Here is a 144179-nt window from a genome sequence, read left to right on the forward strand (position 1 = left end):
CCAGTGTGCCTTGCTAAGAAACGGTAACGCTTCCCAGGAAACCGGAATAGCAATTAAAAGAGGGAGAAGAGAATGCTTAAATGGGTGGAAGAGTAGGAGGGAAAAAAAGGGCCCTCCCCTTTTCGCATTTTCATGTGCTATTTAATCGCCCCATTCCCAGGTAATAACACTTGGTATGATTTAACACGTCGTTGTGAAAACTGGGTGCACTAGGGCGCACTGCCGTCTAGAAGCCGTACTCCACAGGTTGCTGCTGAGGAACCACGCGCTACGTTGCAGTGTCTGACTTCCTCAGGAGCTCGCTTGGAGAACTCCAGGCCAGCCCGTGTTCTGTGGGAAGGGATCTTTTGCGCTGTCCCCAGGCTCAACCTAGCTCACCCGAGTGTGTTTTCAGTGGCAACGAGAGACTGGGAGCGTGCAGAGGGGCTGTATCTACTTAGACTCGAGTGTATGTGTTTGGAGGGCTGTGGTTGCAACCTAAAAAGTTCTCCCAACCACGCAGCTCTCCTAGGACTCTATTAAAATAATAATAATAATAACCGCAGCAACCCCGGCGTGGCTGCGCCGGAGTTTCTGACTGCTTGGAAACAGCCTCCGGGAGGGAGCCTGGCCCACCGCGGGGATCAAGGCAAGCTGCCCCTGGCCGCGCCCTGCTCCCTCGCGGAAGGGGAAGGGAATCAGGGAGGGCGCCTCGGGGCTGGAGTTGCTGCTATTTTGGGCCCAGCCTGGCCGGTGCGTCAATGCCTGCGCCCCTGCGTCACCACCACCCCCACCCCCTTCCTTCTGCCCTGCTCTCCAAACTCTCACTTTTTCCCTTTCGTTCGCGTGGAATCGCTTCTGCCCACGGGGCGCTGACGCGACCGAGCTCACGCTAATAAGCTATTCTTCGCTCTCTCCCGTCCGATCCCCCTACTCACACACCCTCGCCCGCCACCACAACGTCCCCCCGCCCCCACGACCCACTTCCTGGTTTTTTATTTTTTTTATTTATTTATTTTTTTTTTCCCCTCGCGCCTGCTAGGGCAACGCTGAGCTGCGGTGGCGGCGGCCGCAACATCTGGGGGAAACTTAAGGTGGTCGCGTAGGTTTCCTCCAGGCTGCGGCGCAGACGAGCCCGCGGCTTCCCGGGGCAGCCACAGGGCACCTCCTGGCAACGCCTCTCCAGCCGCCCCGGAGCAAGGGCCAACCCAGAGCGGGCAAAGGCGGGGGTGGAGCGTGAACCCGAATAGTTCCACGGCCCCCTGAGCTCCTCGTGAGAACCCAGGGAGGGGCGCGAAGAGCCTGGAAGTGAGCCACGCTGGGGGAGGAGGGGCGGCTGCAGCGCTCTCCGCGGGCTCGGCCGAGGGGGGCGACTCCGCGTTCTCCAGCCCTCCTTCCCAGGCTCTTGCAGCCCCCGAGGGAGAAGCCCCTGGGAGGCCCGCCCAGCTCCGGCTGGGGTGGGGTGGGGGGTCGGCAGGGGGTCTCGACCCCGGAGAAGCGGCGTTTCCTTGGCTGGAAAACTCCTGCCGCCCTCTGCGATTTTGCAAAGTGGTGCTGGCTTCGACTCAGACGGCCGCGGGCGCGCGGCACTCGGGGAAGGCTGGAGGCGCGGACCCCTCGCCCGCCCGAGCCCCCGCCCTGCCCTGCCCTGCGCTCCTCTCGTCCAGCCCCCTGCGTTAGCCTCTCCCACGGAGGCTGTGATAACCCTTGCCTCAGAGAAGCGCCGATTTGCTTCCCTAAAAGCGGTGGGAGGGCACTGGGTACTGTGGAAGGTATGAGAGTTGGCGGAAGGTGGCATGGGTACCTTTCTGCGGAAGGCACACCTGTTGCCTGCTGCTCAGCTGCATTGTCTGCAAAAGCGAAGCGGGCGACGCTCGGCCCCGACTTTTGGGGGTCCCTGAAAGGGTGGGGGTGGGTCAATGTCTACGCCTTCCCTTTCCTCACTCGAACGTGAGCCCTGCAAAGAAGGGAACAGAAAAATAGGCCCCACTCCCACTGCCGTTCGTTTCCAGAGCAAACCGTGTGTGTGTGTGTGTGTGTGTGTGTGTGTGTGTGAGAGAGAGAGAGAGAGAGAGAGAATGAATATGGGGGAAGCATCGGGCTGGGGAAAGCCCACCCCAACTGCCGAAGCCCTCTTGAGCGTCTCGGGTCACGGGACGTCCGTGTGCGCTTCCGCCGAGAGGGGAGTGACGAAGGTGGGTGGGTGGGTGAGGTTAGGGCGCCGCCAGGCACAGCCGTCCCGTGCAGCGCCAGGTGCGGCCACCTTCCCACGCCAGGGTTCCCATTCGCCCCTGCTTTTGTTGCACCCTCCCCACGTGTGAGCTGCGGAGTGCCCGCGAGGGCGCGGGGACTGGGGGGGTGGGGGGGGAAGGAGCTGTGGTAGCGGCGCTGCGGGTTGTTTAAGACCTGGGTGGAGAGGTCACACCTCTTTCGGAAAAAAAAAAAAAAAACCACCCATGCAGGCTACCAAGGTGAACGCAGAACGGTTCCCACCTTAAAATCTGCCCTGCTCGTGACGTCAGGTCGGAAATATACCAAAGCGAGCGCGGGCCAGGAGTCCGGGCAGCGCGGCGGCGCGGCGATTGGGCGGCTGGCGGCTGACGCGCGCTGACGCGCGGAGACTTTAGGTGCATGTTGGCAGCGGCAGCGCGAGCCACATAAACAAAGGCACATTGGCGGCCAGGGCCAGTCCGCCCGGCGGCTCGCGCACGGCTCCGCGGTCCTGCTCGCCTGCCCGGCCTGCCGCCTACCCCTGCTCCCTCCCCGCTCGCGGTACCTCGGCTCCCTCTCCTCCCCCCCTACCCGCTCGCCCACCCCTCCCCGATCCCGGCGGCCGCGCTCCCCCAGGGAACTGCACTTCGTCAGAGTTGAATGAATGAAGAGAGACGCGGAGAACTCCTGAGTGAGTAGCTACAGCTCGTGCAGCTCGCGTTCTTTTCTTTCCTTCCTTCTCTCGCGCGTCTCGTGTGCCCGCAGACGCGGGCTGCGTTCTCTGGAAGTGGGCGCCAGAGGCTGGCAGCAGCGCGAGTGGGGCCGGAGGATGGGGAGTGGGTGCACACAGCTACACTGGGGGGCATTTGTCCCAACTCCGGCTTTGGCACCGGGTGTTGGGGGGGGGGGGAGTTGGCTCCCAACAGCGGTTTCCAGGCTCCTCATTGGTGGACGTGGAAGGGAGACTCCACAGCTCTGCGAGCTGCGGACTTGCCCGCAGAAATGTGCGCAAAGTTTGCCCTTTAGTGCGGGATTTATTGTGGCCTCCGCACACGGAGACTCCTCGTCCTGTGTGTGCGAGGGAAGCCATCCGCAAATTGACAGGGAGAGAAAGTTCTTCAGTTGACGCGTTGCTTGGGAACTGTGTCATCGCGGCTGGCTGGCGAGCATGGCGATGTTTCCCGGGTATTGTTGAGTAAGGGTGATGTTGATAGAGTGTCCTCTTACTAAGTTGCCTGAAATTTCTGGTTTTGAAATATGCCGTTGCTGAGTATGCCTGTGTGTGTGTGTGTGTGTGTGTGTGTGTGTGGCAGAGAGGGAGGGAGGGAGGGAAGGAGGGAGGGAGGGAGAGGGAAAGGGAGGGAGAGAGAGAAAGGGAAAGTTATGAAACTGTGAAGCTACCCAGGGGATTAATAGGGAGCACAGGCATATCGCTGAGGGCTGTGGCATCAAGAGTCTGCTTTCTGCTTTTTCTGGTTAAACTCCCCCACCTACCCCAAGCAGAAGAATTGTGGGGGAAGGGAGCGAGCAGAAGGCGTGGACGTTTGGCTTTCTTTTGCACCAGTAATAAGATTGTCTATGCTCTAGAATGTGTTCCAAGTGGGAACATCTGAAGATTACTAGGACACAAGAATGCCTTGTTCCAGCAAGTAGGCAGATCGTGTGAGGCACTACGAGGAAGGTGTTTGCTTGCTATGCAGGGACGTGCCTCTAACATTGGTGCCAACATCATGTAAGCTCCCTCTGCCGCTGACCCAAGATGCTCCTAGAAAAATATGGTCTCTCTCCCTCCCCCAACTGCTTGGCTATTAAAGGTGTTGGGACCCAAGTTTTCTGGAAGAGTGAACACCAGTTCACCTATATCCCCAGTCGCAGTGCTGTGTCAGAAGCAGTTAAGACCCTCAGAAGCTCCCACTGAAATTGCCTTCTGTGCTGTCCGGGCCTGGCTGACATTTCCTAAGGAGGCAGAGGGAGATTGTTTTCTCATGCTGTGTTCCTGACTTCTTCTCATTCTCTTCCTCCTTCACAAAAGAAAAGCCAATGCCACTACAGGAGGGGAGAAAATCAAGAGAAGGTTCCAAGGACATATTTTCTCTTCAACTCTAGTCTTCTTATTCAGATCTGAATTAAACTAAAATAGAAATGACCCCCCACACACACACACACACTCACACACACACACTCTAGCAAAGGGACCAATTAATCACATCATGAGTATTAACTACGCTCATGGAATACCTCTCCTCCTTCAGGATCCTTTCTCAGGGAGGACTTAGGTGGTGCCACGGGTGGCATTTTCTCTTGCTTCCATCTCATCTGCACATTTGTTCTAAGTGCTGTGAGGTTCTGGCTGTATACTAATCTCCAGTGAGACAAATGGGGAGGGCGTGAAAGGACGGCCTGGTGAGTCTACATGTGCCCAGCCAAATCTCTGTGGGGAAGATACCCTGAGACTTCCTGTGTCTGTATTTCAGGGAGGAGAGCGGACAGGCTGAATTCCCCATTGCTTTTCTAAAAATCTTGGGAACTTTGTCCTCCATTGAATTACGACACTGTCCACCTTTAATTTCCTCGAAAACGCCTGTAACTCTGCTGAAGGTTAGTGCAACTTCATTTCTTTGATACCCTCCCCCCGAGTTCCCTACACAAGAAGAAACAGGGCAACTCGGTCTTCTCAGGCAAACCCTTTCACTTAAGGCTTGTCCGACCCAACGCCTTCGGGAACAACTTTCTCATTGTGCAATTCAACTTCATTTCCAGGCCGTGGTTTCCAGCAAGAGCTTGCTGAACCTAGCTTCAGAGGAGAAGCTCACCAGGGCGGGGTTGGCTGTGGAAAGGAGGGAGAGGGGGAGGCGTTTGAAAACATCCGCCAGTGTAGACCCCGGTGGCTGTCTAGCTCTGGGTCTCTTTTCCCCACACCCTAAACCCTTACTTACTTGACCTCTTGCCCCGTCCGCTCGCGCCCCTACTCCTTCCCTGACCACCGCGGGCTGCCGGTGTAGCTCCGGGTGTACCCGACCCCGGGAGAAAGTGTTCAGTTGACCAGGCTGAGTGTATATTACCCTGTTTCATTTCCAGCCATGCCTTGTGTTCAGGCGCAGTATGGGTCCTCGCCTCAAGGAGCCAGCCCCGCTTCTCAGAGCTACAGTTACCACTCTTCGGGAGAATACAGCTCCGATTTCTTAACTCCAGAGTTTGTCAAGTTTAGCATGGACCTCACCAACACTGAAATCACTGCCACCACTTCTCTCCCCAGCTTCAGTACCTTTATGGACAACTACAGCACAGGCTACGACGTCAAGCCACCTTGCTTGTACCAAATGCCCCTGTCCGGACAGCAGTCCTCCATTAAAGTGGAAGACATTCAGATGCACAACTACCAGCAGCACAGCCACCTGCCCCCCCAGTCCGAGGAGATGATGCCGCACTCCGGTTCAGTTTACTACAAGCCCTCCTCGCCCCCGACGCCCACCACCCCGGGCTTCCAGGTGCAGCACAGCCCCATGTGGGACGACCCGGGCTCTCTCCACAACTTCCACCAGAACTACGTGGCCACCACGCACATGATCGAGCAGAGGAAAACGCCAGTCTCCCGCCTCTCCCTCTTCTCCTTTAAACAGTCGCCCCCGGGCACTCCAGTGTCTAGCTGCCAAATGCGCTTCGACGGGCCCCTGCACGTCCCCATGAACCCGGAGCCTGCGGGCAGCCACCACGTGGTGGACGGGCAGACCTTCGCTGTGCCCAACCCCATCCGCAAGCCCGCGTCCATGGGCTTCCCAGGCCTGCAGATCGGCCACGCTTCGCAGCTGCTGGACACGCAGGTGCCGTCGCCGCCGTCGCGGGGTTCCCCCTCCAACGAGGGGCTGTGCGCCGTGTGCGGCGACAACGCGGCCTGCCAGCACTACGGCGTGCGCACCTGTGAGGGCTGCAAAGGCTTCTTTAAGGTGAGATAGGGTGTGGGTGGACGAGACAGATTGGGGCCGAGTGCTCCTAGTGCCCGGGACCACCGGAGCTTGCCCTTCGCCTTCCTGCCGGCCGCCCAGTTCGAGCTCTCCTCGGATAGCCCAGGCTGTTTGGGGGGGTCGGCCCAGGATTTCTTACAGCCTCCCCTTCCCCCGCCCCCAGGGGGCTGCGGCGGGAGCCTGGGGAGTCAGAGAGAGGGAAGGAGACAGACAGGCAACCCGAGGGCGCAACGCCCGCACGCAGCCGACCCGGCGGGACCCCGCCCGAAGTTGCAGCAGCCCGAGTTGGAAGAGGGTCATTTGCATGTGCTAGGAGCTGTCTTCCCAGTTCAGATTGAAATTGGTTAGGACAGAGAACCGTGTCTGAGCTAACCAAGTGGAACAGAATTCCCTATGGTCAAATTAAGTGATCTCTTTATTTCGCCATCCTGATTGAATAATCTTATCATTTTAAATAGAGAAGGTCTCCAAGGAATGTAAATAATATGAATGCCCACGGATTTGTATTTACCGAGCGCCTCCGTCTCCTTCTCTTGGCATATAAAACACAGCAAGGAGCGGCAAGGTTAGCTCAAATGTTAACGCTATCAATTTTCTTCTGTTAAATGCGCTGGGGGAGGAAAAAGGAAAGAAAGAGAAAGAAAAGGGAAAAGAAAAAAAATGAAAAGGGATTGTGTGTTTGTATTTGGGGAGGGAACATAGATCCAAGTCATTCGGAATTTGTTATGCGGGTTGCAGGATTTTCAACAGAAAAAAAAAAAAACACCCAACAATTTTCGGCCTACCTTGTCTCCTTTTTGCAGCGCACAGTGCAAAAAAATGCGAAATACGTGTGTTTAGCAAATAAAAACTGCCCGGTGGATAAGCGGCGCCGGAATCGCTGTCAGTATTGTCGGTTTCAGAAGTGCCTGGCTGTTGGGATGGTTAAAGAAGGTAGGTCGGGGTGAGCTGCCGACCCCATGGGTCTGCATCCGGGGGGCGCCTTCAGCCCCGCGCTCCATTTCCCAGGAACTGGGGTCCCTGGTCCCTTCGTCCCCTCAGGTCTGGTCTCCAGGATCCCACTGCTGCCGGCTTGCCTGGCCTCCCCTACCGAGGGCCAGCGGGCCCTGCTTGCCTTTATACGGCCCATTTGGAGGAAGACATTTTAAAAAAAGAAAGGAAGAAAAAGCAAAAAACGCGTTGTTAATGCTTGTCTTCAGCAAAGGCTTCCAAGACAGCGGGCCTTTGAGCGGTTGGGCCTGCAGCCGTGGCCTTCCCCCAGGGAGGGGCTGGGCCAGGCTTGGGGGCAGGGGGCCCAGCTAACGGAGCTGTTCTTTCGCAGTGGTTCGCACCGACAGTTTAAAAGGCCGGAGAGGTCGTTTGCCCTCGAAACCGAAGAGCCCACAGGAGCCCTCTCCCCCCTCACCCCCGGTGAGTCTGATCAGTGCCCTCGTGAGGGCCCATGTCGACTCGAACCCGGCTATGACCAGCCTGGACTATTCCAGGGTAAGAAGCTGGAGGGGGGGCATCATGTGGACAAACCCACAGATGGGCAGGACCCCTTCCCCACACCCATCACTCACCCCCTGGGCACCAGGGGGTTACAAGCCTCCCGGTCCTGGGCCTGGCCACAGGGGACAGACCTTCAGACAGGAGTAGCTGCAATCTAGACGGAAGGACAGGGCAGAGGAGGGAGAAGAGCTGTTACAGTGGTCAAATCCCTGTCAGCCCCCACCACCCCGCTCCCTCCCTCGCTGCAGCCACACACATCAATGCTGCCGCAAAGTCCAGGGCTGTACCCCCCCACCCCCCCACTCCCACCCCCACCCCCGGCCATGTACTCAAACCCCACTTCTGCCTGGAGATGCTGTGGTCCTCATGCTTTCTGTCACTATCCCAGTGAAGGATGTGGGGCCTCCCTGGGGGTCAGGGAGGGGTGTAAGGAATGGCAGCGGGGTGGGGGTGGGGGTCAAGTGGTCAGATTTCACTTTTGCTCCAGCTGTGAAAAATGTTCCAGCTTTAATTGGAGGAAGTATGTTGGGCGAACCTAGAAGCGACTGCAATATTATTAAGATTTGTAAAGGGCGACTCAGTCGAGACTCACTCTGGGACTAGCATGAATACTAACGTGTCAATTGTTTTGTGGAGATAAGAGTGAACCGTTACCCAGGGCTGGGTGGCACTGTATTTAGTCTGTATGGAAATGGTAATTTACATATTTAAAGCAGCGACCTCATAGCACCGTCCCTAATTGAATTAATTGCCCTGGAACATCTAATTTCCTTACTGGTCAGAGAGAGGTTTAATTGTTATAAAAACCTGGCTCCCCTACTAGAAACGGGGTTAGCAATTTCACGGGTTATATATTTTAGAGAACCTCATTAAGTGCTTTTTAAAATGAAATTCCAGTTCCAGGCGAACCCTGACTATCAGATGAGTGGAGATGACACCCAGCATATCCAGCAGTTCTATGATCTCCTGACTGGCTCCATGGAGATCATCAGGGGCTGGGCGGAGAAGATCCCTGGCTTTGCCGACCTGCCCAAAGCCGACCAAGACCTGCTTTTTGAATCAGCTTTCTTAGAACTGTTTGTCCTGCGATTAGCATACAGGTAACGGCCTAGGAGGCAACCCAGGGAGGCTGGGAGAAGAATCGAGAAAGAAAAAGAAAGGGAGGAAACGGGATATATAAGGATAGAATAGGAATTGAAAGAAAGGGAAAGACAGAAAACAAAAAGAGGGGAAGGGAAGGAGCAAGTCCAGAAGCCTTGGGTGAATGGAATGGCGGTGGCATAGGGGGCGTTCTTGATTGTTATGAAATTAAACCCTTTCAAGGTCCACTGATCTACATTTTATTAACTCTTCAGTAATTAGGTGCCTCTTAAATCCCTCATTTATTGCTCTTCAAGTAATTAGTTGTTTAGCTGTTCTCTCTCTCTTTTTCTCCCCCCTCTCTCTTTGGTATTAATTGCAGGTCCAACCCAGTGGAGGGTAAACTCATCTTTTGCAATGGGGTGGTCTTGCACAGGTTGCAATGCGTGCGTGGCTTTGGGGAATGGATTGATTCCATTGTTGAATTCTCCTCCAACTTGCAGAATATGAACATCGACATTTCTGCCTTCTCCTGTATTGCTGCCCTGGCTATGGTCACAGGTCAGTACTGCAGACACAGGGCACTTCCCCTCCAGAACTGCCCAGTGGGTTTTGTCCTGGCTTTCCCTTGTCACAGCTTCTCTCTGGTTCTGTCTGGTAACTAACTACCTTGTGCATTCTTCTTTTGTTCCCGATTGTGTTTTCTGCAGAGCGACACGGGCTCAAGGAACCCAAGAGAGTTGAAGAACTGCAAAACAAAATTGTAAATTGTCTGAAAGACCACGTGACTTTCAATAATGGGGGGTTGAACCGCCCCAACTATTTGTCCAAACTGTTGGGGAAGCTCCCAGAACTCCGTACCCTTTGCACACAGGGGCTCCAGCGCATTTTCTACCTGAAATTGGAAGACTTGGTACCACCGCCAGCAATAATTGACAAACTGTTCCTGGACACTTTACCTTTCTAAGATCTCATCCCATGCACTTCAAAAGAACTGGAAGCAAAACTAAAACTGCCCAGGGGGGGCTAGTCATCTGGGCAGAGATAGCCCCCTGAGCTATCTCAGCTCCAGCTGTGTCCCCCTTCTGTAACCCTCCCCCCCCATACCCAGCCCCATCCCTAAAGAAAACAAACAAACAAACAAAAACTGTTGCTATTTCCTAACCTGCAGGCAGAACCTGAAAGGGCATTTTGGCTCCGGGGCATCCTGGATTTAGAACATGGACTACACACAATACAGTGGTATAAACTTTTTATTATAAGTTTAAAAATCAGTTTATTGTTCAGAAGAAAGATTGCTAATGTATGATGGGAAGTGTTTGGCCATGCTTGATTGTTGCAGTTAAGACAAGTGTATCACACACACATACACACACACACACACACACACACACTCCTTATGGGGACCCATACCTATTGCCCTTTAACAAGACTTCAAAGTTTTCTGCTGTAAAGAAAGCTGTAATATATAGTAAAACTAAATGTTGCGTGGGTGGCATGAGTTGAAGAAGGCAAAGGCTTGTAAATTTACCCAATGCAGTTTGGCTTTTTAAATTATTTTGTGCCTATTTATGAATAAATATTACAAATTCTAAAAGATAAGTGTGTTTGCAAAAAAAGAAAATAAATAACTACATAAAAAAGGGACAAGCATGTTGATTCTAGGTTGAAAATGTTATAGGCACTTGCTACTTCAGTAATGTCTATATTATATAAATAGTATTTCAGACACTATGTAGTCTGTTAGATTTTATAAAGATTGGTAGTTATCTGAGCTTAAACATTTTCTCAATTGTAAAATAGGTGGGCACAAGTATTACACATTGGAAAATCCTAACAAAAGGGACACATAGTGTTTGTAACACCGTCCAACATTCCTTGTTTGTAAGTGTTGTATGTACTGTTGATGTTGATAAAAGAAAGTTTATATCTTGATTATTTTGTTGTCTAAAGCTAAACAAAACTTGCATGCAGCAGCTTTTGACTGTTTCCAGAGTGCTTATAATATACATAACTCCCTGGAAAGTACTGAGCACTTTGAATTTGTTTTTTTTTTTTAATGTCTAAAATTGTCAGTTAATATATTATTTTATGTTTGAGTAAGAATTTTAATATTGCCATATTCTGTAGTATTTTCTTTGTATATTTCTAGTATGGCACATGATATGAGTCACTGCCTTTTTTTCTATGGTGTATGACAGTTAGAGACGCTGATTTTTTTTCCTGATGAATTCTTTCTTTGAGAAAGACAATTTTAATGTTTACAACAATAAACCATGTAAATGAAGAGAATTCTGTCTTCTTTCTGGGTCAGGACAAAATGATGACTAAACAATAATGTACAATAGACTGAGTAGGTGATTGATTTGGGGCAGGGCATCTGAATTTCAAACTAAATCTATTCTGGCAAAAGAAACTGGGGAAGTAAATGAACAATCCGTAGTATTCAGTACAATATGTTTTTCTTAACTAGAACTTTCCAGTGTGGCAACCTACACTTAGCAGAATCAACTTAGAATATCTCACACTTGTAACTTTTCCGGTAAGTTCAGCTTTCAGAAAAGTCGTTCAGGTGATCAAAAACCTTTTCAAGTGGTGGTAGCTCTTGTCTTGAACAATGCAGAAGTGTCTTTTTAAATCTTGAAAAGTTAGAACCTATTTAAGGAGCCTTGCTGTACTCTCCAGTTTTCCAATCCTTGCACGTAGAACTGTTGGAACGGGTCTTATGGAAAGAAAGGACTTAGCATGGCGGGCTCTTTGGGTCTTAGGTCAGTCTTTTGTCAGAGCAGAACTCAGACGAGGTGTCTCTTACAACTTTTTCTTTGCCTCTTTCAGTGAAGAGGTGTAGTTTGCAGTTTTCAAATACAATTTCCCCCGTGTACGCTTCTCTGATAAATAACAAAAGGTGCACGTCAGGTCCTGGGTCCGGCATCAGGGCCTTTAGGATTCTACTCAGCAGAGCCAGGACACTGACCCAGTGCGAGCAGCTTAGTGTCTGAACTGCCGCTTAGCGGCCTCAGGCGCAGGAGCTCCGGCCAGGTTGAATTCAGAGCGCGAGACGCGCTGACCCTGGTGAATGACAGATGGCTTCCCGGTCCTTGAAATTTACAAGGAGCGTTATTGTTTTTAAAATACAGTTAGTGTAGTAAGTTGCCACAAAAGCTCTCAGGTGGTTATTTGTCTTCTCTGCCTCCTGTCTTTTTTTGAAAGAAGTGTTTTTGCGAGTCCGCAGAAACAGAGAAGGCAGGTCTCCGCGGTAGTGGTTTTGACGCGTTTCTCTCTGGCAATCTGAGGAGCAGAAGAGGATGATCACCTGAGAACTCAAATAATAACGAAATGTCCAGTCTCCTGGCTTCCTTGAAAAGACGAGACTTGCCATTTCAATTTATTTTCACATCTCTTGCCCAATCAGAGCCTCAAACTAATAAGCGGAGTATGAGAAGGCGCTTTAGAAATGCTGGGAGTCTGTAGACCCGCCAGCAGCGCCGCCCAGGTGCGCGCCGCCCAGAGCCGATTTCATTCCGGCACAGGATCCAGGAGAGCTGAACCCAGAAACGAACTCTGCTGCGGGTTCTCATCCTGGCCAAGGAAGCCGCGGCGCGCCACCCGAGGCCGATGGGGTGCCTAATAGTGCGTCCCTGGGAGAATTTGGGGATGAAGACAGAGAGGGGTGACAGTCTCCCGTGCTCCCCCGTGCAGTTGGCACCTGCTTGGCTTATATTTAGTCGTGACTTCTGAATTGCAAAGGGGCCAGAGAGCCGCGTTGCAACTCCCGGCGGTGCACCAGAGTTGTGTAGATTAAGTCTCACGCGCACCTCTGCATCTTCGCAGATTGGCTCAGCCGAGGACTTTTCCTGTCTTCGTGTTTCCGGGAGTAAAGCTCAGGGCAGCACACTCACTGCATGATCAAAGCCAGGGGTTGCGTGGAGCTTCCTTGGAAAGGGATTAAAACTTTGTTAATAATGTGAGCTTCGTATCACCCTCTTCTCCCACGTATGCTTCAAAATCTCCGTTATTTTTCAAAGCTCCCGCAATGGAAAGTACACAATCATTGCTCCAGAGTCCCGACCCTTCACTTCCCAGCCCGGACAGGAAGTCTACTTTTCGCCGTCTAGTCGCCCCTGCAGTGGTTGCTAGAAGGCTCTGACTTCATTGAGACTTACTCTTAGCTCTAGATAAGGGCGAGCGGCGCTACGCTGGTGGCTTGCTCGGCTCCGCCTTTCTGCCGTCAGGGCGACCACTGCAGCCCCTCTGGGCGCCTTGCTGGCCCTCGCTCGGACCTTTCGCTCTCAGAGAGAGAGCGGGACCAGAGAGACAATGAGAGACAGTTTCAATCTTGGATCCTGATTCTAACAGCCCAGAAAGCTGACAGCACCCTAGAGTAACCGCGACGCCCAACGACCTGATCGCGTGTTTTTTTTTTTTTTTTTTTTTTTTTTGGTTCCCGATTCCATCCCTGGAGAGTTTGGGTGCCCTGTCCCCTAACAATACCGGTTATAATTCTCGCGGGCCAGTGGCTGTCTGCGAGCAAAGAGCCCAAGAAGTAGACACAGACAGTCTCGCCAACTTAAAAATGTCACCTGAATTTCACTTTTTGAGAGTCTCTTGGCTTTGTCGGTGTCAGTGTCTCCATGGGAAAGCCCAATGGTGTAGTTATATTTAAACTTAGGCGTCGGCACACAAGAAATACTTCCAAGAAACAAACAGGTCTGAGAGGGAGAAGTTTTATTTTATTTCATTGTAGCATCCGGGTCGCAGTTTCCCGGTACAGCGTGCATTTCTATCGCGCCTTGTCCTTAAGCAGGGCAGCCACCCCGGGGCACTTCTAAGAGTCCCGCACCTCGCGCAACTGGGCGCTGCCAATTCCCCACTGCGCTCCGCTCCCGCCTCCGTTTCCTTTTGCATCCGCCACGCGGCAGCGCCGAGGTGGTTGCTTCGAGTAAGGGCTAGGGGTCCCTGCGGCCGAGGCTCGCCTGTCTTGAAGGGAGAGGCACTTGTCACACGCTCCCGAATCCGCGTCGAAAATGGAAAAAGGTTCCCTCCAGACAGAAGGGGAAGGAAGGGTGTGTGTATCCGCCCGGGTGTTGAAACTTTTCTTCCTTGTCCTTTCGACGAGTAGATGGAGATCTGGGAGTGCCTCTAACACATTCTCCACCAAAGGGGGTTTAAGGGTTGAATTGTTTCCCCACCTGCCCCCCCCCCCATACCAGAATAGGAACTTTGCTTCGTGGGCGCGCCCTGGAATTTCTCAGCACTGTGAGCTTCCCAGACACCCCGCGGGGCCAGGGCTCGGTTTGTGTTACCGGGGAGCGGCGGGGTTCGGGGTCCCAGTCAACGCCCCCTCCCTGTATGTAGGTTTCAGTCCTGACTTAGAAAAGCGCTTTTGGTTGGAAGAGACTTCGGAAAGGGTTCTGCTTCGATCAGGGCCTTGGACAGGACTCGAACGGGAGCAGTCAGAATTCGTGAAACGTGATACAGGCTCAGTTCAGTCTGCACTGGCTGACTTTACGGTTAAAGCGAGTTATGAATTCCAAACAGGTCACCATTTCTAAGTAATTCGTTTTTAATCATAAAAGAAATACATGAAAATCCGCTCTCTTATAAATTTTACTGGAAACCAGCATTGAATAGTGCATATAATCATTCAGGATGGCGAAGCTGTCATTTAGCCATTTTCCCATAGTGTATTTCCTGAGCACGACTGGGAGCGTCTGCCGGGGCCGAAAGGTCTTTCCTCCGACTTTGTGCCTTTCCTTAGGAAAAGCCTGGCTTCCGTCGGAGGATGCCTCGAGGAGCGATCGGTGCGCGCTGGAAGGCAGGGCCCCACCCAGGCCGGGGCACTTGGAAGAGAGCCCCGCTCTCGGTCCCTAAACGCGACTTGTGCTCCGGGCCCTGCCCAGAGTGGCGAGAGAACTCAGGAGCGCAGGGCTCTTGCCGCGTGCTTGCGGCCCCACGTCCTCTCACTGGGCCCTCCTCCCGGCACGGCGCCACGATTACAGGAGAGGACACGTGGCCGTGGTCCGACTTGAGGCGAAAGTGGAGACGGAAGCGCTCCTGCCCTGCACACTACTGCGTTTTGGAGACTCAGGTCGCACTAGGAGACTTTGCAGAGAGCCTAGCAGAATTTAGGACGGACTTTCCCGACTTAACTGGCTCTAGCGAGTCCTTTCCTGCCCTCCCCAGGTGCTCCCTGAATCTTTCCCAGCTGTTCTATTCCCCAAGGTGGAGGGCACCACAGGTTGTAGTCGCCGCGTGGGCAGCTCCAGTGCGGCGGGGCGAGGATTCGTGCGCCCCCGGGCGCTCTCCCGGCTTTTCAGCACCCACCCATCTAAGGTCAGTCTCGGGTTTACCCGAGCCCACAGAGCGGGGTTGGGGTGTCCTCCCACCAATACTGGGCAAGTCTTTTTCTACTTGTGGGGACGCACGGGGAGGGGGCGGGCAGAGACGCGTCTGCAGAGAGAGGGGCCCACGCAACACTCGTGTTCCACACGAGTGCTTATGACTCGAAGCTCTGAAGAGAGACCACGAGCGTCCGCGCCTAGCTTGGCTTTTGGATCTCCTTGCAGCATCCGTAATGAACCGCAGACCTATGTGCCGCCGTGAGCGACAGACATGTGGCCAGATCAACGCGGCCGCTCCAGGAGCCTCCTGCCACAAGGAGGCCTCGCCACCTGCGGCCGGCCGCGTTCCTTCCTTTCCTCCAAGATGCGGACTGCGGACTCTTCAGACTCTTCGCTGCCTTCTCAGATGAGCTCTGTCTCGTTCAGTTGAACTGGACTCAAAGCAGGGCAAGCACCCAGATCCTGGAAGAGATCACCTTCAACACTTTCCTCCGCGTTTCTTCTTCCTCCAGTTAATCTCATTCAATTCGATTTTTTCTTACTTCTACTAAACTCGTCATTAAATAAGCTGGGCTTTCCAGAATACGTGCCACGTGTCTAATTAGATACAGTGCCCAGATTTCTGCTACAGACTTCCCTTGGGTAGTGGAGGGGGGCCCAGGGACTGCTATGTGTGAGAACTCCTTTGGGTGCTGGAGGGACTTCCAGAGGGAATGAGCCTACTGAGACTTCCTGCGTGGACAAGAGACAACCTTAAATTACATTGGAATTTTGAGCGAGGTATGAGGGGAGAGAACTCTATCACTAAGCTGCAAGTAGGCTAGTGTAGGGTTCCTGACCCATTAGTGCTTCCCAACCATATTATAATGAGTAACTATCAGAATTTTCTTCCAAAGAAATAAAAGGATACTAAATAGAAATGGAATGCTTTCTACAGGGTAGGAAAATTGTAAGAAGTGTGAGTACTGCTTGCTGAAACTTTTTTTGAGCCACACCCAATGCAAAACATGTTTATAGTGATCTCAGTTAAAAACATGGGGAGCCACTGCTGATGGACAAGACTGTGTGGGAAGTGAGGGAGAGGATCGCCTTACTGAGAGGTACTGATTAGGGAATCTGGGCAATGTGGTTTTATGACTAATCCTCTTCAATCTTGTGTTTTCTTCCCTTTGGACGCCCCTTCTCCACACTCCAGTAGACTTCTGCATCTCTTAATCCTTTGGCCTGCTTTGTGCTTGGAGCTAGCTGAGTATCGCAAGCAGCGGTCAATGGACAAGCACATATAGTCACTCCACTTTGGTCTCTCTCTGCAACCTGTTCATGGACTGAGAGTGAAGAAGGAACAGTGGGAAACCAGAGAGAGGGGAGAGGAGTGAACATCTCGTTATCCACTCCCCACACGCACTTTCGTTTAGATGGTGTTGCCAAGAACAATGCAAAGTTTTTTTTTTTTTTAAATATGATTTATTTATTTGTTTGAAAGTCTGAGAGGGAGAGGCAGAGGAAGATTTTCCCTCTACTGGTTCACTTGCCAGATGGTAGCAATGGCTGGTGCTGGGCCAGGTTAGAGGCAGGAGCCAGGAACCAGGAGCTTCTTCCAGGTCTCCCAGGGCCCAAATACTTGGGTCATCTTTAACTGCTTTTCATAAGCAACTAGCAGGAAACTAGATCAGAAGTAGAGCAGCTGGGATGCAAACCAGTGTGCAAATGGATGCCAGCATCAAAGGTGGTGGCTTAACCTGCTCTGCCAAGACACAGGCCCTGAAATAGAAGCTTTTAGGAAAGTGAGGATAGAAAAGGATGGGAAAGATGAGGAAATGTACTGTGAGTGACTAGGTGATCAAGGACTGAGTAACTGGGAGAGGAAGAGACAATTTAGAAGATTTCTCATGTTTAATCAACATTTGAGTTATGGTAAAAAAAAAAAAAGATGGGAGAGAGAGGACTAAAATGCCCTAGATATACAGCGTGGCATGATGGCAATATAGTATGGATGCGTTTGAAGAAAAAAAGAAGAGGTGAATAAGAACAGATAAAAAAGGGACCATGAAAGATAGTGGGGGGGGGTGTGGATGGGCAGGTATGAAACAAAGGTTACATATGGAGACCATAATAGGACTATGCAAGGAGAGTGTGGTTTTTCCTGTGGGACTCCCTGCGCTAATGGGGGCCACGCAGAAGTTTCCAGCTAAGTGATAAAGGAATTAAAAGGAAGAAAACCATTGGCACAAGGGCAGGCATTTGATGCAGAGGTTGAGATACCATTTGAAACTCCCCACATCCCATGTCAGAATGCCTGTGTTTAGGGCTGGGTCTACTTTTGATTCCAGCTTCCTGTTGGTACACACCCTAGGAAGCAGCAGGTGATGGTCCAAGTACTTGTGTCCCTGTCACCCATGGAGGAGCCCTAGACTGAATTCTTGGCCCCTGATTTCAAACCTGCCCGGCCTACTATTGTAGGCATTTGAGGGAGTAAATTGGCAAATGGGGGATCTCTGTCTCTGCCTCACTATACCTTTCCAATGAAATGAAAATTTTAAAAAAAATTGGCATAGAAAATTGCATTTCCTATCATTCTATGGTAGTGAAAGGGCCTATTCACCAAGAGGTGTTGCAATCTCAAGGCAGAGATGATAGGAACTTCTTCAGAGACTGGGGCCATTGTGAAAGGCAGAACCAGATGGCAGATAGAGGCAACCTTCCTCCATCACACAACTCAATATATCACATGCTGTAAAGTCCGATCTGACATCATGTAATTCTCTCAACTCCAAACCATGAGGTTGGCCTTATTGTTTCCATTTTACATATGACGACATGAGACTCAGTGGTTTTGTAAATATCTTGGCTTGTAAGTACATGGGACAGTTGGATTTTGTACTCAAAGCTAGCAATTCTAAGTGCCTTGCTTTAGCATTGCCTAGCTCAGAGGGATTGGACCTTTCTCTATTACTTCTGCAGAAACTGACTAGGAATTTCTTACCTGCTGAGACTTGAACTTGTTTCTAGTGTGTTCAGACTTCTGGAGGAGAGCATTGACTTAAAATCACAGTGGAGGTAGTGATCACAGCATGGTAGTCTTCTCTATGAAATTTTGAAGAAGGAACTCCTTTTACTGATTTTGTCACTAATTCACGAAGGAGTTTTGAGTTGCTTACTTTGCCACCCAAGAAAAGAACAGGAATGGTGGCTGCCTGTGTTTATCTCATTGAGAGAGTCATACTAAACGTCGTAAAAAGGAAAAATGTTGTTCTTCCTCAAGCTGTTTGAATTTCTTTATATTAGTCATTTCATTTTCAGCCAGATTCTAGGTTTCTTATCAAGAAAACCAAATTGCACATCAATAAGTTAGTTCACATAGGTCACAGGTCTGAGCAGGTCACTTTGTGAAACTGAAAAACTGGTTTGCTCTTTCCTCTACTTCTCCCATATTTGTGGTTTACAGTGTTCAGCTGATATTAACATTTTCTTAAAAGCTATCCTCAGAGTCTACCAAATAGTATAAATAGATTTTGCTTAGAGAGTCAAGCAAAAGTAATATTTCTTCAGAAGACTGCATCTCACTTGGTATGGTCAAAGGGTGGCAAAGATAGTCTTATTATATTACAAAATTTATTAAAATATACAGACTTGACAAACAAAATATGGTGGATTTAGGTCAGCTGTTTGCGTATACAATAGATTTAGTTCATCTTTGACATTTAATTTAAGCCTCACTTATCCGAGGGCTGGAATCGGATAAGCATGTTCTGCATGTGCTATGCTTCTTGTTTTATAAAACTTACTTGTCTGCAGTTATTTGGAAATAATTCACAGTCAGTGACTTAGGGACAAGGAAGCTTTATGACATGTTCTGAAAGTGCCTTTCTGAAATGAAGTTCTGAAAACTTGAATTATGAACACTCTAACAGGGGTTTTATTTCTAAGGGATATGATAGCTACATTTGTTTTCTTGATCTTTTGCCTAATTATTATCTCTCTGCAAACTGAATTGATAGAGTTAAAAACAAGCTTCCAGAATTCTGTAATGAAACTATTTGATGCCAGGAGTCTGTCTTCTATTTAATTGTCTTGCTCTCAGTGGTGCTGGGCACTACATGGACCACATATGTGGAAACAACCTCGAAAACATTTGACACATTGGTGACTTATTTTTAATATATCTGAGAAAAACAAAGTCTGCTTCTGTAGAATCTGCACTTGCAGATGTGTTAGCCCTAAATAACCTTTAAAATTGGTTGTGGTGTGGTGGGAGATGTTGGTATTCATGAATGTTTTGACATGTTTGACATTTTACGTATGGTGTACTGCTCTGTCTGTCTTGCATCCCCCCCCCCCCAGTAGTGTGCATTTTCTTACTAAAATGCAGCTTTTGGTGTTTATATTTGGGATCTACAAACCTGTTTATTGGATGAATGATTTTTTGTTATTTATGCCAATACTATTTAGGTTATTACTTCCTTTCATGCCATGAGCATAAAAAGAGGGTCTTCAGAGAAGAGATGATAAGATTTTCAGTTTTAAAAGAAGCAACATATGATAAAATGTATTTTATATATGTCAAGCATCTGTAACGTGCTATGGTCCTAGCTTAACATATAAGGAGAAGCAATTCTATGCAATGATTATGCCCTCAGAAGCCAAGGAATTTGTGTACCAGAATCTGGTGTAATGAATAGAAGTTTTGAAATCAGTCTGAGCTGCATTTGTATTTTTCCTCTAATCATTTATTTTTGGAAGAGGTGAAAAGGCCCCTTTTAGGGAATTTCTGATTGAACTGAGAAATCCAGGTGGTCTCCAAGCAAGCATATTGCAAGAAAACACACTCCTAAATATATGTAGAATCAGACATCTCAACAGCATCCACTGAAAAAGATATGGGTTTGATGCTGTAGTCATCTTACATTTGTAGCATCTTCACTATTCTTCAGGCTGAACTCTATACATACAAATGACTTTTTTGGTGAAACATTTTTCAAATTTATAAGTATGATGCTTTTGAAAGAACTGGGATTTGTTTTTCTAAGTATTAGAGAAAGTAAGAACTTTGAACAGCTTTTGCTGCCACATTTAACTTGGTGTGCTACTCGAAACCTGCTCTATCTTATCAAACTTGTCTAATGCTAGATTTGGCTGAAAGCTTTGTAATTCAGCACTAGTATGTGGCTAGTTACCTTTTCCCTCTTCAAAGTCCATGTTGCTAATAATGTGACCTCGTCTCCTGTATTCTCTTTAAGACTGTAAATGACTCTGAGGCTTTGACATTTTTTGTCCCAGATATTTCTCCTGTTTTTAATCTCCACTTGTTGTCTTATGCCAGGGCAGCACTGTACCTCCAGGTGGGAGGGCAGAGGGGCAACTTTCTCAGTCTAAAGTGTCAGGGCTGGTTTTCCTCTGGAGCGGAAGTCTTATGTGCACTTTCGTTTGTACCCTCTCCCGAGAGACTAACTCAAGACCTCCGTGACATGCACAGTTGTTGTGGCCTGAGGTTTGGCCAGACTACTATAAATTTACGTTCAGTACCAGAAGTATTTAATGTCTTGTAATTCAGATGATATCTAGAGACCAACTTGGATGTACTATCTATGATTGTCCTCCTGAATCCTTAACTAACAAAGTCTCTGTGTTTTTCACATTCCTTTGAGGATCTTTCTGAGCAAAATTTCATTCACAAAACACAAAATGACATAAAACTTTAACATGGAAAGCACAGTGCTGTTCTTTTAAAAATATTATTTTGATTTGTAAAGCAATGGGAATGATTATAGTCTGACACTAACAAGATTGTGAATCTCATTTTCAATGTTATGAGTTAGGAAAAAATGCAAGGCTTTTCTTGAACGTTCAGTGTTTTTTATGCTCAACATTGCTTTCATCAAAATATGTACTGTTGATTCATTCATTACATTTCTTGTCTATACTTAACTGGAAAAGCAAGAGAAAGAAAATCAAGTGCTTGTCTTTCTTTGAGTTAATTTCCCTTAACATGCATTCAAAATAAGCATTCCAGTGTAGAGTAATGAAAAGTAGTTATGGAATTTGATGATTATAGGAAAGTTGGTGTGGGTGAGAAATGTATCATTCATTAGATTGCAAGTAGCAATGCAAGTGATTGGAAAACCAAGGTACTATGAACAAGAAGCTGTAAATAAGCATTTCTTTACTGTAACTTGAATACAAATACTTGTACTATGAATATATATTCATAAATTTTGATGATAACTTAGTGAAACAGGATCATAAATATGGAAAATAAGCATATTATTTAACATATCTCATTTAACAATGAATGCTTATTATTTTAAAAATTCTGTGTTATTATAGCTTTTACTTAGAGAAATAAGTCTTTTAGTACTATGAAATAGCTTAATCCTTTTGTTCCTCCAGATAATAACAGTAACTTCCAAAATTGAAAACTGAACCACAGCAAACTTAACAACCCTTTGATCAGATTACAAAACTAAAGGAATATGAGACCTGTGACACAGTTTCACAAAAATCCTATTTGAAATGTTATTCAGATTAACGTAGGCTGTGTCATATGTGTTGAATATTGGTTGAAAGAACATAAATAAAATGAAGTGTTATCTGGCAATAAGCTGACTTATATGGAGTGATTCAGTGGAGGTGCTGTTATAAGGTTTTATTTAACCTTATTATTAATAACCTTTATAATGGTTAAAGATCATATTAATTGGGCCGGCGCCGCGGCTCACTAGGCTAATCCTCCGCCTAGCGGCGCCGGCACACCGGGTTCTAGTCCCGGTCGGGGCGCCGGATTCTGTCCCGGTTGCCCCTCTTCCAGGCCAGCCCTCTGCTGTGGCCAGGGAGTGCAGTGGAGGATGGCCTAGGTGCTTGGGCCCTGCACCCCATGGGAGACCAGGGAAAGCACCTGGCTCCTGGCTCCTGCCATCGGATCAGCGCGGTGCGCCGGCCGCAGCGCGCCGGCCGCGGCGGCCATTGGAGGGTGAACCAACGGCAAAAGGAAGACCTTTCTCTCTGTCTCTCTCTCTCACTGTCCACTCTGCCTGTCAAAAAATAAAAAAATAAAAAAAAAATAAAAAAAAAAAAAAAAAAAAAAGATCATATTAATTACACTCAAAAATGGTACTGACTCAGATAACTTGGTGAGACTGGGGAAATACAGTGGCATAAAGAGAGGTCAGTCATGCACTGAGAAAATAAAGCACTTCTCAGCTGAGAACGATGAAAGCAAATATATCTAATACATGTCTCAGCATAACATATTTGAAATAAGGTGTATGAATGCAAGAGAAATATTTGGAAAATGCTTATACTTGGAATGGAGGCTAAAGGAAAAAAATCAAGTAGAAATATTCCATATAAAATTATAACAAAAATCTTATATGCCTTTTAATCTCTGTACCTAGGGGCTTCTCACCACCAGAACAAGAGAGGTAACCATTGTTTTTCCACATCAAGCGTGGACGAGTTATTACCAGAATCCTGCATGTAGTCCTGAACTTCCCAGCACCAGAGGGATGGTGACAAATTGGACAGATTTCAAAGAAGCACAACAAAAATGATTAAGGGGTTAGAGCAATTGACTTAAGAGGAAGATTAAAAGAACCAATTATGTGTTGCTTACCCAAACAAGACAAGTAGCAGAATGGGGAAGAGAGAGAAGAAAACCGTAAATGATTATTTGAGGAGTGTAAATACCAAGGTAGGAGATGAGATGTTTAGACTGGTTTACAGTAGCAATAACTTTGAGGTAAGGGAAGAAAATAAGTAAAGAGGAATTTTGCAATGATATTATGTGTACAATAATGGAAGCAATTCTGAAGAACTGGTGACTGTACTGCTTTATTTATTTATTTTGCAAATGCAAAAAGGATCTATTTGTTCACTGTTGGGGAAACTTTTAGATAAGAAGGAGGAAAGGGAAGAAAAATTGAATAGTTTACTTCAATTTAGAATGTGAAGAACTTTATATATCATTTAAATTAAATGTGACACATTTAAATAAAGGTCAGAGTGAATCTTAAATGAGGCTGTCTTAAAAATAGGGCTATGCATATTTTCTTACATTTTCTTAACATTAAGTCTACTTTTGACCATATATTCTGTGGCAAGACAATCTTAGCTTAGTCAGTATAATAAGAGGATTTCAATGTTTTCTTTGAATAGAATTTTCCTCTCTTGAAACAGTTCTCCTCTTAATGATGTTGATGGGAGAACGTTCTCTACCAAAGTGATGTAAGAAATAAGAAGTGTCTCATTTGTCCTCTATCACTTTTGTCTTGTCTTTTCTTTCTGAAATGTGACTCAGTTTAGAAGGAAAAGGAATGACAAAAATAAGTGGCCACTTGAAGTTATAGCAAGCATGGGGATGAAGGAACGATGGTACTAAGCATCCTGCTCTAGAACCAAGCCAAGGAATAGATTCCTTCTGGTGTCAAGGAGAAATATAAATGGACTGAAAAACATGAAGGGGAAAACAGAAAAACAAAGTGACTTAAAGGTCCATAAGGACCTCTTGCTTCCTCTGTCTTAGGCGGAGAGTGATATTCCTCTGCTTGAGGATACAGCATATGAGGTTAAGAGATACAGAAGGAGAATCTCATTAACATATGCTTTCCACTACCCTTGCAATTGGAAGCTGCCTGCTGTCAGTCAACATACGCAGTCTTCCAGGGCGTGCACACTGCAGAAGGCTGAGTATAATTATTTCTTGATAGGATCCTATGTCTAATTCCATGATAATACTGACTTGTGATCAGTCTTTATGTGAATTGGTATCTCCTTATTGTAAAGATATGTAGTGTACATTGATAATTGAACTCTAGTGGACTTACTGTATTAATTGGAAGAAATAAAGAAAGCTCTCAACATTTGTTTTTCCTTTTTTGGGGGGTGGGAGAATTGTTGTTGTTTATGTCCTGTGCATGATAACTTGTGGTCAATTATATCAAATTGTTACTATCTGTACTATCCTTAAATTCCCAATAGGTGTATTTTATACACCCAATTTAAGTGTATACACATAATTTAAGTTCCAAGATGACAAATGTTTGTATGGCATACTCTTACCCTGCTGTGAGAGATCACAAATATTTTTCTTTATGATTATTATGCACTAATAATCAATTTTTTAAAAATGTATTGTTCTGATAAGTCAATGAGCTACATGTACTAGATAATTTTATTAGGTGGGGAGGATGCTGTCATGGTTTTTCCATTTTTTTTAAATTTTGTAAATTGTTTTAATTTTAGAAAACTTCTCAGCCCAGATATTTAATTTAATGCCTTTATAATCTCTGTAAGAAGCTATAGAGATTACACAGGTAGAACATGCTGTAAGAAACTTAATTGTTAAACAGGCTCACTTTTCTTACTGTACTAGTAATTCCATGGGAAAATTATCCTATTTTTGTAAAAAACACCAATTAAATAAACCTTTTGTCATTTTTCCTTGTAAAAATTTTCCTTCAAAGTTTTCTAAAAAAAATTCTGCTCTTGACTACTAGTAAATTTAAAAGTAAAAATGTAGATAAAGTAGGAAATTGCTTTTTGTTTTTAGTTTTATAGCTGGCTTAGTCCAAATATTTTAAATTTTTTTGATTGTTTAAAGAGATGCTGGATTTCAGATTATTTTATATACAATGCTTATGCCAAGGTTCTAGAATGTTTAATTGTAGATGCTTTCATCACACTAATTTATTCAATAACAAATAATTTGTTGTAAGTGATATTGAGCTGTTTCTTACAAATTAATCATTTGTGGTGTTTGGTCTTGTCAAGGCTTCAATGTAGAATCCCAGTGCTAACTCTTCAATTTTCATATTAATCCTTTTTTTTTTTGCAATTGGAAAATTGGGGAGTATTCTAATAGCTTTTAAAAACCCTCATTGTGTATATTCTCTGATATTACACTTAAACTTGACGAGTGATAATTTCTTTTTTTTCTATTTTTTCTTTTTTTTAATTGAAGGTAAAGACATTTCATGTAATTCATATGTACAGATTTAGGAGCATGTTGATATTTCACACACTACCCTCCCTCCTGCTCACACTCCCATTCTCCTTTCTCTTTTCTGTCTTATTTCCTTTCTTAACACTTACAATGATCTACTTTCAGTTCACTTTATACTCTTCTTTTATTTTTTTTTTTTTGACAGGCAGAGTGGACGATGAGAGAGAGAGACAGAGAGAAAAGTCTTCCTTTGCCATTGGTTCACCCTGCAATGGCCGCTGCGGCTGGCCCACCGTGCTGATCCGATGGCAGGAGCCAGGTGCTTCTCCTGGTCTCCCATGGGGTGCAGGGCCCAAGCACCTGGGCCATCCTCCACTGCACTCCCTGGCCACAGCAGAGAGCTGGCCTGGAAGAGGGGCAACCGGGACAGAATCCGGCGCCCCGACCGGGACTAGAACCCGGTGTGCCGGCACCGCAAGGCGGAGGATTGAGCCGCGGCGCCGGCCTACTTTATACTCTTAAGATTAGCCCTAAGTAGAGTTCAACAAATAGTAAGAAGGAAAAAAAAAAACCACACTGCTCCACGATAGTAGAGACAAGGGAGGTAAATAATCATTGAATCTCCAATGTGAACTTCACTTCTATACATTACATTTTTGGTACTCTATTAGTTACCACAGAGCAGGGAACACATTTGATATTTGTCTTTCTGGGACTGGTTTATTTCACTAAATATGTTGCATACACTTATTCCAAAAGACAGGATACCATTCTTTTTTTAATGACTGAGTAGTATTTCATTACTATATACATAGTAATATATATAGTAATTTATAATATAATACACAAAAATTATATTATATTTATAATATATTAAAAAGTTTGGCCGGCGCCGCGGCTCACTAGGCTAATCCTCCACCTTGCTGCGCCGGCACACTGGGTTCTAGTCCCGGTCGGGGCACCGGATTCTGTCCCCGTTGCCCCTCTTCCAGGCCAGCTCTCTGCTGTGGCCAGGGAGTGCAGTGGAGGATGGCCCAAGTGCTTGGGCCCTGCACCCCATGGGAGACCAGGGTAAGTACCTGGCTCCTGCCATTGGATCAGCGCGGTGTGCTGGTTGCAGCGCGCCGGCCGCGCCGGCCATTGGAGGGTGAACCAATGGCAAAGGAAGACCTTTCTCTCTGTCTCTCTCTCTCACTGTCCACTCCTGCCTGTCAAAAAATAAAAAATAAAAAAAATAAAAATATATATTTTAAAAAGTTTATTATATTTATAGTATAAAGTAATTTATAATATACAATTTATAATCTTATATTTATAATATGATATATGTATAATATATATATATATAGCAATTTCTTTATCCAGTCATCTGTTGATGGACACGTGGGTTGATTCCATATCTTAGCTATTGTGAATTGAGCTGCAGTAAACAAGGGGGGTACAGATAAATCTTGGATGTGATTTCATTTCCCTTCAGTAAATTACCAGGAGTGGGATTGCCAGGTCATATGACACATCTATTTTCTGCTTTTTGAGGTATCTCCATACTGTCTTCCACAATGGCTATACGAGCTTACCTTTCCACCAACAGTGGATTAGGTCACCCTTTTCCCTACATCTGCTCCAGCATTTGTTGTTTGTTGATTTCTGTATGATAGCCATTCTAACCGAGTTGATGTGAAATCTCATCATGTTTTTTTTTTTTTTAAAGATTTATTTTTGTTTATTTGAAAGGCAGAGTTGGGCAGAGAGAGAAGGAGAGGCAGAGAGAGAGAAAGAGGGAGAGGTCTTCTATCCGGTGGTTCATCTCTCCAGTTGGCTATAATGGCCGGAGCTGCACCAATCCGAAGCCATGAGTAGAAGCTAGAAGCTTCTTCTGGGTCTCCCATATGGGTGCAGGGGCCCAAAGACTTGAGTCATACTCTACTGCTTTCCCAGGCCATAGCAGAGAGCTGGATAGGAAGTGGAGCAGCTGGGTCTTGAACCGGTGCCCATATGGGATGTCAGCACTGCAGACAGTGCCGTTACCTGCTACGCCAAAGCACCAGCCCCTCACATCATGGTTTTGATTTGCATTTCCCTGATGGCTAGTGATCCTAAACATATTTTTTTTTCATGTGTCTGTTGGTCATTTGAATTTTATCTCTTGAAAAATGCCTGTTCAAATCCTTTGCCCATTTCTTAATTGGATTGTTTGTTGTTGTTGAGTTTCTTGAGCTCTTTATATTTCCTGGATATTAATACTTTATCAGTTTCACTTTGTAAATATTTTCTCCCATTCTGTCATTTGCTTCTTTTCTTTACTAAGTGTTTTCTTTACAGTGCAGAAGCTTGTCAGCTTAATGTAATCCCATTTTTCACTTTTGGCTTTGATTGCCTGTTCTGTGATCTGTGATCTTTTATAAGAAGTCTTTGCCTATGCAAATGTATTGCAGAGTTTCCTGAATGTTCTTTAGTAATCTGAATGTATCAGGTTGTAAATTTAGATCCTTGACCCATTTTGAGTTGATTTTTGTATAAGGTATAGAGTAGGGGTATTGTTTCATACTTCTGCACATGGAGATCCAATTTTCCCAGCACCATCTGTCTATTGAAGAGACTGTCCTTACTCCAGGGATTGATTTTAGCTCCATTGTCCAAGATTAGTTGATTGTGGATGCATGGATTGATTTTTGGAGTTCTATTCTCTCCATTGGTCTACCTGTCTTTTTTTTTTTTTTCCTGGCACCAGGCTGTTTTGATTATAACTGCACTGTATTATGTCTTAAAATCTGGTATCCTGATGCTTCTGACTTTGTTTTTGTTGTTTAATATTGCTTTAGATATTTTAAGTTTCTTGTTTTTCCATATGAATTTTATTTTATTTTATTTTTTTATTTCTTTTTTCTTTTTTTGAACTTTTATTTAATGATGAATTTTAGCCTTGTATTTTTGAGATCTGAGAAGAATGTCATTAGTATTTTGTTTGGGATTGCAATGAATCTGCACATTGCATCTGGTAGTATGGACATTTTAATATTAATTCTTTCAAGTCCACAAATATGGAATATTTTTCCCTTTTTTGTCTTCTATTTCTTTCTTTAATGTTTTGTAATTTTCATCATAGAGATCTTTCACATCATTCATTAAATTTATTCAGAGGTATTTAATTTTTTTATTGTAGCTATTGTAAATAGGATTGATCTTAGAAGTTCTTTATCAGCCATGGCATTGTGTGTGAGTACAACAGTTGTTGATTTTTGTGTGTTAATTTTATATCATACCACTTTGCCAAATACTTTCCTGAATTGCAATAGTATCTTAGTGGAGTCTTTTGGATCCCCTATATAGAGAAGCACATAATCTGCAAATAGGGATATTTTGACTTCCTCCTTCCCAATTTGTATCTCTTTGATTTCTTTTCCTTTTTTTAAAAAATATTTTATTTATTTACTTGAGCGGTATAGTTACAGACAGAGAGAGGGAGAGACAGAGAGAAAGGTCTTCCATCCAGTGGTTCTATGACTGCAAAGGCTGGAGCTGAGCCAATTTGAAGTCAGGAGCCAGGAGCTTCTTCCAGGACTCCCATGTGGGTGCAAGATCCCAAGCATTTGAGCCATCTTCTACTGCTTTTCCAGGTCATAGCAGAGAGCTGGATCTGAAGAGCATCTGGGACATGAACTGGAGCTCATATGGGATTTTGGTGCCACAGCCAGAGGCTTAGCCCACTAAAACACTGCACCAGACCCTTGATTTCTTTTTCTTGCCTAATGATGCTGCTAAAATATCCAGAATTATATTGAACAGCAATGTTGAAAGTGGGCGTCCTTTTCTGGTTCCAGATGTTAGTGGAAATGCTTCCAACTTTTCCCCATTTAATAAAGTGTTGGCCATGGGTTTGTCATAAACTGCCTTGATTGTGTTGAGGAATGTTCCTTCTATACCCAATTTGCTTAAGGTTTTTATTGTGAAAGAAAATTTTATTTTATCAAATGCTTTCTCTGTACCTATTGAGATAATAATATGCTTTTTGTTCTTTTTTTTTCCACTTTATTTACTTATTATTTATTTGAAAGGCAGAGTTACAGACATGCAGAGAGAGAGAGAGAGAGAGAGAGAGAGATCTCTGCTGCTCACTCCCCAAATGGTTGCAATGGCCAGAGCTGGAGTGATCTGAAGCCAGGAGCCAGGAGCTTCTTCTGGGTCTCCAATGTGGGTGAAGGGACCCAAGGACTTGGGCCATCTTCTACTGCTTTCCAAGGCTATAGCAGGGAGCTGGATTGGTTGTGGAACAGCCAGGTCTTGAAATGGCACCATTATGGGATGCCGGTACTGCAGGTGGCGGCTTTACCCACCAGCCCTGATTTTTATTCTTCATTTTGTTAATGTTATGTATCACATTTATTGATTTGCAGATGTTGAACTATCCCTGCATACCAGAGATAAATTCTGCTTTGTTCAGCTAAAAGAGCTTTCTGATGTGTTGTTGGATTTGATTAGCTACTGTTTTGTTGACTTTTGAATCTATGTTTATCAGGAATATTGGTATATAATTCTCTTTCTCTCTTGTTTCTTTTTCTAATTTTGGAATTAAAGTCACACTGGCCTCTTAGCAGGAGGTTGGGAAAAATCCATTCCTTCAAATTGTTTTGAATAGCTTGAGAAGAATTGGCATTATTTCTTCTTTAAATTCTGATAGAATTCAGCAATGAATCCATCCGATCCTGGACTTTTTTTGTTGGGAGGGTGTTTATTACTGACTCAATCTCTGTCTTGGTTATTGGTCTGTTTAAATTTTCTATGTCTTCATGACGCAGTTTTGGTGGGTTGTTTGTGTCTAAGGATCTAACCGTTACTTCCTGATTTTCCAATTTGTTGGCATATAGCTATTTGTAGTAATTCCTGATGATTCTTTTAATTCCTGGGGTTTCCATTGTTACATCTCTATTTTCTTCTTTGATTTTTAAAATTTGGATTGTCTCCCTCTTTTTTTTTTTTTTTTTTTTTTTTTTTGGCTAGTTAAACAAATGGTGTTTCAATTTTTAATTTTTTTTTCAAAAAACATCTCTTCATTTCACTGATTTTTTTTGTTTTAATATTTTTCTAATTTTAATTATTTCTTCCTACTAATTTTGGGTTTGGTTTGTTATTGTTTTTTGAGGTCCTTGAAATGCATTGATAGCTCATTTATCTGGTGCCTTTCCAATTTCTTCATGTAAAATTGTTATAAGCTTTTCTGTTAATACTATTTTTGCTTTATCCCATGAGTTTTGATGTTGTATTGTCATCTGCATACATTTCCAATTTTTTTTTAACTTCCCTTTTCATTTCTTCTATGACCGACTGTTCATTCTGGAGTGTGTTACTCAGTCTCCTTATGTTTGCATATGTTCTAGAGATTCTTGAGTTATTAATTTCCAGCTTCATTGCATTTAGATCAGAAAAGATGCATGGTATGATTTCAATTATTTTGAGTTTGCTAAGACTTGCTTTATGACCTAGCATATGGCCTATCCTAGAGAAAGTTCCAGGCACTGATGAGAAGAATGAGTATTCTATTCTACAATCATGGGGAGAAAATTTCTGTAGATATGTTAGGTCCATTTGGTCCATAGTGTCATTTAGCTCTGTTGTTTTCTTTTCTTGATTTTCCATTGATGAAAGTGGGGTGTGGAAGTTTCCTTTACTCTTATATTGGAGTCTGTTTCTCCCTTTAGGTACATTAACATTTTTATAAATAACCAGTTGCCCTGTTTTTTTTTTTTTAAAGGTTTATTTTTATTTTATTTATTTGAAAGGCAGAGTTACACACAGAGACAAGGAGAGGCAGAGAAAGAGGTCTTCCATCCACTGGTTCACTCCCCAATTGGCCACAACGGCCAGAGCTGAGCCGATCCGAAGCCAGGAGTCAGGAACTTCTTCCAGGTCTCTCACGCGGGTGCAGGGGCCCAAGGTATTGAACCATCCTCTACTGCTTTCCCAAGCCATAGCAGAAAGCTGTCAGAAGTGGAGCAGCTGGGGCTAGAACCGGCACCCATATGGGATGCTGGCACTGCGGGCAGTGGCTTTACCACTACGCCACAGTGCCAGCCCCTTCCTATTGTATTCTTTGGATTTTCTTTGTACTTTTACTGGAGATTTTCTGCCTTCATATTCTTTCATAATGATGACTGTGTTTCTGTGTTTAGCACATCCTTAAGCATTATTTGTAAGGCTGAGCAGGTGGTGACAAATTCTTTCAGTTTCGTTTTGGAAGGTTTTTATTTCACTTTCATTCATAAATGAGAGCTTATCAGGGTACAGTATCCTGGGTTAAGTTTTCTCTCTTAAGATCTGGACTGTGTTTCTCCATTCTCCCTGAGCTTGTAGGATTTCTAGTGAGAAATCATCCATGAGTCTAATTGGAGATCCTCTGAATGTAATCTGTTGGTTCTCTTTTGCACATTTTAGAACATTTTCTTTTTGTTTTACTATGGAAAGTTTTACTACAATGTGTCATGGTAAAGATATTTTCTGGTCATGTCTATTAGGAGTTCTACGTGCCTCATGTACTTGGACATCACATTCTTTTTCCAAATTAGGGAAGTTTTTCATAATTATTTCAATGAATAGGTCTTCTAGTCTATTCTCTCTTTTCACCCCTTCAGGAACTCCCAAGACCTATACGTTGGATCATTTGATAGTATCCTGTAAATCTCCAACACTGTTTTTAATATTTTCTTCTTTTTTCGTCTGAGATATTTACAAAGATTTGTCTTATACCTTGGATATTCTTTCTTCTGCCTCACCAAGTGTGTTGTTAAGTCAACAGTATTATTTTATTTGATGTATTGATTTCTTCATTTATAATATTTCCATTTGATTTCTCTTCAAAAATCTCTATTTTGTAGGAAAAGTTTTCCTCCATGTCATGTGTGGATTTCTTTAACTCATGAATTTGCTTCTCATTGCTTCTGAGTAATCCTTTGATTAATCTTTTGAATCCCTTTCAGGAATTTAATCAATTTCTTTGTCTCAACATTCTAACACAGAAGTGTTGCTGTGTTCTTTTGGAGGTGTCGTGTTGTCTTCCTTATTCCTGTCTCTTGAATTCGTGCATTTATTTTTAGGCATTTGTGGAAATACTTGTTGGTTTTCACCTCTGATGTATTTTTATCTTTGAATTCTGCCTCTGTGTCTTGGTGTGTCTGCTCATTCAGTGAATACCAAGAGGTGTGTGCTGGATGCTTTGGTCATGGCTCCAGGATGGGGCAACTATCCAGTTGACACTCACATTTGGCAAGTTGATCTATGCTATTGTTAGCATGGCGAGAGTATGATCACTTGTGTTGTTGTAATCACACCCTCCTCTCCTCTCTTCCAAGGTGATCAGTGTGTGCTGTTACCCTCCAGTACGTGCAACATTCACCTGCGCTCCCTCATGAACACATAAAGGGTCTGTACAGCCCTTGGTGTGAGCACAGGTCCCAGCACAATGACCGGCCCCAAGCAGTCAAGGAGTTCTGAGCCTCTGTTGCTGGACACAGTGATTGCCTGGACACCCAGCTACATCTTGCACCCTAGCATGCGGTCACAGAGTTCCCATGTCCACAGTCAAGGGGTGCAGAGTATCTGCTCCATCTCACTAGCCTGTCCCATCCATGGAGAGTGCAGAGACATTCCCAGAGCCATTTGTTTGTGAGTACTCCACCTTGGCGGTTTGAGTCCTGTGCCTGCGGTATATTGAGAGGCTGGGAGCACCTCACAGTCCTATGTGGGTGCCCAACCCCCTGTCAACCCTCTCAGCCAGACTCAAAACCAGTGGGTATCGTGGATTTTCCCTCTGGTAAACTTCCTAGATCACACGTGCATACAAGAACTGCTGCAGCCCTGCTGGTGTCAAAATAGAGGCTTCTCCCTGCTGGTTGCTGTTCACACCTGTGAGGGCATGGGTAGAAAGAAATGTGCTGCTTTTCCACAGGGTTAGGTGGGTACCCTGGCCCCCTTTAGGGCTCCAAGCCTGACACAGACACTGTGGTCTTCAAGGCTCTACATCTGGCAACATTACCAGTGGCGTGGTCTGCCGCAGTCTGCTCTCATCTTGCTTTCCAAAGCTGGTGTATCCTGACTCTTGGCTGCAGGGGTCATGTGCTGTGTCTGTGCTTATTGCTGTCTTCTGCACTTTCCACACTTATATGGCATCCTTCTTCCTTCTGTAGAATTTCCACTGCAGATTTAGCTCTAACTCTCTTCTGGAATGCACTTCTTCCACTATCTTTTCTACTATTTTCCCTGCATAAAACAGTATGACTTTTCTCGGTCTCTGCTGTGGCCTGGGAATGCGGTGGAGGATGGCCCAAGTGCTTGGGCCCTGCACCCCATGGGAGACCAGGAGAAGCACCTGGCTCCTGGCTTCGGATCAGCATGATGCGCCGGCCGCAGCGCGCTGGCCGGGGCGGCCATTGGAGAGTGAACCAACGGCAAAAGGAAGACCTTTCTCTCTGTCTCTCTCTCTTTCACTGTCCACTCTGTATTTAGCCATCTTTGAATCCCTGAGTAGTAGTTTTCTTTCCTTTCTCTCTTCATAAAAAGGTTTATTTATATATTTGAAGGGCTGAGGGACAGAGAGAGGGAGTGAGAGACGTCCTGTCTGCAGATTTACTTCCCAAATGGTTGTAACTGCCAGGTTTGTGCTCCTGAATCTAGGAGGCAGGAACTCCATCCTGGTCTCCCATATGGGTGGCAGGGGCCCAAGTGCTAGGATCATCTTTTGCTGCCTTTCCAGGTACAATACCTGGAAGCCAGACCAGAAGTGGAGTGGGGAAGACTTGAATTGGTTTTCCAATATTGTATGCTAGTGTTGCAAGTTGCAGCCTAACCTCCTGTACCACAACATTGACCCTTGTGCTAAAACTTTTATTCAGTTTCTTTTTTTAATTTATTTTTATTTAGTAAATATAAATTTCCAAAGTAGAGTTAATGGATTACAATGGCTAACCCTCCATAATTTCCCTCCCACTCATACCTGTCCCATCTCCCGCTCCCTCTCCCATTCCATTCACATCAAGATTCATTTTCAATTCTCTTTATATACAGAAGATCAATTCAGTATATATTAAGTAAAGATTTCATCAGTTTGCACCCACACAGAAACACAAAGTGTAAAATACTGTTTCAGTACTAGTTATAGCATTACTTCACATTGGACAACACACTAAGGACAGATCCCACATGAGAAGTAAGTACACAGTGACTCCTGTTGTTGACTTAACAATTTGACACTCTTGTTTACAGCGTCAGTAATCTCCCTAGGCTCTAGTCATGAGTTGACAAGGCTATGGAAGCCTTTTGAGTTTGCCAACTTCAATCTTATTCCAACAGGGTCATAGTCAAAGTGGAAGTTCTCTCCTCCCTTCAGAGAAAGGTACCTCCTTCTTTGATGGTCCCGTTCTTTCCACTGGAATCTCACTCTCCCTCACAGAGATCTTTCATTTAGGTCTTCTTTTTTTTTTTTCCAGGGTGTCTTGGCTTTCCATGCTTAAAATACTCTCATGGGCTCTTCAGCCAGATCTGAATACCTTCAGGGCTGATTCTGAGGCCAGAGTGCTGTTTAGGACATTTGCCCTTCTATGAGTCTACTGTGTATCCCACTTCCCATGATGGATCATTCTCTCCCTTTTTGATCGTATCAGTTAGTATTAGCAGACACTAGTCTTGTTTGTGTCATCCCTTTGACTCTTAGGCCTATCAGTGTGATCAGTTGTGAACTGAAATTGATCACTTGGACTAGTGAGATGGCATTGGTACATGCCACCTTGATGGGATTGTATTAGGATCCCCTGGCACGATTCTAACTCCACCTCAGTTTAATCTTGAAATTATTTTAACCTCAGATTTTTTACCGCAAAACTTGCTGAAATGATCATGCAATTATTATTAATTTTTTTCTGTGCTGTTTGTTCCTTTTTGTCTATGCTTTGAAATCACAGGGTAAGTGCAAACCTGAAGGGCTGCATTAAGAAAGTTGAGAGAGATGCAATGGGATTGTGTGAAATGACTTGTCTAAATCCTTTCGAATGGTGACTTGATCAGCATAGCCCTGACTGCTAATGGACAACTTAATATATTATCCCTCTTAGTAGTTTTTTTGTCTGTTCTACTTAATATGACTGGTTTAATTCTGTAATTATCACACAGTTATTCTTAAGTGTTGAAAATTAACTGAAATGTGATCCCTGTTAAACATAAAAGTGGGAATAAGAGAGGGAAGAGATGTATAATTTGGGGCATGCTCGGGCTGACTTGCCCCAATTGGTAGAGTTGGAAACATACCAGGGGATTCCAATTCAATTCCATCAAGGTGGCATGTGCCAATGCCATCTCACTATTCCAAGTGATCAATTTCAGTTCACAATTGATCATAATGAAAGGACTAAGAGTCAAAGGGAGCACATAAACAAGTCTAGTATCTGCTAACACTAACCGATAGAATAAATAAAGGGGAGAGTGATCCAACATGGGAAGTGAGATACTCAGCAGACTCATAGAATGGCGGATGCCCTAAATAGCACTCTGGCCTCAGAATCAGCCCTAAAGGCACTCAGATCTGGCTGAAAAGCCCATGAGAGTATTTCAGGCATGGAAAGCCAAGGCACTCTGGCAAAAAGATCTCTGTGAGTGAGATCCCAGTGGAAAGAACAGGTCTTCAAAGAGGGAGGTGCCTTTCTCTGAAGGGAGGAGAGAACCTCCACTTTGACTATGACCTTGTCTAAACAAGATAAGAGTCAGAGAACTCAAGGGGCTTCCATAGCCTTGGAAACTCATGACTGGTGCATAGGGAGATTATTGATGCCATAAACAGGAGTGTCAATTTGTAAAGTCAACAACAGGAGTCACTGTGCACTTACTCCTCATGTAGGATCTCTGTCCTTAATGTGCTGTACACTGAGGCTTAATGCTATAACGAGTACTCAAACAGTATATTTCACTTTGTGTTTCTATGGGGGTGCAAACGATTGAAATCTTTACTTAATGTACACTAAACTGATCTTCTGTAAAAAAAAAAAAAAAGAAATTATCAATTCCCAACTTGACTCTCACTGGGATTAAACATGACAATAGGTCTGATCTGATTTCATCATGATTTAAAAAAAAATCATCTATTACTTTTCACTTTATGTTTCTGTGTGGGAACAAACTGTTGAAATCCTTACTTAAGGTATACTAAGCTGATCTTCTGTATATTAAGATAATCGAAAATGAATCTTGATGTGAATGGAAGGGGAGAGGGAGTGGGAAAGGGGAGGGTTGTGGGTGGGAGGGACGGTATGGGGGGGAAAGCCATTGTAACCCATGAGTCGTACTTTGGAAATTTATATTCATTAAATAAAAGATAAAAAAAAAATAAATCCTTTCGAATTCACCATACCGTTGCACAATACTTGAATTTTCTTTGGGTGCAAGAATATTATTATCGAATATAACATAGTTTACACAATGTTTATATCTTCTTTGTGAATTAGCTGAGTTTTTAAGTCAGTTAACACTTCCTAACATTTTTTTAAAGATTTATTTATTTATTTGAAAGGCAGAGTTACAGAGAGGCATAGGCAGAGGCAGAGAGAGAGAGAGAGAAAGAGGTCTTCCATCTGCTGATTTACTCCCCATATGGCCTTAAGCTGGAGCTGTGCTGATCCGAAGCCAGGATCCAGGAGCTTCTTTTGGGTCTGCTATGTGGGTGCAGAGACCCAAGGACTTGGGCCATCTTCTACTGCTTTCCCAGGCCATAGCAGAGAGCTGGATTGGAAGTGGAGCAGCCAGGACTCGAACTGGTGCCCATATGGGATGCCTGCACTGCAAGTGGTGGCTTTACCCACTATACCCCTACGTTTGCCATCTTCTTAGAAAGATAAGCAGTTGTTTATTGGATTGTGAAGTGATCAAATTTTCTCAAGGTTGATAAAGGTCATCTTGCTTTCTTTTGACCAATCATGTCTTGTTTCCACTGCATATCAAAGATAATGTCCTAACTGAACTCCAGATAAACACAGGGTAATGTGTATGAAATGGGAAGTTGAGAATTTTTTAATGAGCATTTTAATATTTAGATGCTAACTACTTTGAATATCCCATTAAAAGGAATGAAAGATTTATTTTTTGATAAATTTCTGGGGCTGAGTGAAAATCCTTAGGCACTCAAGTGTTTTACCCTGTAGTGCATTAACACATTTATATTCTAGATAAATGTCTCAGAAATGACTGTTTTTAGGCCCACTTTAGGAAGGGCATATTTTGCATATAAAATATTATGATACAGTGACAGAGTATTATAGCATTTAGTGAATGATTTAGTGAATACTCTCCCAAGTGTTTTTAGGATGCCAAGCGTAGCTAAATTACATTATGTACATTTGGCTTACTTATACAAAATGTATTTATTTATAGAAAAAGTAGTTTTTTGAGTTGATTCTTTAACATATGTGAATAACTTTCATTGATTTTTTTTCTGAGGAATAAGGCATCCTTAAGTGGTACAAATGTGAGAATTTTTGACAATGATGAGTTTTGTTGTTTAACACTTTCTGGGTTTATGAATAATGACAAGTTCTAAATATGTACAGTGTAGAGACATGCTTGAGACAGATACAGATATTAGATTGCTGTACCACTAATTAGGGTATAAATAATGGCATACCTAGCCAAAGACAAGCAATCCACCCGCTTAGTAATTAAACAAAAACTTATTTCTTTGTAGAGTCAAAGTTCATCAGTTTAAAGTAGGCAAAATCAGATAAAACATAAGCAAGTAGACAGGCAGATAAAACATAAGCAAGCAAGCAGAATCACAATCCCAGCTTTCCAACATTTTGAGTATGTTGAACTCACATTGATAATCTAGGGTCTGGAAGCACGTGGAAATAAGAATTATTGGTATGTTTTGTGAGACAAACCTTTGTCTTAGAGCTTCTTATTTTCCATAGTATGGATCAAGCTTGATTTACGCATCTTGCTCCTTTTGTGCTGTTCAAATTGGAGTGGTTAAAGGAAGGATTAGTCCGTCTTGTATTGATATCAGGAACATGTCAGGACCTGAATTAGTCTTCTTGTTGAAGGCTACATGTTTTAGAAAAATGACGGAAAGGATCAGTTTCCAGTGGAATGGTAACTTCAGAATCTTTTAGAAGTATTCTGGGCAATCGTTCCAAAGATTTTGGATATGAATGTGAGAGATAACTAAATGCAATGTAATAGTTATTCTACAACTCAAAATTCAGTTCACTGCATCATAAATAAAATAGATTATGATTCCTGATACTTTGTGTAAGCATTGAAGTAAAACTAACAGTCACTGGTAACTGAGCAAGCATCTCTGTGTATTGATATTTGCTGCTTATTGGGTTATCGTGGATAATGTATTATCCTATCCATGTCTCAGTTTTCTCATCTGTAAATAAGATAAAGATAACTTCTTCTTTTAGGGAGTTGTGAAATTTAATGCTGAAAATTCAATGCCTGGATGGTTATTAATCACTAATAAACTATTGTTGTTGTTATTGTTCTCTCATCAGACTCTAAAAATACTGCTACTTTTTATTTCTTCTCAGAGTTTTTATTTGAGATGCAGAGACACATGGAGACAGGGAGAGGAAGAGAGGGAGGGAGAGAAAGAGGGAGAGACACAGACAGAGAGAGGGCCCCTACTCACTGAAGTCAGGAGCTGGAGCTGGGAACTGAATCTTAGTAAGCCTGATGTGGAATTTGGGCTTCTTAATATCTAGGCTAAGTACTCACTCCCTACTTTTTATTTTATTTCAATTCTCCTTCCTTATTAATTTTGTGGATGTCCTTGGTGGGGCCCTTGCATTGCTGTCCAGTGTGAAGCACCTATTTTGAGTTCATTTATTTGTCCAGTGATGATTGCAAATTCCGTATGTAGGGATACTGGGAAGACAAAGCAGAAATCTATCTCACTGGTCCCAAATCTCTTACAATACAATAAGACAAATTTACAAGAAAACAAATATATTCACCATAATATGATGAGCTCATTGGGGTCTTCTTGTAAGTCATCTGTTGCAATGGAGGCCCGTGAATATTTGGGAAAACATTCTCTTTTGCAGAGAAGGTGGAAGTTTCCTTCTAAGACAAGAAGGAAGTGTAAAATTAAAGACGTAGAAATAGGAGAAGGCCTGGGGTGATGTGGGAAATGTTGGCATGTAAAACTCAAGCAGTGGTTATTGGCATAGGAGGTTGGGCTGATATTTGGAACCTAGATTCTAGAAATTATGTAGAGACATTTATTTTGTACTTTGACCAATAGGCAGAAATCAATGACTTTTGAACTGGGAAACAACAAAAATATCTGATTAGATTTTCACCATCAAATGAAATAAAACAAAACACACAACTCTCATTTTTTTTTATTGTGGTAAGAACACTTGCAATCTGATCTTTTATCAGCTATTTATGTGTAGGGCAATATTGTTATCTATAGGCACAATGCTGTATATCAGATATCTCGAGTTTATCCATCTTGGGTAATTGAAATTTTATACACATTGATTAACAACCTCCCATTTGCTCCTCTTCCCAGCCCCAGGCAACCACCATTTATTCTTTGCTTGTATGAATTTGACTATATTGGATACCTTATCTAAGTGGAATCACACAGTGTTTGTCCTTCTATGACTGTTTATTTTACTTAGTGTGAAATCTGTAAGGTCCATCCATGTTGTTCACAATGTAGAATTTCCTTCTTTTGAAAGGCTGAATAATTCTTGATTATATGTACACACTGTATTTTCATTCATCTATAAAGGAAATTCAGGTTGTATTCACGTCTTGGCTATTGTGAATAGTGCTGTAATGAAGATGGCAGTGTTAATATTCTTTGAAGATCTCAATTTTAATTCTTTTGAATGAATACTCAGAGGTGGGATTGCTGGAACATATGGTAGGCCTATTTTTAATTTTTGGAGAAATTTCCATAGGTTTTAAAAATTGTTGTTGAATCATTTTGCTTTTTCCACTACAACATACCAGGTCTCCAGTTTCTACACATCTTCACCAATACTTGTTTTCTGCCTTTTTGACAAAAAACATCCTCAAAGGTATGAGGTGATGTCTCATTTTTTTGATTTGTGCTTCCTTGATGATTAGTTACCCTGAACATCATGTCATATACACATTAGCCATTTGTATTTATTCTTTACAGAAATGCCTATTCAAGATTTTAGCCCATTTTAAAATGCTATTTTTAAATTATGTTAGTGAGGCTGGTGCCATGTGAGTAAAGCTACCACCTGCAGTGCTGGCATCCCATATGGGCACTGATTTAAGCCCTGGCTGCTCCACTTCCATTCAGCTTTTTACTATGCCTGGGAAAGCAGTGGAAGATGGCCCAAGTCCTTGGGCCCCTGCACCCATGTGGGAAGCCTGGAAGAAGCTCCTGGCTCCTGGCTTCGGATTGGCGCAGCTCTGACCATTATGGCCATTTGGGGAGTGAATCAGTGTATGGAAAATCTTTCTCTCTGCCTCTGCCTTTCTGTAACTGCCTTTAAAATAAATAAATAAATCTTTTAAAAAATAAATTGTGTTAGTTTTTGGCTCTTGAGTTGTAGGGGTTCTTTGTATATTTTGAAATTAACTATCAGATAAATTGTTGCAAATATTTTCCACTTTAGGTTTTCTTTCATTGTGTTGATTATTTTCTCTGCTTTGCAGAAGCATAGTCCCACATGTCTATTTTGCTCTTGTTGCCTTGTGCTTTTGAGATCATATACATAAAATCATTGCCAATACCAATATAAAGAAGCTTATAGCCTTTGTTTTTTATAGGAGTTTTACAGATTCAAGTCTCATGCTTAAATCTTTAACCTATTTTGAGTAGATCTTTGTGGATACTGTAAGATGGGAGTCAAATTGCTTTTTTTTTTTTTTTTTTTTTTTTTTTGCACTAGGAATAACTAGTTTTCCCAACACCATTTGTGGAATTTGATTCTTTCTCCATTGCATACTTTTGGCATCCTTGTCGGAAAGATCAGTTGACCATACATTTATAGGCTTATCTTTGTGATCCCTATTCTGTTCCACTGATCTATGCCTCCATTTATGCCTTAACCATACTGCTTCAGATACTGTAGTATCTGAAACCAGAAACCAGAAAGTGCGATGCCTCCAGATGTATTTTTTTTCAAGATTGTTTTGGCTATTCAGGGTCTTCTGTGGTTCCATATAAATATTAGAATTTTTTTTTCTATTTCCCTAAGAAATGTTACTAGAATTTTGATAAGAATTGCATTGAATTAGTATGTAAACTTGGCACCCATTCCTCATTTTAATACTGTGGGTTGAGAGGTTTTTTTTTGGGCCGGCGCTGAGGCTCACTAGGCTAATCCCCTGCCTGTGGCACTGGCACTCCGGGGTTCTAGTCCCAGTTGGGGTGCCAGTTATGTATCCGTTGCCCCTCTTCCAGTCCAGCTCTCTGCTGTGGCCTGGGAGTGCAGTGGAGGATGGCCCAGGTCCTTGGGCCCTGCACCCGTATGGGAGACCAGGAGGAAGCACCTGGCTCCTGGCTTCGGATTGGCACTGCACACCTGCAGTAGCAGCCATTTGGGGGTGAGCCAATGGAAAAAGGAAGACCTTTCTCTCTGTCTGTCTCTCTCACTGTCTAATTCTGCCTGTCAAAAAAAAAAAAAAATAGAGAGTTTTTTTTAACTTCTGTAACCTTGAAAATGATGAACATTCTAGAATTATTTTCTTTCAGAAGATACAAGCAGTATTTTCTGAAAATTTTATACTTTATTAATTGAAAGCATATTTGTCACTTATTATTTTCTGACATTTTCTGCTTTCTCAAGTTATACATATACAAAATACAACAGAAATCTGTCCAGATAGGTTCAACAGCCATTGTCTACAAATGTCCCAAAGAATGACTGATAATAAATTATGATTAGTGAGAAGGGAGAAGTAAAGAAGAATAAATTAGCTACCATATGTGTGAGTCAACCTAAGATCAAGAGTTCCAGCTTTTAATTGTGAATGGCTTAATTTTATTTTTTGGCTGCTCTGGAAGGTTAAGTAGCACACGAAGACTTCAAATTTGTAATGTCCTTGCAAGCTTTGTAAACAGGAGGCACATTTGCTCATTTATAAAGGGATCATATTTATACTAAAAGGAAGTACTGTTGTGAAGAAGGCATGCTTGTTAAATAATGGTAAAATGTAAAAAATCTACTCTTTATAACTTAGGCATGCCAATGAAGACAAGGGTTTGGGGGCTGATGTTGTGTACCAGGTTAAGCTGCCTCCTGCAATGCTGGCATTCCGTACAGATGCTGGTTAGTGTCTTGGCTGCTCCACTTCTGATCCAGCTTCCTGTTAATATGCCTGGGAAAGCAGCAGAAGATGGCTCAACTACTTGGGCCCCTGAACCCACAGAAACTCCTGGGTCCTGGCTTTGGAGTGGCCCAGTCCAACTGTTGCAGTCATTTAGGAAGTGAATCAGTGGGTAGTTCTCTATCTCTGTAACTCTGCCTTTCAAATAAATAAATAAAATAAATAAATAAAAAAGAAAACAAGAGTTTTAAAGGACTTTGGTATTCTTTCTTCTTATTGCAAATTGCTTGTTGACAACAATTCTTTCTTTCAAGCTAAGAAGAGGCTCATTCTTGGCTTGCTTTCTTGCTTTGTCACCTCTTAGACTCTGAGTTCAGACCCAGTTCTGTCATGTATCTTGCTGCTGACAAACCTCATGCAAAAAACAACCCAGAACCACAAAATGATGATGCAATCTTTTTTAATTTTCCTTTTTTTTTTAAAGGAAGAAAAGGACACACACAGAGAATAAGATCTTCTATTTGCTGCTACACTCCTCAAATGGTCGCAATGGCCAGGTCTAGGTCAGGCTGAAGCCAGTAGCCAGGATCTTCTTTCAGGTCTTTCACATGGATGCAGAGGCACAAACAGTTGCACCATCTTCTGCTGCTTTCCCAGGCACATCAGCAGGGAGCTGGATTGGAAGTGCAGCTGGGACCTGAATTAGAACCCATGTGGGATGCTGGCATCACAGGCTGCAGCTTTACCTGCCTGTCTCGTCACAACACCTGCCCCAAAACATTCATTCTTAAAGGCAGCTTCCATATGTACAGCTCAAATGTCAGAGAATCAGATTGCATAGTCCACTTGAAGGCAATGAATTCTTTTGCAGAACGATGTTTATGGAATATGACTTTTTTAAAATTTTTGCACGTTGTGATTGCTCCTTTGAAGTTTCTGCAAAGGAAATTACAAAATCACAGGTTGGGGACTGTTGGAGGAGAAAATTCTCTGTTATTTCAAAGTTATTTTATTTATACCTTAAAAAATGTCCACTTTATGCCATTCTTCTTTTTGAGCCAGGATAATATAAGTGCTCAATCCTTTTGAAGATTTTAAGAGAATAACATATTTGTATATTTAACCTATGATCTTTTATGTATGAGGAAGAGTACATAAATATTGCTGAATATGAAAACGCAGCTCATATTAAAAATAAGACTTTGTTTTTCACAAAGTCAGGACTTCAACATTTCAAACAATACCCCCGCATGTGTTGCTTGGTATGGGGAAGTGATTGCTTTCATGATGATTCTCACGCTGCAGTTCTAACAAGTGAAAGCTGAGCAAGCCCAGTTCCATGGTAAGATGTTAAAAAGAACACTTTTTGGGGAGAAGAGTGTCCCCTATGAATTTGAAAGTGCTTCTTTTTGATTTCTAGGCCTTCAGTGCACAGGTTTCATGGTACTCTTTGAGTTAGATATGGTGAAGCTGTACTCCTGTCTTCTGTCCTGGTGGTATCTTTTTCTCAACTGTGGTTGAAAAATGCAAATATATCTATGAAAAGCATGTAATTTTTGTTTTATTGGAAGCTTATGGTAAAAACAAATGTAATGCATATTAAAACAATCATGTAAGTGTACCTGTTTCAAGGTTATAAATATTTACTAAAGACAGAATCAATCTCTAATCAAAATAAATTATAATTCAAGGACAAGATAATATCATGTTTAGAACTTAACAATCAGAAATCAGAGAAAGGAGCCCTCACTGAAGCCCTTGTAGAGTAACCTACATTCTTTCATATTGATCCTAGCCAGACACAGAATTTGTTACCTAACATTAATTTTTTAAAATAATAGGTTAACTAGAGATTTGATGTTTTCTTTTTGATCTTATCAAAGAATTCCTGGTTAACCAATTCATAAAATGCAGATCTTTTGGAGCTTAGGGGACATTGTGAGGTAGAGAATGTTAAAAGATAGGCATGGAGACAGAAGCAGGAGTTGGGATCACACAGGACCCCGTCAAAAGTGTTGATGTTATCTGGAGGGCAATGGGCGGCCATCGACACCAACAGTTACTGTCATTCTTCTTAGAATGATAAGACTTAGGTATAGAAGGTTCTCTTTGTCGTCAAGTATGCCTAATTGGGAAATTTGTATAGAAAATGAGGTGTTACTAATTGATAGAATTAAAAAGGGAGAGAACGATCCAACATGGGAAGTGGGATACACAGCAGACTCATAGAAGGGCAAATGTCCTAAACAGCACTCTGGCCTCAGAATCAGCCCTGAAGGCATTCGGGTCTGGCTGAAGAGCCCGTGAGAGTATGTTAGGCATGGAAAGCCAAGACACTCTGGCAAAAACAAAACAAAACAAAACAAAACAAAAACCCTAAATGAAAGATCTCTGCGAGTGAGATCCCAGTGGAAAGAATGGGGCCATCAAAGAAGGAGGTACCTTTCTCTGAAGGGAGGAGAGAACTTCCATTTTGACTATGACCTTGTCTAAATAAGATTGGAGTCGGTGAACTCAAAGGGCTTCCATATCCTTAGCAACTCATGAAGAGCTTAGGGAGATTACTGATGCCATAAACAAGAGTGTCAAATTGTTAAGTCAACAACAGGAGTCACTGTGCACTTACTCCTCATGTAGGATCTCTGTCCTTAATGTGTTGTTCAATGTGAATTAATGATATAACTAGTACTCATACTAGTACTAGTACTAGTATGTTTCTGTGTGGGTGCAAACTGTTGAAGTCTTTACTTAATATATGCTAAATTGATCTCCTGTATATAAAGATAATTGAAAATGAAACTTGATGAGAATGGAATGGGAGAGGGAGTGGGAGATGGGAGGGTTGTGGGTGGGAGGGAAGTTATGGGGGGGGAGCCACTGTAATCCATAAGCTGTACTTTGGAAATTTATATTTATTAAATAAATGTGGAAAAAAAGAAAATGAGATATTAATGGATATTAATGAATTGATTAGTTAAGTAGCTTGAACTTTCTTTTGTATAACAGATATCATAAAGAACACAAAAATAAAAGAAGCAGAGGCCTAGTCTACTGGAGCAGTCACAAAAAATTAACAGATATATTTGATAAAAGTTTGCATATTGTGTTGGGGGAACCAAGGGAGAGACAAGTTTGTATTATAATTTTAGGAAGCAAAAAAAATCTATATGTATTACTTTTCAGAAAAAATGAGACTTATATAGATTCTTAAAATTCCTTCTAGTGTTTTTGTGTGCATGTAACACAGTTTTCTTATTTACTATATTGGACTAGACATGGGCTTCATTGTTTTGAGGTAGATTAAAACACATTTCAGAGCTTAGTACAATATGATATGTATAGAACAATTATATTGAAATCACTCCATAAAAGAAATTGCTGAGACAAAGATACATTTATTATTTTGCAAGTCAACTCTGCTATATAAGACTCAGATTAATTTACTTAAAAATGAGTTGAACCCATAAGATATGGCAGATAATGTATAAGATCTTGGAATAAAAATGAGAAAAAAAGACATTTTTCTTGCTCATTCAGAAAATACAAGTTAGTAGGAAATGCAGGTAACTAAATATGAAACCCTCATTGTCGACATTTTTTAGTCAATGGCTTTTTTCTTCTATCTCATTCTGTAGCTGTCAATTCATGGTATTGAGTATTTTCAAGCTCCAAATTTTTAAAAAGGATCTATTTATTTATTTATTTGAAAGGCCAAATTACACACAGAGGGAGACACAGATACAAATACAGAGATTGATCTTCCATTCACTGGCTCACTCTCCAAATGGCCTTAATGTCAGGAGCCAGGAGCTTCCTCTGAGTCTCCCATGTGGGTGGCAGGGGCCTAAGGATTTGGGCCATCCTCTTCTGCTCTCCCCCACATACCACCAGGGATGCCGGATTGGAAGTGGAGCAGTGGAGATTCAACCAATGCCCATATGGAATGCCAGCATCACAGGAGGTAGTCTTACCTGCTAAGCCACAATGCTGGTCCCCAAGCTCTGATTTTTAAACACACACACACACTCACACATACACATTTTAAAAACTGAAAGCATCTTGCTGAATTGTTTAACAGGCAAACCAGGAGCCCAGAACTCATTCCAGGTCTCTTAACGTGGGTTGTAGTGTCCCAAGCACCTGCTCCCTCCCTGAGTGTGCATTAGAAGGAAGCTGGATTGGAAAGGGAGCTGGGACTCAAACCCAAGAACCATGATATGGGATACAGTTGTCCCAACGTTAGCATGCATTATATTGTTAAATAGCTCTTTTTTAAAAAAAAGATTTATTTTATTTATTTGAAGGACAGAGTTACAGAGAGCAGAGAGAGGTAGAGACAGAGAGAGTCTTCCATCTGTTGATTCACTTCCCAGATGGCCGCAATGGCTGGAGCCAGGAGCCAGGAGCTTCTTCCGGGTCTCCCACGTGGGTGCAGGGGCCCAAGGACTTGGGCCATCTTCTACTGCTTTCCCAGGCCACAGCAGAGAGCTGGATCAGAAGAGGAGCAGTCGGGACTAGAACCCGGTGCCCATATGGGATGCCAGCGCTTCAGGCTAGGGCTTTAACCCGCTGTGCCACAGTGCCGGCCCCAAATAACTCTTTCTTAAATTGGGATTAGAGCAATGGCACACTGGACAAGGACTTTTAAGAGGAAGGGAAATGTCCTGAAATTATACATATCTTCCGTGGAGGCCAGCTCCAGTGCGGAGTGGTACTGGACACCCCAGCAGCACTCACTGCAGGATGGTGAATCCTTTAAGCTGGAGATTGATGCCAGCCCTCTAGGCAATCAGCTCTGGTGCCTGCACCAGGAACCCCGTTTTTCCTTCACTCTTACTTGCAAGGATGACTTGATCTGATCCAGCGCTTTATTCTGGAAATGAAGTAAACAAACTGGTTTTACTCATGCAGCTCAGATTTTATATTTAGGAACCTGAAGAACCACTGAACCCTCTGACAAATAATTCGAATGTAGCAACCATTCTACTGAAGGTGTCAGTGATGTGATACCTATCTTTGGTGAAAAATTTGCTATAATGTTAAAGCTCTGTCAACCCTCCCCTCTCCCACTCCCTCTCCCCTTCCATTAACATCAAGATTCATTTTCGTTTCTCTTTATATACAGAAGATCAGTTTAGCATACATTAAGTAAAGATTTCAACAGTTTGCTCCCACACAGAAACATAAAGTGAAAAATAATAGATGATTTTTTAAATGATGATGAAATCAGATCAGACCTATTGTCATGTTTAATCCCAGTGAGAGTCAAGTTGGGAATTGATAATTTCTTCTTCTATTTTTTTTTTTACAGAAGATCAGTTTAGTATACATTAAGTAAAGCTTTCAACAGTTTGCACCCCCATAGAAACACAGAGTGAAATATACTGTTTGAGTACTTGTTAGAGCATTAAGTCTCAATGTACAGCACGCTAAGGACAGAGATCCTACATGAGGAGTAAGTGCACAGTGACTCCTGTTGTTGACTTTACAAATTGACACTCTTGTTTATGGCCTCAGTAATCTCCCCATGCTCCAGTCATGAGTTTCCAAGGCTATGGAAGCCCCTTGAGTTCTCCGACTCTTATCTTGTTTAGACAAGGTCATAGTCAAAATGGAGGTTCTCTCCTCCCTTCAGAGAAAGGTACCTCCTTCTTTGAAGACCTGTTCTTTCCACTGGGATCTCACTCACAGATATCTTTCATTTAGGTCTTCTTTTTTTTTTTTTTTTTTTTTTTTTTTTTTGTCAGAGTGTCTTGTATGGCCTGTTCTTTCCACTGGGATCTCACTCGGAGAGATCTTTCATTTAGGGTTTTTTTTTTTTTTTTTTTTTTGCCTGAGTGTTTTGGCTTTCCATGCCTAAAATACTCTCATGGGCTTTTCAGCCAGATCGGAATGCCTTTAGGGCTGATTCTGAGGCCAGAGTGCTGTTTAGGACATCTGCCATTCTATGAGTCTGCTGAGTATCTCGCTTCCCATGTTGGATCACTCTCCCCTTTATTTGTTCTATCGGTTAGTATTAGTAGGTACTAGACTTGTTTATGTGCTCCCTTTGACTCTTAGTCCTTTCATTATGATCAATTGTGAACTGAAATTGATCACTTGGACTAGTGAGATGGCATTGGTACATGCCACCTTGATGGGATTGAACTGGAGTCCCCTGGTATGTTTCTAACTCTACCATTTGGGGCAAGTCAGCCTGAGCATGTCCCAAATTGTACATCTCTTCCCTCTCTTATTCCCACTCTTATGTTTAACAGGGATCACATTTCAGTTAAATTTCAACACTTAAGAATAACTGTGTATTAATTACAGAATTAAACCAGTCATATTAAGTAGAACAGACAAAAAAACTACTAAGAGGGATAATGTATTAAGTTGTTCATTAACAGTCAGGGCTATGCTGATCAAGTCACTGTTTCTCATAGTGTCCATTTCACTTCAACAGGTTTCCTTTTTGGTGTTCAGTCAGTTGTCACCGATCAGGGAGAACATACGGTATTTGTCCCTTTTGGACTGGCTTATTTCACTCAGCATGATGTGTTCCAGATTCCTCCATTTTGTTGCAAATGACTGGATTTCGTTGTTTCTTACTGCGGTATAGTATTCTAAAGAGTACATATCCCATAATTTCTTTATCCAGTCTACCGTTGATGGGCATTTAGGTTGGTTCCAGGTCTTGGCTATTGTGAATTGTGCTGCAATAAACATTAGGGTGCAGACCGCTTTTTTGTTTGCCAATTTAAATTCCTTTGGGTAAATTCCAAGGAGTGGGATGGCTGGGTCGAACGGTAGGGTTATATTCAGGTTTCTGAGGAATCTCCAGACTGACTTCCATAGTGGCTTGACCAGTTTGCATTCCCACCAACAGTGGGTTAGTGTCCCTTTTTCCCCACATTTTTTTTTTTTTTTGACAGGCAAAGTTAGACAGTGAGAGAGAAAGACAGAGAGAAAGGTCTTCCTTCCGTCGGTTCACCCCCCAAATGGCTGCTAAGACCGGAGCTTTGCTGATCCAAAGCCAGGAGCCAGGTGCTTCTCCTGGTCTCCCATGCGGGTGCAGGGCCCAAGCACTTGGGCCATCCTCCACTGCCTTCCCGGGCCACAGCAGAGAGCTGGACTGGAAGAAGAGCAACCAGGACAGAATCCGGTGCCCCAATCGGGACTAGAACCCGGGGTGCAGGCGCAACAGGCAGAGGATTAGCCAATTGAACAGTGGCACTGGCCTCCATTTCTGTTTTATCAATGCAAACCTCTATTTATATCCTTAAAGGTAGAAGGCGCAAACAAATTTCCTCAGGCCTCTTTTACAAGGTTGGTAATCTCACTCATGAAGGGAGCTCACTCATGACTTAACTGCCACCCAAAGGCCCCACTTTTTAACATTATAAAATTATAAAATTCAACATATGAATTTTGGGGTGTACAATCATTCAGACCATAGCATTTCTTTCAAGCATGCTACCCCCTCCCAATTCACATGCTTCTAACATGCACACTACTTTCACTCTATCTCAATAGCCCCCAAATTAGTTTTTTATAATTCTTTTTAAATTTTAAGATTTAACAATTTTTAACATTTTGCCATATTCACTTCATGTGTAGATATTGCATACATGATATTTTTTCTTGAAATCAAGGATATTAATATCACAAGATGTGGAGTTCATGAAAACTATCATAATGGGGGTAAAGAAGGGTTTGTTGTAATATATAGGATATAGTTTAGTGAAACAATACTTACAACTACATACCAAATAATATGACACCCACACAATATTTATTCTCTCTCTCTATTAACTTCCACAAATAAGAGTAAACATGATACTTGTCTTTCTGGGTCTGGCTTATTTCAATTGACATAGTGATCCCCAGTTAAATTCATTTTGTTGTAAATGTCAGGATATTATACTCTTTTTTCATGACTGAGTAACATTCCATCATATATATATATATTTATATATTTATACACATACATTCAGTAGTTTTCTTTGAAATTATTTGTTTATTTGCTTATTACTTATGTATTTGAAAGGCAGAATGAGACAGAGAGAGAGAGAGAGAGAGAGAGAGAAAGGGAGAGAGAGAGAGAGAGACAGAGAGAGAGAATCTTCCATCTTCTTATTCACTCCCCATATGGCAGCTTAAGCCCCTGCACCACAAGGCTTGCCTTTAATTTTTTTCTTTTAAAAATTTTTTTAAGTTATACAAATTTCATGTATTTCATATATACAGATTTAGGAACATAGTGGTACTTCCCACCCTACCTTCCCTCCTGCCCATGCTTCAACTCTTCTTCTTCCTTCCTCTCCCGTTCATACTAATAATTTTCACAGAGATCTATCTTCAGTTTACTTCATGATCATATAATTCACCATACACTAAGTAAAAGAGTTCAAAAAATAGTATAAAGAAAAAAACACTGTTCTTCAGCAGAAGAGACAAGGGCTGTAAACAATCATCAAATCTCAAAATGTCCACTTCATTCCAATGCGTTACATTTTAAGTACTCTATTAGTAAACTCAGATCAGGGAAAATATAAGATACCTGTCTTGTTGGGACTGACTCATTTCACTAAGTATAATGGTTTCCAGTGCATCCATATTGCTGTGACAGACAGGATTTCCTTTTTTTTTTTTTTTCCAGCTGAGTAGTACTACTTAATGTATATATACCATAATTTCTTTATCCATTCAACAGTTGATGGACATCTGGGTTGATTCCATATCTTAGCTTTTGTGAATTGTGCTGCAATGAACATGGGGGTACATATCATATAACTCTTTCAGATGCTGATTTCATTTGTTTTGGGTCTGAGGAGTGGGATGGCTTGGTCATATGGTAGATCTATATTCAGATTTCTGAGGTATCTCCATAAAGTCTTCCACAATGGCAAAATCAGTTTGCATTCCCATCAACAGTGGATTAAGGTATATTTTCCCCACATCTCCCTATTTTGGGAGGGTGTTTATCACTGATTCAATTTCCTTCTTGCTTATTGGTCTGTTTAGGTTTTCTGTTGTCATGACTCAAATTTAGTAAATTATGTATGTCTAGGAACCTATCCATTTCTTCTAGGTTTCCCAAATTGTTGGAATACAGCTCTTTGTAGTAATTCTTGATGATTCTTTTTATTTCGGTGTTGTATGTTGTTACATTTCCTTTTTCATCTCTGATTTTATTGATTTGTATCTTCTCCCCCCCTTTTTTTTGTTTGTTGCACCAATGGTGTATAAATTTTGCTAATTTTTTTCAAAAAGCAGCTTTCATTTTCACTGATCTTTTGTATTGTTATTTGGCTTCAATTTTGTTTATTTCTTCTCTAATTTTTAAAAACATTTTTATTTATTTATTTGAAAAGTAGAGTTACAAATAGAGGAAGAGGCAGAGAAAAAGGCCTTCCAACCACTGGTACACTCCCCAGATGAGTGCAATGGCCAGAGCTGAGCTGATCGGAAGTCAGGGGCCAGGAATTTCTTCCAGGTCTCCCATGTGGGTGCAGGATAGTCTACTGCTTTCCCAGGACATAGCAAAGAGCTGGATCAAAAGGGTAGCTGCTGAGACATGAACTGGTGTCCATATGGGATTCCAGTGCTGCAGGTGGAGGCTTAGCCCACTATGCCCTCTTCTCTAATTTTAATTATTTCTTTTTGTTGTTTTATAGGTCCTTGAGATGCAATCATAGCTCATTTATTTGGTACCTTTCCAATTTCTTCATGTAGGTACAGATTGCTATAAACTTCCTTGTTAACACTGCTTTTTCCATATCCCATAAGTTTTGATATGATGTATTGGCATCTTCATTCATTTCCTGACATGTTTTGATTTATCTCTTGATTTCTTCTGTGATCCACTATTCATTCAGAGACATTGTTGTTCAGTCTCCATGTGCTTGCATATGATCTAGAGATTCTTGAGTTGTTGATTTCCAGTTTCATTCCATTGTGGTCAGTGAAGATTCATGGTGTGATTTCAATTATTTTGAATTTCCTAAGACTTGCTTTATGGCCTAGCATATGGTCTATCCCAGAGACAGTTCCATGCACTGATGAGAAGAATGTATACTCTGAAACTGTGAGATGAAAAGTTCTGTAGAAATCAGTTAGGTCCATTTGGTGGTTTGTGGTTTTGATTAACTCTGTTGTTTTTTATTGGTATTCTGCCTAGCTGATCTGTACATTGATGAAGGTGGAGTATTGAAGTCCCCCATTACTGTTGTTTTGAACTCTAGGTCTCCTTTTTGATTCATCAGCATTTCTTCCAAAAAAGCCAGGTGCCCTGGAATTGGGTGCATATTCATTTATTATAGTCACATTTTCCTGTTGAGTTGACCTTTTCTTCATTACATAGTGCCCTTCTTTGTCTTTTTAACTTTTTTTTTGTGTTAAAGTCTATTTTGCCTTTTATTAGGATGGCAATACCTACCCATTTTTGCCTTCCATTAGCATGGAATATCTTTTTCCATCTTTTCACTTTTAGTCTGCAGGTATCTTTGTTGGTGAAATGTGTTTCTTGTAGGCAGAAAATCGACGAGTCTTGCTTTTTAATCCATTTGGCCAGTCTCTATCTTTTTTTTTTTTACATTTATTTATTTATTTGAAAGTCAGAGTTACACACAGAGAGAGGAGAGGCAGAGAGATCGATCTTCTATCTGATGGTTCACTCCCCAATTGGCCTCAATGGCCGGAGCAGAGCCGATCTGAAGGCAGGAGCCAGGAGACTTCTCCAGGTCTCCCACATGGGTGCAGGGGCCCAAGGACTTGGGCCATCTTCTACTGCTTTCTCAGGTCATAGCAGAGAGCTGGATCAGAAGTGGAGCAACCGGGACTAGAACCAGCGCCCATATGGGATGCTGGCGCTTCAGGCCAGGGCGTTAAGCCACTGTGCCACAGTGCTGGCCCCGCAGTCTGTATCTTTTAACTGGAGAGTCGAGGCCATTTACATTCAATGTGACTATTGATCAGTAGCAACTTTGCCATGCAATTTTTCCATAAATAATCCCATTGGATTTCCTTTGTACTTTTACTGAGAGATTTTCTTCCTTTACCTTCTTTTGTATTGATGACCATGTTTCTGTGTTTCTGTGTGCAGCACATACTTAAGCATCTTTTGCAAGGCTGGACAGGTGGTGACAAATTCTTTCAGTTCCTATTTGTTATGGAAGGTCTTTATTTCACTTTCATTCATAAATGAGAGCTTTGCAAGGTATAGTATTCTGAGTTGACAGTTTTTTTTCTTTTAAGACTTGGGAATATATCTTGCCATTCTCTTCTAACCTATAGGGTTTCTGATGAGAAGTCTGCTGTGAGTCTAATTGGAGATCCTCTGAAAGTAATCTGGGATTTCTATCATGCACATTTTAGAATCTTTGCTTTTATTTCTTCACATTCTAATATTGAAGTGAGTTCTTCTTCTTTCTTGAACTTCTGCATTTGTTTTTATGTATTTTTGGATTTAATTTTTTTTCCTCCGATGGCTTTTATCTTTGAGTCTCTGCAGCTTAGTGGAATGTCTGCACTTTCAGTGAATACTAAAAAGTGTGTAGTGGGTGTGGCTAGGGAGCTTTGGTCAGTGTTCCAGGGTCAGGGGAGTGTCTAGGATATTACCCAAGTTGGGTATGATATTTTCTGTTAGTGGTCACCTTTGTTGTAATCATCTCCTCACCTCTTCTCCTCTGAGCTGAGCAATGCCCCAGTTTTAGCCCCCAGTGTGTTCAGTGCTTATCCATGCTGCTGTATAGACCACACAGATCATCTGTGCTGTACTCACTTTGGGCACATTTCCCACTGCAATGTCCCACCCCAGGAAACCCATAAGGTCTGAGTGTGTGGAGTCACACCCAGTGTTTGCCAAGAGATCCAGCTGCATCTTACATCTTCTTGTATAACCACCAAATCCCCACTGTCTCAGCACACAGGGCTCCTACACTCACTGCATGCAGAGGTTTTGCTCTGCCTTGTCAGTCTGTCCAGTCAGCAGAGAGGCAGATGTTCCCCAAGACAGCTCTGCCTAGATGTCTTCATCCTGGGAGGCTGGGTGTGACTTACAGTCCTAGGTAAGTGCCCAGCCACCTCTTATCTGCTATAGCAACAAAGATTTAAATACCAGAGAAAGGGAAGTTTCATGTGAAATTTAAGCCTAAGCAGGCTGTACGTTGACTGAGTGGAGTGACCGTTCTAAACAGTTTGTAGGAGATGAGGGTGCATATTTTAATGTAAAGAGACAGCAAGGAGACTGTTTACTGAAAGCACTGATTCTCAAAGTGTGGACTCCCAACTAGCTTCATCAGCCTCACAGAGAAGCTTGTTAGAAACCCAAATATTCTGACTCCAGATCTCCAGAATAAAAAAATCTGGAGTAGGAACAAAAATCTGTTTTATCTAGCCTTGCAGACAATTCTGAAGCCTGAGAATGACTAATGTCCCATGTTGAAAGCTGGTATTGGATGATATGTGAAAGTGGACATTTGAAGGTTACATTCAGGCCATCTTTCTTGGTTTGGTTCTTTAAGTCACTAGGGACCTCAAAGGCAAAAAAGGATTACCCTATGCTTAAGGTAACTTAGGAACTGCCTCTTTATTGTGATCTACTGGCAGGGGAGTTTCCTTTGGGTGTAAACTCTAGATTTTTTGTATATTTAGCCTTGATTTTTGTCTCAACGCTGTTCTTTAATTTGAGTGCACTTTTTCTTATACTCAACTTTGGTAGAAGTACTCATACCAGTCCTCGGAGAGTTGGGAGGATAAGGGAATTCTGAGAAGGGATGGCATTTCGTCGTTTGAAAGGTTCTTCAAATAGAGGAGTTTGAGTTATTATTTTTAGTTAGTGGATGTCCATAAAGGATTTTTCAGCAGAGGAATGACACAATGAAATTGTATTTTGGACTACTAATTTAGAAATAATTTTTAGATTACATGAGATGGAAGTTATTTATGAAGCTCAGATGATAAACTAGGCATGAAATGGCAAGAGCATTGGTGTTGATAGGGAGTGGTATATGAAAAACTCTTAGATAAACCAGTTTAACCTGTGGATTAATTTGCTAAAGAGACTGAATAAGAGGGAGAAGAGAACAAGTATTAAATTAAGAGAATTGATAAACAAAACTCTGCTATTGACAAAATTATGGAACTCAATTCAGGTGTCTTGTCTTAGAGAACTAACTAGATCACTTTGAATGCATTCAGTATGACATAATGGTTGACATACCCAAATGTCATTTTGGAGGTGAATAAATACATGTTTTTTCAAGAAGCAGGAACAATGAAGTTGAATTGTCTTAGGGAAAGTTGTTATTTTCTACCTTAAATTTCATTAATTCCAATATGATTAAATAGATCTGTGGGACTGAAGGCAAGTTATTCAAGTCAGAGCATCCACAAAACTGAAGTAAGTGATTAAGACAAAGGTAATTCTTTTTTTTTAACTTTTATTTAATGAATATAAATTTCCAAAGTACAGCTTATGGATTACAATGGCTTCCCCCCCATATTGTCTCTCCCACCAGCATCCCTCCCCATTCCCACCCCCTCTCCCCTTCCATTCACATGAGGATTCATTTTCGATTCTCTTTATATACAGAAGATCAGTTTAGCATACATTAAGTAAAGATTTCAACAGTTTGCTCCCACACAGAAACATAAAGTGAAAAATAATAGATGATTTTTTAAATGATGATGAAATCAGATCAGACCTATTGTCATGTTTAATCCCAGTGAGAGTCAAGTTGGGAATTGATAATTTCTTCTTTTTTTTTTTTTTTTTTTTTTTTTTTACAGAAGATCAGTTTAGTATACATTAAGTAAAGATTTCAACAGTTTGCACCCCCATAGAAACACAGAGTGAAATATACTGTTTGAGTACTTGTTAGAGCATTAAGTCTCAATGTACAGCACGCTAAGGACAGAGATCCTACATGAGGAGTAAGTGCACAGTGACTCCTGTTGTGACTACAAATTGACACTCCTGTTTATGGCATCAGTAATCTCCCTATGCACCAGTCATGAGTTGCCAAGGCTATGGAAGCCTTTTGAGTTCTCCAACTCTTATCTTGTTTAGACAAGGTCATAGTCAAAGTGGAGGTTCTCTCCTCCCTTCAGAGAAAGGTACCTCCTTCTTTGAAGACCTGTTCTTTCCACTGGGATCTCACTCACAGAGATCTTTCATTTAGGGTTTTTTTTTTTTTTTCCAGAGTGTCTTGGCTTTCCATGCCTGAAATACTCTCATGGGCTTTTCAGCCAGATCGGAATGCCTTTAGGGCTGATTCTGAGGCCAGAGTGCTGTTTAGGACATCTGCCATTCTATGAGTCTGCTGAGTATCTCGCTTCCCATGTTGGATCACTCTCCCCTTTATTTATTCTATCGGTTAGTATTAGCAGGTACTAGACTTGTTTATGTGCTCCCTTTGACTCTTAGTCCTTTCATTATGATCAATTGTGAACTGAAATTGATCACTTGGACTGGTGAGATGGCATTGGTACATGCCACCTTGATGGGATTAAATTGGAGTCCCCTGGTATGTTTCTAACTCTACCATTTGGGGCAAGTCAGCCTGAGCATGTCCCAAATTGTACATCTCTTCCCTCTCTTATTCCCACTCTTATGTTTAACAGGGATCACATTTCAGTTAAATTTCAACACTTAAGAATAACTGTGTATTAATTACAGAATTAAACCAGTCATATTAAGTAGAACAGACAAAAAAACTACTAAGAGGGATAATGTATTAAGTTGTTCATTAACAGTCAGGGCTATGCTGATCAAGTCACTGTTTCCCATAGTGTCCATTTCACTTCAACAGGTTTCCTTTTTGGTGGTCAGTCAGTTGTCACCGATCAGGGAGAACATATGGTATTAAGACAAAGGTAATTCTGAAAGGAGACAGCCCCAGCACAGTGTTTCTTGGTAATCATCATAGTTATGGTGGTAATTGTGGTGGAGCTTTGAGGGTAGAAGGGAATGGGGTGGTTATTGGAGAAAATGTGGTACATTTAAAGTGAAAACGGATCTATCAAGGGTATTATTTAATTGTTTACTACTTTTGGAATCTAGTCTTGAATCTATAAGATAATGCATAGCAAAATGGAGACGTGAGCTAGATTGGCATGTGACTGTGGGCATGTAGAACAATCTGTTAAAGATTGCTTGCTTGCATAGAAGTTTGTAGTGCCTGAAAGAAGTCACTTATTCCTTAAAGAAAAATGGTTCCTAGTTTCAATTTTCATATTTTGCCAAACTGTATCAGAATGCAGTTTGGAAAACAGCATTAGAAATTATTGATCTGCATGGAAGATACATAAAAGAGAATGCATTTTCTCTGTAGCAGACATGCTTATGCCCTACCATACTGTTCACATGACAAACCGTATTGATTTGTTTTTCTTAATTTCTTAAAGTTTATAATAAGTTTTACAGCAATATATAAAACAGTGCCTGGGAACGCAAAACACTGGGGTCATGGTTCACAAAGCATTTATAAGGAACTGCTGATACATCTTTTGAGGCCATCCCTGTTAACCCACTGTTACAATAGATGTCTGAGGAGCATATTAATATGCCCATTAGCAGTGTAAGTCTATTTCATTTTTGGGTCAAACAGCCAAAAGAATATTTCTTTTTTTTCCTTTTCTTCTTCTGATTGCCCTACCTGGGCTGTAACTAGCTGAACATTTACAACTCTGAATGATATAATGCAATTAAGATTCTCCATAACATTCTAATTTGCATATCTCATTATATAGAGTGACACCATTAGAAGACATGTGTTGAAGCTTTCAAAATGATTATGATATGTGAATGTATTAAAGGATGAATATGCTTTGCTGAACTGAGATTGTACAGTTTTCTTGGGCAAACTTAGGCTGGCAGGTGCTTTCTGGCTAAGTGATTTCTAAGAGTAAGTCCCAATTATGTTCTTTATTTTGCTTTTCTTTTCTATGAACACAAGCACAAAAGCTCAAAATAAAACATAAATGTCCTAAAATAGAAGATTCAGAGACAATAATTATTGAAGTACAATTATCTGGGCTTCTTAGTGTGCTTACCCCTCCAGATTTGCTCTTTTTTTTTTTTTTCTTTTTTTTTTTTTTTTTGACAGGCAGAGTGGACAGTGAGAGAGAGAGACAGAGAGAAAGGTCTTCCTTTGCCGTTGGTTCACCTTCCAATGGTGATCACAGCGCTGATCCGATGGCAGGAGCCAGGAGCCACGTGCTTTTCCTGGTCTCCCATGGGGTGCAGGGCCCAAGCACCTGGGCCATCCTCCACTGCACTCCCTGGCCACAGCAGAGAGCTGGCCTGGAAGAGGGGCAACCGGGACAGAATCCGGCGCCCCGACCGGGACTAGAACCCGGTGTGCCGGCGCCGCTAGGCGGAGGATTAGCCTAGTGAGCCGCGGCGCCGGCGACAGATTTGCTCTTTGATCTGTGCCCCCAATCTCTGACCCACAATGCTGATTTTAAGAGATGGCATCATGCACTCTCCTTTAGCTTTGATTTCTGGTTGGGACTGGCCAATAGGAGGCATTGGCAATTTACAGACGTTGAAGTATTTGTTTCTCTAGTTTGTTTTCTACTGTACTGAGATTTAGCAATGACTACTTTTGGAGAAGGCTTTCCATGAGATAAATGACTTGGGGTCTGTGCTGTGGCATAGTGGGTAAGGCTGCAATTTTCAGATTCTACTGAAAGATATAATTTAAGAGGAAAGGATAAATTATAATAGAAAGAATGAACTCTTGAATTGTTTGATTAGGTAATTAACAAACAGTAATGAATGATGCAGACACATCAGAGATATTAAATTCTAAGTCCTTTAACGTGAATTACTGATAAAGATAATGTATAACTCACAATATGACAATATATGGAAGACAGGACAAGTTGCTTAATGGTTGTTGTCAAGTCAAAGAACAGTTAGTATTACTCACCACACAAGAAAACTTTAAAAGTCCTGTAATCTTGCAGCTTATACATGAATGAAATTTGATGGGTTTCATACTGGATCCAGCTCCTCACTCCAACTTCCTGCGAATGCAGACCCTGGGAGGCAGCAGTGAGGGCTCAGGTGACCGAGTTCCTGCTTGGGCTGTGCCCAACCCTGATCACTGCTACACCACAGTGCCAGTCATTCAACACTTTCTTAAAAGAGGAAAAGAACAATGCTCCTATTCCTGTGTGTGGCACAATAGTCTGTTGTTATTTCTATATGCTCAATAACTTGAAAGGAGAGAAAAATGTGCATACTAAATGATAATATGAAAATGAAAACAAAGAAAAATATATTCTGGAAAGAAGACATAATGCCAAAGGTTAACAATGATGAAGAAAAAAAAAAACTTGAGAGTAATTAAGCCTGCTCATAAGATTCAAGCCAATAAAGCAAGGAGATTACGGAAGAGGGGTAGATTGAGACAGGACTTCTGTGAGGGTGGCATCAAGGAGGGCAGCGATTCTCCCCCTTCAAAGCCAACCATGAAAATGGATAATATTGTAAAGAACAACTTGTAGAAAGCAACCAAAGGCAAACTGCGAATTCAGAAATGCTCATTCACACTGCTGGATGTTAGGTGAGAACAGCCGGAGTTTGTGATGTTCCTGCCTGAGGCTTTTTTTCTACCCGCCCTCTCTCCCAGAATTTCGAAACTGCTAACTTAGTGCCTTTGTAAAGCCGGGGTAAGACTGGCTGTGAAAAAGTTTCCCTGATAGAGATGCCTGGGTTCACATGGAGTGGAGGGTAGCCTGGAGCTTCTTCCAGGTCTTCCACATGGGTGCAGGGACCCAAGGACTTGGGCCATCTTCCACTGCTTTCCCAGCCATAGCAGAGAGCTGGATTAGAAGTGGAGTGGTCAAACCAGCACCCATATGGGATGCTGGCACTGCAGGCAGCGGCTTTACCAGCTATGCCACAGCGCCAGCCCTTATTTTCAGTTTACTTTATACTCATAAGATTGACACTGTTTTAATTTAGCTTCAGAAGTCCAAATGTCTTAAGAAATCAGCGGTAAGTTTTTATTCATTTCTCTTTGTTTATATAATTAGGTCAATATTGACAAGTTATTTTTTTAGATGGAGGGATATAATGGAAGCAATTATCTTTTGAAGTTCTAAGTGAGTATTACCCTGGAAGCATTGAAGAAGAATTACCGTTTAGGTTGGAAAGGAATGCCGGGCTTTATGACTAGATTTATCAAATTTGTTGTCCCCAATTTTGATTTCTAACTTTCCAAATTGAGTAACCTTGCTTAACACTCCTTTGGCTCACTCCTCTTTAACACTTAACTTGGTGATGTTTGTTAAACAAATGCTTATTGACTTACCTATAACAAAATATTTTCCTTTTTTGTTAACAAGACACATGTATCATACTGGCTTGTATTTATCACCTTGGGTTCTGTGTATCTGGTCTGTATAATATTAACATGACCCAAACATTAGCTTGATTTAGTTGGGTTTGGTATGGCTTTGTCCAAACATGTTTTGTGTCCATACATCAGCTGTCTAAAACTCATTTGCAGGTGTCGGCCATGTCCCTTTCAATCAGGTTAGTGTGACTTGGGAAGCAGATTGCTTATTAGCATACTGTCTGATCAATCTAATAAACTTTAATTCAGTTCCATTTAGCTTATTCCTCCCCAGGGCACAGTGTGACTTTCTCTAATTTGTTGAGGTAAAGATGTGATCCCACACACTCAGTGAAACCCAGATAAACTTATCCAACATTTCCCTCACAAGCACAAGCTACAGCACTGCCTGCCATGATACAACCTTCAGTCTCCTATTTTATCTGATTACCCACTTACTGAATCATCAGCTGTACTTTTCCAGAAATTGCAACCACTGAGTCAATGTAGAAACTATGGAAATTAAGTATAACCATTGAGATGAGTATTCCAAGTCATCTGAAAATGCTAATGGGGACAACACATCAGAGTTTGCTGGTCAAAGTTTTCCCTGATATAATCGACATGAACATAGCATGAATTTCCATGATTACATTTTGGACACACTTTTTCAGACTCCTGTTAACTTTTTTTTCTTAAGATTTATGTATTTTATTTGTGGCCGGCGCTGCGGCTCACTAGGCTAATCCTCCGCCTAGCGGCGCCGGCACACCGGGTTCTAGTCCCGGTTGGGGCGCCGGATTCTGTCCCGGTTGCCCCTCTTCCAGGCCAGCTCTCTGCTGTGGCCCAGGAGTGCAGTGGAGGATGGCCCAGGTGCTTGGGCCCTGCACCCCATGGGAGACCAGGAAAAGCACCTGGCTCCTGGCTCCTGCCATCGGATCAGCGCGGTGCGCCGGCCGCAGCGCGCCGGCTGCGGCGGCCATTGGAGGGTGAACCAACGGCAAAAGGAAGACCTTTCTCTCTGTCTCTCTCTCTCACTGTCCACTCTGCCTGTCAAAAAATAAAAAAAAAAAGATTTATGTATTTTATTTGAAAGACGAGTTATAGAGAGAGCGAGAGGCAGAGGCAGAGGCAGAGAGAGAGAGAGAGAGAGAGAGAGAGAGAGAGATCTTCCATTCACTGGTTCACTTCCCAAATGGTCCTGATGGCTGGAGCTGGGAGCCAGGAGCCAGGAGCTTCTTCCAGATCTCCCATGTGTGTGCAGGGGCCCAAGCACTTGAGCTGTCTTCATCTATTTTCCCAGGCACATTCGTAGGGAGCTGGAAATGATGTGGAGCAACTGGGACTTGAACCAGCACCCATATGGGATGCTGGCACTGCAGACCACAGTTTAACATGCTATGCCACAGTGCCATTCCTTCATGTTAGCTTTTAAAACAGAAATATTTATAGTGAAAGTGATTATACTGTCCCTATCTTCTCACTCCACCAGAGCATTCGGTCTTATCTTTTTTTTTTTTTTCTATTTTGGAAGTTAGAAGAGACAAGGAAAAATAAAAAATACGAATTTTTGCATCAATCAACTCTATTTAAATTTTAATTACAAATAGCAGTATTATTCTGGGAACATATCTAAAGTCTCTGTGGTTCAGTGTCCTTAGAATGGCAATATTAAGACCAATCTCAGAGGGTGAGTATATCAAACAGAGAAACAAAACCTCGGCCCAAGTAGGTACACAACAGATCCTGTCTAATACCCTTTCTTTCCCACTACTTTTTCTTCACTATTACAAACTTTTGCATGTCCACATAAAATAAATATGGGTAATCATGATATTCTCTTCTTTCCTGACTAAGCCTTTCTCTATCTTGTAGGGAAATACGATGATATTCACTCACTCTTTCATTTATTTGTTCAATGACTGTTATGGATTGAGCAGTGTTCTAAATATTGGAGATGGTTATAAATGAAACAAAACTCCTTGTCTTCAAAGAATATACAATAATAATTCTGTGAAATCATATAGGCTTAGCTCTTTCAAAAAACTTAAGTTAATATAGCACTCTTTCAAAAACCTTAAGTTAATATAGCATTGAACAGAATTATAACATTCTTCTTCCCCTCAAAGAAATCTTTTATTTAAGGAATTCAGACTTCATGCATTTCATAAGTACAACTTTAGGAATATAGGGATTTTTCCCACCATACCCACCCTCCCATCCACTCTAATTTTTTTTTTAAGTGACTTGATAAGCTCTTGTCCTGACTGTTGATGTACAATGTAATACTTTATCCATTTTAGTATTTTTTTGTTCTAGTACTATTGGTTGAACTCTGTAATTAACACACAATTATTCTTAGGTGTTTAAATTTTAACTGAAAAGTGATCCCTGTTAGGAATTTGGAAAACATTATGCTGAGTGAAATAAGCCAGTCCCAAATGGACAAATATCATATGTTCTCCCTGAATGGTGACAATTAACTGAGCACCAAAAAGGAAACCTGTTAAAGTGAAATGAACACTATGAGAAACGGTGACTTGATCAGACCTTGACCTGACTGTTGACGAACAACTTAATACGTTATCCCTCTTAGTAGTTTTTTTTGTTTGTTCTACTTAATACTTTTGGTTGAATACTGTAATCAATACACAGTTATTCTTAAGTGTTGAAACTTAACTGAAAAGTGATCACTGTTAAATATAAGAGTGGGAATAAGAGAGGGAAGAGATGTACAATTTGGGACATGCTCAAGCTGACTTTCCCCAAATGGTAGAGTTAGAAACATACCAGGGGATTCCAATTCAATCCCATCAAGGGGGGCATGTACCAATGCCATCTCACTAGTCCCAGTGATCAATTTCTGTTCACAACTGATCATAATGATAGGACTAAGAGCCAAAGGGATCACATAAACAACACTAGTGTCTGCAAATACTAACTGATAAAAAAAAAGGGAGAGAATGATCCAACATGGGAAGCGGGATACACAGCAGACTCATGGAATGGCAGATGTCCTAAATAGCACTCTGGCCTCAGAATTAGCCCTTAAGGCATTTGCATCTGGCTAAAAAGCCCATGAGGCTATTTCAAGCATGGAAAGCCAAGACACTCTGGCAAAAAAAAAAAAAAATGACCTAAATAAAAGATCTCCACGAGTGAGATCCCAGTGGAAAGAATGGGTCATCAAAGAAGGAGGTACCTTTCTCTTAAGGGAGGAGAGAACTTCCACTTTGACTACGACCTTGTCTAAATATGATCAGAGTTGGTGAACTCAAAAGGCTTCCATAGCCTTGGAAACTCATGACAAGAGCCTAGGGTGATTACTGATGCCATAAACAAGAGTGTCAAATTGTTAAGTCAACAACAGGAGTCATTGTGCACTTACTCCTCATATAGGATCTCTGTCCTTAATGTGCTGTACATTGAGATTTAATGCTATAACTAGTACTCAAACAGTATTTTTTTCTTTGTGTTTCTGTGTGGGTGCAAACTGTTGAAATCTTTTCTTAATATATACTAAACTGATCTTCTGTATATAAAGAGAATTGAAAATGAATCTTGATGTGAATGGAAGGGGAGAGGGAGTGGGAAAGGGGAGGGTTGCATGTGGGAGGGAAGTTTGGGGGGGTGGGGAAGCCATTGTAATCCATAAGCTGAACTTTGGAAATTTATATTCATTAAATAAAAGTTAAAAAAAGATTTTATTTATTTGAAAGGAGCATTATAGAGAGAGAGAGAGAGGGGCAGAGAAAAGGATCTTTTATCCACTGTTATACACTCCAAATGAAAGCAAAAGCCAAAGCTGAGCTGGTCCGAAGCCAGGAGTTTCTTCCAGGTTTCCCACGTGTGTGCAGGTGCATTAGTAGGGAGCTGGATCATAAGTGAGCATCTGAGACTCAAATCGGTATCCATATGGGATGCCAGTGCTGCAGGAGACAGCTTTACCCTCTACACCACAGTACCAGCCCCTGAAACTTTCATTCATTGCTGGTGGGGTTGCAGACCCATCACTCTAACACTCCTCCTCCTTCTCCCATTCCCAGTCTCATTCTCCACTAAGATCCATTTTTGATTAACTTTATACACAGATGATCAACTCTATACTAAGTAGAGTTCAACAATTTTCATGGTAAAAAAAAAAAAACACCCAAAAACCAAAAAACAAAACAAAAATAAACTGTTCCTCAACAGCTGAGACAAGGGTTGTTCAAAGTCATTGCATCTTTCTTTCTTTTTTTTTTTTTTAAAGAAACTTAATTAACTTTAATGAAGCACCCAAGAATTTTGGAAGCATTTTTAGGAGGACTTAGACATAGTTATAATACAACTTTTTGAGGACAAAGTTCCTGCATGGGAGGTTAGCACACAGTGACTCTTGTGGTTAATTTAACAATTAACACACTTATGTATGATGTCAGTGATCACCTGAGGCTCTTGACATGAGCTACCCAGGCTATGGAAGCCTTTTGAATTCACAAACTCTGTCAGTATTTAGACAAGGCCGTAAGTAAAGTAGAAGTTCTCTCCACCCTTCAGAGAAAAATACCTCCTCCTTTGATGACCATTTTTTTCCCCACTGGGATCTCACCCACCGAGGTCCTTCATGTAGGACATTTTTTTTTTGCTACAGTGTCTTGGCTTTCCATGCCTGAAATGCTCTTGTGAGTCTTTCAGCCAGACCAGAATGCTTTAAAGGCTGATTCTGAGATTAGAGTGCTATTTAAAGCAATTCTCATTCTATGGGTCTGCTGTGTGGACTGCTTCCCATGTTGGAGCATTCAGTACTTTTTAATTCTATCTATTATTATTACCAGACCCTGAATCCTATCCATATGAGCACTTCAACATTAAGATGGTATTTTTAACACTCAGCTTAAGGGGACTTGGGGTCCCATGGCAAGCTTTTAAATTGTACCCTTAAAAGTAAGTCCATAGGAATGTATGCAGAAATATACAGCTTTCCAGTTACAAACTTCATATACTTCATAATTATAATTTTATGAACATGGTGATTCATCCCACTGTGCCACCCTCCCAGTCATACTATCAACCTCTCTTCCTCCTCCCTCTTTTATTCCCACTCTTATTTTTACTGAGATACATTTTTCAATTGATTTCATACACATATGTTTAACTCTATGTTAATTAAAGAATTCAACAAATAGTATTAAAAGAAAACAAAACTGTTCCTCAACAATCAAGACAAGGGCTGTTTAAGTTATTGCTTCTCAAAGTGACAATTTCATGTCTACAGAATGCCTTTAGGTACTCTGTTATTTATCACAGGTGAGGGAGAACATGTGGTATTTGCCCCTTTGGGACTGGCTTATGTCACTAAGTATGATGTTTTCTAGATTCATCCATTTTGTTGCAAATGATTGGATTTCAATTTTTTTTTTTACTGCTGTGTGGTATTCATAGAGTACATATCCCATAATTTCTTTATCCAGTCTTCAGTTGATGGGCATTTGAGTTGATTCCATGTCTTAGTTATTGTGAATTGAGCTGAAATACACATGGGGGTGCAGATAACTCTTTCGTATGCTGATTTCATTTCTCATGGGTAAATTCCCAGTAGTGGGATGGCTAGGTCATATGGTAGGTCTATATTCAGATTTCTGTGGTCTCTCCATACATTCTTCCACAGTGGCTGCATCAGTTTACATTCTCACCAACATTGGATTAGGGTACCTTTTCCCTCATATCTTTGCCGGCATTTGCTGTTTGTTGATTTCTATATGAAAGTCATTCTAACTGTGTTGAGGTGAAACCTCATCATGGTCTTGATTTTCATTTCCCTGATGGCTGAATATTTTTTTCATGTGTTTGTTGGCCATTTGAATTTCCTGTCTTGAAAAATGCCTGTTCAAATCCTTTGCCTATTTCTTAATAGGATTGTTTGTTTAGTTGTTGTTGAATTTCTTGTTCTCTTTATGTATTCTGGTTATGAACACTTTATCAGTTGAATAGTTTGCAAATAATTTCTCCCATTCTGTAGGTTGCCTATTCACTTTCTGAGTGTTTCTTTTGCAGTAGAGAAGTTTCTCAATTTGATATAATCCCATTTGTGAATTTTGACTTTGCTTGTGTCTCTGGGGTCTTTTCCAAGAAGTCTTTGCTTATGTCAATGTCTGGCAGGGTTTCTCCGATGTTCTCTAATAATTTGATGATGTTAGGCCGTAGATTTAAGTCTTCAATCCATTTTGAGTAAATTTTTTTGTAAGGTGTAAGATAGAGGTCTTGCTTCCTACTTCTGCATGTATAAATCCAGTTTTCCTAGTACCATTCATTGAAGATACTGTCCTTTAGCTCCTTGGTCAAATATAAATTGGTTGTAGATGCTTGGATTCATTTTTGGCATTTCTATTTCTGTTCCACTGGTTTATCCATCTGTTTTTGTACCAGTACCAGGCTGTTTTTATTGTAGCTGCCCTAAAGAATGTATTGAAATCTGGTATTGTGATGCCTCAGCTTTGTTTTTGTTGTATAAGGTTATTTAAGCTATTCGGGGTCTGCTGTATTTCCATATGAATTTCAACATCATTGTTTCTATATCTGAGAAGAATGTCCTTGGTATTTTGATTGGTATTGCATTGAATCTGTAAATTGCTTTTGAAAGTGTGGACATTTTGATGATGTTGATTCATCCAATCTATGAACATGGAAGATTTTTCCATTTTTTGTATATTTTTCTATTTATTTCTTTAATGTTTTGTAATTCTCATCATAGAAATCTTTGAGATCCTTGGTTAAATTTATTCCAAAGTATTTGATTTTTTTTGGTATCTATTGTGAATGGGATTGATCTTAGCAGTTCTTTCTCAGCTGAGGAATTGCCTGTATATACAAAGGCTGTTGATTTTTTTTGTGTATTGATTTTATATCCTGTGACTTTACCAAACTCTTCTATGCATTCTAGTAGTCTCTTAATGGAGTCTTTTGAATCCTGTATATATATTTGCAGATAGGGATAGTTTGACTTTCTCCTTCCCAGTTTTGTATCCCTTTGGTTTATTTTTCTTGCCTACTTGCTCTGGCTAAAACTTTCAGGACTATATTGAATAGTAAAGGTGACAGTGGATATCTATGTCTGCTTCTGGATCTCAGTGGGAATGCTTCCAACTTTTCCCCATTCAATAGGATCCTGGCCATGGGTTTGTGATGAATTGCTTTGATTGTGTTGAGGAATGTTCCTTCTATACCCAATTTGCTTAGAATTTTCATTATGAAAAGGTGTTGTATTTTATCAAATACTTTTTCTGCATCTATTGGGATAATATATGGTTTTTGTTCTTCAGTGTGTTAATATTAGGATAACTATTCCAGCTTTTTTTTTTTTTTTGCTTTCCTTTAGCATGGAATATCTTTTTCCATCCTTTCACTTTCAGTCTGCATGCACCTTTGTTGGTGAGATGTGTTTCTTAATCTTAATGAAGAATGGGATGGGAGAGGGAGTAGGAGATGGGATGGTTTGAAGGTGGGAGGGTGGTTATGAGGAGAAAACTGCTATAATCCAAAAGTTATACTTTAAAAGTTTATATTTCTTAAAGTTTTCTAAAAAAAAAGAGATGTGTTTCTTATAGGCAGAAAACAGATGGGTTTTTATTTACTCCATTCAGTCCGTTTGTGTCTTTTAATTGGAGAGTTGAGGCCTTTTACATTCAAGGTGACTACTAATAACTAATGACTTTGCCCTGCCATTTTTCCATAAATATTCCTATTTTTTACTTTGAATTTTTTTGTACTTTTACTTGGGGATTTTCTTCCTTTACCTTCTTTTGTAGTGATGACCATGTTTGTGTATTTCTGTGTGCAGCACATCCTTAAGCATCTTTTGCAAGGCTGGACAGATGGTGGCAAAGTCTTTCAATTTCTGTTTGTTATAGAAGGTCTTTATTTCACCTTCATTCATAAATGAGAGCTTTGCAGGGTACAGCATTCTGGGTTGGCAGTTTTTTCTCTTAAGACTTGGAGTATGTTTCACCATTCTCTCCTAGCCTGTAGGGTTTCTGATGAGAAGTCCACTGTGAGTCAAGTGGAGATACTCTGAAAGTAACCTGGTATTTCTCTCATGCACATTTTAGTATCTTTTCTTTATGATTTACTGTGGAGAGTTTGATTACAATGTGTTGTATTAAAGATGCTTTTCTTGTCATGTCTATCATGTCCATAAGGAGTTCTATGTGCTTCCTGTACTTTCTTTCTCTAAATTAGGGAAATTTTCTGTTATTATTTCAGTAAAAAAGTCTTCTATTCTTTTCTCTTTTCATGCCTTCAGGAACTCCTGGAACCTGTATGTTGGGTCATTTGATAGTATCCTGTAGACTCTCAACAGTGTTTTTAATTTTTAATTTCCTCTTGTTGATTTTTGTCTAACTGTATAATTTCCTGTGATTTGTCTTCTAAGTCAGATATTCTTTCTTCTACCTCACTGTTCCTGTTGTTAAGACTTTCCACTACATTTTTTATTTGTTATATTGAATTCTTCATTTCCAAAATTTTATTTTGCTTTCTCTTTAAGTTCTCAGTTTCATGGGAGAAGTTTTCTTTCATGTCATGTTTGGATTTCATTAGTTCGTGTATTTGCTTCTGATTACTTCTATGTAATCTTATGATCAATTTTTTGAATTTTTGAATTCCATTTCTTGCATTTCTTCAAACTCTTAATCCTCACAATCTAGTATTTGAATGTTGTGTTGTTTTGGGGGCATGATGTTGTGTTCCTTATTCTTGTTTCGTGAATTGGTGCATTTCTGGATATACTCATTGGTTTCTTCTTCTTCTTTTTTTTTTTTTTTTTTTTGCTGTGGTGGCTTTTATCTTTGGACTATGTGTGGATTAGTGGAGTGTCTGCTTTCAGGGAATACCTAGAGGCATTTTGTGGGTGTGGCCAGGGAGCTGTGTTCAGTGCTCCAGAGTGAATGGAGTGTTAAGGTGATAACCAGGTTGGGCATGATAAATCTCTCTCTCTCTTTTTAAATAGAGGAATTTTTTCCTTCTGTTGGCATAGACTCAGCTCATTTTCTCTACTCAAAGGAGAACAGTGCCTGGGTGCTAGTCCCAGTGGGCATAGTATTCATCTGCAGTTCCACAAGGACCATACAAAGGATCTTTGTGCAGTGCTTGGTGTAAGTAGATTTCTCAGCATTGTCCCTCATCAGGGGACCAGGGGACCCTGAGTGTGTGGAGCCTCCCACAGTGACTGCCCCAAGTCCCAACCACACCCTGAGCTTTCCCACAAAGCCTCAGTGTTTCAAAGCACTGCAGTCTCAGTGTTTTCACAGTCCTGGCACACAAGCCTCCCACAATCATGGGCACCCAGCCCCCTGTCCATTCTCCCCATCAGGCTCAGGAGTCTCTGCTTGGCTGGTTACTGGGTATGGACATGAGCTGGGGAAGCTGTTACACATGTCCAAAATAGTGCCTGTGCTGTATTGGTTTCTTATCAGACACCATTGTAGGGCAATCAGGGATAGAGAATGGTGCCCCCCCTCCCACACACACATCTTTTTCCTTCTCTAGTTTGGCAGGGCTTCAAGCCAGATTTCCTCCCTGCTTTTCCTGTAGATTTATCACCAATGGCTTGAGCTGCTGCAGTCTGGTCTCACCTCTCTCCAAAGCTGGTGTGGAGGCTTGTGGCTCCTGGGGTCCTGATTTGTGTGTACCCACACCCTCCACATAGGTCCACTCTGTCCCTCTAATTTGCATGGAGTTTCCTCTGCTGATTTTTCTCTAACTCTTCCCTGAGACTGCACTCTTTCCACTTTCTAAAAACTGTCTTCTCCTAGACTAGAGTGGTAAGCTCCCTCCCTACTCTGTCATCTTAATCCAGTCTCCAACATACTTGAAAGTGCTATGATCGTGTTCCATTGATATGGTTATTGAATTATCTGCTTGATTTTTAAAATTATCCACCTCAATTTATTACATATTTGTTGATCACACACACAAATGATTGTCTACTTGTAATGCTTAAATTTTACCTTAAACACAGTGCATGTTATTATAAACTGTGTTCTATCCTTTCTACCAAGAACAAAAAATGAAAGTCCTCATGTGAAGTCTCGCACCAGCTATTTTAAACAGAGGATTTTCAAAAAGCAAAATAAAGGAATATACTAACACACCAAAAATCTTACTTGACTATTTCTTTTTTAAGAAAATCATTAAAGAGAGGTCTTATTTTTCTTTATCTATAATGAATTAAAACTGAGAAGATGAAAACTATTGGCTAAGTTATATATCAGATGATAGTGGTTCTATTTGTTCCCAAATTCCCTCTTTTTGATATTAAGAAGATATATGGCAACATTAACAAAGTAGAATAATAAGTTGTATTAACAATGGTGGGTAAGACAAGACCTGTCTTCAACAGCCATAGTTTTCACTAACTGTTCCCTGTTTTACTCCCCATTATTTTTTAATAGCTTATCTTGGATTATCATGAGACACACATTCTCTATAGCATAGTGGTGGGAATAAATTATTTTAAGGATTGCTTCCATTTTTGTAATTTATGTTTATTTCTATCAATTAGTAGCTTAGAGTTTTACTCTGTTCATAAGTGGAATAAAATGCATTTTGCAATTAAAGGACAAAGTTGAATTCAAATGAGTGAATCTTTTTTTAAAAAATTATTTATTTATTTAAAGGTAGAGTTAGTTACAGAGAGGTAGGCAGAGAGAGAGGTCTTCCATCCGCCAATTCACTCCTCAATTGGCTGCAATGGCCGGAGCTGCGCTGATCCGAAGCCAGGAGCCAGGAGTTTCCTTCAGGTCTCCCACGTGGGTGCAGGGGCCTAAGGACTTGGACCATCCTCCACTGCCTTCCTAGGCCATATCAGAGAGCTGGATGGGAAGTGGAGCAGCTGGGACTCAAACTGGCACCCATATGGGATGCCAGTGCTTCAGACCAGGGCGTTAACCCGCTGCGCCACCGAACCGGCCCCATGAGTGAATCTTAAAGAAAGAATTTTAAGTGTGATGCCACATGAAAACAAAGGAGATATTTTATGAATGGGGCCACAATGACTTTGTCCTGGTCTGGTCTTATGGGATAGGCAACCATCTACTTTGTGGGCTATGATCCCGATGGTCATTGGCTAAGGTTTTAGAAACAGCAATGGTTTGGATAAACTCAGTTCTGGTATACAGAGAAGATAAAAGATTTGTTGTCTATCTTACACACTACTTCATTATAACAATCTGAAACCTTCCCTCAGGTGACAAAACAAAAACAAAAACAAAGATTTGCAGAGTATGTCTACTGCAACTTTTTGCTAGATTGAATGAGGTTTAACATTAATAATTTAAGCTATCTTCCTAAAATACTTTCTTAAAAGAAATATTGTTCTTATATTGATCTAATTCTCTTGAAAGCATGCCAAAAGAAAGTCACCAATGTCACATATCTATTTCATTATAATGACATGAACATTTAAATGGAAATTATGACAATTTCAGCAGCAAAAATTTATTTTAGAAGAGCCCATCTAAAATAATCACAGAAAATTTTGGATAAAAAACTTTTCTTATTATTTGGTTAGCATAGAAATCAACTTCCAGAAAGAGCCAGCATTTTCAGTTTTCCTTCTTTCCTAGTTATAAGAAAAGTCACTTGGAAGCAGACTACTTTTATGCATTAATTAGCCTGATTCCCTTATGTGAGTATTTAACAAACATACAGGAAACAAATATTCAGACATTGATTGAACCAAACAAACATTCAAGCATTGATTGGATTAAACTGAACCCATAATGCAGATTCCACAGGCTGTTTATTTTGTCCTCACATGAAGTGGATGAGTGGATGTGGGTTTGACTTTTTTTACACTCTTGGGGTTATGAGCATCATTTGCTGTAATTGATTTCTCTAGAAACAGAATCGTATAGATAAGGAACATATTTTAAAAATTTTAGTCAGAGAAATGGGCTGCAGTCTGGAACACTAGGTTGATCTTCTCCATGTGAACTATACATCTTTCATTTAAGCCATGATTCATTTTTAGAAAATTATAAGACAGAGGAGTTATAATGAAAAGCTCAAGATGTATATCACATCCAAGCAGATTTCTGTTTGTGTTAATGAAAATGCTTGAATACCAGCAGCATTACATGTCAACCAACAATTAATTATTATCATGGTTGTCTCATGAACAGGAAAATTGTTTGTCTCAACTTGACAATAAGCTGCACCAAGGGCCAGGCAGCTTTAAAAATATAACATTTCTAAATTTTTTTACTACTACTCTTCCTTTCTCCATCATTGTCTCCCTCTTTTTTCTTATTCAAATATTGCTTATTCTGTAGGGAAGGTTTTATACTAGACACTGGTTACATTGTTCTTTATCATTTCGGTACTAGTGTTGTATAACTTTTTGGAAGGGAGAAGAGAGGAAGGACAAGAGGAGGGGGTGAGAGCAATAGGAGAGGTGGAGAGAAAGGATAAAGATGAAAGCAAAGGGCACATTGTTAATATTAATTCACATTATATTGAACTTTATTTCCCCTTGAGTTGGTTGTTTTATTCACTTACCAAATATTTATTGAGCAAATACTGTGTTCTAGGCACAATCCTAGGCCCTGGGGATACAAAGTCAAGAAAGACTTTCTTATTCCCGTCCTCAAGGAAGGTACAGCCTAGCAGGAAAGAGAAAAGCAAATAAAACACAACAGCAAGGGTCTGGGGTGCAAGCTGTTGTAGAGACATGCGCAGAGAACCATGCAAGCCCACAGAGAAGTCATGAATCTAAGTAAGTTGAAAACACTGTGCTAAATTTACTACAAGAAAGCCAAAAGTAAAACTAAACAAACCCAGGAGAACCTTGCTACTTATTAAGTTGGCCTTGATACAAAAGGGAGAATTTAATGAGGAAATGAAATCACTTAGCTGTACTTTTTCATTCTTGTCAGTCTGTAAATCTCATTATTAATTGAAAACACAGAAGAATAAATTTATCATTAGTCAGGTTACATTTTAATGCTCATAGCCTGTCAGCTAACTATAAATACATTTTGCATGATGATACTATGTGGTAAGTTTAAATGATAGGCTTATGAATATTGTTCACTTTTTCACAAGTCCCAAATCGTTTTGTTCTATTAGCACATTATTAATATTTCACTACTTATTTTAATCAAATCGAACAAATTGACAGATGTTTGAAGTCCATTTGCTAGAGTTACTATTATTTTTAGTGAAGTGATTCATATTTGTTTTTTTTTTTTTTTTTTTTTTGACAGGCAGAGTGGACAGTGAGAGAGAGAGACAGAGAGAGAAAGGTCTTCCTTTGCCGTTGGTTCACCCTCCAATGGCCGCCGCTGCAGCCGGCGCACCGCGCTGATCCTGGCAGGAGCCAGGAGCCAGGTGCTTTTCCTGGTCTCCCATGGGGTGCAGGGCCCAAGCACCTGGGCCATCCTCCACTGCACTCCCTGGCCATAGCAGAGAGCTGGCCTGGAAGAGGGGCAACCGGCACAGAATCCGGCGCCCCAACCGGGACTAGAACCCGGTGTGCCGGCGCCGCAAGGTGGAGGATTAGCCTATTGAGCCACGGCGCCGGCCTGATTCATATTTGTTATGGCACTATTGGTAGTTTTTTATTTTTAAATAAGCTTTGCCAACAATACCATTTTGTGATAGTAACTTCGATGCAATGATGAAGTTGGAATGTCTTCAGAGGAAAGTACAAATAATGCATGTTGTGCAATTTTCTTTGACTGGCTAAAGCACTAAGTGAATAGTTGTATCCCACTGTGGGAGCTGTGCACAAAATGTGAGCATATAAAATGGTTGCCAGGAGCAGGTGTTTTGCTCTGTGGTGAAGACATTCCCATTCATATTTGAGTACCTGGGTTCAAACCCTTGTTCCACTTCCAATCCTGCTTCCAGCTAGTGCACACTCTGGGAGGCAGCAGATGATGATTCAAGTACTTGGCTCCCTCTCACCCTCGTGGGAGACACAGATAGCATTCTAGGATCCTGGTCTCAGCCTGGCCTTTTCCTGGCTGTCATGGGCAGTTCGAGTGTGAAGCAACAGAAGAAGATCTCTATCTCTCTGTCTCTCTCTCCCTGTATCAATCTCTCTATATATCTTTGTCATTCTGCCCTTCAAATAAATAAGTAAAATAACAACTGAAACATGGCTGCCAAACTAAAAAAAAATCATTCAGTTTCAATCATACTTTATATAGATGATTGAAGCAACTCTGGCATGAATATAATGGCCATCATTTTGGAGTTATTTTATAACGAAGGAAGCACATGTTACAGAAACAGAATTTCATTCATTATAATGTAGATAGGGTACAGGTAATTTGGTTAAAATGCTAATCTTAAAACTAATTACCTGGGGTTGGCATTATGGCATTACAGGTTAAACCTCTGTCTGTGATGCTGGCATCCCACATGGGCACCTGTTCTAGACCTGGTTGCTTCACTTCCCATCCAGCTCTCTGCAAATGTGCTTGGCACAGCAACAGAAGATGGCCCATGTCCTTGCATCCCTATATCCACGTGAGAGACCTGGAAGAAGCTCCAGAATCTTGGCTTTGGCCTGGCCCAGCCCTGGTTGTTGTGGTCATTTGGGAAGTGAACCAATGGATGGAAGATTTCCCCTCTCTTTCTCTCTTTCCTTCTCTCTCTGTAATGCTTTCCAAAAAGACCTAATTACCTTAAATTAGATATTAGAACTGTTCAAAGATGGTGCATAGTAAGAGTAAAGTAGTGCATATTCTTTTTATAACTATGACTTTTGTAAGTTTGCATCAACTTAATACAGCATTTGACTTACAGTAGAATTCATCCTGCTGGGGAGAAGGAACTCTTACTCAAGACATTAACTCACTAACAGAATTATACTCAAGATTGTTGAATAGATAATATAATGAAAATCCTGGAATTACTTCTAGCTTTTGTCATTTTAGCTTCATCATTACAGGAGAAAAGTGGTACTAACTCTTTCTAGCAAATTTAATAATAATTATAAGGTAATTGAATCTCCAACTCATGTTTTCCTATTTTGGTATCCAATATTTAAAGCTTTTCTAAAGCCCAAGGATGAGGAGTTTCTTAGGAATGAGTCTCACCACAATCAAGCCCTTCATAATAAACCTGCTTTCATTAGCTAGTGAGAAGTGTCAGAAAGCTGACTTTACCACTTCATGCTGTTTGTTAATATGGAACATCTCTCTTTTTTATTTATTAGCTTATTCCAATTGAGACTAATGATCAGGGAAGCTTTTTAACGGGAAATTTTATTATATGTGGGGCTTATTATTTCCAGCACTTTTTAAATTCTTTGTCATCTATTCCTTGCCATCTAATTATTCCTGTAACTTGTGGCAAGTCCATTTTCTTCAACTTTCACAAGTGAGTTTCTCTTAAATCTCTTTGTACTATCTTAGTTTCTAGATTCATGAGATAGAAACATTTGATGCTTATTCACTCAGAGGGAAAAGCCAACAAAAGCTCTAGCCAAAAAATTTTCAATTTATAAAAATAATGTATTGAGTCTTGGTCGTTGAAGTCATCTGGAGAGCGAACCAGTGGATGAACAATCTCTCTCTCTCTCTCTCTTTCTCTCTTCCCTTCTACCTTTGACTTTAAAATAAATAAATCTTTCAGAGATGGCAGAATAGGGGATGACATACTGCTCTAGGCTAGGGATAAATAGTAAAAAAAAGAGTAGGAAGTGTATTCTCAGGGGAAAATTAGAGAAACTGCAGTAGAAATTTTATGGAAGGAAGAGGAACACTATGGACCTGTGTGGAAGGTGTGGCTGTGCAGCACAGGTATGTACACAGCACATGACTGCAGCAGGTGAGAGCCAGAGAAAATGCCAGCTGCAGCAACCCATGACACTTGTGATATAGACAGAGGGTGAGCATGGCAGGAGTCTGGTCTGGAGCCCTAAGAGGGACAGGCTACTTGTGGACCCAGTAAAAAAAAAATAGCGATGAGTTTCTCTAAACCCATCCCCCCTACAATGGCACCTGCAACTGGCTGAGAGAGGACAGGTGCCATTTTGGGCATAAGTGGCAGCTCCTGAAGCCCTTGGATGTATGCACAGAAACTGGCTGAGACAACAGGACATCTCAGCAGTACTGGTGGCAGCAGCTCCAGTGCAACTGGTGGGGAGAAAACAACATTTACCCAGTGGTTCTTGTGTACATGTGTGATCTAGATTCTAGCAAAAGGAAAAATCCATTTCCACTGACTTTGAGTGTGGCTGGGAGAATTGACAGGGGGCTGGGCATCCATGTAAGACTGTGAGGCGCTCCCAATATACCACAAGCTCTGGGGCTCAAGGCGCCTAAGCAGAGCACCCACGGGCAGCTGGCTCTGGGAACATCTGCCTCTCTGTGGAATGGATAGACTGGCAGAGCAGAGTAGACCCTCTGCACCCTGTACTGTGGGAACCTTGTGTGCAAGACTGTGGGGGACTCTGTGGTGGCACAAGCTGGCACAGGGTGTAGCTGGGTCTCTGGAAAATCACTGTGTGTGGTTCCTCAAGCTTGGATCTCCCTGGTTGCTTGAGGATTCAGCAGGATCCATGCTCAGAGTGAGGATTGCACAGATCATTTAGGGATTGAAGTGGTGGTGCTGATGAGGGTTGCACCCATTGGGGCTAACACCCAGGCACTGAGCAACTTAGAGGAGAGGAGGTAAGGATGTGTTCACACCAACTGAGTTGACCGTATTCCTCCTTCTGTTAACAAGAGGAGATCTGCCTAGTCCAACTTGAGTGTCACCCTGGATACTTGCCCTGTCCTGGTACACTGATTAAAGCTCACTGGCCACACCCAGCACATACCTCTGGGTATTCAGTGAATGTGCAGACCTTCCACTAAGCCACAGAGGCCTAGGTCAAAGATAAAAGACATTAGAGGAGATCAACAAGTACTTCCACAAATTCCTAAAAATGAATGCAGAAATTCAAGAAACAATAATAAGGAAGACAACATGACCCCTTCCTCCACAAAAGAACGCACCAACACTTCAATATTAGAATGTGAGAATGAAGTGATTGATGAAATGTGTGAAACACAATTCAAAAGATCAATCAGGGGCTGGCACTGTGGCATGGCAAGTAAAGCCATAGCCTGCAGTGCTGGCATCCCACATGGGCATTGGTTCAAGTCCCGGCTGCTCCACTTCTGATCCAGTTTTCTGGTATGACCTGGGAAAGCAGAAGATAAATTAGAAAAAGTAATGTATTTAGCATCTAAGTCTATAAAAGATTATCATATCCAATGGACAGTTGGGGGAAACACAGAGGAGTTGATAAATAAGTGCTCTAAAAATACCTAAATGTAAGGGTGCTTATTGTAATTTTATTGTTTTGTTTTTATGTGTCTTCAAAGAGACCCAGAAGCATTGAATTTTTAGATTAATGTCCTCCATATTGCAAATATTATAGAGAAGAAAGGCTCATGGTACATGCTCAGAGTTTGTAAGAAGCCAATTTTATTTAGTTTACTTCACTCACATTTGTATGGAATCACATTTGAGTTTGATCATCGTTTCAGTCCATGCAGTGTTCCTATCTTAAAAGCCATTATCTTCCTGGCAATTATCCAACTGGTTCTTCACTAAATCTGTGAGGTGATTTTCACCTGACCTGGTTATTGTACATCCTCATCTCTGGTAAGAATGTTTTTCCACATTGTCCAACTTGTCAACTCTTGCTGGTCATTACAGGACTGTTTGCTGGCAGTGGCTGTGACTGCTACAACTTCCTGGCTGTATTTTCCTCAACGTGTTTGGATTTCAGTTTGGACATCTTTATGACCAGACTGTCTCCTCAATAGACGGAACTCTTTGAGGATAAGAACTCTATCATTACTCATCTATTCCCCCCCCCCCCCCCAATACCTAGGAGAGTTTCTAGTATGGTACAAGCAACACACTTTTTTTTTTTTTTTGCATCAAAAGCAAGGTAATTGGCTATCCATATAAAAACAGATGACTTTAATGCCTGGAAGTGTTAAATAAAAGAGGACCACTAGGTGCGATATGGTTAAAAAACTTAAAAGAGTGCAGATTATAAGGAATCTGACAGATACAAGACTGAATTGCTCTCTGTTTAATATTTAATAAATAAGCACTATTTTGCCATTTTATTTTCACTGAAGTTTAGAACCTATGTTACTTTTCTTTTCATATCAACTCCTTTCTTCTTTTTAATGAATAGAAAGACATATCCTGCAGGAATATTCTGAAAACTCCTTCAAGCTTCCAAACTTGAAGTCTATTGCCAAGTTATGCACATCTTAAGATTTTTCTCTTACAAAGCCAAGAAATGTGAAACTTATTAGCAGTTCTCATGTACAGTTTTATGAGGAAAAGGAAAATGCAGAAATTAGTGTTCCTATGGCAATGAAGCTTCAGTTCTGACTCCTTTCCCAGCTTTGCAACCCGTGAGCAGTAGCTCTGGATTCTGCACACAGCCCGACAGCTGGCGGAGCCTCCTAGGACTGAACAGTTGCCGCGGCAAAAACCTTTGTTGAATCGGCTCTCTTCTTTTTTTCCTCTGTTATTTCTAGCATGTGTTATTTTTAGGAAAAGCCCATGCTTAAGTATTGATAATCCAGTGGATATTTCATAGAGCTTCTTTGCCTTTTTACATGTATATCTGTTTTGTATATCTTTGTGCTTGTTTTATGAGGCAGCCTGAATTTTGCAAGCTCATATTGTATCATACATCAAAAGTCAGAAAATCAGTGTGTCATTTCTGGAACAGGAGTGCAAACTCTGATTAATGGCATTGTACTGAGGCCACATATCCGGTACCTTGGGCACCTGATGCTGCAGCAGCAGTGTCCGTGAGTGACAGTGTAAAACCTCAGAATTCAGTTCTGGATCATTAGAGGCTGATTTTAGGTCTGAGTAAATATTTGCTTGCTTTAAAAAATATTTATTTATTCATTTGAAAGGCAAAGTGAAAGAGACAGAATGTGAGAGAGAGGAAAAGAAAGAGAGAGGGAGAAAGAGGGATGTTTTAACGGTTAATCTAGTAAGTTTTATTTTATGTTGATATATTTTTAAATGTCACTCCAGTATATTACATTTTTGGTAGTTTAGCATTGATCATTGCATATGAAGCTAATTTTAGGAAATTTATAAACTAAAATTATAAAATTTTCTGGGAAAAATCACTTATTTAATTATGGTCCCTTACCTCTGTTATTGTATATAAAAATAAGAATGTTAGTTGAGAGTCAGGCACATACAAACTCAGACACAGGGAAAGAAAGAAAGATAGAGAGAGGGGGAGAAAGGCACAGAGAAACTGACAGACTGTTAAAAGGAGCACTCCCATTCTCTCATTCACTCCACAATGACTACAATGCCCAAATTTCTGCTGAAGCTGGAGCCAGGGCTCAGAAACTCAGTCTACTCTCTCACTGTCTGTAATTCTACCTGTCAAATAAATAAATAAAATCTTACCAAAAAGGGGGGGGGCGGTGCCATGGTGTACTGGGTTAATCCTCCGCATGCAATGCCAGCATCCCATCTGGGCACCGGTTCTAGTCCCGGTTGCTCCTCTTCCAGTCCAACTCTCTGCTGTGTTCTGGGAAAGCGATAGAAGATGGCCCAAGTGCTTGGGCCCCTGCACCTGCATGGGAGACCAGGAAGAAGCACCTGGCTCCTGGTTTCAGATCAGCGCAGCTCCAGCTGTTGTGGCCATTTGGGGAATGAACCAACAGAAGGAAGGCCTTTCTCTCTGTCTCTCTCTCACTGTCTGTAACTCTACCTGTCAAGTAAATAAATAAAATCTTTGAAAAAGAAAAAAAGAAAGTCTAGATTTCCCACATGGATGAGAGAATCATATTTAGTTAAGCCAACCCTGCTGATACCCCAGAAATGCCTGCTCCAGAAAAAATGTACTTCAGTTAGTTTGTTGTATGTCTCTTTAACAATCACATTAAAGCAAACTAAACTTGTTTAAAGAATTAATGTTCTACTTTTACAATAAGTGGCTTCTATTTAATAAGCAAATTTCCGCATAGTAACTTGTACCACTAAAAAAGTGATTTGGGTCCTTGAATCAAGAAAAATACTTAATCATATATTTTCTTGCCTAAGTGTATAATTTAATTATAATTAAAATTTTGGGGTGATCGTTTGAACTACTGTTTATAACTCCTTTGGGATGACCACATCTAACATTGGAGTGTCTTGGTTCAAGTCTAAGCTTTCCTTTTCATTCCAACTTTCTGTTGATGTATACCACAGGAGACAGCAAATGATCATTCAAATAATTTAATACTTTCCAACCATGTGGAGATCTGGTTATACTTTTGAAACTTTCCCACTCCTGGGTATACTTTTTTATTGTTTAATTTATTTATTTGAAAGAGTTACAGAGAGAGGTAGAGAAAGAGAGAGAGGTCTTCCATCCACTGGTTCACTTCCCAGATGGCTGTAATGGCCAGAGCTGTGCCCATCTGAAGCCAGGAGCCAGAAGCTTCTTCCGGGTCTCCCACGTGGCTGCAGGGGCCTAAGATCTTGGCCACCAGTTTGAGACCCGGCTGCTCCTCTTCCGACCCAGCTCTCTGCTATGGCCTAGGAAAGCAGTAGAAGATGGCCCAAGTCCTTGGGCCCCTGCACCCACGTGGGAGTCCGGGAAGAAGCTCCTGGCTCCTGGCTTCAGAACAGCACGGCTCCGGCTGTTGCGGCCATCCAGGGAGTGAAACAACGGATGGAAGACCTCTCTCTCTCTCTCTCTGCTTCTCCTTTCTCTGTGTAACTCTGACTTTCACATAAATAAAAAAAGTATTTGCTTTTTATCCTATATTAATATCTAACTGGCCATTCTGTATTTTAATTTGTTAAATCTGGCAACTCTAACTGGCGTCAGGTTTGTTGATTCTATTTATCCATCCAATAACAAAGAGGGGAAGACCATCTCCCTTCTTCCAAATGAAAGGTCCTGCCTAGGCTTCGACAGGAAGACATGAGAATTCACTAGTCATGAACTTACTTTAACAGCATGGCAACACTGCCTACTGGGAAATGAAGGTATGATGTAAATCTTGTGCTCCTACCAATCTGATTGGCAGCTTTATGGGGAGGGTAGTGAAGGAGAAAGGTAATTCAAAGGAAAGGACTCAGGAGAGGCATTTCCTAACCACTTGAGATGTCCTTCCTTGAGCCTCTTTTGTCTTATTTCCTCTCTTTTTAAATTTTTGTATTTTTAATATAGGAATATTAATTGAAAATCTCCTTTCCCCTATCATCTGGCAAAGATTTTTGTAAGGGGAAATGCTAAGTCTTTGAAATGGAGGGGAGGATAAAAAAATTGCTTCAGTGATGTGTGGAGATAGGGTAGTTTTCCAACAGATATAACCTGGCATTTTGATCATGTTACATGGTATTAGATCAGGTAACTAGAGATCCTTTGCAGGTTCCTACCCACGGGAAAAGCTGCTTAGTGATCCAACTCCTCAGGACTTTTCCTTATGCTGGCACTTGGCATGGTAGTAAGTAGCTCTGCTGGCTGGTCTGTCATGTTCTTAGAATAATTTGTATAGAGCAATGCCTGTCTATGGAGGCAACAGCTGGTCAACTAATAGAAACAATTGATTTCTTAGGTATCACTGGTACAAGTAGAGCATTCAGAAAAGAGAGGGTAATAAGTTTGCTCTATTTGTGCTGCAGAGTACCCAGAGTATTATGGCTAGTTTAGGAGCCATATTTTACAGGTGATATTTAACATATTGAAGAGATACAATAAGTTCAGTATGTTGCTAAAATGAGAAACAGGGGGCCTGCGCTGTGGCATAGTGGGTAAAGCTGCCACCTGCAGTGCTGGCATCCCCAATGGGTGCCAACTCGAGTCCTGACTGCTCTACTTCTGATCCAGCTCTCTGCTATGGCCTGAAAAGCAGTAGAAGATCATTCAAGTCCTTGGGCCCCTGCACCCGCATGGGCTCCTGGCTTCAGATCATCACAATTCAGGCCCTTGCAACCATCTGGGTAGCGAACCAGAGGATGGAAGACTCTCTCTCTCTCTCTGCCTCTGCTTCTCTGTAACTCTGCCTTTCAAATAAATAAAAATAAATAAAATGAAAAACAGGTTTAGGAATTACATATAGTTATAGTTGTTCTTAAGAAGGTTCAGTTGTATGATATTTGTCTTCAAATATCTCATGCAATTAAGGTTTAGATTCATTCTGCTTTCCTCACTCAACAGTGACATATGACTTTTATGAATCTTAGACATTTTCGTGAATCAAATGCACACTTTTGACATTTGATACAGAAAAATGGGCATTCAGCAACACATAGATGTGCTAGGAATTTTTAGGAACAATACGCACACATTTTGCTCAGATGTATTATCTTCCTAGAAGATGGACATGGCAAGATGAGGGTGGCAGGTTTCTACTTAGTTGTAGAAGCACTTTCTGGTGAGCTGAAATAGTCAGCTTCAGGCGCATGTAGGATCTGTGTTGCTGGGCAAGTTTAAGCAGAGGCCAGATTGCTGCTTGCTGATTATGTTGAAGAGGACTTACAAATATGGTGGGGTTTTGGCTAGATGAACTCCAATGGCTTTAAAATCTCGAGAATCAATTAGATTCTATGAATTTTACAGTAAAAGCCTCATATAACATGATTGGTCTATAAGGCATATGGTAATCCTGTTCACAGACATCAGCATTCATGTATGGCTTTATAGAGTATTTGATTTATTTTAGGACTTCTGCTTGATTTCCTTCTGGCCTGCCCCATAATTTTCATTAGCTTCATTTGGAGTTCTTCTTGGGTTTGGCTCTCTGGACCAGTACCCATATTCATTGCAGTAATAAAGCTTTAAAACTGAAATATAAAGTCTTGTGTTAGTTATCAAATTTCCGTAGCTCATTAGCTCTCAAAGAAAAGAAACTGGAGTTCCTTAGAATGATCTTATAGAGGGATCTGCTCCATGGGGTTACTGAGTTCACTCTGTGACTCTGTCGTCCTTTGCAAGTCATATTTGCAAGGGGTTTTAAAACTGCGGTAATGACTTTGCTTTGCTGGAGAGAGCAAGATGGAGAGGAAAAGGGAGGATGTTTTGTGATTTGGGGTCACTTTAAGATAGAGCCTCTTTTTAAAAAAATATTTTATGTATTTGAAAGTCAGAGTTACACAGAGAGCAAAGAGGCAAAGAGAGAGAGAGAGAGGTCTTTCATCCGCTGGTTCACTCCCCAGATGGCCGCAATGGCTGGAGCTGTGCAGATCCAAAGCCAGGAGCCAGGAGCTTCCTCCAGGCCTCCCACTTGGGTGCAGGGGCCCAAGGACTTGGGCCATCTTCTACTGCTTTCCCAGGCCATAGCAGAGAGCTGGATCAGAAGAGGAACAGCTGGGTCTCAAACTGGTGGCCATATGGGAGGCAGGCGCTTCAGGCCAGGGCTTTAACCCACTGCGCCACAGTGCCAGCCCCAAGCTAGAGCCTCTTAATATGGATCTACAATGTTGCTGAACTAGAAGAGCAGATTGTCTCCAGTTTTCAAACTTTGGGAATTCTCCTTACCTTGGAAGTTAAAATGGTGCTTAATGATAGTTATGTTGCCTGGGGCTTCCAGGTCAATTTGGGATAAACCATATGTATGTTGTTGTCTGGACAAAGCACATAAAGAATGAATAATAGCATCTCCCCAGACACTTCATTGAACACAGATACTAAAAGATATATTGCTGTGGAAGCATTTATTGTCATGGCATTAACAGGATTTCAGGTGTGTGGGAAGTAGGTTTAATTTACATTTAAAAGATAATAATGAAATGCAATGGTAATTTTTTTTCTCATGAATTAGGGGTTAATTGAGGGATTTCTGAGAGTAGATTCTCCTGCAAGAGAGCAACCAAATGTCAGCAATTTCTGGGCATTATCATAAAGAGTATTAGAGTCAGGAGAACAATGTGTGGAATTTTGGAACCAGAACGATAGCTAGAAAAGGTCCAGAAAAGGCCACCTGAACTGAATCAAGGGAACGCGAATGCTGCCATCTGAGGACAATCTAAAAATACGTGCTCTCATCTGTCTGGCAATATGCAGGCTGAAATGAAAAATGATTGATGCCTGTCAAATTATGAAAGTTATGTATAATTGGAACCAGGCTTAAATGCAAATGAACTAACATATGTGAATGGGATTTAAATAGTTTCTGGCACATAGTAGGTGTACAATAAATGTTAATTCCCTTCTTGTGCGGGCCTCTTTTTTTGAAACTTAAAAGAAGAAATTTTAACACAAATAAAAAGATAAAATTTGCTGCAGGTAGTAAACATATGGAATTTGATACTGAAAGAGGTGATTCTGGTGGAAAGTGTGGAAGTGGCTTCAAAATGGACTTGGATGGATCTGGAGATGAAAGATACTTAATGAGGGAAATAAAGCAAAATGAGCCTTTGTAAACTGAAGGGACAACTTCTAAATTCTAAAGTATGTTGTTTCTGTCATTATAAATGACACAGTTGTTAAATAGTTTTCACAAAAGATAGATGAACAAAACAAAAAACCCTTTGTGATGCCACCATTTAGTAATATCCCACTTAAAATTTCATTTGTAAAGTTACATTATTTTTCCATATAAATAAAGATATTTCATTAGTGGCATATAAATATTTGACAAATTTTTTTTTAAGTTTTTTGACAGGCAGAGAGGACAGTGAGAGAGAGAGAGACAGAAAGAAAGGTCTTCCTTTGCCGTTGGTTCACCCTCCAATGGCCGCCACGGCTGGCGTGCTGCGGCCGGCGTACTGCGCTGATCCGATGGCAGGAGCCAGGTACTTTTCCTGGTCTCCCATGGGGTGCAGGGCCCAAGGACTTGGGCTATTCTCCACTGCACTCCCTGGCCACAGCAGAGAGCTGGCCTGGAAGAGGGGCAACCGGGACAGAATCTGGCGCCCCGACCGGGACTAGAACCCGGTGTGCTGGCGCCGCTAGGTGGAGGATTAGCCTAGTGAGCTGCGGCGCCGGTGACAAATTTTTAATTCCACTTAGTGGTGTGAATGTTTCTCCATATCATTAAATATTGTTTATAGGGCAATTTTATATGGTTGATATCCCATGGTATGAATATCCTATAATTTATGTAATCAATTGCCTATAGCAGGACCTTGATAATTTGATCAAGATTTTGCTATTGAACCAACATCTGTGTGTCTGTCCTTGTGCTGCTTAAAAGATATTTTACTAGATCAAATTCTTAGAAGTGAAACTGCTTAAAGAGCATAAACATTTTTGAAGCTTTTAATAAATATTACCAAATACCCTTAAGAAATATTGTAATAGCAATGTATACTGCCATGTTGGTTTATAAAGTATCCATTTCCTCAAATGTTCTCTAAATCTGAGTATATGAAAAATCAATATGTAAAATAATGTTTAAAATGTTATAATTTTAATTCATATGGAGTACTATTTAGATTAAATATTAAATATTTTCTAATGTTTATTAAGTTTTTTGAGAAAGTATTCCAATTTTACATACTTTCTTCAAAGTTTTATTGGTATGTTTGCCTTTTCTTATTAATTTGCAAGATTTCTGAATATTGTTATAACGTTGTTAATTTTTTCAATGACCTTTTGATGTTTGAGGATTTTACTTCATGTGATTCCTGCCTGGCTTTCTGCAATGGAAACCAATGGGGAAGGAAGCTCCATTTCCCATGGTTCCTTGTAGTTGTGATGCTTCATGTGATTTACTCCAGTCAATTATCTGGGTCCATGTGGGACTTTGAATTTGGAGTGGCTGATGTAGAGTCAGGGAAAGTTGGAAACTTATTCTGACAATGAGGCAGCTCAAGCAGAGTCAGCAGCAATACTTAATGTCCCATGCTCAGCCTCATGAGTTCTAGTATCTTCAGCAGATGGAATATGTGATAGGATTTTGCTAGTGATTCCAGCTGCCTAACCTTTCTTTGTGCAAGTTTTCGTATCATTCTTATTAAATTCAGTTTTATTAAGATGTTCATACACAGTAAAATTCAAGAGTATTGTTTGATGAATTTTGATAAACTCTTAAAGTTTTGTAACTCTAACCATTATCAAGATACATTTGGGGGCAGATGTTGCGGCATAGTGTGTAAAGCTGCAGCTGCTCCACTTCTGATCCAGCTTCCTGCTAATGGCTTGGGAAAAGCTATGGAAAATGGCCCCAGTGTTTTGGTCCCTGCCACCTATGTGGGAGACCAAGACGAAGCTCCTGGATCCTGACTTGGGCCTGGCCCAGGGCTAGCTATTGCAGCCATCCGGGAAGTGAACCAGCAGATGGAAGATCTCTCTCTCCCTCTGTGACTCTCCCTCTTTCTCTGTAACTCTGACTTTTAAAATAAATAAAATAGATATTTAAAAAAAGATATATCCCATCTGCATATGTACTGGCTATTTAACATGCATCTGCCATGAAATGCTTCACTTAATGTTCTTTCATTTAAATCCCATCACAAGTCACTGGTGTTGGTTCTGTTATTCACATTTCACCAACAAGGAAATAGGTAACTAAGTAAATTGTTCCAAATAACAAGCTACTTTGTGGTTAAATGAGGTTGTAAGCCTCAACAAGTACATCTCCTGTTCTGTACTGCTTCAACAGCTCAAGGGATTGCTCATTAAAAAAAAAGTTCATTATCTACATGTTCACTTGGAAGCACAATGTCTTCACAATACTCCTATTTAAAATCTCTAATATTCAGCAACATAAATTAAAATAATATAAAATTCAACCATATATAATTTTATCTTAAAATTGCTACTGAACTTTCAAACAATAATTTGTTATATTTGGTATTTGTGTGGTGTTCATATCAGAAGCAAATGATTAGGTCAAAATTTATTTTATTTTAAAAGGTTTATTTATTTATTTGAAAGCAGAGTTGTGTGTGTGTGTGTGAGAGAGAGAGAGAGAGAGAGAGATCACAATGGCCAAAGCTGGGCCAGGCTGAAACCAGGTGCGTGGAGTTTCATCTGAGTTTCCCACAAGGGTGTAGGGGCCTAAACACTTGGACCATCTTTTGCTGCTTTCCCAGGTGCATTAGCAGGGAGCTGGATCAGAAGTGGAGCAGCCTGTGAGATGTGAGTAGTCTTGGTGGGAGACGCCACAAATTTGGGCAGCTTTGACTGCCCGGTGAGAGACATTGCAGGGGAATCTGAGCTTACACTGAAGACTGCACAGACCCTTTGTGTGGTCGTTGGGACAGAGCAGACAAATATTACATCCACTGGGACTAGTGCTCAGGCACTGATTGCCATTGAGGAGAAGAGCTCAGCTGAGCAGAATTACTTTTATTCTGAATAAAAAAAAAAAAGAGAGAGAGAGATTTACCACACCAAACCTGGGTGTGTCACCTTTGGCACACCCTTAACCCTGAAGAACTGAACAAAGCTCTCTTGCCATACCCACCACAAGCCACTAGAGATTCACCAAAAGCAGACAGTCCACTTAATCTAGAGTCATAGTATCATGAGAAAAGCCACCACAGTGAAAAAAAAAAAAAAGAAGAAACCAAAGAATATCTCCACAATGCCAAACAACAAAAGCAAAAACTGAGGAAACAAGAACAAGGAAGACATCATGACACTCCCAAATGAACATGACACTCCAATACAAGATTATGAAGATGATGAGATAGAAGAAATGCAAGATATGGATTTCAAAAAATTTATGATAAAAACATTTAGAAGTTATCAAAAACAAATGCATGGGCCGGCGCCGTGGCTCACTAGGCTAATCCTCTGCCTTGTGGCGCCAGCACACCGGGTTCTAGTCCCGGTCAGGGCGCCAGATTCTGTCCCGGTTGCCCCTCTTCCAGGCCAGCTCTCTGCTGTGGCCAGGGAGTGCAGTGGAGGATGGCCCAAGTGCTTGGGCCCTGCACCCCATGGGAGACCAGGATAAGTACCTGGCTCCTGCCATCGGATCAGCGCGGTGCGCCGGCCACAGCATGCCAGCGGTGGCTGCCATTGGAGGGTGAACCAATGGCAAAGGAAGACCTTTCTCTCTGTCTCTCTCACTGTCCACTCTGCCTATCAAAAAAAAAATGCATGAACTACAGAAATCCATACAGGACAGGACAGAAAATCTCTCTCATGAAAATGAAATCTTAAGGAAGAATCAAAATGAAATGAGGAATTTAGCAGAACATGAAATTGAGAAATTGAAGAGAAACCTAAATTAAATGAAGAATTCAATAGAACAAATGAAAAACACATTTGAGAGCCTTAAAACAGAATCAGTGAGGTAGAAGAGAGAATATCGGACTTAGAAGACAGAGCACAGGGAAGTATACAGTCAAACCAAAGAAAAGGAGAGGAAATTAGAAATCTAAAAAATATTGTTGGGAATCTACAGGATACTATTAAAAAACACAACATTCGGATTCTAGGAGTTCCTGAAGGCATGGAGAGAGAGAAAGGATTAGAAGGCCTTTTTAGTGAGATACTAGCAGAAAACTTCCCGGGTTTGGAGAAGGACAGAGACTTCCAAGAACAGGAAGCACATAGAACCCTCAATAAACATGACCAAAAGAGATCCTCACCACAACACATTGTAATCAAACTCACCACAGTGAAGCATAAACAAAAGATTCTAAAATGTGCAAGAGAGAAACGTCAGATTACTCTCAGAGGATCTCCGATTAGACTCACAGCAGACTTTTCATCAGAAACCTTACAGGCTAGGAGGGAATTGTGAGATATAGCCCAAGTACTAAGAGAAAAAAAACTGCCAGCCCAGAATATTATATCCTGCAAAGCTCTCATTTGTGAATGAAGGTGAAATAAAGACCTTTCATAGAAAACAGAAATTGAAAGAATTTGTCACCATTCATCCACCCTGCAAAAGATGCTTAAAGATGTGTTACACACAGAAACACAGAAACACGGCCATCAATATGAAAGAAGGTAAAGGAAGAAAATCTCCCAGTAAAAGATCACAGGAAGTTCAAAGCATATATTAGAAATACCTTTGGAAAAATGGCAGGGCAAAGTCACTGCTTATAAATAGTCACATTGAATGGAAATGGCCTCAATTCTCAAGTTAAAAGGCAAAGACTGGCTGAATGGATTAAGGAACAAAACCCATCTATTTGCTGCTTACAAGCAACACATCTTTCCAACAAAGATCATGCAGACTGAAAGTGAAAGGTTGGAAAACGATATTCCATGCCAACAGAAACAAAAAAATAGCTGGCGTAACCATCTTAATATTAGGCAAAATAAACTTTAACACAAAAACTGTTAAGAGAGAAAAAGAGGGACACTATATAATGATTAAGGGATCAATTCAATAGGAAGATGTAACTATTATAAACGTATATGCATCTAATTACAGGGCACTGGTTTATTTAAAAGATATGTTAAGGAACTTAAAGGGAGACTTAGACTCCAATACAATAGTATTGGGGTCTTCAATACTCCATTTTCAGCAATAGCCAGATCAACCAGACAGAAGATCAACAAGGAAACAGCAGATTTAATTGACACTATAGCCCAAATGGATGTAACACATATCTACAGAACTTTTCATGCTACACATAAAGAATACACATTCTTCTCAGCAGTACATGGAACCTACTCTAGGATTGACCACATACTAGGCCATAAAGCAAGTCTCAGCAAATTCAAAAGAATCAAAATCATATCATGCATCTTCTCAGACCACCATGGAATGAAGTTGGAAATTAGCAACTCAGGAATCCCTAGAGCATAAGCAAACACGTTGAGACTGAACAACTTGCTCCTGAATGAACACTGGATCATAGAAGAAATCAAAAGAGAAATAAAAAACTTTCTGGAAGTAAATGAGGATATCAACACAACATATCAAAACTTATAGGATACACCAAAAGCAGTGTAAAGAGGGAAGTTTATAGCAATAGGTGCCTACATCAAGAAATTGGAAAGGTACCAAACAAATGAGCTATCAATGGATCTCAAGGATCTAGAAAAACTGCAGCAAACCAGACCCCAAACTAGTAGGAGAAGAGAAATAATTAAAATTAGAGAAGAAATCAACAGAATTGAATCCAAAGAAACATTACAAAAGATCAGCAAAAAAAAAAAAAAAAAAAAAAAAAAAAAAGTGATCCCTGCTAAATATAAGAGTGGAAGAGAGGGAGGAGATGTACAGTTTGGCACATGCTCACTCGGACATACCCCTAATGGTAGAGTTAGAAACGTGCCCGGGGATTCCAATTCAATCTCATCAAGGTGGCACGTACCAATGCCATCTCACTAATCCAAGTGATCAGTTTCAGTTCATAATTGATCATAATGATAGGATTAAGTGTCAAAGGGATCACATAAACAAGACTAGTGTCTGCTAATACTATCTGATAGAATTAAGAAGGAGAAAACGATCCAACATGGGAAGCGGGATACACAGCAGACTCATAGAATGGCAGATGTCCTAAACAGCACTCTGGCCTCAGAATTAGCCCTTAAGGCATTCGGATCTGGCTAAAAAGCTCATGAGACTATTTCAGGCATGGAATGCCAAGACAATGTGGCAAAAAAATTGACCTAAATGAAAGATTTCTGTGAGTGAGATCCCAGCGGAAAGAATGGGCCATCAAAGAAGGAGGTACCTTTCTCTGAAGGGAGAAGAGAACTTTCTCTTTGATTATGGCCTTGTCTGTAAAGGTCAGAGTTTGTGAACTCAAGAGGCTTCCATAGCCTTGGCAGCTCATGACAAGAGCCTTGGGTGATTACTGACAATGTCATAAATAAGAGTGCCAATTGTTAAATCAACAACAGGAGTCACTGTGCACTTACTTCCCATGTAAGATCTCTGTCCTTAATGTGTTGTACTATGTGAATTAACGGTATAACTAGTACTCAAACAGTACTTCACACTTTGTGTTTCTGTATGGGTGCAAACTGTTGAAATCTTTACTTAGTATATACTAAGTTGATCTTCTGTATATAAAGATAATTGAAAATGAATCTTGATGTGAATGCGATGGGAGAGGGAGTGGGAGATGGGAGGGTTGTAGGTGGGAGGGAGGTTATTGGGGGAAAAGCTACAATAATCCAAAAGTTGTACTTTTGAAATTTATATTTATTAAATCAAAGTTTGAGATCCGCAGTGGAGGCTGCCGTTTCACAGATGGGCTTCAGCTGCGACGAGAGCACTGGGCTCTACTTTGACCACAGCACTGGTTTCTATTAGGACTCTGAAAATCAGCTATACTCTGACCCCTCCACTGGCATCTATTACTACTGGGACGTGGACAGCGGTCGCTATCAGTTTCATTCTCGGGTGGATCTACAACCTTACCAGACTCCTACTACAAGACAAAGTAAGGATAAAAAATTAAAGAAGAAAAGAAAGGATCCAGATTGCTATACAACAACTGAAGAAACGGACGTGAGTTCAGCAGACCCGAAGGCTGCCAGTGTGGAATATGCAAGCTGCGGTGAGGGGGCGAGTTGTGCAAATGGGAGGAAGAAGGCCAGAACGGACATTGATCACAGACCCAGTCCTCCCCGATGTGGGGCAGAGTCCTCTCCCTGGGCACAGTGCTGCGAATGCCGCTGCAGGTGACGTCGGGAAAGGCCCAGAGACCGACAGTGAGCCGGAGGAAGGTGAAATTACAGATTCTCACACGGAGGGCACTGGTGAGGACGGCGGCAGTGTGGACACCGAGGAGGAGGAGGAGGAGATCTGGCCCCCGTGTATTAGAGTGATTGTTATCAGGTCCCCGGTGCTGCAGACAGGGTCGCTGTTTATCATCACCGCTGTGAACCCTGCTAGGATTGGAAGAGAGAAGGACATGGAGCACACCTTGCGCATCCCTGAAGTCGGTGTCACTAAGTTTCATGCGGAAGTGCATTTTAACCATGACGTACAAAGCTACGTCCTGGTGGATCAAGGCAGTCAGAACCGCACGACTGTCAACGGGAAGCAGATTCTCCAGCCAAAAACCAAGTGTGACCCTCACGTGCTGGAGCATGGGGATGAGGTGAGAATCGGGGAGACAGTACTGTCCTTCCACATCCACCCTGGCAGCGAGACGTGCGATGGCTGCGAGCCAGGGCCGGTGAGAGCGCACCTGAGCCTTGATGAGAAGCATGAAGCTTTCGTTCCAGCACTAAGTAAAGAAGAAAAAGAGTTGGAAAGGAGAAAATAATTAAAGAAAATACGAGTGAAATATGGTTTACAGAATACAGATTATGAAAATGAAAAGGCCTTGAAGAATCCAAAATACAAAGATCGAGCTGGGAAGCGCAGAGAGCAGGTTGGGAGTGAAGGGCCCTTCCTGAGGGACGATGCTCCTGCGTCTGTCCATGCTGAAATTACAGATAGCAACAAAGGCCGGAAGATGTTGGAGAAGATGGGCTGGAAGAAAGGCGAGGGCCTGGGGAAGGACGGCGGCGGCATGCGCGCTCCGATCCAGCTGCAGCTTCGGCAGGCTCACGCGGGCTTGGGGACCGGCAAGCCGTCCTCCATTGAAGAGATTCCCCTTCTCCAGAACAAGAGCAGGAAGAACTGGGACAAAGCAGGAGAAAGGTTTGCTGAGAACTTCCCGGAAACCAGGCCGCCCAGAGATGTGCCGGGGAGCGCGCCTTGGGTGAAAGGGACTGCAGAGTGAAGCCAGTCGCAGCGCAGTCAGGGGCTTGGAGGAAGAGTTTGCAAGTCTCTGCTTACGTGAAACTGCTTCTCAGAAGGTCAATGGCACAGGGACCTGTGTCACAGCTGCCGCCCACGTTTAGACGTGTAATAAAGTGTAGATAGTGACTGGATCAGGGCGTGTGCGGAGTGGACTAAAGTTCACAGGCAGAGTGGCTGGCAGGCTTTGTTACTTGGTCTGGTCATTACAACATCCGTGCATGAGCTTCATGAACTGCATCTTGTCCTTGTCCCCAGAGACGCACAGCAGCAGAGGAAAAAATCCAGAGTTCATTGGAGCAGTTTTTACTTCCACGCATCCCTGTTCACGCCCCTTAGAAGCTGGTGAGAACGTTGAGAAGATGTGGGCGATGGTGCGAGATGGGGGAAGGGGTGCCGCCCAGAGCTCGTGGACAGCTGACACTGGTGGGAGATCCCACGGCCACTAATTTCTTCTGTGAAGAGTCTGTGGATGTGTGCTCTGTATTCCGCATTCACGCTTGTTAGTTTCGTAGCAACTGAGATTCCAGGTGAGAACAGCTGAGAACAGCTGGCTTTTGTAGTTCTGTTCAGTACCATTGCGGGCAATGGAGTTTGCCAGGGATACCAGGTCTGTAGTGCAAGGGTTTCCTAGCCTCAGCCTCAGCCTCAGCCTCACAATATTGATGGGAAATGTTGACAAATGCAATAAAAAATGACAATTTTAAATAAAAGTTAAAAAAAATTAAGTGGATCAGCCTGGACTTGAATTGGTGCCCATATGGATTGCATCACAGGAGGCTTAACTCACTATGCCATAGTGTGGACCTCCTCAAATTTATTTATTTAATTAACTCATGTACACAGTAACCTATTGAAGAAACTAGGCAAAAAATTTTTAAAAATTGCCTTAGTTTTCTTTTTTAAAATTGATATATTAATACTTATATTTATCTGAGAGAAGAAGTACTCCCCAATTGTCTGGAATTGTTGGGACTGGGTCAGGTTGAAAGCCAGGAGTCTGAAGCTCAATTCTGGTCTCCCTTTGAATGACAGAGAACAAACTACTGGACTGACTTGTTGCCTTCAGGGTCTGCATTAACGGGAAGCTAGAACTTGTGGTGGTGCCAGGAATTGAACCCACACACTCTGATATGGGATTTTGGCCTTAGTTTTTAATCTTGTTGATGAGAAAAAATAAGCAGAAATCAATGTATTAGGTTACAATAAAGAATTCATCTTCAGCTTTTAAAAATTTTCTGTTTGAGACCTAGAGAAACATAATGAGCCCCCACCTGTCAGTTCATTCCTCAGTTACTCATAATCGCAAGGACTAGTCTTGCCTGAAGCTGGGAGCCTGGAACTCAATTCTGCTCTCCTGTGTGGGTGGCAGAGTCCCAACCACTTGAGCCATCACTGCTGTTTTCCAGGGTGTGCATTAGCAGGAAGCTGAAATAGGGAGTAGAGCTGTAACTTGAAAGAACGCTGTGAGATGTGGGCATCCTAACTGGTGGCTTGACTTCTCAGTCAAATGCCCAGCCCACAATAAAAGACTCTTAATGACACAGAATTAAGCTATGTGAGAGAAAAAGGATGCTTACACTGAGAGAATCATCAAGAGTTATCAAAAAAATTTCTTGGGGAAAAATTGGATTTGAGTTATGTATTGAACAAATATAAAGTTGGAAGAGAGAGAGAGGCCAAGTAAATGAGAATGTTAGGCGCACACAGAAAGCAGACACTAGTTATATTTTAAAAATTGAGTATGAGGTATGCAAATTAACAGAAAAACTACTACTCAAACAGTACTTTATACTTTGTGTATCTGTGTGGGTGCAAACTGTTGAAATCTTAGTATATACCAAGTTGATCTTCTGTATATAAAGATAATTGAAAATGAATCTTGACGAAGAATGGGATGGGAGAGGGAGTGGGAAATGGGATGTTTGCAGGTGGGAGGGAGGTTATGGGAGGAAAATCTGCTATAATCCAAAAATGGTAATTTTGAAATTTATATTTATTAAGTAAAAGTTTTAAAAAAATTGAGTATGAAGGCAGGAATAAACACATGTTGGTGGAAATTGTACACCAAGAAGAGAATTTTAGATTTGATTGAATATGCATTGAAAGACCAACTTGCACTCTGGAGTCAGAATGATAATTTAGATACTATAGTCTGTGATCTCTAATAGGTAGATTAAGATATTGAATTATGAAGACTCCTTAAACACTAGTGTTGCCCTTGGATTATCCAATAAACTTTTATTTCTATCTTGACCACTAAGTGTGCCTCCTTTCTTTTTAGAGAAGAGGAAAGCAAAGCCTACTGAGACTAAATGAATTCTGTAAGATCTTTAGCTAAGAAATGATTAAATCAGGGCTAGATCCTGAAGGCTGGTCTAAAACACATCTCTTCAAATGTCTGGCTTTGAGAATGAATAGATTAGAATGACATGAACTGGCATTGTCTAGGGTCAAAGTCCTTCTCTGTTACTCGCTGGTTTCTAAGCTTAGGCATCTATGTTAATCTCCCAGTCTCTTGTTTTTCTTCATTGGTTCAGTGAGTTGGTAATAATAAAAGTGTCTATCTCATTATTTGGTGGGAAGATAATATTAGTTAATATGTAAGACACTTAGAACAATACTTGGCACATGCCTGGGGGAAGCAGGTGGAATGAAAGCTGAATCAAGTGTTATATTGTAAAATTGAACAATGACAATCTTAGTCACTGAAAATTAATTATATAACACTGTTTTCCTCATTTAAAATTTTGGACTGATGCATCATTATAAAGTGGTAGTGTTGTTATCACTGCGCAGTGGTCAACTCTCATATGGGAACAACACCCGCACACCTTACCAGATTGTCCTTAGCATGAAATGAAGTTCTATATGTGAGTTGAGTGTGTCTACCTTGCACAGACTTAGTAAATGTTAACTCCCTTTCTCCATTTCTTGTTTCTACTAGTCATTTAAAGATGACAAAATAAATGATGGGCTGGCATGTATGTCACTGAAAAAAATCTTAGAAATAGTAATTTGTATGTTAAATGTGGAGGTATGTTTTTTGAATGTATTTTTACATGTGTCTTCCTTAGACTTTCTATCATATGAAATTAAGTAGGGTCCTTGCAATTCTTTTCATATGTATTTCTTATAGAAGTTTAAGAATAAAAGAGTAACAGGTATCAAGTTGTGCGTGTTGCATAGATTTTCTTACACGACACTGCTCATTATGGCCTCCTCCCCTTCCACCTTAAGAATGGAGAAAAGTAACATTTTTACCAGATGTTTTCTTTGAAAATACATTGTTTAGAGCATATTAATTAAAAAACATACCATATTTGATAGTGAAACCTTGCCATAAAAATATTTCAATTGTTAAGTACTGCTAAATTTTTATCCAAGTTTAAGTAGCCTTACCTCTACTTTTCTCAGTGGATTCTAAGTAGAAACAAGCTTGGAGTACTAGCTCTGCTTCTGATGCTAAAGCCTTGGAACCACTTTCCCAGAGGAGAAGACTGGGTTTTATTTTGCTCAAGGAGGAAGAGTTTCCAGGATGGAGGCATCACAGGAGAACAAAGTCCTTGGGGGATGTAGGATTATATGTCAAGTTTGCTGAGACAATATTCATATGTGTTAGTCTCGAAAAACCATCACATACATCAGTAGCTTTGTCCCTCTATAAAGAGAGCTGACTCAGTAGTGTCATGTACTACATATCACTTAACTTATAATTGTTCTTCTTTTTTAATGTTATATTGTGCTCTTTGTGCTTTTGGAACTTTTGGGTAGAGAAGAAGAAAACTTGTTATAAAAGATTTATTTGCTTATTTGAGAGTTACACAGAGAGAAGGAGACACACACATACATACACAGAGAGAGAGAGAGATGGAGAGAGAGAGATGGAGAGAGAGAGAGAGAGGGAGAGAGAGAGAGAGAGAGAGAGAGAGAGAGAGAGAGAGAGAGAATATCTGTTTGTTCACTCCCCGGATGCTGCAATGACCAGGATTGGGCCAAGCCAAAGCCAGGAGCCAGGAGCTTATTCTAGGTCTCCTATGTGAGTAGCAGGGGCTCAAGCACTTGATACATCTTCTGCTGCTTTTCCTTTCCTAGGCCTTTAGCAGGGAGATAGATTGGAAGTGGAGCAGCTGGAACTAGAACCAGTACCCATATGGGATTCTGGCATTACAGGTGGTGACTTTACAGTGGCCCAGAAGGAAAGATCTTAATAAACTATTACATGTACAATACTAGAGTTGTAATTTCTTCTGATACGTTGCTTCTAACTGGAGTAAATATATCAATATGTGTATCTAAACGTCATTACATACTCCACTCACTGTTTGAGCAGGTTTAGTAGCTGATTTTTTACTAGGGGTGAAGGCAGAGTGGGAGATAGAGATTCTGAGCAGAGGGTTCTATTAGAATCCACATTCTTGGGGCCGGCGCTGTGGCATAGAGGTTAAAGCCACCTCCTGCAGTGCTGCATCCTGCATGGACGCTGGTTCGAGTCCCAGTTGCTCCACTTCCAATCCAGCTCACTTCAGTGGCCTTGGAAAGTGGTAGAAGATGGCCCAAGTCCTTGGGCCCCTGCACCTGTGTGGGAGACGTAGAAGAAGCTCCTGGCTCCTGGCTTGATTGGCACAACTCCGGCCATTTGGGGAGTGAACCAGTGGATGGAAGACCTTTCTCTCTCTGCCTCTCCTTCTCTCTCTATGTAACTCTAACTTTCAAATAAATAAATAAATATTAAAAAACAAACGAACAAAAGAATTCACATTCTCAATGTGCACATGCCCCATTAAGGATTAAGAAACCCAGTGACCATTGGAGGGTGAACCAACGGCAAAGGAAGACCTTTCTCTCTGTCTGTCTCTCTCACTGTCCACTCTGCCTGTCAAAAATAAAAAAATAAAAATTTTTTTTTTAAAAAAAAGCAAAACAGAAAGATAGACTGTTCATTGTAGTAAAAGGAGCATTCCTAATTTCAAAGAACATATAATTACAGATAATAATGACAATTCTAATGTGACTGTTTTGAAGATCATATATAATAAAACATTGGCTTGTTAATGTAGTGTTGTGTGACACAGTGCATTAAGCCACTGCTTGGGACACCAGATACCATATCAAAATGCCAGCTCAAGTCCCAGCTGCTCCACTTCTGATCTAGCTGCCTGCTAATGTGCAGGCAGTGGAAGCTGGCAGACCAAGATGGAGTTCCGGATTCTTGGCTTTGGTCTCTCTCTCTCTCTCTCTTGCTCTTCCTTTCTCTCTCTCCTCTCTCTCTCTTTCTGCATCTATGTCACTTTGCCTTCACACACACACACACACACACACACACATACACACACACATATATATATATATGAATAAATAAATAAATGTATATATTTCCAAAATAGAGCAAGAGAGAATGGCTAAATATAGCACAGTAACAAATCTCTGAGTTCTAATACTTATACACTGGTGTCCCCAACTTATTAAAAGTAGCACAGGCAGGGTTTTGTTATATATTTTTCAATTGTACTGTTTTTTTCATTTTGTCATATAAAATGGAGCTAATAGTAGTAGCTTGCCTTATAGAATTTTTGAGCAGATTAAAAGATTTTCTTAAATGTTGGTTGTATTTTTATGTTCTATAGCTAACATTTTGTTTGCTAAAATGTTATTGGTACACTTTATATCTTTTCTTCTCTTGAATAAATAATCTTAGCTTTCAGACACTTTTATTTGAAAACAAACATTAACCTAATTAGTATTATAAATCATATATATTAATTTTAGAAAAATATACACAGTGTTTTAGAGAACAGTAAAGTGGAGTGCAAATTATTTGTTATTTAAAAATAATCAGTTGACTAAACTTACCCTGAAGGAGGGGTGTTCTAGTTTCTATATTTACGGAAAGTAGGTTAAAGAATATGGACTGATAGAAGGAATTTATGACTCTGGTATTTTTTCCCCAGGAGTAATTGCCTGGGGAAGAGAGGAGAACACTGAAGGAATGTTTTTATTACTTAAATTTGCCATTTTCAGGAATTATGCAGCACTAGGGTGTGAGGCTGAAAGGCTTCCATGTATATACTGAGCATAAATGTTGATAAATCATAAAAATAGACATCATTTTATATGGGGAAGAATGCATTCAACATTTTTCCCTGAGTAAAGTATGCAGAAAACCTGCTTAAATGGGGCATATAATTTTTAATGACTCAGGCCTTTAGTCCTCGGAAATGAACCAAGTATGATAAATAAGATGGAAGGTGGTGAATATTGAGTGGTTACTCATCACATCATCCAATTTGAAATCACCTAAGGATGTGTCTGAAAGGTAGTAGCTTGAAAGGATTAGTTTTTTTGGTTTAGCTGACTTTGAAGACTGGAATAAATTGAAAAAGGTTGATTATAATCAACTAATCAAAAACTCTTCCTGGAAAGTGAGAGATACTGACACAATAATCAGAAGCAGTGTAAGATCTTCATTTCAATTAAAACAAAACTACTTTCTCAAGGAAATTATTTGGGGTTGATTTTCTTTAGCCCAAATATTATTGACAAGAAAATGTGTTCTCTACCTTACATATTTTCTTTCCTTAACTTTTGACCTTTGATTTTTTATACATAGAGTTATCTTATTTCTGTTCTTATTTCATTGGCTATTCTTAGGATGAAATATTGACTAGTTATCTCAGGAAGAAAGCAAGGTTTGTGCATCATTAAAAAATAAATGAATGTATTCATTCTTTTATTTAATCGGATACAATAATTTCAAAATATTAACCCTGTCCCTGTAGATCATAAAGAAGAGGGACTGTGGAAAATCAAAGAATTAGGTAAATTAGAAAAGCTTAAAATGAGCAGGTAACTAGTGAAGAAAAAAATTAAATTTATTCTATATACAATTGATTTTAATATAGCATCAATGGAGCATCAATGCAAAAATTCTACATCCATGGAGTTCAGTCTATTGTTACTCAGTAGGGCTTCTGGTCTCTTAGGAGTTTGGAAAATTAAATGATGTAGGTAGATTAACAAGCAAAGGAAACTTACAAAACATTAAATAGGAAGATAGTGAATGACTGGGTTGATCTTATGAAATATTTCTCATTGATAATTGATGACAGCAATTTTCAGTTTTGGTTTTGAGGTTGCATCATTAAGTAAGCACAGCTTGATTTACGACTCACACTGTGTCATAAAATTATTTGTTTTTAAAAGTTAGGCATGGGAGCTGTTGCAGTGGCGTAGTGGGTAAAGCTGCCGTCTGCGGTGCCAGCATCCCATATGGGCATTGGTTCGAATCTCAGCTGCTCTGCTTCTGATCCAGCTCTCTGCTATGGCCTGAGAAAGCAGTAGAAGATGGCCTAAGAACTTGGGCCCCTGCATCCATGTGGGAGACTCAGAAGAAGCTCCTGGCTCCTGGCTTTGGATAGACACAGCTCCGGCCATTGCAGCCATCTGGGGAGTGAACCAATGGATGGAAGACTTCTCTCTCTCTTTCTGACTCTGCCTCTCTGTAACTCTGCCTTCCAAATAAATAAATCTTTCAAAAAAATTAGGCATGATTTTTAGAGCCAACCAAAGCATAGGAATCAAAACTATAAAAAGATTTAGAATCACAGATTTAAGGACCAAAAGTACCATAGTAATCATCACATATAAAATCACAAAGGTCAAGAAAATGAACATTGACAAATAAAATTAGATTAGTTGAGGTGAGAGATGAAAATTGAGACATGCCAAAAACCATAGAAAATTTTAATATTTATGAAAAGACTAAGGGTTTGTAATATAGAAGAAACATCAGTTCATCTTCATAAAATAGAGTTGAATGTGAATGTATGTTGATGAAATGAATTTCACATAAATTCATTCATCCCAAAAATATTCTCAGGCATATATCACAATATTTTTAAATAGAGAAAATCAAAGGAGAAAGAAATCTTTATTACAAGTGCAACCCAATTATGTGCTCATATTCTGGGAGAAACATTAACCACTTTCTAAAGTAGAAAATCAGCCCATAGGTATTCTGATTTATATAAGAACTCATACACACACAACCTCTCACATACACAAATTATTACATATTTGTGCATATTCACATGTATGTGTGTGTACACGCTAGTGTTATTTTTTCTAGCATAAAACTCAAAGTTTAGACTCTTAAATGATAATTTAAAAGAAATTTAAAAATTTATACACTCTGTACCATATTGTCTAATATTTAAAGCTTCTCATGGCACTTCAAGAGTTGATTTCATAGATATTCTATAAAATGAGTATAAATAACTTTTTTTTTTTGACAGGCAGAGTGGACAGTGAGAGAGAGTGACAGAGAGAAAGGTCTTCCTTTGCCGTTGGTTCACCCTCCAATGGCCTCCCCGGCTGGTGTGCTGCGGCCAGTGCACCGCGCTGATACGAAGGCAGGAGCCAGGTGCTTCTCCTGGTCTCCCATGGGGTGCAGGGCCCAAGCACTTGGGCCATCCTCTGCTGCACTCCTGGGCCACAGCAGAGAGCTGGCCTGGAAGAGGGGCAACTGGGACAGAATCCGACACCCCAACTGGGACTAGAACCCGGTGTGCCAGTGCTGCAGGCGGAGGATTAGCCTATTGAGCTGCAGCGCTGGCCGAGCATAAAAATCTTTAACATGTTAGCATACTTACAGTTACTATCATGAAGTACTTGAGGGTGGAGAGCTTCATCAAAGAAAGGGATTTCTTTTTTTTTTGGCTTCCAGTTCAGGGGGTTCAATGGCATGGTGCCGACATAGCTTGTCTCAACACAGATGGCATGACAATGCATAAGAGAAAGAAAGAACATGCTGCTGTATTGGAAGCCAAAGAAACTGGGGAGTGTTCAGGATTGTTTTTTTGTGACAATCTTCTTGCATGAACCACCTTAGAAGTCCTACAGAGCTACTTTAACCCTTTCCAGATGAAGCACCCACAATGACCATTTGGCCACACCTTGCAAAGGTCCTGCCACATCCCAAGGCTACCACTCTGGGGACCATGGCTCAACAGTGATCCCCGAGGGGACAAATGACATCCAAACCATAGCACTTAGTACAGATTAATCAAGGAAATATATGTAAAGCTCTTAGCACAGGGTCAGGCATATGGTAAATTTTTTTGTAAAACTAAACATTAAAATACATTTTTATGACAACTGGAAAATTGAATACTTATACTTTTAGAGGTGATTTTTTTAGTGACACTGATGGCAAACACACCAAAGCCACTATGAAGGAAGGGGTATATAGGGAAACTTCATTTTTTAAATTTGACAAATTGACCTTATCTAAAATAAACCTTACTGTCAGCAAATTTTCTGATGTTTATGACTAATTTATTGACTTTGTTGATCCAGTGGTTTGAACTCTACTAGATTTATAAAGTCTATTTCATACTATATGATAGTATATACAATATATATTCTCCTCAAAGTATATTAACTGATTTCTCCAAAAGGGCAATTATCAAATATGCTAATACTTATGGCAGATTAAGTAAAGATCCAGAATCATTGGAAGTATAGAGTTCTATGTGCATCACATGTAGGAAGACAAGACATGATGGATTTAAAAGTTTTTTAAGAAATTTATGTTCCTCAGGTCTATCTAGTAAGTCATCTGTATTTGCAGGAAAATTGATGAGAAATAGAGTTACAGTCAGACAGAGGGAGAGGCAGAGAGAAAGGTCTTCCATCTGTTGTTTCACTTCTCAAATGGCCACAATAGCCACAGCTGGGCTACTGTGGTATGTGGGTGACCCACGTGATAGCTTTACCAGTTGCACCACAATGTGCCCTCTTGCATACTCTATATTTTTATTCTAATATGGAGCACAAGTTACTTTGGATCCACCAAGTCCAACTCTCCACTGAAAACATTTATTCCTTTATACCACTGCATCAAATCATTCAGCAAACATTGGAGCTACAGAAGTAGAAAGTTAAAACTTATTACTCAGCCAATCTATAAAATTTTTAGGCATAAAAATTTAGAATTTGGATTCAGAATGAATAGCATGTAATTCAGTGTAATAAGCAGTTGTTAATCTTTTCAGACTCTTCTAGCAACAATGGACATGTCCCCATAAGCAACCATTGTGTTCTTAAGATGGCTAAAAATTAAAAAAAAACTTATGTTTAGTAAACAGCATATTCATGTAACTCATAATTATGGGTTTGAATAATTTTCACACGAACGAAGTGAACACATGTCTGTGGCTCAGACATCATATCTGAAAAATCTCAGGTCCATACCATTCCATCTATATAGGTGCCTCTCCTACTAATCAATTTGACAGAAATCACTTCTTGCTTTTCCATGAGATTATAAGTGCCTTTGAAGGTAGAGGTTATTATTTCTGAATCTTTAGCAGCTAGTATAACCTGGCATAGACTAGGTCTTCAATAAGTATTTCCTAAAAGAATGAATTGGTTGGTGTGTTTACTGCATTTTAAGTTTCTCCCTCGTTCTTTCCTCACTATACTTCTCTTCCTCTGTAAATAAAAGTTCTATACAGCATTTAAAATAAATGCCTTCTTCTCATTTGGATTTAACAAATTCATTTATTTCAGCTCTTTCTCATAATTACCATTGTTTAGATTCTTGTGTACCTTTGACCTCTTCTCTGATCTATTTCCCTACTAGAGTGAGTATCAAAACTGACTGTGATAATGTAGGTGAAATAGAAGTAGCATATGGTGTAATATGTCCCCCTCATACCTGGTATGATCATTGGACCTCTGGCAATGGGGTCCCAAAGACATTTGCTAATTCTCCATATCCTGACTCTCCTCACACCAAATAGACAACTATTGAAAACCTGGAGGCTTTCTTTACAGTGATTTTTTTGAAAATCCTCTGTTTACATTCTGTGTTTTATCTTTATTTTTAAAGATTTTACTTTTTTTTTTAAATGGGGGCAGAGGGATAGAAAATGAGAAGTAGAAAGTGAGAACTTATATCTGCTGATTCACTCCTCAGATGGCCTCAATGGCCAGGTCTGGACCAGGCCCAAAAGTAGGACCCAGGAACTCCTTCTATGTCTCCCATGTGGGTGGAAGGAGTCCAAGTACTCTGGCCATATTCTGCTGCTTTCCTAGGTGCAAGAGCAGGAAGCTCTATCAGAAGAGTAGTGGGGTTTAGAACTGATGCTAGTGACTGGTGCTCTGTTATAGGCAACAGCTTAACTCCTTGCATGACAATGCTGGCCTTGTACTTTTTTTTTGGAAGTTGTAACTTCATGGAATTTATTTAATTTTTTTCAAAGATTTATTTATTTATTTGAAAGTCAGAGTTACACAGAGAGAGATAGAGAGGCAGAGAGAGAATCATCCATCCACTGATTCACTCCCCAAAAGTCCATGACGGCAAGAGCCACATCGATCTGAAGCCAGGAGAAGAAGGATACGTACAGTTTGGCACATGCTCACTCGGACATACCCCTAATGGTAGAGTTAGAAACGTGCCAGGGAATTCCAATTCAATCTCATCAAGGTGGCACCTACCAATGCCATCTCACTAATCCAAGTGATCAGTTTCAGTTCATAATTGATCATAATGATAGGATTAAGTGTCAAAGGGATCATATAAACAAGACTAGTGTCTGCTAATACTATCTGATAGAATTAAGAAGGAGAAAACGATCCAACATGGGAAGCGGGATACACAGCAGACTCATAGAATGGCAGATGTCCTAAACAGCACTCTGGCCTCAGAATTAGCCCTTAAGGCATTCTGATCTGGCTAAAAAGCCCATGAGACTATTTCAGGCATGGAAAGCGAAGACACTGTGGCAAAAAAAAAAAAAAACAAAAAAAAAACAAAAAAAAAAAACAAACAAACCTAAATGAAAGATTTCTGTGAGTGAGATCCCAGTGGAAAGAACGGGCCATCAAAAAAGGAGGTACCTTTTTCTGAAGGGAGAAGAGAACTTCCTCTTTGATTATGACCTTGTCTAAATAAGGTCGAAGTTTGTGAACTCAAGAGGCTTCCATAGCCTTGGCAGCTCATGACAAGAGCCTTGGGGGTGATTACTGACGATGTCATAAATAAGAGTATCAACTGTTAAATCAACAACGGGAGCCACTGTGCACTTATTCCCCATGTAGGATTTCTGTCCTTAATGTGTTGTACTATGTGAATTAATGGTATAACTAGTACTTAAACAGTACTTTACACTTTGTATTTCTGTGTGGGTGCAAACTGTTGAAATCTTTACTTAGTATATGCTAAGTTGATCTTCTGTATATAAAGATAATTGAAAATGAATCTTGGGGCCGGCGCCGCGGCTCACTAGGCTAATCCTCCGCCTTGTGGCGCCGGTACACCGGGTTCTAGTCCCGGTGGGGGCGCCGGATTCTGTCCCGGTTGCCCCTCTTCCAGGCCAGCTCTCTGCTGTGGCCAGGGAGTGCAGTGGAGGATGGCCCAAGTGCTTGGGCCCTGCACCCCATGGGAGACCAGGAGAAGCACCTGGCTCCTGCCATCGGATCAGCACGCCAGCTGCGGCGGCCACTGGAGGGTGAACCAACAGCAAAAAGAAGACCTTTCTCTTTGTCTCTCTCTCTCACTGTCCACTCTGCCTGTAAAAAAAAAAATCTTGATGAAGAATGGGATGGAAAAGGGAGTGGGAGATGGGGTGGTTGCCAGTGGGAGGAAGGTTATTGGAGGAAAAGCTACAATAATCCAAAAGTTGTACTTTTGAAATTTATATTTATTAAATTAAAGTTGAAAAAAAGAGATGCATATGATACCTGTGATGTCTTAAGTTAAAATAAAAAAAAAGTCTGCAATGGCCAGAGCTGTGTTGATTAGAAGCCAGGAGCCAGGAGCTTCTTCTGGATCTCCCATGTGGGAGCAGGGGCCCAAGGACTTGGGCCATCCTCCACTGCCTTTCCAGGCCACGGCAGAGAACTGGATCAGAAGCAGAGCAACTGGGACTCGAACCAGTGCCCATATGGGATGCTGGCACTGCAGGTGGCGGCTTTATTCGCTATATCACAGCACTGGCCCCCACTTCATGGAATTTAATTCTGGAATTGAAAAGCTTTAGTATTTGATTCTATTAAGGTTCAGTTTGGTTTAGTCTGTTGAATATCACTATAAACTATACTGAGAGAGTAGTAGTATCAATTATTAAACAACTGGTGAAATAGTTAATGAATAATCATCAATCAAGCATCATTGTTTTGATATAGTTGTTAGAAATCTATAAACCCAGCTATTACATCATTATGTTACTCACATATGTCTCTTCTATTCACAAAAATAGAATGAGAGATTTAGTCAAATATCTATTTAAAATATAGATTGTGCCATTTCTCTGAGGCATAATTAAAATATAAGGCCTAGAGTGTAGTCTGCAGTAAAACATTATTAAATTGTAGGGGGTACCTTCCAAAAACATCTAGGTTATTGAATGGGAATGGTAGAGATTTGAGTTGCATAATTTTATGCTGGGACTTCATAGCTAATACAGCTCAATCCCCAAATGAGACAGATAATCAAGCAATTGGAGAAGCTGGATAACTTGGTAGGATCCCGTCTTTGGAGGCAAAATTGATCTAGGACATATTTTAGCAATATTTTATTTAGTGATGTTTTTACCTCACCATCCTCTCTCTGCTCTGCTCAGTTTTGGGACTGACTCATTTTCTCCATATTCTTTATTGGTGAACATTTCACTGTCTTGAGCTAAAGCTATGGGAAGCTGGTGAATTCCTTCCTTGCTGGGCCATTATTTTATCCTCAAGTTATGTTTAATGGTGGCACAAATGAATTGGGTGGAAAAATGTCTCCCTTCTTTCTTTCTTTTTTTTTTTTAGAAATAAGAAGGTAAAACTGGATGTCTCATTTTCTAGAATTATTATTTTAAATCTTCTGACTGTTTGAAATATAGAAAAAATGGTAATGGAAATAAACAGCTCTCATGCCACAGATTTTCATTGGTATAGAAGAATCATCTGGATTTAAGCCTATCCAAAGATATGAGTAACATTTAAATTGTAGGTGGTTATGGATCAGGGCTATTTTGTTCTTTGACATTTTCCATCTAATGTAACTGGTTAAGGACTGAGCAACCATCACACTATAATTACATTGAAGTGTGTAATGATAATAAGTGAATGCTAATATTATCTGTGTCTCACAAGCAAAGAAAGATCATATGGCCAATAAGTACATCTGGCTCTAGAGTCTGTGTAATTGGTCACACACTTAATATCTCTCAAACTATCCTGATCTTTCTGATTAAAATAGCTAAATTGTCCATTGGTGGTGACATTGTTGATTTGTTTGTTGTGAATTATAAAGTGTTTTGTTGCAAAAGAAAAACAAGAAGGACTTAATCTATTAACAAATTATAGAAAATATTATTTAAACTTGCACCCAAAGGATCAAATTGAGAATAGAAATACAGTTTCAAGATTTGTATAGCAATAATGAAGAGTTACAATATAAAGGAAGAAGTAGAGAATTTTAGAATTGAGTCACCTGCCATTTAAAATGGTATAACTGTTTTAACTCATATGTTATGTACAGCACTATAGTGTTCTAAAGACCATTACAGTAAGAACAAATGTGACACTTTAATATATTTACAAAGCATCATGCAAGAATGCATTGTCAATTTTATAACTATTGCTGGCCTTGAGTAAGCATCTCAGTGAATGATGAGATTGGTAAGTCTTGCTTTCTTAAAATACCCACTACTGGTCTGATTCAATATCTGAAGATTTCGATACTGAACATTTTTTTATGTATTTATTGTCATTTGCATTTCTTTTGAGAATATTTATTTGAATCCTTTATCCATTACTGAATTGAAGAGCTTTGTTGCTGTATAATTTTTTTTATCATCAGATGCATGGTTCACAAAATTTCTCCTGTTCTTTCAGTTGTCTTTTCTCCCTGTTTGTTGTTTTCTTTACTGTGCAGATGCTTCTTAATTGGATGAAATCCCATTTGTATATTTTCCTTTTATTGCCTGGGCTACTGGATTCTTATCCAAAAAAAATCATTGCCTAGGTCAATGTCTTGAAGTGTTTTTCTTAGGAACTATAGTCCATAGGCTATGGAAGGGATAATTGCCTGATTGCTTTATACTATGCATCTACATAAGAGACCTGCATGGAGTTGTGGGCTCCTGACTTCAGCCTGGCCCAGCCCTTGACATTGTGGCCATTTAGGGAGTGAACTGTCAAATAGAAGATCTCTCTTTCTGTCTCTCCATATCTCTCATTATGCCTTCCAAAGGAATAAAATATTTTTAAGAAGTTGGGGGGGGGCTCCTAATACTCATCCCCCAAACCAAAGCCTCAAGTCTTCTTGCAAAATTTGCATGATGTAATGTATTTGAAGTATTTGCCAAAATATAGAATGTTTGGTCACCATAGTCATGTTATCCAACTCTTCTTGTTGGGCAGAAGCTCAGAATCACTTTATTCAATATCTTTTTGTAATTCCCAGAGCTAATTTTTACCTATGTACTACTGGTATTCACTACTGCACTGCACTACGAAGCCACAGTTTACAAATCATTTCAGATACCATTTAACAGAGTTCCGCATCAGAAGCAAATGTCTAAGGTGCAGGATTGTGAAGTAGAACAGAATTTGACAGCTTAGACTGAAAACTGGCTAAGGGCAGAAGTTAAGGGTAGAAGTAAATGGAAAAATTTCAAGCAGCACAAAGAATACCTTGGGGAGGAAGACTGAAAAAAATTGCTAAAACATACAGTGTTCATTTCACATGTGGCACTCTATTTGATGTCTACGATGTTCCTAAGAAGTAGGCATGTAACTATCTCCATTATTATATATAATATCACTGAGGCAATTAACATGCCTAAGTCACACAACTAGTAAGAGGCAAAGGTAGAATTTGAGTCTAGGCAGTTTAGCTCCAGAGTCTGCATTGTTTGTTTTTGTACTCAGTTAACATGATTTAGGTTCTACTTGAATCATATTTACCAATTTTATACACAATAGAGCTCTTAACTCAGATACTGTATTACTAATTTAAAAATAGCAGGAAAATTTGGGTGAATATTGAACTATTTGCTAAAAATAACTTCTGTACATTTGTTTTATATGTGATTGCGAGTCCTTTGTATAATTGGGAGAAATTCCAATGCTATGAGTCCTTCTCCTTATTGTGAAAGTCAGACCTTAAATTCTCAGTTCATCCCTGCTGTCACAATGGCAAAATTTCCTTCCTATTTTAAGTTGAATAGTATTTCATTCTCACTCTCTAATCTATATTTATCTAATAAGCACATTTTCCTTATCCACTCATTTATTAAAGAGCAGTCAGGTTGATTACTTATCCTGGCAGCTGTGAACACTTTGCTGCAATGAACATAGGAGTGCAGATATATTTTTGATATAGTTTTTTCACTTCATTTACCTATAGACTCATAATTACAACTACTTCATCATTTGATAGTTCTAATTGTGAACTACTGTTTCCCATATTGGCTCTACCAATTTATAATCCACCAATAGTGTATAATGTTTCATTTTCTCTATATCTTCACCAACACTTGTAGTCTTTTGACTTTTTGAAAATAGCCATCCTGGGCCGGCGCCGCGGCTCACTAGGCTAATCCTCCGCCTAGTGGTGCCGGCACACCGGGTTCTAGTCCCGGTCGGGGCACCGGATTCTGTCCCGGTTGCCCCTCTTCCAGGCCAGCTCTCTGCTGTGGCCAGCGAGTGCAGTGGAGGATGGCCCAGGTGCTTGGGCCCTGCACCCCATGGGAGACCAGGAAAAGCACCTGGCTCCTGGCTCCTGCCATCGGATCAGCGCGGTGCGCCAGCCGCGGTGCGCCGGCCGCAGCGCGCCGGCCGTGGCGGCCATTGGAGGGTGAACCAGTGGCAAAGGAAGACCTTTCTCTCTGTCTCTCTCTCTCACTGTCCACTCTGCCTGTCAAAAAAATAAATAAATAAATAAATAAAAAGAAAATAGCCATCCTAATATGAGTGAGATTGTATTTTGTTATATTTTTTTCACTTTAGGTTGGATTTGTATTTCCCTGATGATTAGTGATGTTGAATCCCTTTTCATATACCTATTGACCATTTATATCCCTTCTTTTGAGAAATGTTTATTCAGATACTTTGCCTAAATTTTCAAGCACTTATTTTATTGCTATTGAATTATATGATTTTAAAATATATTTTGAATTTTAATCTCTAACTGTGTACTGGCTTGTAAAAATTTTCTCCTATTCCATAGGTTGCTTAAAAATCATTGCCAACCTCAATGTCAAGGAGCTATCCTTCTGTTTTCTTTCAGATTTATGTCTGCATCTTTAATTTATTTTGAGTTGATTTTTTTTGTATGGTGTAAAATAAAAATCTCATTTCATTTATTTTGTTTAAAGATTTATTTATTTGAAAGAGTAACAGACAAACAGAGGGAGAGAGAGAGAGAGAGAGTAAAAGAGAGAGAGAGTGAGAGGTCTTCCATTGCTGGTTCTCTCCCCAATGGGTTGTAACAGCTGGAGCTGCACTGATCTGAAGCCAGGAGCCAGGAGCTTTTTCAGGTCTCCCATGAGGGTGCAGGGGTCCAAGGACTTGGGCTATCTTCCACTGCTTTCCCAGGCCATAGCAGAGAGCTGGATTGGAAATGGAGCAGCCAGGTCTCAAACCGATGCCCATATAGAATGCCAGCACTGATGGTGGTGGCTTTACCTGCTGTGCCACAGTGCAGGGCTCTTTTTATTTCTTTTAATACAGACATTCAGTTTCTCCCATACAATTTTTTGTGGGGAATATCCTTTTTTTCTTGTGTTTTCCTGGTGCCTTTTTTGAAAACTAGTTGAAAGGCTATGTTTGGGGTTATTTCTGGGTTGTCTGTTCTGTTCCATTGGACAATGTGTTTAGGTTTTTGCTAGTACAAAGATATTTTGATTACTACCATTTTGTAGTATAATTTGAAATCAAGATGTGTGATTCCTTCAGCTTTTTTCTTCTTATTCAATATTGCTTTAGATTTTATGGGATTTCTGTGGTACCACATGAATTTTAGGCTTTTTTTTCCTATGTCAATGAAAAATATTGTAATTTTGGTAGGGACTTCATTGAATCTGCAGATCATTTTGGACAGCATGGATATTTAAAAATATGATTTTTAACCTGAAAATATGAAACATACTTCCATTCATTTCTATCTTAATCTTTTCGTGTGTCTGTTTGCCATTTGTATTTCATTCTTTGAAAAATATCTGTTCATATACTTAGCTGATTTCACTCTAGATTGTGGGTTTGTTGTTGAGTTTCTTTGTCTGCTAGGTCTTGTTGTTTAAAAATATTTTTAGTTCTTCTATTATTGATCTTACTAATTTCCATTCTTGTGTTTTCTGTGATTATAAATTGATCATTAAACTTTCTAAGTATCCTTGTTGATTTGTCTAGTTACCTCTTCATTGCTTCCAGAGCTTATGCTTCATGTATTTGGAGCTTTGTTTTTAGGTGCATATATGCTTATGATTGCTATATATATATATATATATTATATATTTAACAGATTTTGTTTATTATTGAGAGGTAGCGTTACAGACAGTGAGAGGGAGAGACAGAGAGAAAGGTTTTCCATCCGCTGGTTCACTCCCCAGATGGCTGCAATAGTTGGAGCTGCGCCGATCCGAAGCCAGGAGCCAGGGGCTTCCCCCCCCCCCATCTCCCACGTGGGTGTAGGGGCCCAAGGACTTGGGCCATCTTCCACGGCTTTCCCAGGCCATAGCAGAGAGCTGGATTGGAAAAGAAGCAGCCGGGACTAGTACCGGCGCCCATATGGGATGCCGGCGCTGCAGGCAGAGGATTAAAATACTGTGCCACAGCGCCAGCAGATTGCTATATTTTTGATAGCGTGAAAATTTTGTTATTATAAAATGTTCCTCTTGGCTTTAATAAACATTTTGTTTTCTTATTTTTATAATATTGGAATAAGTACTCCCGCTCTCTCTAGACTAGCTGCATGTGCACTATTTTCTGTCATTTTACTTTCAACTGATTTGTGCCTTTAAATCCAAAATGTATTTCTCAAAAATCATGTATAGTTGCGTCATTTATAAGAGTGTTTTCTGCCAATATCCATCTTTTATTCAGTGTGCTTAAACTGTTTCATTTGATGCATTACTGATGTATTTCATGTATTATTGATAGTTTGTGATTTATATTTTCTCCTTTACTGTTTTTCTTTATGTATTTTTTGTGTTTCTGTTTCTTCTTTACCGGCTTCCATATCTTTATTGATTTATCTATTTAGTGAAGCAATACTATTTTAGTATTTTATTTTTTAGAAGCAATCATCTGTGGTTCTTTGAACATATTTGGTTTAATGTCTTTTTCTAGCAAATCCAACATCTGGAACTGCATAAGCACAGTTTACACTAGAATTTTCCCTGATTTATGTTCAATTTATTTGGGTGATTTTCTTATTTATTTTTGTTAAAATTAGACAGTTTAGATAATGTGATGTGGCAATTCCAGAAATCAGTACCCCTTCCTTCAATCACTAGGGATTGCTTTTGATACTTTTTTTTTTTGATTGTCTTTATCTATTGTAGAGAATAGCTGCTGAAATTTCTGCTCAGTTAGTTTGGAAGTTAGCTAATGAGTGGTCAGAGATTTTCTTAAATGCCTTGGAAAAATACAGCTTCTATCCTTTGACACAGTTGTGTGTATGTGTGTGTGTGCGTGCACGCTTGTGAGTGTGTGTGTGTGTGTATCCCTTCTACCTTCTAACAGTAGGCAATTCTGCTTTAGCTATTACTAAAAGCACTGAACTCTATTTTATGATAAATCCTTGGCAATGCATTCTGGGAAGAAGTTCACTTACCTCTTGTTTACTTTTTCTTTTTTTTTTTTTTAAAGATTTATTTATTTATTTGAAAGTCAGAGCTACAGAGAGAAGACAAACACACAGAGAAAGATCATCCACCTGCTGGTTCACTCCGCAGATGGCTGCAATGGCTGGGGCTGGGCCAAGCTGAAGCCAGGAGCCAGGAGCTTCTTCCAGGTCTCCCACATGGGTAGCAGGGATCCAATTACTTGGGTTATCTTCTGCTGCTTTTTCCAGGAAATTTCCAGGGATCTGGATAGGAAATGGAGCAGCAGGGACATGAACTGGCACCCATATCGGATGTTGGCATCGCAGGTGGTAGCCTTACCCGTTTTTCCAAAACATGGGCCCCCACTTACCTCTTTTGAACTTGAATTGATAATCTGTAAAGTGGTTGTAACAATAGCTCACAAAATTGTAAGGAGTAAACAGAATATATTTGACAGATATAATCAATAGGTATTTTCCTTTTAGTTGATATGATTAAATATTATAAATGCAACATTGTCCATTGATTGCTATTATCATATTCATTTTATGATTGCATTACCTTGATCATTTCTATATCTATTGCTCAACACCTAATTTTGTTAGCATCTAAAATCCTTAACATGACATTCAAAACCTTGGGTAGTTTGTTTGTTTTTTAAATGATTTACTTGTTAATTTGAAAGGCAGAGTTTCAGAGAGACAGAGAGGGGTCATACATCCACTGGTTCACTTCTCAAAGGCCGCAATGGCTGGAGCTGGGCTGGTCTGAAGCCAGGAGCCAGGAGCTTCTTCGGGGGCTTCCATGTAGGTGGTAGGTGTCCAAACACTTTGCCATCTTCTGCTGCCTTCCCAGGCACATTAGCAGGGAGCTGTATCAGAAGTGGAGCAGCCAGGACTTGAACTGGTGCCCATATGGGATGCTGCCATCACAGGTGGGAAGGAAGAAATAATAAGTGTTTGTTTATACCCTTTAAGCCACTTGTGCAAATTGCTATCACCACTTTCAGCAATGGACCATTGCTCAGAACTTAGGTACATGTCATAATGACTGCAAGGAAATCTGGCATATGCAGCCTTTATATGAGGTGGAGATTATGCAACTGAGGGATAATACTTGTAGTGGGACAATTTGCACTCATTGCCACAGCATTTTTTACCTGTATTGTTTCCTGCTCATTTCTTTTTTCTGTTTTTTTTTTTTATTTTTTTATTTTTTTTAAACTTTTATTTAATAAATATAAATTTCCAAAGTAAAGTTTATGGATTACAATGACTCCCCTCCCCCCATAACTTCCCTCCCACCCACAACCCTCCCATCTCCCGCTCCCTCTCCCATTCCATTCACATCAAGATTCATTTTCAATTATCTTTATATACAGGAGATCAGTTTAGTATATGTTAAGCAAAAATTTCAACAGTTTGCACCCACACAAAAACACAAAGTATAAAATACTGTTTCAGTACTAGTTATAGCATTAATTCATATAGTACAACATATTAAGGGCAGAGATCCTACGTGGAGAGTAAGTGCACAGTGACTCCTGTTGTTGACTTAACAAATTGACACTCTTGTTTATGGTGTCAGTAATCTCCCTAGGCTCTTTCATGAGTTGCCAAGGCTATGGAAGCCTTTTGAGTTTGCTGACTTCGATCTTATTTAGACAAGGTCATAGTCAAAGCGGAAGTTCTCTCCTCCCTTCAGAGAGAGGTACATCCTTTTTTATGGCCTTTTTTTAACTTTTATTTAATGAATATAAATTTCCAAAGTACGGCTTATGGATTACAATGGCTTCCCCCCCATAACATCCCTCCCACCCGCAACCCTCCCCTTTCCCATTCCCTCTCCCCTTCCATTCACATGAAGATTCATTTTCAATTCTCTTTATATACAGAAGATCAGTTTAGCATACATTAAGTAAAGATTTCAACAGTTTGCTCCCACACAGAAACATAAAGTGAAAAATAATAGATGATTTTTTAAATGATGATGAAATCAGATCAGACCTATTGTCATGTTTAATCCCAGTGAGAGTCAAGTTGGGAATTGATAATTTCTTCTTTTTTTTTTTAACAGAAGATCAGTTTAGTATACATTAAGTAAAGATTTCAACAGTTTGCACCCCCATAGAAACACAAAGTGAAATATACTGTTTGAGTACTCGTTATAGCATTAAGCCTCAATGTACAGCACATTAAGGACAGAGATCCTACATGAGGAGTAAGTGCACAGTGACTCCTGTTGTTGACTTCACAAATTGACACTCCTGTTTATGGCATCAGTAATCTCCCTATGCACCAGTCATGAGTTTCCAAGGCTATGGAAGCCCCTTGAGTTCTCCGACTCTTATCTTGTTTAGACAAGGTCATTGTCAAAGTGGAGGTTCTCTCCTCCCTTCAGAGAAAGGTACCTCCTTCTTTGAAGACCTGTTCTTTCCACTGGGATCTCACTCACAGAGATCTTTCATTTAGGTTTTTTTTTTTTTCTTTTTTTGCCAGAGTGTCTTGGCTTTCCATACCTTAAATAGCCTCATGGGCTTTTTAGCCAGATCCGAATGCCTTAAGGGCTAATTCTGAGGCCAGAGTGCTGTTTAGGACATCTGCCATTCTATGAGTCTGTTGTGTATCCCACTTCCCATGTTGGATCGTTCGCTCCTTTTTAATTCTATCAGTATTAGCAGATACTAGTCTTGTTTATGTGATCTCTTTGATCACATTATGATCAATTGTGAACTGAAACTGATCACTTGGACTAGTGAGATGGCATTGGTACATGCCACCTTGATGGCATTGAATTGGATTCCCCTGGCACATTTCTAACTCTACCATTTGTGGCAAGTCAGATTGAGCATGTCCCAAATTGTACATCTCCTCCCTTTCTTATTCCTGCTCATTTCTACAAGTATCTTGAGCCTGGACAAACCTTGATTACCTTTCAGTTCCTACATCTTTCTGTTTTACTGTCTCAGTTTTTTATTTTTTGATTCTTTGTCCTAGAATGCATAAGCTGTTTAATTTGCATTGATAGAGCTTGGCCATAAATCCTTTAGAAGAAAGGCAAACATTTTATCCTTCTAAAGAAACAAGCAAAAATTCACCCAAGAAAAGTTTTCTTTGAATAATCGTGGACTACTCTGAGGTGTTGTCACTGGCAAAGCTGTATTCTAGAACATAAAACACCTGATTTAGTATCCTCTGGGAAGTGATTTGTATGCAGTGGATCACTGTTGATCATGGTAATTTTAAAGTAAACACAAATTTCTTTTCAAAAGATTGTTTATGTCTCATTGAGAATTCTCCAAAGCAAATTATATCAATTCTGTAGTTTGTTTCAGTGTGTATATTGCCTAGATTGCACTAGAGAAATTTCTTTACAGTGTTCTTTGTAAATGGCTCTTTTTGATTGCGAGATGGTTTTTTGCTCTGTCTCAGAGAGTCCCTAGTATTTACTTCCCACAGTAACTATTAGTTATTTCATCCAAGTTTATTTTCCTATCATTATTCTTTTTTAAAAGATTTATTTATTTTAATGTCAGAGTTACAGAGAGGCAGAGACAGAGAGAGAGAGGGAGGTCTTCCATCCACTGGTTCACTCCCCAGTTGGCCGCAACAGCCGGAGCTGTGCCTATCCGATGCTAGGAGCCAGGAGCTTCTTCCGGGTCTCCCATTAGGGTGCACGAGCCCAAGGACTTGGGTCATCTTCTACTGCTTTCCCAGGCCATAGCAGAGACCTGGATGGAAAATGGAGCAGCTGGGACTTGAACCAGCACCATATAGGATGCCGGCACTGCAGATGGTGGCTTTACCCGCTACGGCATGGTGCTGGCCCCCTTATTATTCTTAAGAAAGTTATTTTGGCTTTTCCAAAAATTCTTCAGTCAACTTCTTTTTGTTTTGTATTTTTTAAAAGTTTTATTTAAATTATACAAGCTTCATATATTTCATGTATTTAGATTTAGGAATATAGTGGCATCCCCCTCTTCATCCCCCCGACCCCATGCTCCAATGCTTCCTCCTCTTCCTTCTCCCATTCCCACTCTTAATTTTTACAGAGATCTATTTTCAGTTTACTTAATGATCATATAGTTAACCCTACACCATGTAAAACATTTCAACTAATAGTATGAAGAAAAATGAAAAGAAAAAAAAACACTATTCCTCAAGGGAAGAGGCAAGGACTGTAAATAATCATTGAATCTCAAAATATCTATTTCACTACAATACATTACATTTTAGGTACTCTGTTACTTACCTGTGATCAGGGATAACAGGATATCTGTCCTGTTGCGACTGGCTTATTTCACTGAGTATAATGGTTTCCAGTTGCATCCATTTTGTTGCAAAAGACAAGATTTCATGTTTTTACAGCTGAGTAGTACTTCATAGTGTATGTATAATTTCTTTATCCAGTCAACAGTTGATTCTATATTGTTGCTATTGTGAATTGTGCTGCAGTGAACATAGGGGTACAGATAACTCTTAGTGTAACTGATTTCATTTCTCTTGGGTAAATTCCCAGGTGTGGGATGACTGGATCATATGGTAAATCTATCTTCAAATTTTTGAGGTATCTCCATATTGTCTTCCATAGTGGCTGCACCAGTTTACATTTCCACCAACAGTGGATTAGGGTACTTTGTTCCCCATATCTTCACCAGCATTTGTCATTTGTTGATTTTTGTATGATAGCCATTCTAACTGGAGTGAGGTGAAACCTCTTTGTGGTTTGATTTGTAATTCCCTGATGGCTATTGATCCTGAGCATTTTTTTTCGAGTGTGTGTTGGCCATTTGAATTTCCTCTCTTGGACAATGCCTGCTTAAGTCATTTTGCCTATTTCTTAACTGGATTATTTGTTTTGTTGTTGTTGAATTTCTTGAGCTCTTTATAGATTCTGGATGCTAATCTTTTATTAGTTGTGTAGTTTGCAAAAATTTTTTCACATTCTGTTGGGTGTCTCTTTCTCTCTCTCTCTCTCTCTTTTTTTTTTGCAGTGTAGAAGCTTCCCAGCTTGATGTAATCCTATTTGTCAATTTTGACTTTGATTTGCTGGGCTTCTGGGGTCTTTTCCAAGGAGTCTTTACCTATGCCAATGTCTTGCAGAGTTTTCCCAATGTTCTCTAGTAATTTGATGGCTTTTGGTTATAGGTTTATATCTTATTCATTTTGAATAGATTTTTGTGTAAGGTGTTAGGTATTGGTCTAGTTTCAAACTTCTGCACCTGCAGATCCAGTTTCCCCAGCACCATTTGTTGAAGTGACTCTCCTTGCTCCAGGGATTGATTTTAGTTCCTTTGTCAAATATAAGTTGGTTGTAGATGCATGGATTGATTTCTGGACTTTTTATTCTGTTCCATTGGTTTACAAGTCTGTTTTTGTGAGTACGAGGCTGTTTTGATTATTGTTGTCTTGTATTATGTCTTGAAATCAGGTTTTGTGATGCCTCAGGCTTTGTTTTTATTGTATAAGATTGCTTTAGCTATGTGGGGTCTCTTGGGTTTACTTATGATTTTAGCAGCATTTTTTCTAGATCAGCAATGAATGCCATTGGTATTTTGATTAGTATCACATTGAATCTGATAATTGCTTTTGGCATTATTGATATTTTGATGATGTTGACTCTCCCAACCCATAAACATAGAAGATTTTTTTCATTTTTAAATGTCCTTTCCTATTTCTTTCTTTAGTGTTTTGTAATTTTTCATTATAGAGATCTTTGTCATTCTTGGTTAAATTTATTCTCAGGTATTTAATTCTTTTTGAGCTATTGTGAATGGGCAGACCTTCTAAGTTCTCTCTCTGCTATGATGTTTTTGTATATAAAGGCTATTGGTTTATCTGTGTTGATTTTCTATCCTGCCACTTTACCAAACTCTTTAAAGAGTTCACAAAGTCTCTCAGTGGAGTTTTTTGGATTCCCTATATGTAGGATCATGTTATCTGCAAATAGGAATAGTTTGATTTCCTACTTTCCCTTTGATTCCTTTTTCTTGCCTAGTGACTCTGGCTAAAACTTTCAGGGCTATATTAAATATCAATAGTGAGAGGGGCCGGCGCTGTGGCGCAGTGGGTAAAGTTGCCGCCTGCAGTGCCGGCATCCCATGTGGGCACCAGTTGGAGTCCTGGCTGCTCCACTTCCAATAGAGCTCTCTGCTCTGACCTGGGAAAGCAGTACAAGATGGCCCAAATCCTTGGAGGAAGCTCCTGGCTCCTGGCTTTGGATCAGCATAGCTCAGGTTGTTGCGGCCACTTGGGGACTAAACCAGCAGATGGGAGACCTCTCTTTCTCTCTCTGCCTTTCCTTCTCTGTGTAATTCTGACTTTCAAATAAATAGGTAAATCTTAAAAAAAAAATCAATGGTGATAAAAGGGATTCTTGTCTGGTTCCAGATCCTAGTTGTAATGCTTTCAACTTTTTCTCATTCAGTAGGATGCTGGCCGTGGGTTTGTCATAGATTGCTTTGACTGTGTTGAGGAGTGTTCCTTCTATTCCCAATTTGCTTACGGTTTTCATCATGAAAGGATGTTGTATTTTATCAAATGCTTTCTTTACGTCTATTGAAATAACCATATGGTTTTTGTTTTTAAGTTTCTTAATGTGATGCATCACAGTGATTTGCAGATGTCGAACCATCCCTGCATACCAGGGATAAATCCCACTTGGTCCAGGTCAATGATATTTTTGATGTGTTGTTGAATTTGATTAGCTAATATTTTCTTGAGGATATTTGCATCTGTGCTCATCTGGGATATTGGTCTGTCATTCTCTTTCTCTTTTTTTTTTCTTTTCATTTATTTATTTATTTATTTATTTTTTGACAGGCAGAGTGGACAGTGAGAGAGAGAGAGAGAAAGGTCTTCCTTTGCCGTTGGTTCACCCTCCAATGGCTGCCACGGCCGGCGCGCTGTGGCCGGCGCACCGCGCTGATCCGATGGCAGGAGCCAGGAGCCAGGTGCTTTTCCTGGTCTCCCATGGGGTGCAGGGCCCAAGCACCTGGGCCATCCTCCACTGCACTCCCTGGCCACAGCAGAGGGCTGGCCTGGAAGGGGGGCAACCGGGACAGAATCCGGTGCCCCGACCGGGACTAGAACCCCGGGTGCCGGCGCCGCTAGGCGGAGGATTAGCCTAGTGAGCTGAGGCGCTCTTTCTCTATTGTTTCTATTTCTGGCATAGGAATTCAGGAAATGCAAGCTTCATAAAAGGAGTTTGGAAGGATTCCTCCATTTCAATTGTTTTTGAATAGCTTTAGAAGAATTGGAATTAGTTTTAATGTAAATGTCTGGTAGATTTCTGTAGTGACGCTCTCCAGTTTTGGGCTTTTCTTTGTTGCGAGGGTCTTCATTATTGATTCACTTTCTATCCTGGTTATTGGTCTGTTTAGGTTTTCTGTGTCTTCTTGACTTGATTTTTGTAGATTATATGTGTTTAGAACTCTATCCATTTCTTTTGTGTTTTCTCATATGCTAGCATACAGCTCTTTGTAGTAATCCTTGATGATTCTTTTTATTTCTGTGTTACCTATTGCTACATTTTCTTCTTCATCTGTGATTTTATTGATTTGTATCTTCTCTCTGTTTTTGGCTAGTTAGACCAATGATGTATCAATTTCACTTATTTTTTCAAAAAACCAGCTCTTCATTTCACTGATCACTTGCATTGATTATTTGGTTTCAATTTTGTTTATTTCTTCCCTAATTTTAATTCTTTCTCCCTACTAATTTTGAGTTTGATTTGTTGTTTTCCTAGGTCCTAGAGATGCATCGATACCTCATTCATTTGGTGCCTTTCCAATTTCTTCATGTAGGCACCAACTGCTATAAACTTCCCTCTTAACACTGCTTTTGCTGTATCCCATAAGTTTTGATATGATTATTGTTATCTTCATTTGTTTTCAGAAATTTTTTTATTTCTCTTTTGACACTATTTCTCTTTTGACACTATTCATTGAGGACTATGTTGTTCAGTTTCCCTGTGTATGCATATGATCTAGAGATTCTTGTGTTGTCGATTTTTGGCTTCATTCTATTGTGGTCAGAGAAGAGGCATGGTATGATTTTGATTTTTCTCAATTTCCTGAGAATTGCTTTATGGCCTTGCATATGGTCTATACTAGAAAGTGTTCCATTCACTGATGAGAAAAATGTGTATTCTGCAAATGTGAGGTAAAAGTTCTGTAGATATCAGTTATATTCATTTGGTCCATAGTGTCAATTAGCTGTGTTGTTTCCTGGTTGATTTTCTGTCTAGTTGATCTGTTCATTGATGAAAGTAGGGTGTATAAGCCACCCTTTATTATTGTATTGGAGTCTATGTCTCCTTTCGATTCATTAACATTTCTTTTAAATAGCCAGGTGCACTGTAATTGGGTGCATACACATTTATTTTTATTTTCTTGTAATAATAAACCCTTGGTTATGTGTACAGCATTACAGTATAAATCTGGAAGATAGTGAAAAATTGAGCCATAGGGTGAAAGTAAATATTTGCTATTAATGTACACAACAAAATACTAGGATCCAATATACATACTGAACCCCTATGTATTAGTAAACAAAGATGCAAAATAAAATTGAAAAATCGATTAAAGATTTGAATCGGTGCTTCACAAAAAAGGAATATTCAAAATACCGGGTTTAGCTTATTAACCTTAAAAAATAGAGCTTAAAACTGCAATGATAAGTCATATTACATCTAGCAGAATGAATAAATTTAAAAACAAATCAACAATTAACCCACCCCTCACCCCTATTCCATGTCTGACAACAAGTGTTAACACAGATGGAGCATACCTACAGCTATCACACACTGATGCTAAGGGTGCAAAGTGACCTGACCATTTTGGAAAAGCCTGTGTCAGTTTCTACTAGTTGCATATGTGATGCATAGTTCCAGGCCTAGGCTGATGGCTACAAAATATGTGGAGTTCAGCTTATTGAAAGACATACACTTCAATGTTCATGGCAACATTATTCATAATGGCACAACGAAAAAACTAGCCAAGTGCCCATCAACTATAGAATGGATAGCTAAACCATGATGTGTTAACATTGTGCAACGATGATTAGGAATAAGTTACAACTATACGCAAGAATGTGAGTGAGTCTCAAAGACATAACATTGAGTGAACAAATACAGACATACCCTGTGTTTTTCCATTTACATGAAATTCAAAAAGAAGAAAAGCTAGTATATAGTGTTTGAATTCTGAATGGTGGTTACCTTGAGAAGTAGGGACTTGTAGGGAGGTGTACTAGGAGATAGGATGGGCTGGTAGTAATATTCTATTCATTGTTGCCCATTCTTTGCCCCATGGGTGAGATACACTCAAAGAACACAAACAGGTTTATATAGATCAAGTAAAATTTTAATTAGAAATTAATAATGAGCCAGATGTAAACAACCTCCATAGTACATTATACCTGTGAGCCAGTCTTTATGAATATGGATAACTGAAAACTGTTCAGCTATAGTTTGTTGTTATTGGAGAGATTTTCCAATTAATACTTCTATTAAGCAGACAGAAGAACTAATTTTGCTTGTAATAAAATACTGAGCCTAATAATTTCTATCTCTGATTTATTAGATTATTTTTTATCCTTGTTCTATATTTCTCTTTCTCTGACCCTCTTTTTTAACCTACTGCAAGAAAATATTTTTGTTCAGTTAATGGGTTTCAGACATTTAAAAAATTCAGATCCATCTGATATTTATCTTGATTTGGATGTCATTCAGAGTGTTTGCAATGAAAGAGATTTTCTATATGATACTCTAATATCTAGTATCTGTCACTGCCACTAGATTCATATGCCCTTGGTTTTGTCTCTCCTTTTGATGAAATGTTTCACGAGCATACTATGAGATTCATAAATGTGCATTTTTAAAAATTAATTTCAAATATTAGGTAAGGCATTTAGATTTAGAGACCAGGCTTATTTACCTAAACAAGAGTCATTGCTTGGTGTAATTTAAGGATGATGATTTTATGTCACCATTAAAAAAGTGATACAGGTGGTGATTAAAGAAACCCATTTGTAATCTACATATTCATGCAAAACAAAATTCCACAATCAAACTACTACCCAGATGGGGTCTTCAAAGACTGATTTTGCTTTAGTGCATCTAGAGCATTCAAATATGCATGAAAACTTTTTTTATATTGGGTTTTACTGATGATGAAAGAGATAGAGAATGGAAGGGGCAATTTGCCTTCTTTTTGGGTAGGCGACTGTAGTGAAATTTTGTTGGTAATTACAGTATATATGAGATGCTAGTTTTTTTCTCTTCTTGCATCCCTCCAGCCTCATCAGAGGTTAACTTTCTCCAGCATGATCAGAGAGATTACACTCCAGATGACTTCTGCCTGCTGCAGCTCCCTTGCACTCCCCTCGCCTCTTCTGTGGGCCTCTGACTGCCTCACCCTTCACTTTCTGTAAGTGTCCGTGATTCTAGGATTTAGCTGAGAATTTGGCTATACAGAATTTCATGGTCCTCACCCCTAAGCAAGTGTCTCTACTCTTTGTCTGGCCTTAGCCTTGGTAGTCACCATTTGCTTCTGTGGAGACTATCCTTCTCATCAGGCTGCTCCTAACCTATCTCTTCGCACTTTTCACTTTTTAAATATAGAGCAACCCAGATAGGCCTTTGTTTCTTTGTCCTTTTCCAAACTAGGCCTGGAGGACTCAGCGTTGAAACCCAAGTGGCCTGACAAGGTGCTTTGCTAAACAAAAGGCCATCTAATCTACTCCAGAGAGAAATTATGCTTATTCTTTGCAGCATAAATGATTTCAGTTGGTTCTTTTCTTTTCCCTTTCCATTACAAATGTATGACCATAAAATGTTACAAAGGAAACTTTGATGTTTCCTCCTCATAATTGCTGATATCCCCAGTCAGACACTGTGCCATCACTGAAGTATTCACAGTCTTTTGTTCCATTTTCAAGTTTGCCTATGTAAAGCTGTCTTGAATTGAATTATTCCTGACAACACTTAGAAAGTGATGCTTGGCACCACCTATTAGTGCCAAGAAGCAGAGTCACAAAAATGAAATGATCATAATGGTTTGTTGAATAAAAAATAATGAAATGACAAATTTAAAATCACTAAGATTCTTATTTGATTTAATTAAAGAATTATTTCATTGGTGGTTGCATTTATTTTCTAAAGGACATTTAAATTTGGCACATACCTACTGCCAATCAACGATTCTCAGTGGTGGAGGGGGGATGAACTTCTGGCTGTCACATGTATGTATGTGTGCATATGAGTATGTATATGTGTATGTATGTTTATGTGTGTTTGTAAAAAGTCTCCCTTTATCTTTCCACAACCAGGTACAATTTAGTATACTCCCTTTCTGCATGCTATTAAGAATAACTACTATAAGTAATCATTACTTACATAGTGGTGAGCTAGGCAATCAATTTATTTTATAATTATGTTCAGTCAATCAATTTGACAATTTTGGTGCAGGATATTAGTATCATTATTGGTCCTGGTTTTAAAGCCTTTAGCTATTCTTTAAAAGTATGACTTCAATTAGAAAATCGCAGCTTTTAAGTCTGTTAGAAAATCAAGCAAACAAAAACAAACACACAAAGATAAAACAAGTAAGCAGTCTTACACTTTATTAGTTTCTTTAGTAACTGGAAGTTTTAAATTTTTATTTATTTTTCTTTGAATAGGTAATACATGTACACAGAACAAAGTTCAAAAAGTGCTGCTAGATATGACATGAAAAGTAAGTCTCCCTTTTGTTCCTGTCCCCATCTACTCAGCTCCCTTCTTCAGTTTTCTCTAAAGAGACTTTGATGTTTATACAAGAATATCTATTTATCCATCTATCCTATCATCTACTTTTATGTGTATCCATCATCTATCTATATCATCCAAGTATCTTGTGTGTATATATACATTGTGTATATGTATACATGTATGTAGACATGCAGCTATATCTTGTATATACATTATATGTATCTTGTCTGTGTGTATATATGTATCTATCTAATATATATATGTATAGCTACATCCTGTGTATACAAATATAATATATCTTGCTTGTATATATGTATAGTATGCATGTATATATATATCTTTTTCTTTGTTTTTAAAAATTTATTCATTTATTTGAAAGACAGAGTTACAGAAAGGCAGAGGCAGAGAGAGAAGTCTTCTACCCACCGGTTCACTCCCCAGATGGCTGCAACAGCCAGAGCTGGGCCAATCTGAAACCAGGAGCCAGGAGTTTCTTCCAGGTCTCCCACGAGATGCAGGGACTCAAGGACTTGGGCCGTCTTCCACTGTTTTCCCAGGCCATAGCAGAGAGTTGGATCAAAGTGGAGCACCTGGGACTCGAACTGGCACCCACACGGGATGCCAACATTGAATGTGGCGGCTTTACCCACTATGCTACAGTGCCAGATACAAAGCATTCCAAAGCTGCATTTTCACAAATTTCTCTAAAAGTTACGTTGTATTGTATCAAATTTATTTAATTTGATGAACACTTGATTTGTTTCTAATGTTCAGTTATTATAAACAACATATCCACATGCACATGCTATTTTATATATATGCAAGTATATTGGTAAGTTAAATTCCAAGAGATAGAATTACTGAGTCTCTTGCATTGTTCTCCATACATTATAACAGTGCTACCTGCAATGTAGACTTTATTCAAAATGTATACCCTAAGGTATAATCATTATCATAATTTGATCTTCACAATTCTCTTTAAATATATGTACACTTTTTCTAATCTAAGATGAAGATAACACACAAATTTTAAGTAAATTCCATCTATTGAAAACAAAGTATTACTGGGATTATTCTTATACTCTAATAGGAACAAAATAAATAAGCTTGTAAGATTTTATATCCAAGTTATATACAATAACTCCCTAGTGTAGATGTTAATATGTATGTATAAATTTCAACTGAATGAGCCACTGTGACTAAGAATGAAAATATAAAATGACATTTAATTTACAACCTTGATTGTTTTATCTTTTTAAAATGCTGTTAATTAATAGCTCGGAAGGATATTACAGTTCTTGTTCTGAGTTCATAGCAATGTCAAGAAAACTATCATCAACCAGTATTTGAAATTACTGCTGAGGAAGATGAAAATTTTTGTCTTTCTGCAATTAAAATTTGTATGCAATTTGTTTCTATTAAACTAGTTGACCCCTAAGGCATACCCAAATGCCTGACACAGAGGTCTAATGACAAAATTAATACTTGGTGAATTATTGATTAAAAAAGATGAAGAAATTTTTTAAGATTTATTTATTTATTTGAAAGTCAGAGTAACACAGAGAGAGGAGAGGCAGAGAGAGAGAGAGAGAGAGAGGTCTTCCATCCAGTGGTTCACTCCTCAACTGGCCACAACGGCTGGAGCTGTGCCAATCTGAAGCCAGGAGCCAGAAGCTTCTTCCAGGTCTCCCACACGAGTGCAGGGGCCCAAGGACTTGGGCCATCATCCACTGCTCTCCCAGGCCATAGCAGAGAGCCGGATAGGAAGTGGAGCGGCTGAGTCTTAGAACCGGTGCCCATACGGGATGCCAGCGCTTCAGGCCAGGGTGTTAACCCATTGCGCCACAGCGCTGGCCCCAAAAGATGAAGAAATTAAAGCTTTTTGGGTTTGTTGATGACCTGCCAAGACCATACAATTTGTATCCTCCTAGGTCAAAAGCACTTTACAACATAGTCTCTGCTTCTCTTTTTATTTTTTATTTTATTTTTTAAAGATTTATTTATTTATTTGAAACTCAGAGTTACACAGAGAGAGGAGATGCAGAGAGAGAGAGAGAGAGGTCTTCTATCTGCTGGTTCATTCCCCAGTTGGCCTCAATGGTCGGAGCTGCACCAATCCGAAGCCATGAGCCAGAAGCTTCTTCCAGGTATCCCACGTGGGTGCAGGGGCCCAAGGAGTTGGGCCATCTTCTACTGCTTTCCCAGGTCATAGCAGATGAGGTGGATTGGAAGAGGAGCAGCCGGGTCTCGAACTGGTGCCCATATGGGATGCCGGCGCTTCAGGCCAGGGTGTTAACCTGCTGCGCCACAGCACCGGCCCCTGCTTCTCTTTTTAAAATGGATTTGTTTAACTTATTTGAAAGAGCAAAAGAGAAAGAGAGAAAATTCACTTCTATTTGTTGGTGGTTCTCTCCCCAAATGCTGGCAATAGCAAGGATGTGGTCCTGTTCATGCTGGGAACCAATGACTAAAACCATATCTCCCACACAGATTGCAGGGACCTACTGCTGGACCCATCACTGACTCTCCCAGAGTCTGCATTAGCAGAAAACTGAAATTGGGGAAGGAGCTGAAACTCCAACCCAGGAGTTCTGATTTGGGATTACTAGATGTCCCAAGTGGCATCTTAACTGTTAGGCCAAATATTTATTAAAGATGTGTGGAATCTTGTCTTTTGAGGAATCATTTTATGAAATAGTTGTCAGAAGACTAAGAAACACCATAGTTCTACTTTATTAAAGAAGATTCTCCCCAATTATCTCTATCTCTTTCATATCAGAAGCATGATAATTACATGCATATATATAATTGTATGTATATTTATGTGTAAGTATATATAGAATTGATGTTAAATACAAAAAGAAGCATTTCTGAAGATTTTCTGTGGAAGATCATTTCTGTCTCCTATAAATTCAAATGTTGGATTAGATTATCTCTCACAGCTACATCCTGGAGTACTAGATGCAAACAGGTCAGTTAACATGATAGACTGTGATCTTCCTCAATTTTTTTGTAAACATTCATTCATTTATTTATTTGCAAAGCAGGTGGGGGAGAGAGGATTGGGGGGGGGGAGAGAGAGAGAGAGAGAGGAGAGAGAGAGAGGAAGAGAGAGGAAGGTTATCTTTTATCTTCTGGTTCATTCCCCAAATGGCTGTACCAGTTGCCTTCTCAGGCACATTAGCAAGGAGCTGGATTGGAAACAGAATAGCTGGGATTCGAACTCACACTCTTATATAGCGCAAGTGGAGGCTTCACCTGCTGTGCCCCAGTGCTGGCCCCAGTCTTCTCTAAGATTTGCTACAGATGAGGAATTGTAGTTTTTTCAAAAGCCCTACCCTGTTTTTGTTTAACATGTGGAGACATGATGTTTATCTCTTTCTTAGCTATGTTGTATAATTATTTTCTATTAGGGTCCTGTCATTCCTGAGAATTAGGCATTGTGAGTAGATGCACACTGGAGAGAGTGTTAGAGAGAAGATGGTATTTGGCTGTCTAAAACTGTCTGGGATGGGGGTGGTGGTGTTGTATCAAAGCAGATTCAGCTGCTGCTTGAGACAATGGTGTCCCATACTGGAGTGCTGGTTTGAGTCCTAGCTGCTCTGCTTCTGATTCAGCTTCCTGCTGATGTGTTTGGGATAGCAGTGAGTGCATGATGGCCCAAATATTTGGGCCCTTGTCTCCCATATGGGAGGCCAGGATGGAGTTTCTGGCTCCTGGCTTCAGCTTGACCCAGATCAGGCTGTTGCAACCATTTGTGAAGTGAACCAGAGGATGAAAGTGCCCTCTCTCTCTTGCTCTCTCTCTCTTTCTCTCCTTTCCCTCTCTGTCACTCTTTCGAATAAATCTTAAATAAAGAAAATGGGTATCATAGCATGCTTCACATGATGTTGCTGTAAGTTATATCATTCATTGTGGTAGGATTTAATTTGTTGTCACATATGTGCTTTAAAAAACATACTCATAATTGTGCCAATTGTTCTCTTGCATGTTCCAAGAAAGAATTACAAACAGAGTTGTACAAAGTATAGCTATGGTTCACAGATTTTAGAAATACTTTTTCCACTTTATTCAATAGTCCATTTTAATTAGTCCCTCTAATTAAAGTTTAAAATATAAATACTTTTTTGGGAAGAAAATTTGGGAAGAAAAGTAAAAGTAAAGATCTGAAATGATTCTCTTTCGCTTGGTCTTCCTAATTTGGAAGAAGCATTGTGTGAGAAGCATTTGCAGAAATGTGTTAAAAAGCTAATCATTTCATCCATTGCTACTTGCAAAAATGTGAAATAAAACAAGGCCCAAGTTAAATACTGTAATATTATACAGTATTTAATGTACAGATATTTCTTTATTTTTTCAAAAATGATTTTTTTCTTAATTCAGAAAAAATGTGAATTAAAAGGTGTCTCAGCCATTTGATTAGGATTATGAGACATGCTGCACATCCATGTAAGCAAGTTTACGTTTTCTTTTACTTGATTTCCTTATGTGTCTTTACACTTTGAACAAATTCAGGTCACTGGAGAAATTATAGGTGTAGACAATAAACATTCAAGAGTATAATAAATAAAACTGCAACACACCCAGAAACCCAAATTGGAGATAAGAAATAAAAAAATACTTAGAAAATATTTCCATTTTTTCCCCTTGAATCTCTCCTCTCTTTCCCACTACTATTATTATTTTATGTCCTTCTCTGTTTCCATTAAGCTAGGTGCTATTTTTATCCTCCTGTATTTCTCCTAGTGAGAAACTATGGGAATTTAATTCTTTAGTATTCTCTCTTATAGGGGTTTTATATTTTCAAGAAGTTGCTATCTGGGCCAGCCCTGCGACTCACTTGGCTAATCCTCCACTTGTGGCGCCGGCACCCTGGGTTCTAGTCCCGGTTGGGGAGCCGGATTCTGTCCCGGTTGCTCCTCTTCCAGTCCATCTCTCTGCTGTGGCCCAGGAAGGCAGTGGAGGATGGCCCAAGTGCTTGGGCCCTGCACCCACATGGGAGACCAGGAGAAAGCACCTGGCTCCTGGCTTCGGATTGGTGCAGCACGCCGGCCATGGCAACCATTTCGGGGGTGAACCAACAGAAAAGGAAGACCTTTCTCTCTGTCTCTCTCTCTCACTGTCTATATCTGTCTGGCAAAAGAAAAAAAAAGAAATTGCTATCTTAAAAATATCTCATGTACAAAAGGAAAAAACAGTAATTTGGACCCATTACCTTTCCTCTACAAGACTCTAGTATACTTCATGAAAACACTTAGACCTTAAAAAAATCTGTGAATTCAAGAGGTAAGGAAGAGAAAAAAATCTAGAAATAAGAAAACTGTGTGGTGTGCAGTCCCACATCATGAAGAGACAGCGTCAGAGAAGGCTGTCTGAGAGACTCGCAGCTCTGCTCAGACTTCTTTCGTGCATGTAGGGTGACAGGACTTGTCTCAGTTCCAGCTATGAGAAGCTCACTTATCATATGAAGAACTAGGAACACCTCAACTTCCATGAGAAAAGACAACTGACAGATTGAACGCTGAAATGACAGGCATTGAAAGTATCTGATGAAGACGTTAAAGCATTTAGATGCTTTAAAGAACAATTATAAATGATTCATTTATTTTTTTGTTTATTTTTTAAAAAATATTTTATTTATTTGAAAAACAGAGTTACACAGAGAGGTAGAGCCAGAGAGAAAGAGAGAAAGAGAGAGAGAGAGAGAGAGAGAGGTCTTCCATCTGCTGATTCACTCCCCAGATGACCACAACCACCAGAGCTGAACTGTTCTGAAGCCAGGAGCCAGGAGATTCTTCCAGGTCTCCCACATGGGTGTAGGGGCCCAAGGACTTGGGCTGTCCACCACTGCTATCCCAGGCCATAGCAGAGAGCTGGATTGGAAGTAGAGCTGCTGGCACTCCGCAGATTGGGACTTTACCCCTCTGTGCCACAGCATCGGCCCCAAAAATGATTCATGTAAATGGAAAATAGAAGGTCTCTGTAAAGAAACCAAATCTATAAAGAGATAAATTGAAACTTTAAAACTTAAAAATACAGTAATGTAAAATAATCCACTTCCACCCAAACTCCCCCCAAAAATCTTACTGGATAAGTTCAACAGCAGCATGAAGGCAAAATAAAATGAAACAAGCAAATAAACAAAAAACAAAACAAAAACAAACAAAAAACCCACAAAAAAAGAAAACTAAAAAACTAGAGAACTTGAAAGCAAACAAGCAAGAAAGCAAACTGATAATATTTACCCAACTTGACCATTAGAGAGAAAATAAATGGGAAAAAAATTAAAACAATCCTCAGGTACATTTGAGATTAAAACAAAAAGAGCTGGCTGATGCCGTGGCTCAATAGGCTAATCCTCTGCCTTGTGGCGCCGGCACACCGGGTTCTAGTCTCGGTCGGGGTGCCAGATTCTGTCCCGGTTGCCCCTCTTCCAGGCCAGCTCTCTGCTGTGGCCAGGGAGTGCAGTGGAGGATGGCCCAAGTGTTTGGGCCCTGTACCCCATGGGAGACCAGGAGAAGTACCTGGCTCCTGCCATCGAATCAGCGCGGTACGCCGGCCGCAGCGCGCCAGCTGTAGCGGCCATTGGAGGGTGAACCAACGGCAAAGGAAGACCTTTCTCTCAGTCTCTCTCTCTCTCACTATCCACTCTGCCTGTCAAAAAAAAAAAAAAAAAAGCCATAATTAAAAAAAAGAGCTAAAATTTTTATTTTTAGGGTAGCTGAGGATAGGGAAAAATATGGGGCCAAAAATTATTAAAAATAATTTAAAATTCCAAAATGTATTGAAAGACATATATCTGGAGATTCAAGAAGCTGAGTAAACTCAAAATCGCATAAACCAAAGAAATATTGACTAAGACACATCATGATTAAGCTCCTGAAAACTGAAGACAAAGGAAGACTTTAAAAGAAGTTAGAGCAAACACATTAGCTGTAAGGGAAAAGAATTTCAAAGACAGGATTTCTCATCAGAAACCATGGAGGCCAGAAGGAAGTGCCGCATTTTGCAGATGCTAGAAGAAAATGCTCATCAATCCAGATTTCTGTATGTACTGAAAAGATTCTCTAGCGATGGAGGGAAATTATCATTCTCAGATGAAGCATCACCAAAGGGATTTGTTTACTGCCAACTTACCCTAAAATAATGGCTAAGAGTCCTCTCAATAGAAGGCAAATGAGACGTCAAGGTGCCCTGGAACACCAGATAGGAAGAAATGACAACAAGAAGAGTAAAATTATGACAATACAGTTGATATGCCTTCTTCTCTTGCTTTCTAAATTACATTTGATGGTTTTTAAGGGCTAAGGTGATTCTCAGTGTATATGGAGGAAATGTTTAAGGCAATTACATTGTTTGGGAGAAGGGCAAAGGTACCTGAAGTTTCCACATGCCTAACTGGTAAAATACCAATACTACTAGACTGTGAAAGATACGCACATAGAATGTCACACCTAGAGCAAAGCCCTAAAAGGTTATGCATGCAGATACTCCAAACACTGTGGACTAATTAGGATAGAATTCTACGCAAGATTAGCAAACAAAACAAATGAACAAAGAGCACCATTGAAAACTATTCAAAGAACAGTTGAGAAGATGAAACGTACTCACATTTCTTTCTAAAATCCGGTTGATAGGTGCTGCACAGAGTGAAGGGGATAGGCATTTACGGGGGTTGTTGAAGCAGTTTGCTTAGGGAGGGCTTAGCAATCTCCTAAGCAAAGGGGAAACCAGGTTAAGGAAATTCGAAGATGGAAATGGAGGACCAAAAAGATGTGTGTGAGGGAATGTTTCAAGTTTCAAAGTTTTTCCTAGCACGAGCCCTTCCTCTAAGAGTGGAGAAGAATTTCCTTTTTTGTTTTGTTGCATTATCACCCATATCTTCTGATCTCTGCATTTAAAATTCCATGGCAATATACATTGTTACATTGTAGGCTAAGCAGGTTATGATGGAGGGAACTGGGTCATATCGTGAGGAAGACATCACTTTTTTCATTTAAATATATTTTTAAGATGTATTTATTTATTTGAAAGGCAGTTACTCAGAGGAGGGGGGAGAGAGAGAAAGGGAGAAAGAGAGAAAGAGAGAAAGAGAGAGAGAGAGAGAGAGAGAGAGAATCTTCCTCTTGCTGATTCATTCCCTAAATGGCCACAATGGCCAGGGCTGAGCCAGGCTGAAGCCAGAAGCCAGCATCCTGGTCTCCCATGTGGGTGCAGAGGCCCAAACACTTGGACCTCCTCTGTTGCTTTCCTGGGCACATTAGCAGGGAGCTGGGTCAGAAGTGGAGAAGCCGGGACTCAAACTATCCCCCGTATGGGATGCTGGTAATGCCGGTGATGCTCACTGAGCCACAGCCCAGGCCCTTGGTTAAACAGGTTTTGAGTTCCAAACAAGACTTGGTACTTTTCTTTTGAACAAGGGTGTTTGACTACTGAGAATGATTTTGTGTTCTGCTGAGTGTGCATACATACTCAACACTAACGCTCAGAGACTAACCTCTCATGGAATGCTTCAGCAAAGAGTGAGCAGCTCTTTTATTTAACAGATTATACTGGTAAATTCAGAAGAAGATTCTTTTCACCTACAGATTCAATAACTTCAGGGTTATGTAATATATTAAAGGCAAAATCAAATGTCAGTCTTGGATCCAGTGTTTTGAGTTGGAGGCCACCCTGTAAAATGAATGAAGGGAACCCTTTTGTGGGCTGAATGTAAAGAGAGACTAGAGAAACACACACACACTCATGTGGATAATTTTGTTTTTAAAATTATGTTGCCCACAGATTGTTTTTGGTTTGAGTAAAGCGTACACTAGCAGAGAACAATTAGCCCGTTCTCCTTTTCTCTCTTTTCTTTTTTCTCTTCCTTCCTTCCTTCTTTCTTTTTTCTCTTTCTCTCTTTTTTGCTCTTTCTCTCTTTTGTTTCTTATCACTCTTGCTTCCCCTCTATGTTTCCCTTCCTAATTTTTTTCTTTTCTTCTAAGAGAAAAAAGGCAAAAACCTTTTTCCAAGCTGTAACTTTAGATCTTGGGCTGAGATTATTATTTTTTGTATAGCTCAATATGTGTCTTCTAGGATTTACTCTGCTAAAAAAGGATTGTGGGCATAAACTATAGTATGTCCATTTGTTTTAAAAGCCACCCAATTCCCAAGTTTTGTTAATGCTTACTGTCCATACATTATTATCTCTCATTATGTTTTTCTAAAAATACTGAAATAACTTTTCTGAATTAGTATTAATATAAACGTGGTTCTATGTACCCATGTGATTATTTCTTTCCTATTTATTTATTTATTTATTTTTCAATTAAATACTTAAAGGACTTTATTTAATTATTTAATATTAGTGATAAAATATACATGTGCATGGTACAGCCTTAATATATAACATATAATATATGTACAAGCACATAAATGAAATATAAGTCTTTGATGTAGACTGAATATGTAACTTTTTTTAAATAATTAATTTTTTTAACTTTTATTTAATGAATATAAATTTCCAAAGTACAGAATATTGATTACAATGGCTTCCCCCCATAACGTCCCTCCCACCCGCAACCCTCCCCTTATCCACTCCTCTGCTAGAATTTCACAGCATTAGAATTAAAAGTAACAAAGAAAATGCAATGCAGAATATAAAATATTGTATCTCTTTGTGGCCTCACAATCATTTAACAAAATACAATTTTTAGCGTGTAAGATTACTATGAAACTCGCTAAACAAATTTCTTTAGAGCATAAACAATCCTTTTGTCCTGCATATCAGAGAAGCCCAAATATGTAATTAGTCACTTCCATGTAGTTTCAAAATGGGAACCTTTCAAATTGAACAGAAGAGAGGCGTTTTCATGAATCACGGGTGTGTGTAATTTTGGTTTCTTTCAGTAGAAAACCAACCCAGGAGAAGTCCCAGCGTGTACCCTTGCATTTATACTAATTAACTCCTTAGACACCAGTGCCCTATTGGCTTTGGATCAAGTTTGTGATTAGAAAAGGAACAGGTTACTCAGTAATTATGCAGGTAGACAGACAACTCCAAGAGAGAATTTGGCCTTGTTTTGAATGAAATTATCTAGAGATGAAATGTCCATATTATTCCTTAGGCATATTTGTGTTTGAAAGCTCTTGGGCACTCAGGCCACAGTGAGAAGGTTATTGGCAAGATATCCAGGTTATTTTAAGTGAATACTTGTTGCATTTGGGACAGGAACTATTTTCATCTGTATTGGACAAGTTCACTAAATTCACAATGAATTAGCACTAAAGACGTTTAACAATTGAATATAGCTGACTTTTTTTTTCAAAGTTCAAGTGTGTTACCATGGAAAAGGATCAAGTGTAAAGAGTAGAATATGATAATGCTGAGGCCCAGGAAGTTAAAGACAGGGTGTACTATCATATTGCATGTCAAATGTTTTCACTTAAAATGTAAAATGATATCTTTGAGACACTAACTTTAAAAAGAAAAGCAATATTGATGGCATTCTGTTAATGTGGGAGAAATGGATAAAGCAGCTACTGTCCACATCCATTGCCTGTGGTCCTAATCATACTATAAAATGGATGGAGGGACTTGATGCCGCCCGTCAATGTCGGAGTGACATTCTCTAAGAACACTTAGGAGAGGTCTTTCTTTCCTCATGCCAATCTGCTTAAAATTTTCCTCACTGAAACCTCACCCAAGAAGGTATCATGTTACGAGTATGATTTATGAACATGACTTGAGTAATGCCCAGTCATATGGAGTGGAAAACAAGTGAATTCATGAGTCAGTGAAGAATAATTCATTTGCTGTCAGTATTTTTTTCTAACCAAAGTATTGCATTTTAAATATTGAAATAACTTTTGCAGGATTCTAAACTCTTGGAGTGGTTCTTACAGTGGTGGCAAGTGGTCCTGACCCACAGTAGCTGCTGAGTTAACACGAGCTGACTGCAGCTCTGCTCATCCCGTATCACCTGCTCCACCTGGACCATGCTCTCTGTCTCACGCCTCAGTTTCTTTGGTTGTTCTAAGGAGTTTTCTCTATGTTTCCAAAAGTTATGTCATAATGCTTTTCTTTGGGACATTCTTGAGTTGTAAGTGTGGTCAAAACAGTGAATAGCAGCATCTTGACCTGAATGTGCTGCAAATAACCAGGTACTGCTTTCTATTCCTTGAATAGGTGTTGGAATTCATTTAGTTTTTCTGACTGAAACTACAACACTCATCTGATTTTTTAAAAACCATTATGGTATGTGATAAATGTGATAATATAAATATGCTTGAGACTGAGTTAGCCATTTCATTTTAAATAATATTGAAATTTGTTTAGAAGCCACCAGCATATGCAAATGGTTTAGACAGTGACATTTTGCTTAAGACTTGGTCAACGCCCTGGAAATGGATGCAAAATTAAGTAAGGTATTTATTCATGTCTCATTTGGAATGAGTAAAAATAGAAGAACTGGAAAAACACTTAATGCAATTAGGCTGATTAAAATGTTGTATCACCCTACCAAAAAATGTAATGCATATGAGCAAAACTGATGTTTTAAGATTTCATTATTGCCGGAGCCGTGGCTCACTAGGCTAAATCTACGCCTTGCGGTGCTGGCACACCGGGTTCTAGTCCCGGTCGGGGCGCCCAAGTCCTTGGGCCCTGCATCCCATGAGAGACCAGGATAAGTACCTGGCTCCTGCCATCAGATCAGCGCGGTGTGCCGGCTGCAGCATGCCAGCCGCGGCAGCCATTGGAGGGTGAACCAACGGCAAAGCAAGACCTTTCTCTCTGTCTCTCTCTCTCACTGTCCACTCTGCCTGTCCGAAAAAAAAAAAAAAAAGATTTTATTATTTTTTTACAGCTTGAGGAACGGTGATTTTTCTACATAATACTTGTTGAATTCTTTATTTAGGGGAGGGTTAATCTTGTGATTATAAAGAAAATTGAAAGTATGTCATTGTAAAAATTAAAAGAAAAATAAGAAAAGAAGGAGGAGGGAGATATGAGTGAGTGAGGGAGGGTTGGGTAGGAGGCATCATTGTGCTTTTAAAACTGTATATATGAAATATATGAAATTTGTTCCCTTTATATAAATTTTAAAAAGTAAAAAATCATTTGTTCAGAGAAATAAGATATTGACTTATGACGAGCATTGCTTTTTTTTTATTTTTTTATTTTTTGACAGGCAGAGTGGACAGTGAGAGAGAGAGACAGAGAGAAAGGTCTTCCTTTGCCGTTGGTTCACCCTCCAATGGCCGCCGCGGCCGGCGCACTGCGGCCGGCGCACCACGCTGATCCGATGGCAGGAGCCAGGAGCCAGGTGCTTTTCCTGGTCTCCCATGGGGTGCAGGGCCCAAGCACCTGGGCCATCCTCCACTGCACTCCCTGGCCACAGCAGAGAGCTGGCCTGGAAGAGGGACAACCGGGACAGAATCCGGCGCCCCAACCGGGACTAGAACCCGGTGTGCTGGCGCCACTAGGCGGAGGATTAGCCTAGTGAGCCGCGGCGCTGGCCGATGAGCATTGCTTTTAATAAATATTTGTTGAATTATAATGTCCCATTGTTGAGGGTATCTCCCAACCATTCCTAGCATTTTAAAGCCTCCAGTGGTGGTGAAATTACCTTGCTTAAGACATGTAGCAGGTGAATTTTAATTGTCCAAAGTTGGAATAGTCCAATAGGACTGTCCCCCATGCTTATCCAACTGCAGATAATATCAAGAGATGTTTGATGACATGTAATATGATTTCTCATCTATGAAATGCTGGTCTCATTTATTCCTTTGGGGACTGAAGCTATAAGAAGGAAAAAAAGACAAGTTGAGAAAAGAAAATCTTTATCCAAAGAGGATCATAGGTATGTCTATTTAATCTAAATTTTATAGAAAATTTTACAGATCTTGTTAAAAAATAGACATATCCTTTAAAAAATATAAAAAATCCCTTTTTAGTAAACCACATTTAGTCAGATACATTGCTGTAGCAATCATCAGACATTCTGTGATTAGCAAGGATGTATTGATCTCTCCTTATGAGGATAGTGGACTGAGAGCTTTTGTGTAAACTACATTTGGTGGAGAAACCATTCATTTCTCTTCCAGTTTCTAGTCTCCAGATTTAGTCCCTTTGGTATCACTAGAGAATCATCTCGCTCTCTAAGCTTCCTATTTATTTTTCTTTTTTTAAATTAAAGGTTTATTATATTTATTAGAAAGGCAGAGTTACAGAGACAGGAGAGAGAGAGAGAGAGAGTGTGTGTGTGTGAGAGAGACCTCTGTGCACTGCTTCACTCCCCAAATGGCTGCAACAGCTAGGGCTGGGCCAGGATGAAACCAGGGTCCAGGAGCTTCTTCTGGGTCTCTCACATGTGTGCAGGGGCCCAAACACTTAGGCCATCCATCCTCTGCTGCTGGACTTGAACTGGTGCCCAACTGGGATGCTGTTGTCACAGGCAGTGATTTAACCTGCTATCCCACAGTGCCAGCCCCTTTGGTTAGAGAGAGAGAGAGAGAGAGAGAGAGAGAGAAATCTAACCTCTGTTCACTTTCCAAATGGCTGCAAAAAATAGGTGTGGGCCTGAGGAATGAACCAGTGGATGGAAGGCCTCTTTCTCTCTGCCTCTGCCTCTCTGTAACTTTTTCAAACAAATAAATAAAATAAATAAATCTTTTTTAAAAAATGAAGAAAGCAGAGCTTAAGTATCTAATTTTAAAAATAGATTCAATATTTAAATCCATTTGAAAAGCAAAGGCCTACCTAATTATAGATAACTATTATTTTAAAGATTTTTATTAATAATTTAAAGTATCACCTAGATTAATATCTATTTATCTGGACTGCTGATTATAAATATAAATTTAACTAAAAATTCAATCACAAATATGTGCATATATATGTATGTTAGACTTATACTGCCATGTATTTCTTTAATTTTTTAAAAAAAGATTTATTTATTTGAAGGAGTTACAGAGAAAAGAGGGAGAGACACAGAGGAAGATCTTTCAACCGCCAGAGCTTCATCTGGGACTCCCAAGTGGGTGGCAGGGCACAAACACTTGGGCCATGTTCCACTGCTTTTCCCAGGTCATTAGCAGAGAGCTGGATTGGAAATGGAGCAGTTGGGACCCAAACCAGCGCCCACATGGAATGCTGGCATTACAGGCACCATCTTTACCTGTTATGTCACAATGCCTGCCTGCTCCTTCATTTCTTTTAATCTTCTTAACAATATAAAGTGTGTAAAAGTTTTACTTTAATTATTTGTTGTAATTTTGAAGGTAAGTTCTGGCAGTGATGGTTGAACTTTTAAACTGGCCTTGATTTGGAGCAAAGGGAAACTCCACTATGATGTTATTGTAGAATTGTGTGTATGTGTGTGTCTGTATGCACGCGCACTGTGTATGTGTGTGTGTGTGTGTGTGTGTGTGAGAGAGAGAGAGAGAGAGAGGGAGAGAGAGAGAGAGAGGAAGCCATTCTCACCGGTTGCCCTTGTTCTAGCAATCATATAGGTAGGGTAAACACACCCCACATACCATAGAATACCATAACAGAAGACATAATCTCAATTTTATTAGTAAATATTCCAATCACATGGAATTACTAGATAGTTAAAAGAAACAGCTTTTATTCATATCTCTAGATGCTTTAGTAATTTATAGTTTAGTCATATTGTGGGGTCTTCTCCATTGTTGGAACTCTTTTCTCATTTTTCTGTAACACCATAAACTATAAATGTTGGGCATATTTTAAAATAGTAATAAAATATTAAGTTACCATTTCATTTTTTCATTTATCCTGTGAGAAAAGTATCCCTCCTCCTCAATAAATTTACTGACTGAATGAGGGCACCCAGAGAGCTAGATCCTTATGGATGATTCTCTCCTGACAGAAAAGTGAACACTTTTGTATCTATGGTGACTTCTTTAGACTATGAATAAGTCTTATTTAGGGTAATTAAGTAGTAATTTGATGAAGAAAGTTAACATAACTTCATATACCTTCTCCTATAAGCAGTGTATTAGTTTATCAAGCACATTATAAATACTTTGTGCTTCACAGAGAGTGCTCCAAGAAATCCGGGTTTACCTACTTTTTCCCATTATTTAGCCAATCTCCATGAACCTTTTTAGAGCTGTGTTTAGCACAGCAGTGAATCCTAAATCAGCCTTACAGTTCAGAAATCCTACTAGGAGAAGATGAGGATTTAGGCCCAAGTCACACAACTTATTTGTGGAGAAAGCACTGTAATAGACAGATGAGGTTAAAATAGCTTCATAGGGCTTGGGGTTAGAGAGAGTTGGGAACTAATAAGTGAACAAGTAACTCCCTGAAAATGTTTGAAGGATTATATAAGAGGAATGGAACCCAGCTGTTCTATCCTTTCTGAAGGCCAGATAAGGAAGACTGAACTTGAAGCAAGAATTGACAAAGGGTGTCCTTAAGTACTGGAAACACTTATGAAAGGAGCGCCTGTGCTGGTCTCTTCACACACACATACACACTCAGTTGTTAGTCTCAGTGGACGGAGATCAGGCTGCAAGACCTTTTGAGGCCCTTCACAGTTTTATAGAAATTTGAAAAATAATTAAATTGGGTTATGTGACTCCATGCACAAAAAATTCTGATAAATGATTATGCCTTTCCAAACCCAAGTTGATAAAGCTCTTTTCAAACAGTCAGGATATGCATATTATCGCTGGAAAGACAGTCTTTAAGAGCTTGTTACTTTCTCCTATTGTGAGCCAAATAGGGAGTTTGCAGTTAAAAGCAGACATCTGGTCATTAGCAATTTGGTGCATCCGTTCATTTATTCATTTTCATTTAAAATATTTGCTCAGTAAAAATTGAACTGATAAAGTTTGAATACTTTCAATGAAACAGAGAGTAAGAATTTCCAAATACATGCAAATATGTGCATGTATATGCACATATATTTTTATAAATTTAGATTATTTCCCTCTTTTGTACACAGCTCTGGTTTGTAGACCCAGTTACTGTAGATAAGACTGGAAAGAAATAGATGAGCATTTAGGATTATAGTATATTCAGAACTCTGTGTTTTAATTTGTTAACACTTTTAAAGCATTGCCTATTTCACTAAACTGTCATTGCAAATGAAATTTTTACTTGGTGGGTACTAATAAGTGCTTTCTTCCATGTTAGAAACTAAGTTGCTTTCAATTTTTCATTGCATGATGCAGTTCTTAGAATACAAACTTACAGGTTACTAAGCCAAAGGATAAAATCATTTTTAATATTCTTCATGCTGCTAGATTTCCATCCAGAGAATCCAAGAATGAGTGTATAAGAATATCTTTTCCATTGCACTCTTACTAACACTGACTCTTAATAGAACTTAAAGTTTGAAATAATATTATATTTTCTGTTTTGAAGAGGACTTGTGAAGTTATTGAATGTAGACATTTTATCGTGGGCATGTAGGACTACATCTCAAACTTTAAAATTGAATAAACTCTTCATAAATGTTTTTGATTTATGTATCCATATTCATTAATAAATTTGACTAATATTAATGAGCAATTCCATAAATTCCTATTATGTATCAGGCTGTGACCCCTATTAGAATAATTGGTGGAAGAATTTCTTCTCATTTGAAGTCACTACAATTGTGGCCCAATTTATGTATCAGTTTTTCCTGGGCTCCCTTTGAATACAATCTTGCTTCTTCATACTTACCAGTGTGTAATAATTAATTTTATGTGTCAACTTGACTGGGCCATGGGGTGCCCAGATCTTTTTGAGAGGGGTTTTAGATGAGATTAAGATTTAAATTGGTAGACTGAATAAAGCTGGTAAACTGAGTACAGTAGCTAACGTTTAACACTTAATATTGAAATGGGTAGGCAGAGCAAATGGGCAGACCAATTGCAGTTGTCAGATTCACTAATGAAGGTGGGCCTCATTTGTCTAAGTGGGCCCCCTTCAGTCAATGGAAGGCGTGAATACAGCAAAATGCCAATCTTTTCTCTAGTAAGAATTCTTTCTACCGACTGCCTTTGCATTAATTCTCCTGGGTCTCCAGATGCTGACTCATCCTAGAGATCTTAGAATTGTCAAGAACTATATGAGGTGAATTCCTATTATCAATCATGCTCTCACTCTCTGTACTCACACACACACACACAAATACGCACACACACACGCCATTGGTTCTATTTCTCTGGAGAACCCTAACACATTTGCTATAGTTAGACTGATCTATAAAAAACTAATAATTTGACTTCCTCACTTGAATCCATTTGGTTAGTTCTCATGAACTTGGTAACGCTTTTGACAAACATGACTCATGATATTGACATTGTTCATAATATTAGACAAATATAATTCAGAAAACCAGCTCCCTCATCTAGTGGGTAAATTATTCTGGTACAGACATAGGATGCATATTCTCTTCCTAGTGAGTCCTTTCCTACAGTCACGATTTGTATCAATGATTCCTAAGTGGGGACACTTTTGGCCTTTGGAGGATAATGGCCAAAGCCTGGAGAATTATTGTGTTATGATTGTAGGGTGGAAGTAGGGTGCAGCTGTTCCCCAGTGGGAAGGGGCAAGGCCAGTAGTGTACCTTCGACATTGCACAGTACAGCTCCCACAACAAAGAATCAGATACTGGCGGAGGTTGAGAAAACCTGGTCCATTTGATGTCAGAGAGAATTTATGAATGAGCAAGCTGTTCCATATGATTGTTGTTCTGTAGTTAGCTTTACCTGTAGCCTTCCCAGGTTATTGTATAGTATTTGTTAAAAAAAAATAAAACAAAAGAAGGTGAACCAGGCAGCCAAATGATATGCTGTATTACTGTATTACTGCACTGGAGCTGTTTTGGTACTGTATTTTAACTCATTAACATTTAAAAATTGTTATGCAGCAGAAAAATAATTATGTCCTTTTAACTGTTGAAACAGAATCCATTTTTTTCCAAGCATACTTTTTTAAGGGCATATTGCTAAAACACCAAATGTTTTACAAGTACGGTAATCACATTACTGTTGAGTTTATTGTGTTTTGTTAAGACACACTTTATAGCATGGAAAATGCATGTTAGGGTAATTCTTCTGGACCCATTATGGAAAAGGATAGAGGTATGCTTTATTTTTGTAAGTGAACAGTTAGCTGCACAGGGGCGCTCTCTTGTAGATGAAAGGGGCTGTGTGGGTGGTTCTGGAGAGTTCAGTATCTGGATCTTTGAACTGGCAAGGACGCCAAAGAAGGGAGGTGGGGGATGGAGAAGACTTATGGGGCTCTAAAGACTTTAGTCCCTTTCAAGAGCCTAACTGCCTCTCTTCATGACCAGCAGCACTGGTGGCCATTCATTTTCTTCCTCCTCACCCTTCAAGGCACCGGTTCTTACTCTGGTTTCATGGACTTACATGTCCACATGTGGAATTTTGAGCTACTTCTAAGCCACTACAAATAAATGCAAGATTGGTTGTATATACAGATGTAAGTTTGTTCAGCTTCATCAGACTCCCAAAAAGATCATGACTAACAATCTCAAGGGGCAGCTCTTTTGGACGGATACACAGTGTATACCGCAAATGGGATTTTGAAGTTTGTGGATCTGTGGGAGATTTGTAAAACGTTTAAGAAGGAGCCACTTAATCACTAAGCAGGAGAAATTCTATAACATTCCCCAGTTGGTAGGCCTGATGTGGGATGTCTGGGGCCCAAGATTTGTTTTGTATCTTTTAGCTTATTTCTACTCAATTGGGCCTGGAAGTCACAATCCTATATTAAATAGATGACTTTCAGACTTTAACTGTTCTGGTTATCCAAAGATGAATTGTAACTCTCTTGATTCTCCCAAACTTACCATTATCTGCTTTTTGAGCTCTGAAATAACCTTGTTTAAATTAACATGGATCTTGGGGGCTGGCATTGTGCATAACAGGGTAAGCCACCTACAATGCTAGCATCCATTATGGGTACCAGTTGTGTTCCAACTGCTCCACTTCTGATCCAGCTCTCTGCTAACGATCCTGGGAAAGCAACTGAAAGATGGTCCAACCCCTTGGGCCCAGGCACCCACCTGGGAGAACTGGATGAAGCTCCTGGCTGTTGCGGCCATTTGGAGAGGGAATCAGCAGATGGATGATCTCCGTGTCTCTCTCTCTCCCACTCCTGTAACTCTGTCTTTCAAGTAAATGAAACAAATCCTTAAAATTAGCATGGATTTTTCTTAGGTGTGTTTGAATATAGTTTAGGATTAAATATAAGGAACGTTTTTATATAGTAAGAAGAGAACAGTGAAGCCTCATGTGCTGTTTCTACAGAAGGGAGTTGTGGTCTGGTCTTGATTACCGTGATGGCCTAGAGCTTATTTATATGCTCAAGGGTTAAAGCCAGACTTTCCAACTGCATGCAGC

The 144179-nt window shown here is 40.3% G+C and overlaps 1 protein-coding gene and 1 pseudogene across 8 annotated transcripts in view; both read left to right on the top strand.

Annotated features, from left to right (window-relative positions):
- NR4A2 (nuclear receptor subfamily 4 group A member 2) overlaps positions 1–11010 on the top strand; it is a 17800-nt gene extending 6790 nt beyond the window's left edge. The window contains exons 1-8 of one of the 8 annotated variants that reach the window (XR_007920399.3): positions 2427–2881; positions 4665–4788; positions 5269–6134; positions 6956–7085; positions 7474–7637; positions 8541–8743; positions 9227–9284; positions 9434–11010. Coding sequence is in view for 5 of the 8 variants with exons in the window: in XM_070071539.2 (XP_069927640.1) it covers positions 2851–2881; positions 5269–6134; positions 6956–7085; positions 7474–7637; positions 8541–8743; positions 9106–9284; positions 9434–9690 (1830 nt within the window). In the remaining 3 variants the exon portion in view is untranslated. Of the gene's footprint in view, positions 1–2424; positions 2882–4664; positions 4789–5268; positions 6135–6955; positions 7086–7473; positions 7638–8540; positions 8744–9105; positions 9285–9433 lie in introns of those variants that run through there. The other 7 variants (XR_016231544.1, XM_002712187.6, XM_008258594.5 and 4 more) reach the window with 7 other exon arrangements.
- A 3495-nt stretch (positions 11011–14505) lies between these two features.
- LOC100355540 (angiogenic factor with G patch and FHA domains 1 pseudogene) lies at positions 14506–93339 on the top strand (annotated as a pseudogene).
- Positions 93340–144179: the final 50840 nt, after the last annotated feature.

Source organism: Oryctolagus cuniculus, chromosome 3, assembly GCF_051225735.1.
Source record: "Oryctolagus cuniculus isolate XC-2025 breed Fujian yellow rabbit chromosome 3, ASM5122573v1, whole genome shotgun sequence".
Lineage (NCBI taxonomy): Eukaryota > Metazoa > Chordata > Mammalia > Lagomorpha > Leporidae > Oryctolagus > Oryctolagus cuniculus.